This window comes from Protopterus annectens, chromosome 2.part1 (assembly GCF_019279795.1).
Source record: "Protopterus annectens isolate FY-2018-M chromosome 2.part1, PAN1.0, whole genome shotgun sequence".
In the NCBI taxonomy this organism is placed as follows: Eukaryota; Metazoa; Chordata; order Ceratodontiformes; family Protopteridae; genus Protopterus; species Protopterus annectens.
Genome location: NC_056729.1, coordinates 124,971,522 through 125,115,700, shown reverse-complemented (window position 1 = coordinate 125,115,700; position 144,179 = coordinate 124,971,522).

Genomic DNA, 144,179 nt, shown 5'->3' with positions numbered 1-144,179 from the left:
CTAGCCATTTTAGTTTCTGGAGTGAAGAACAGTGGTGGGTAGAAGTCTTATGGCTAGTAGCAAATTTAGCAATTTTGTTATAGCAAGAGGAAAGTTGTGTTTTAAGGGATGATTGGATGTTAGTTAGGAGTGGGGCTCCATAGAGAAGAGAGGGGATGAGGAAAGAGGTAGAGAGACTGATTTTAGTGGAGGGGGTAAGGTAGCGATTGTGTCGGTAGAGCATGCCTAGTTTTTGATGTTTTTTTTTATATTTAGTTGAATGTGGGAGTTGAATTTAAGATGACTATCAATTTGATCCCCGAGTAACTTAGCTTCTGACACCAATTCCAAGGATGTGTTGTTGTGGCTGGTGATTAAAAGGGAATTAATGTTGATAGAGATGTGTTTAGAGGGGGTAAATACCATTAGTTTGGTTTTAGAGGCATTAACTGCAAGGTGATTTTCTTTCAACCATAGTTCAGTGATGGAGAATGCATCTTGTGTAAGCTTTTGTAGTACTGGGATGGATGTGGCAGAACAGATGATAGTTGAATCATCTGCATATTGGATAATGTTAAAGAATGAGATAGAATTGTGGAAGTTGTTCATGAATATATTAAATAGGAGAGGACCCAGTATGGATCCTTGGGGAACTCCAGTTGGGGTATTAAGGAATGAGGAGGTGGCCTTTTTCCATTTTACTGCTTGATATCTATTGGATAAATAACTAGAGAACCAGTTCAGCAAGGAAGGAGATAAATTAAGCTGAGACAGTTTAGTAAGAAGTAGTTTGTGAGAGATAGTGTCAAAGGCCTTTGAGAGATCAAGTAGGAGGGTAGAGACAGTATGACCAGAGTCCCAGGCTTTATTTACCATTTCTAAGAAGGAGAGGAGGGCAGACATAGTGCTATGGCCGGGTCTAAAACCATGCTGAGTTGGAGTAAGCAGATGATTATCTAAGAGGTAAGGTAGGAGCTGTAGATGGATACACTTTTCTAGTAATTTAGAGATAGGAGACAAGATAGCTATGGGGCAGAAGTTTGTAATATTGTTATTATTGCCACCTTTATGTAAAGGTATAATGAAAGCCTTTTTCCAAATTTGGGGTACTGTGCTTTCTTGGATAGAGCGGTTGATAAGTATGCTAATGGGGTAGGCAATGGCTTCTGTAGCTATGCTGAGGAAGTATGAAGGAATATTATCTGGGGCATTGGATAATGGCTTCGGTTTCTGGAGGAGTTTTTTTATAGTAGATATAGGAATGGGTTTTAGTGAGAGAGGTGAGGGAGGGGGAGATAGGGTATTAGAGGGTGATGGTAAGGTAGAGGGAGTAGGAGAAAAGATGGAAGTGGAGGGAAAAGTGCTAGTAGAAGAGAGTGTGGGAGAAGTGGAGGATGGAGTGGTGTTATGAAAAAAGAGATGAATTGTGTAACCAAGTCTATGTCAGGAGCAGTTGGGTCAGGACTAGGGTTGACTGTTTTGCCAGGAGAGATGAGGGTAGAGATTCCTTTCCAGAATTTCTGAGGGTTTGTTTTATTACTATTTTGGAGTTTGGAGAAATAGTTTTGTCGATCAGAGGTAATGAGCTTTTTTTACTTTGTTTCTAAGTGTTTTGAATTCAGCATGGGTAAGGGGAGATTTATTTTTCTGGTAAAGTGCCCAGACTTTGTCTCTGTGTCTCATAGCTATTAATGTGTTTTTGGTTAGCCAGGGGGTGGTTTTTAGTTTAATTCTTTTGAACCTTAAAGGAGCATGGTAGTCTAGGAGGTTTAAGAAGGTTGAGTTGAAGTGAGTGACATCATCGTCTAGGGGAAAAGTTTTTGGAACATTCCAGTTAATTGCTTTTAGAGAGTCAGTGAAAGCTGTTGGTTTGAAATTTTTTTGGTTACGTGTAGTGATGTAATTATGTGTTCTCTGCAAAGGTGTAGGGAGTCGGTAAGCAAAGGTGGGCAGGTGATCACTTAGGGAGTCTGGAATTATACCGCTAGCAGAAAAATAGTGAGGGTGAGAGACTAAAATCCAGTCTAGAATGCTACCAATAGAGAGAGTTTTTGAGGGGGCGGGTTATGGAGTTAATTAGCTGGGAGAAGTTATAAAGGTTAATATTAAGTGGGTTTGTTGAAGACTGAATGGAAGACCAATTGATATTTGTATCTCCCAATATTATTATTTCGTTGCTAATATTTGTAGGGAGCCAGAAGAGGATATTCTCGAGTTTAGTAATATTGTCATTGGGGGGGATGTAGAGGGAGGCTATACATATGTGCTTGTGCTTATTAATTTGAAAGTTTGTTAGGAGTAATTCAGCATTATTGAAGTTGGGAATAGGCTTGTTATAAGGGGTGACTGACAGGGAGGATGAATATAATAGAGCTACCTTACCTCCTTTTTTGTGGGATCTATCTTTTCTGATGATTGAGTAGTTTGGAGGTGTTATTTCATGGTCTTTTATGTGGGACTTTAGCCATGTTTCAGAGATAGATAGAATGTCGGGTTTATTGTGTATGAGCCAGGCATGGAGGTTTGTGACTTTGTTTACTATGCTTTGGGAGTTTAGAGAGGTGAATAGTATAGACTTATCTATAGTGGAAGAGTTTGAGGGGCCAGGGTTGGGGTGTATGTCTCCTGATAATAGAGTAGTTATTACATGTAGGAATATATTGGTAAGGTATATGGACTGCTTAGAGTCTGGGTTGTGCTGTAATGCATTGATAAAGTCTTTGTTAGCAACTATGGTGGTTGAACGTTTATGAGGGGTTGTGGGTTTGTAAGAAAAGAATAGTTGGTTTTCTAGAGGATAAAGATGGGGAGGTATTATGCTGTGAGGTTTTAAAGGAGGTGAGTTAAGATGAAAGGTTATGTGGAAGGGTTGAGTGTGGTTAATATATGTGGGCTGAGTGAGGTAGTAAATATAGACTATGTTGAGGAGGAGTAGTAGTAGTGTGGAGGAGGTTAAGGGCTTTAGGAACATTATAAAGTTGGCTGTTTAAAGAGGAAAGAGAAGCAAAAGGTAGTTAATAGTTACTGTGTTGTTGGTTAGTATAGCTTTTAGGAGTAGGAGGGTTTTATGTACAGGAAGTAGGTTAGCCTCTGTTAATTGTAGAGAATGTTGTATAGACTAATGGTTGATATGGGTGGGGTTAGGTAGTGGGTGTGGGTTGAGCAATGCAGGCTAATTGGTTGGATAGAATTTACTAGGGGGATGAGTGATTGATGTTGTGGGTGGGATAAGGGAGTGGCAATTGATAGAGGTTTGGGGAGTAATTGGCTAGATTCTGTAGTGGGTATGGTTAGGTAGGTATAAGTGTGGAGGTGCTGGGGCGGGTGAGATTTGAGGGCAGGGTAGGGGAGTGGAGTGAGCCCGAAGGGCGAACGGAGAGGGAAGAGCCAAGGAAGGCAGGTTGGGAGTGAAAACCTATCAGTGGACTATTAAATGGTGAAGGTAAGTACAAGGGGTAAGGGATTTAATAGGATGGTGTTGCTTAAGATATTAAAAAAGGGGAAAGAGAAGAGAACAAGAGAATTAGAACATGTATAGTATACTAGACGGTAAAGGTGAAAGATGTGAGAAACAAGAATAGTGGGAAGAGGGAGCCACCTAGTGGACAAATGCTGAAATGCACCTGAGATTCCAGCAAGGTAGATCTCTAAGCTGAAAAACAGTGGTCTAGAAAGGAGCTAATTGGGGGGCACAGAGTTGGTTAGGGTTTGGCTGCTGAGGTTTCCTGGCAAGGGAGCATACAAAGCCTAGCAGGGCTTTGGATATCTTTAATAGTACAGAGGTTTAGCAGTGTTTGTGCATACTTTCTTAATTCCTTCAGTGACAACTTAGGTCTGTTCACGTACAAGGGATGTGGTAGTAGAACTTGTTCTAGTTTAGATTGGGTCTAGGCATCCAGGCCAGGTGTAGTCGCAAGAAGGTATTGCAGGGCTAGAAGGCTGGAGAAGAGGAGAGAATATAGGGAGAGAGAATGCACTTTAATAGGCAGTACAGAAAACACATTGTCTCACAATAGCATACACTAGTCAATGTAACAAGTAACATTAATATTCCAAGCAGTATGTACTACACAGTTTTTAAAGAAATGAGAAAAAGCAGTCTATGCAACTAAATTGCACTTTAGTAAGCAGTACAGAAACACATTGATCCACAGGTATAGCATACAAGTATAGCATATACTAATGCATATAAGAGTTATGACTCACTAATGATTCAGAGCAATGTGCTATACAATAAACGTTCAAAGTTAAAACTAACACTCGCTTCTACTAAGACAGCCATACAATATGGGCTAGGTATTATTTCAGAGAACTGTTTACTTATACAGCAGTAGATAAGCCAGTTGAGCAGGATAAAAGTGGAAAAATCTCTTCAGAACACATGCAGATGTTGGCGTCTTCAGTTAAATTTGCCCAGCACACTCAGCAAGCTAACAATTAGGTGGCTTTGGCTATGTTCCCTTTAGGCCGACTCAACCTTATCATTTAGCGTTCATTCCTTTAATGTTACTTAGGAATACTATACATTACTGTGTTCTTCCTTTTGTGTTACATATATATTATGCAGACTTAATGGGTGTGTATGTGATAAGCGCTTAAAGCTTAGCCAGGCACCACATACAGGGATTGGCGCCAAAAGTAATTTTTGACCAGCATGCTAAAAATTCATATAAAATGTCCTTTAGCTTTAAAAATATGTTATGCAGGCTTAAAGTTAGTGTTTGTGTTAAGCACTTAACGCTTAGCAGCACACATGCAGCGATTGGCGTCAATAAGTGTTTTTGACTAGCATGCCAATCATTCATAAAATACTACCTTTCGCATTAAGTATGTGTTATGCAGGCATTAGTGGTTGTATATATGATAAGCGCTTAACGCTTAGCCAGCACACATACAGGGATTGGCGCCAATAAGTGTTCTTGATCAGCACACCAATAATTCATTAAATATAGGTCTATGGATAGAAAGCGTTTCAATGCTTAAACCTAGGCGTATTTGCTGAAATCGCCAACACTCACATAAAATATAAGCACTAACTAGTAAGTGGCTTCCTAGCATTAGAGACTGACTGCTAACCAGAATAGGGCAAGTGTATCAGACATTTTCAGCATAAATACAAATGGTTTCCAGACATTTGCGATTGACCGCTAACCAGAGTAGGGCAAGTTTATCGGACACATTCAGCAAAAAGACAATACAGATGTTCCTGCTGTTTTCTCCCTTTCTCTTATTTCTTTAGTTAAATTAATGTACATGCACACACAAGTATACAGGAGTATCCAAGCAGTAACACCTTTTACATTACAGCAGAGAGAAATGCATTCTTGAAACAAACAAGATTTACCTTGCTATGGTTGCAGACGCAATACCAGGATACTCAGCAGCCAGGGGCAGAGTTAATTAAAGAATGGCGTCCTGGGACTGGAAGGCTTCATAAATTTAGGGAGGGTGTTAGGTAGACGGAGGGAGGAGCAGGGATAGGTGTAGACAGGTATGGACCGGAAGATCTATAACGCGTATGGACTGAGTATGTAATTAAGTGGGTTTTTAGTGTTAGAGCGTAGATTTTTGTATGGGTCATAAGGTGTAATGATATTTTTCAGGGAAGGGCAAAACTCTGGCTTATAAATGAGTTTATGGGCAAAGTTAAGTTGTGTGTAATGTAGGTAATGTGCAGATTCTAGCCAGTTTAGTTATCTAGTGGCCTGGCAATGGTGGGTATGATTTGGTTGGGCTGATGCAAATTTTGTAGTCTTATAATAGCAGGACTGCAGTTTGTGTTACAAAGGGTTGTGGAGATTGGTGAATATAGGAGACCCATAGAGTAAGGTTGGAAGGAGAAGACTTTTTGAAAGTTTTATTTGGATGGATTTGTCTAAGTATTGTCTGTTTCTGTAAAGTTTACCTAATATGAAGTGAGTCTTTTTCATTGCATTATTAGTATGCAAGACAAAGATAAGTCTGCTGTCAATAGTAATTCTATACAGTCTGGCCTAATTTACTAACTCTATTTGGGTTTTTTTTACGGAGAATATAGTAAAGTCTGTGGGAACAAGTTTAGATGCAAAGATGATTAGTTTAGATTTATTAGGTTAAGTAATAGCTGTGATTGGTTTAGCCAGAGTTCTATTGATGTAAAGGCTTTTTGTGTTAACTTTTGGAGGTCAGAGAAGTTATTGGAGGTACAGATTATGGTTGAATGATCTGCATATTGTATGGTAGTACAGTCAGAGGGCTCTCTATGTAGGTCATTTATAAAAATGTTGAATAGCAGGGTTCCTAAGATTGACCCCTGGGGCACTCCTATGTAATTTGGAAGAAAGCTAGAGAGGTTATTCTGACATTTTATGGATTGTTGTCTGCCTGGACAAAGCCATAAATAATTAGGTAACAAAGGCCTAAATATAGGATCCATTTTAACTATTGGTCTTACAAACCTAGAAGGGTGGTACAATAACAGATTTTGCATTAGCATGTGTTTTCTATAGTTTATGAAGTATTAGACACTACAATCCATCATTATTTTCTGGCTTTAGACTTTCGTGGTATTTGCCACACAACCACTATTTCGTGATAAAGACAGCACAAATATGGTGCAAACCTCTACATTCTTCTAAAGGTCTGTACAGTTGGGAGGTATGGTAGGCAGTGTGTAGGTTACTCCAACCTGTGTACTGTTCATATATGTGGCCCCCTGTCCATGACTTGTCCAGCTTACCGGCAGTAATGGTTATTGACATCTAGACGGTGTGTACAACTCCCACCGTAAGTGTAGCTGACATGCAAAATAGTTGGGCACTGTGATTCTTAAAACGTGGCCCTGACTACCACAGTACTGTACCTAGGCCACTAAGACACAACAGCCGGGAGTACAAGCTGAACACATCCTGACAGCATTTTCCACACATATACATGGACCATTGACCCCTGCATATTTTGTACATGCAACAAGTTATCCTGTTGATTGGGACAGCCCTGGCAATGTGTGGTCTTGCTGCTATTACCCTACAAACCTATATATTACGACATTTCTATGGGAATATGGATGTGGGGGGCACACCTGTCAGCAGTGCACATTTGCACATACTGTGCTGATAATAGCTTTATGTTTGGTTCCATTTAGAATAGTATTGTGCCCTGTCTTAGGATAGAGACATATCGCTAAAGACCACAGGTTAGATTGTAATGGCGTACAATTGAGTTTTAGACTTCTTACCCTTCAGAGCCTTACTGCAGCTGCACGACCTGTTGTGATATCACTGTGTATGTCTGTAGGGGGGTATTCCATCATTGACACCATTTGTGCCCTTTGACAAACATTCCGTTATGGTTTTCTATAGCTGACTTACTGGGTGAGTCTCAGGAGTGAGTATGGGATCCACACATTGACATCCATGCATGTAACCTATGACCCCCACTTTGATGGCTGCCCACATATACTGCAGTGGGATTTGTCACCTTGGATAATACTGCATAGTGTGGGGAAGCCAGTATTCAGCAGACAATTCCTGCTGTCCCACATAGCTGTCAGTTGTCTGCTGCTACCCCAGTAGGCCGGGTCTATATTAGAATGACAAATCCTCACTTACGCAAATCAATCAAAGTGAAAGCGCTTACCACTTTGTACTTTGCTGTGATTAAACATTTTGCTGTGTGTTATCCTGGTGCATTTTTTACTTTTTACTTTTTACCTTTCATTTGGATTTATTTCTGCACCAAGGTTTTACCCAACACGGTTTCTTTGGTTTTCTGTAAATGTGTAATAGTTACTGACCTTAGGGTTAGGGTGCAGGTTAAGGTAAGTGTATATATAGTAATACATTCATATTTATTTTGTTTGGGTAGGTAGTACATAGCGGGCAGTGGAGTTGGCCAACTAATACAATTTGATATTTTGAATTTCACACTTAAGGACGTTCGGTGTTCTTGTAGTTCACTGTGTATGTGTCGGCCTTTCTGGATTTGCATAAATGAGGTTTCGGCATTCTAATATAGACCCAGTAGGCCACCCCATTCCCTTACATGCATGCAGCAATACCATATATATGCTACCAGAACATACTAGTCCATTAATTTATTCTTTAGAAGACTGACTTATCTTGTGCCTGCAGCAGTTGCAGGGATGGTGGGTGAGGGTTGACTCTGTCAGATGCATGCAGTACACTGCCTATACAGGGTAAGCTACAGGTAATGTGATGTGTGTTGCATTCATTTTACTGTGTGTATGAGTCAGATAGAGGTATTACTCCCTGGGTCCCTACAGTGTCAGTGTGTGTGCTATGCATTGCCTCTTTGACAAAGCCTGGGCATACTGGGCATGCCTCCATCTGCTGACAGGAGCAGGCTCAGGGGGTTCCTCCTATGAGTCTCTCTGTTCCTATGGGGACCTTGGCAATGGTGGGGGGCTGTGTGGCCCTTCCCTGTGCTTTTTCTGCAAAAGCTGCTTCCACAGGATCATACTGTGTAGCATGGCACATACTAGGAACATGTGTGCACATGTGACTGGAGAGTACTGCAAGACTCCACTAGATATGTCAAGGCAGCGGAACCGTGACTTCAGAATCCCAAGCTCGTGCTCTATAATGGTCCTGGTTTGTGTGTGTGCCTCATTATGGCATTCTTGTGTGGGTGTGTGTGCATTTCCAATGGGTGTCATCATCCACAGCTCCAATGCATAGCCGGCATCCCCCACCAGATGGCCATACGGGATGACCCCACTGGCAAATGCCTGGTGCAGCTGTGATGAATGACAGATGTGGGACTCGCGATAGCTTCCAGGGCTGCTAGCAAACACATTCATGATAATGCCCTTGGCATTGCACATGACCTGGCAGTTGATGGCAGGGAAGCCGTTGCGTTTTATGTAGGCCCTAACCTGTTCATTGGGCAGTGCTTTGATGTGGATGTGCATGAAGTCTATAGCACCCAGCATCTCTGGGTACTCTGCTACATGGTGGAAGATACACATATTGCTGGTCTTCTCCTCACAAGTGTTGGGGAAGTAAATGTTCTCACCAGCATGTGGTAGCATGGCATCTAGGAAGTGATGGAGTACCCTGGATGCAGATGCCTGTGAGACCCGGTTAGGTACAGTTTGGCACTTGTCTCCTTTTTGTGGTTCAGTAAATTTCCCTCATTAGCATACCCCTCTGCCTTAGTCCGTAGTTACAGCACTACACCAGAGCCATTCCCCTTAGCAACCACTGTTCTCTGCTATTGTTTTGATTCTGCATGCCATAGACTATAATGGCAAAATGCAAATTTCACTTAAAATTGCCTTTTCATGTTTTTTTTTTTTTAATTTCATAGAACTTTGAGCAGTCATCCACGATCACGTTTGTGCACCACTGCCCTATGCTTAAATGGCAGAGATAGGCCAAAAAAAAAAACTTTGATTTTTATAATTTTGCAGCACTTTTCCATTCCAGTGGTCATATATCTGGCCATTGGCATGCCTAAGGATTATAATACATGCTTTACTTTGAGCTGTCATGCCTCTGTTTTGATTTTTGCAGAAATGTATTTGGCTAGTAGCCTTATACATTTCTGCAAGCTACACTATTCTGCCAAGGATGCCTGCTTGCTTACTGGATCACTAATTGACCTTATTTGCATGGTTTTCACCAGCAAATGAGGTCATTAGCATAATCCAGTCATGTCCGTGGCAGAATAGTGTTAGCCGGCTCATGCACGTCCCCGGGCTTGTTTACTGGATCGCTCAATGGCAATATTCTGTGCAGGAGTGGCTGCACTATTCAGACACAGGATTTTAGCATTATTGACTTTTGAGGACTGTCTTCTTAACTATAGGCTTGATTCCCATGTTGTTTATTTAATAATGTGTATAAAATCCATATGTATGTCCTTTGTAGATGTACATATGTTTTACAACATCTAATTACATAATTTCACATAGCCTCTTTTCTCATGCTTCACAGATGCCTATAGTGCCTTGGCCATGGATGACTGCTCATTTCATAGTTTTCCATTATAGTGCAGCTGTATCACCTATTGGACCATTACAGGTTGGAATACAAACACACAACTTCATTACATCATTCCTCCTAAACAATTACACAGGCATGTTTATTTAATTTACAAAGTAATGTCTGTCCCATTGCTTACACATATGTTTTTAATTCTTTATTGATAGTTATTTCTTTACTATGAAAGGCCCAAAATTGTATGCATTTTCTGTATTCATCTATTTACCACAGGATTTCAAAAAAAAAAACAACTGCAGTACTTGTTTTCTACAATGAAATCCTTTATGAATGCTAGCTTGGCCTGTAAAACAACAGACCAGCATGTCTAAATTTTTGGCATGTTGTGGATTCCAAACCACATCGGGAAACATATATCTGTACTTTTTACCTTGGCTTCCTTCACCCACAGCATTTTTGGAAAAAGCATATTGCAATACTTTAATGATTATTTTGTGCATGGTAATGACTCACTGATATACTCTTCAAATTTCTATGACTATGGCAGTAATCTGCAATGCTCTAACATCAGTTTTCTAATTACATGGTCAGTAGAGTATAAAGTGCTGACTGTTAGCTTGGCCTGTGAAGCAACTAGGCAGTGGGTCTAAATTTTAGCATGTTGTGTGTTCAAAACTTCATAGAGGAAACATATATCTATATCTGTTAACTTGGTTAACTTAACTAATAGTATTTTTATATTAATATTTATGTTGTTCATGGTAATGGCTCACTGATATCATTTCCAAATTTCTGTGAATATGACTGTAATCAGTAACGCTCTGATAACATCAGCCATTAAACAACAGTGTTTGGAGAGCAGTACCTGTTTTGTTTAAAAGTAGCACAGGCTGACTATTCCCTCGTCATGTAAGGAAACAGACCAACATGTTTACAATTTGGTGTGCTGTGTGTTCAAATCTGGAAAGGGAACACGTATATCTGAAACTGTTATCTTGCTTTAATATACTCATGGCATTTATTTCTAGAAGCATTTTACACATATTGATATTAATGTATATTTTGAGCATAGTTGCGAATAACTTGATTATTCATCAAATTCCTACTAATATATCTGTAATCTATAACATTCCATTAACATCAGCTATTTAACTGCAGGGGAAGTATATCTTGTTACATCCTGTTATATGTCTGAGCAGTTTTTTTCTTAATATTGTATGCTTTGTAAAAATGCTATGAAGGTCTGTTTTCTCATGAACTATTGAAGCCAATAGTAGAAAAACATCATCCTCAAATTTTGAGGAACTGGGAGGGGCAGACTAACTGCTGAAATGAAGAACAGAGAAGACATATGTATTTTCCTAGTGATGAGCAATGTAGCAAGGAATAATAGTCATCAGACATCAGTTTATATATCTGTAATGTACAACAACATGTATGGCTCTCAGAAGCTGTATGCTACATGACACTGTCACATTGCCTGAGGAATGTATACTCTGCATTACCATTAATATATCTGAACATTGTGATAACATGAGCGTATTTTTCCAACAGTTCAGCTACATGAGCAGCACATGTTCATACTTTGCAATCCTAAGTCAACATCATTAATAGTAGACCATTCCTCATCAAGATGATTTCATAATATAAACGCTTTTCACTGCCAGCAAAACATGCTTTTTTTCAGTTAAGTTGTGTTTGGTAAGCAGGTACTTCACGAAGGTAGAGTTTGGATGTAGATTGCGGTCGCAGGTTTTAATCTCATATCCTTCAATCTGTGTTCAAAGATGTTAACGCCTGAATGTGAAAATGTCAACAGTGTATTGTGATTGTGTAATGTTCTTCCAAAAGAAATGCCTATAAATTGTGTTCAGAAATGTATATCAGTGTTATTTCAGAAATACATTTTTCATGCATTGTATTTTGTTCATTTCAGGTGATGAGGATCACAGCTGGAACAGAGCCATATGGGTCAAGCGGATGCACAAGCTTGAAGATCAATGAAGGTAGAGAAGTATGTTGATTATTTTACGTATTTTATGAACTGTAATGCATCTTTCTCTATTTACAGGCCTGTATTTTTCACAATAACATGTTTATTGATTAGAATGCAGGAATACCAGTCATGCATCAGTAAGGTAAGTGAAATCATCACACAGTAGCTGTGCTCACAGCTGTGGATAAAATATAACAGTGTTGATATTTCATCTATCTTTGAGCCATTTCTTCAGTACACACCTTTTAAGTATACTACACTACTTGAATGACAGTTGGCATACCTGTCACACATCTTTTTAGGTGAATGTTATACATGTAAGTGTAAGTGCTTTGAGTAGTGTTTACGATGCTTGGTTTTGGTATACTTGTATGACTGATCTGTTGTGCATAGCCTGCCTATTCACAAAGTGAATGGGTGTCTGCTGCCAGTGTATGCACCGTTATAGTCTAGGTTGACTGGCACTTGAGTAGATATACCCATTTGATAGCAGCAGTTCATAATCAGCACAAACCTGCAGGTCAGCATTGGTACTCCATCTATTTCCAACCCCTTGGGTGTTTTTTAAACACCCTGTTATAGCTTAGGTTGAATGACAGTTGAGCAGGTACCCATTTGATTGCAGCAGTTTGTATTCCGCTTACTCTGCAGGTCCACATTGGCATTGCATCTGTCTGCAACCCTTTGGGTGCTTTTTTAAACACACTATTATAACCTAGGTTGACTGACAGTTTAGCAGATATATGTTTCATTCTGGCAGTTAAGTATCAGCAAGGGTATTCACAAAGTTTTTTTTTTTCAGACTACTGATTGTTAACTGTTTTTGTAGATAATGTATACAGTTGTACGCATACAATACTGTTAGTAACAGATATATTAGATTCTCATATGCCAACAGTTGCGTTGTTTGAACATATCACATTCTTTTTAGTGTTGTACTCATTATATTGATGTGTGTTCAGCTAAATATCATGTTGCCTGTCTCAGATGTTTGTCACATGGCTTGTCTATTGTCCGCAGTATTGTCAAATCACTTTCTCCTTATTTATCAATGACACATTGTGGCTGCTCATATAATTCATTGAATGCAGACAGTACAATATGTTGATTTGAGCTTTCATGCATTTTTACAAACCTAATGACTGGTGTGCATGTGCCTAAGCATATAGAATTGCTCATAAAAGAATACTGTTTGTCCTTTTTAGGAGTATAACATATAGGGCTATAGGTAGCTCTGTCCATAATGGACTTGCCTTGGTCTGTATGTAAATTGTCATCATAGTCATATTGTGTTGTGCAGTGATATTCATGGGACTGTTCTGCATGATAGTCATTTGCTTTTCTTTTGTTTTTCTGTTGTGGTTGTGTTTTGTAATTAATCTTTACAGAAAATGGTACCCATGGACATTCTCCAATCTGAAGACAATGAGCACATGCAAGGCCACTGACAGATTCCTCCAAGGATGACAGTGATGATGATGATGACGACAATGGCCGTGCAGAGGAACCTGGACCTGCCCTTGCACAAGCCATCATGCTTGAAGCCCAGAAGAGACATTGACATAACCAGGATAGAGACAATTTTCTGGAGGAGATCTGGGAGGTCATGACCAGTGTGTTCCAAACACAGATGAAGGAGATGAAGTGCACTTTCTTTGAGGATATGGCACAGGCTATGCGGAATTCATTTATGGTGAAGGCTCGTCAGATAATTCGGAATTCTTGTCTGTGTGCTCCACTTGTGTTAAGCTGCAACATGGTGATTACTGTTTGATTGATTGGACTGTATATGCACTCTAGTACATGCAGACCATGTATTTGTCTTACTTATGTGCTATTGTCATGTGAGATTTACTTTAGTTTCAATGAATGCATGACACACATTAACACATTACACTTTCCATACGCATTCAACTGTCCATGCCGTGTGGCAGTTAACCTGCAGATAGTGCTGCAAGAGGTAGCCTGTAAATATATGTGTTACTGGGGCAACTGAATCCAGCACTAACAGTGTGATATTCCTTGGTTTTCTGTTTTGAGATATCTGGTATGTGCAACATAAAGACATGTCATTCCACATATGTTTTGGATGACAGTTGGCGTGATGTTCCACTGTCATGTTGCAGTGTTATGATATGGTTTGGCAATACTGATGCCATGTGGGATCATATGCAGGTATATCCTGTGTATGTGCAGTCCTCCTTACCTGACTACATCAAACAGCAATGTAACATTAATCAGTACACAGTGTTAGAGATAACATGTTCTTTTATAGTATATTAGGCTGTGCGTGTTGTATGTAGCACTTCCACACTCATGACATAGTGACATCGGTGTACACCTGCCATAAATAGTTGTACATATTAAATGACTGTACATATGTGCACAGTCATATGCATATGGACACTTAAATGTACCTTTGACATGTGAGCATTCAGTGATTTACTGCTGATGTGCTGTAATGATGCTCACAGGAGTGTCCTGTGTTCCATAGTGAGCAGGGTGGTTGACATACACTTGTGTTTCTTTGGTTGACATTTGCATGACAGTATGTGTTTTTGTGCTTTTAATTTTAGCTGGCTTGCTTATGCATGTTGATGTGACATGATTTCACATTACTGTGTATGTATGTTTTATACATGTCCAGTTTTGTGGATATCAGCACTCTACCTGGTCATTGGACATACATTTTCTATTTGTTTATAGGTTTATAGGTTTCTAGGTTCATACTAGGCTATCTGCCCTGGGGCAATTATAAGCCTAGCCCGATTCTGTATGGCTTATGCCACCCCTTGATTTGAGTATACTGTGCCCTTTTTAAGGTTTAGTTTACTGAGCCTCTGTCTAATAGTGACACGGGAGTAATCCCTGGGACAAACCTACGATCCCCCATCCACTTATCAAGATTCTTCTTGAAGAGATTCAGTGAGGTGCTCTGCCTCACATGAACTGGGATTCTATTCCAGAGCGAAGGGAGCCTCTGGGTTATGAACCTGTCCCTCCAGCAAGTTCTATTTATTTCTGTGCTGAGGTTCAAGTCCCTCGAGTGTGTGGCTCTAAGGGACTTAGATTTACTGAGGTGGAGCATGTCCATTAATTCTGGATTTGACATAGCTTTGTATGTCAGGCATAGATCGCCTCGAAGTAGGCGGTATGCAACTGAGTACAGCTGGAGTTTTTTTAACCGAGCAGCATATGGCATCTGTTTGAGACCCTTGATCCTCTTGGTGAGATACTTTTGGGGTCTTTCTAATTGCTGCAGGTGTCGGGTAAGGTACATTCCAAAAGGGGCATTGTATTCTATGATGGGCCTGATGAGGGATGAATAAAGGGGCACGATTACCTCTCTTGATCTAGATGTGAAACCCTTCGTGATGAGGTGGGATATGTAGAAGGTCTTTCTAACCCCTTTGGCAATGTGGTTTTCAAAGGAGAGATTGCTATCAACTTGGGTCCCCAGGTCCCTAATAATTTTCTCTGTACTTAATGGGTTTCCGCCTATGTGGTAATTTGTGGGCACATTGTTTTTGCCAAAGGGTATGACTATACATTTTTTGGCATTTAGCTTTAAACCATGGTGCTGGCACCAGTTATCTGTCTCTGTGAGACCTTTTTGAAGGATGTTTGTGTCAGCTGGAGAGTTGATTATGGCGCCCAGTTTGCAGTCGTCTGCAAACTTGGTGAGCCATAGTCCTCCCACGTTTGCCTGTACCTTGGAAAAGTATATACAGAACAAGAGTGGTCCCAGGACAGAACCCTGTGGGATGCCACTTGTGACCGGTTTCGAGTCTGACATGGCTCCAGCAACTCTCACTCTGTGGGTTCTGTCTTTGAGCCAGTTTGCACCCATCTTGTGACATAGGGGTTTATATTTAAGCTGGATAGCTTATCTATGATGCCCGAGTGGGGTATTGTGTCAAATGCCTTTGCAAGGTCCAGATAGGCTGTGTGGACAACCTTCCCTTCATCTATGGCTTTGGTGACTGTTTCAAAGAAGTCAACCAGGTTCAAAGGCAGGATCTGCCCTTGACAAAGCCGAACTGGGTAGGATCTAGTGTCTGTAGGTCCCCAATGTCTTTGTTTATGAGCTCCATGATGATCCTCTCCATAGCCTTGCAGACTAAGCTAGTCAGGCTTATGGGGCGATAGTTTCCAGGGTCCGTAGAGGCTCCACCTTTGTGGAGTGGGACCACTGTTGCTGTACGCCATTCTGTGGGCACATATCCTGTAGTGAGGCTGAGATTGTATAGCTGTTTTATTTGAGGGATTAGTTCTTCTTGTAGTTCATGTAGGACGCAACCTGGGACGCCATCTGGTACCATGGAAGCAGTGCTTTTTGCTTTGGAGAGGGCAGCCTTCACCTGAGCATCTGAGATGTTTGGGAGGCAGCCATCTGCCGGGATAGATACTTGCTCTTTTGGGGGGGGGGATTTGCACTGAACCTGTCTGCCAGGATATTGGCGATGTCTGTGGGTTCAGTGTATTTTTTGTCGTTTAGAATCAACTCAGAACAAGTCTGGGAGTTGCATTCCAGGTTTCTAACATAACTGAAAAAAGCCTTATGATTGTCTTTGGTGTCCTGTGCAATTTTTCTCTCGAAGCTGGCCTTGGAGGATTTTATGAGGGATCGTAATTTTTTGCTAGTACTGATCAGAGATGCCTTCCCTATTAGGGATTTTGCTCTATCATGTACTAGCTTCCTCCTTCTGTTGTACAGTTTATTTATGGCAGGGGTCCACCAGACTGGACGCCTGCCTTTGGATGATTGGGTCTTGGTTTTGTTTGGGATAGCATGATCCATGCATTCCTGGAGATGTCCGTAGAATGCATTTATATAGGATTCTGCTGTTTGGGCTGTAGTTTTCACTGGCCCTGGGGCCTTGAAGGATTCCACTTTGGTTTTAAAAAGTGAGAAGTTCGCTTTTGAGAAGGTTTTCACTGTGGTTTTCTGGGCTGGGGGTGGGGTCGGGATGTGGACATCCAGTGAAATTAATTTATGGTCTGATCTTACCAATGAGGGATATACTTCTGGTGTGGAGCATAGAGTCCCCATGTTGGTAATGATCAGGTCTAGTATGTTGTCCCCTCTTGTGGGAGTGGTGACTAGTTGTTCCATAGCATTTGAGTTTATAATTTCCAGGAATCTTTGGGCTAAGGTGCTGGGGCTTGAGTAGTGCTCCCAGTCAATGTTTGGGTAGTTGAAGTCACCCAATATAATGGTGTTCGGAGAGATCTTCATGTTCTCCAATGTTTTCAGGAAAGCCGAATGGGATTCCTGACTTTGAGAGGGTGGTCTGTAGGATGCTATAAACTGAAAAGCAGTCTTGCCCACTGTTAGTTGCACATGGATGGTCTCCGATACTTCGTGCAATGCCACTAACCTGGAGGTGTGGATATCCTTGATAAATATGGAAACTCCCCCTCCTTTTGTGGTTTGGTCCGGGTTTTGGGGCCGAAAAGCATGATATGAGGTATAGCCTGGTAGTGCTGGGGTGCTCTCTGGAGCCTTGAACCAAATGTATGTCTGTGTGTCTTTTGCAGCACCCTGTGTGCTTTACACATGCATTTGCATTGTGTCAACTTACCTTGTCCTGCTTCACCCTGATGTGGGCCCAAGTTGTCCATCTCTCTCCTACCTTCATATTTCCTTATTATTTTTTGCAGCTATGTTTGCCATTGTTAAAACTACTGTCCATTGCCATTTAACAATTTGACACAGTGAACCCGTAACCCTTTATGGGCACTGTGCAATGCAAGACATATGCACACAAGTTGTTGGCTAATGCCTGTAATGTGTCCTTGTCCTCATTATACTTGTGTGTTACCCAGGTAGTTTTTATACATCCATGTGTACAATCTGCTATAATCATTATGCTGTACTGCATTTGAACATATCATTACATGTCATTGGTGTATGTACGTGTGTCAACATTGATTTTAAGTACATTCCATTTATGCCAATGACAGACATAAGCACACATCTACACCTCTGTGTTGCCTTTGACATGCCATATGTGTGTAATAGATGCACACTCAATTACACATTTGTTTTGGTTGTGTATACAAGCGCTTCATCACACATTTGTTTTTGTTATGTATACATACTTGTGTATGTAGCAGCATTTGTTGCCCTCTGCAGTACTTCTGTTTTGGTTCATAGGTTCATAGATTGGTACTAGACTATCAGCGCTAGGGCCTATACAGGCATAGCCATAACACTTCCCTGGCTATTTCTTCCCACACTATTTACTTCCCTGGACCCTTGTCTAGCAGAGCAACTGACGTGATACCTGGGGTGAATTTCCTTTCTCCCATCCAATCGTCAAGGTTCCTTTTGAAGAAAGCCAAAGAGGCACTCTGCTTGACATGTATGGGCAATCTATTCCAGAGTCTGGGGAGTTTCTGGGTCAGGAACCTAACCCTCCAGCATGTTTTGTTTATTGTGATGACAAGGTTTAGATCCCTAGAGCGTGTGGCTCTGAGGGATTGGGATTTCTTTAAGTGTAGCATGTCCAACAGCTCTGGGTTTGATATGGCCTTGTACTGTGCTTGGTTATTTGCTTTTCACAGACATGGTTGTAGGCTTAGCTCTGTCCTCTGGTGGTGTTACCTACCATGGTTAGACCTGCATTTGCTCTCCTGTGATGCTGCTTGGACATCTACCATTGTTCATACATATCCAGGTATGTCTGCTACATAGTTTGCGACATGTTCTAATATGATAGTGCATAAGTAAATATGTTTTTCTGCATTCCACCATGGCTGGTTTGCATCCCCACCCTGTTTGCCAACTTTCCATTGCCGGTGTTGTGCAGTGTGCTGTCTGTGTAACTTACCTGTCCTCACTGGTATTTTCAAACCTTTGTCTCTCTTGTGTTGTGCTATTTGTTTTAATGGTATAACTGCTGTGATTTTTTTATAGGTTCAATGATTAGTACTAAGTTAATTGCCTGTGTGGATCATTTTAAGCCTAGCCAATTACCAATCAAACTTTGTACTTGTGTTTGTAAGGTAAACACTTTAACCATTATGCCACCTCCCACCCCAATAACACCCCAATAATAATGGCCTTCTCCTCCTCTTTCCCTTTGTTTAACTTTCCTTCTATTCTAAAAAAAATGTGGCCTATTACATCAAAAAAAAAAAAAATTGGTCATGCTGCCCTGACTTTCCCTCGAGTTTTCCATTTCCAACATCCCTCTTATGTGTCCCTTTTCTTTACCCATACCCCTCCTCTTCTTTTCCATCTCCCACTTTCTTGGGTGTATGCATTACTTACACTCCCCACACAAGTCCCGAATACATTATTAACAACTGTTATCATAACAGTCAGTTGCTTTCCATAGTTGTTATCCTTAACCTTATTGTACAGATTTTGTTTTATTTTTATACAACTATCAGAACTCTTGAATTATGATATTTCTGTAACTTTGGTACTATACAACATGACTGGACAACCATGTCTTATTAATTATGGGTTACTTTTGCATTTTTATAGTGCACTGTTATATTTTTTACTCAAATTAATTATCCTGACTTTACTGAACTAGGAAATTAATTAATACTAAGATCAGGCAAAATGTCACCACCTTCTCTTTTCTGGAAACATTTCACATGAAAATAAATTAATAGAAAGTACTTTACTCTACACAAAATTGGAAAAATATTTAATGAGTTAACGAATGTGTAATATAAAAATTATGGATGACTGACAACATATATTTTATACTGATGGTGGATTGTAATTTAATATTTTTTTTTAAAGTCTATGTTTAGATGAATTCAAATTAACCAAACATTTTGTTTTATTTAATTCTCCAATTCTCATGTCTTGTATTAAGAAATATACATTTCCATTCTTTGGTATCTTTTAATAATTGTAAAAAAAAGTTGCTAAAATTTGGAGAAAAACTTCTATAGCACTTTCTTCAGAATTTGTAAATGTAACTGCTGTTGTACATGAATACAAAACTTATAGCATTAAAATGAGATCTGAACAAATGTCTACAAATTATAAATTTTATATCAGACTAATAAAAATGTAATAAAATGACTCTGTGATTGCATAAGTGTATGTAATATAGAATTACTTCACTCTGTAATAAGACAAATTTGTAAAATATAGATTATCAAAACAGGCAAACAACTGGGCAGGAACAGTACCTTTCACCCTGCACTATACCCATTAATCCAATCTTTTGAGAAAGCTTGGGAAAAGAATCTATGCAAATTGGTCAGCAATAGTAAAAGGTTTAGTGGGCATTTTGCAACAAAACTTGGAAAAAACTTCTAAACTGTCGTATGAATGACAGGACCATATGAATTATGAAACCATATAAAGGAGGTGGTTCATAGGTTCATAGGTGTGTACTAGGCTAATGACCCTGGAGCCTTTACAAGCCTAGCCCATAGGATTACCCTGGCATTGTGTCACCCAACCTTAGTTCCCAGTGCCTCTGTCGAGTAGAGCCACTGGAGTGATCCCCGGGGTGCATTTTCTATTTTCCACCAACTCATCAAGATTTCTCTTGAAGAGGGCCAGTGAGGTGCTCTGCTTGACATGCATGGGAAGTGTATTCCATAGCATGGGCAGTCTCTGGGTTATGAACCTGTCCCTTCAGCATGTTCTGTTCATTGTGGTAATGAGGATGAGGTCTGTGGAGCATGTGGTGCAGAGGGATTGGGATTTCTTTAGTTGTAGCATAGATGAGCATTTCTAACAGAGCTGGGTCAGACATGGCTTTGTAACGCAAGCAGAGATCACCTATAAGTAGGCGATATGAGACAGGGAATAGTTGGATTTTTCTGAGTCTGTCCATATAGGACAAGTGTTTAAGGCCTAGGATGCTCTTTGTGAGGTACTTTTGTGGTATCTCCAGTTGTTGCAGGTATCTAGTGAGGTACATGCCAAATGGGGCATTGTACACAATGACTGGCCTAATGAGGGAAGAGTATAGAGAGACAATGACCTCTTTCTTCCTGGATGCCATGCCCTTCATAATGAGATGTGCCACATAGAAGGACTTTCTGACCACAGTGGCAATGTGGTGGTCAAAAGAGAGGTTGCTTTCAACCTGTGTTCCCAGATCTCTTATAAAGCCTTCTGTGTTCAGTGGACTACCATTGATGTGGTAATTTATGGGAAGCGGCTTTTTCCCAAAGGGGATGATGACATTTTTTGGCATTGAACTTAAGGCCATGGTTCTGACACCAGTCGTTGGTCTGATTGAGGCCTTTCTTTAGGATGTCAACATCACTTGGGGAGTTAATAATAGCTCCCAACTTGCAATTGCCTGTAAACGTCAGCCGGAGTCCCTCCATGTTGACCTGGACTTCAGAGAATTAGATATTAAACAGGAAAGGACCCAGGACCGAACTCTGGGGGACTCCACTCATGACTGGTCGGCAGTCTTTCAGTCAGCTACTTTCATACTGTGGGTTCTGTGAGCCAGTTTGCAACCCACCTAGTGATATAGGGGTTGATGCCTAACTTAGTGAGTTCTATGATTCCTGAGTGGGGAATGGTATCAAAAGGTAGGCTGTATGAACCACCTTGCCTTCATCCACAGCTCTGGTGACTGACTCAAAAAAGTCGACCAAGTTGAGCAGGCATGATCTAACCTTCATAAAACCAAACTGTGTGGGATCCAGAGTTTGGAGATTCCATATATCTTTGTTTATTAAGTTCATGATGATGCATTCCATAGCTTTGCATATCAGACTCATCAGGTTAATGGGGTGACAGCTCCCGGGATCTGTAGTCACTAACCCTTTCTGGACAGGGATGACTGTGGCAGTGCGCCATTTGGTAGGGACAAACCTGAGGTGAGGCTGTGATTGAACAGGGCACTCTGTAGTTCATGTAGAACACAGCCAGGGATATTGTCAGGTCCCATAGAAGCTGTATTCTTGGCCTTGGACAGTGCTGTTTTAACCTGCACAGCAGGAATACTGGGTGCCTGGCAATCTGCTGGTATTGTGATTGGTTCTTTAGAGGGGTGAGAGGAGTAAAGTTGGCACTGACTCTGTCGGCCAGTATATTGGCAATATATGTTGGCTCGGCATAGGAGGTACCATTGTGCAGTAGTTCAGAGCAAATCTGGGTAGTGCCATGGAGATTCTTTACATAACTGTAGAAGGCCTTGTGGTTGTTTTTACTATCTGCTGCAACTCTGTTTTCATAGCTAGCTTTAGAGGATTTGATGAGGAATCTAAACTTTTTGTTGAGGCTGATAAGGGAGTTTTTCCATTCTTGGGACTTCACCTTATTTCGCATCAGATTCCTCCTTCTGTAGTAGAGTTTGTTTATGGCAGCGGATCACCAGATTGGCTTCATTTTTTTGGAGGACAGTGTCTTGGTTCTATTGGGTATGGCAATATTCATGTATTTCTGTGCATGTTTTTACAGTGCACTGGTGTATGATTTGGCAGTCATGCAGCTATTCTCCATTTGCATGGGTGTCATGAAGTTAGCCACCTTTGTTTTTAGGAGCCCAAAGTTAGCTTTTCTTGGTGGTTACTTTTGCAAGGGGGGGGGGGTTGTGGATATTCAAGGTGATTAATTTGTGGTCAGATCTAACCAGGGAGGAGTTGACTACTGGTGTAGAGCAATGGTCGCCCATGTTAGTAATAACCAGGTCAAGGATGGTGCTACCTCTAGTGGGGATAAGAACAAACTGGTCCAGGGCATTGGAATTAATGAATTCCAGGAAACATTGGGCAAGTGTATTGGTACACGAGTAGTTTTCCCAGTTAATGGAAAGATAGTTGAAGTTGAACAGTATGAGAGTGTTATGTTGAACCCTAATATTCTCCTGGGTGCTTAGGAATGTGGAGTGTGAGTCTTGGGACATGGTTGGGGACCTATAGCAGGCTATGACCTGAATCGCTATCTTACCCAATGTTAGCTGCACCTGATGGATGTCTGATGCGTTATGTTGGGCTACCAGTCTGGAGGTGTGCGCATCCTTTATGAATATGGAAACACCACCATGTTTGGAGCTTCGGTCCAAGTTCTGGGGCTAAAAGGTGTGGAATGAGTTATAGCCTAGTAGTGCAGGGGTGTTTTCTGCTGCCTTGATCCAGGTCACTGTTACAGCACAAATGTCGAAGTTCTCCATTTTAAGGAGTGCTTTGAGTGAGTGCATTTTGAGATTTAGACTTCTAGCATTGAGCAGCATAACCCTCAGTTTGCATTTGTTTGTAGCTGTTACGGTGGTAATTTGGTCTTTGGAACACCACCTAAAAAAGGCACTATAGGGGTAGCAAGAACCTTGGCTAGTATCTGGAAACCCAAGGTGACAGATGCAGGCCATCTCTGGCATAGCATTGAGGTCTGTCAATCATGTCATCCCAGACAGACAGATACTGGATCCACTTAGAATGACACCAGAAACTTAGCCAGTTGTTGAAATCAATCAGATTCTGCTTGTACTGTGGTATCATTCTGGGTGATGGTAAGATGCTTCTCAGGGCTAGGGTCATACCTGCTTGGGCTACATAATCCAAGAGCTCATCCATGTCTCTTTTCATGCAGTCCAGGGAGGTACATCTCAGGTCATTCACACCCACATGTACAATGACAGAGTCATATTGTACCTGTTGTTGAGGGACCTGAGTGTGTGCATTATGTAGTGGATCCTGGCACCTGACAGACAGCTGACTGTTACTTTCTCCTTATTCAACTTAGTGAGTGGGACATCAGTGTGCTTCACTATTGAGTCACCTGTGACTAGTGTGTTTGGCATGCTGTTTTGCCTTAGGGGCTTTGGTTGAGTGGCACACTGTTTAGGAGAGTTATGTGTCTCGTGATTAGTGTTGTGTTGTAGTGGTTAAGTGCATTTCTGCCTTGGTGGTCTCTGCTGTTTGGGTAGATTTTTATTGAGAGCCTCCATGAAGATGGGTGTGTGGTTTGTGATTTTACATGAAGGCAGTGCTGGTGTGTGTTCTGGAGGGCTATGTGTTCCATGTTGTGTGGTGCAAGTGCTGACCTTCTCCTCTTGACCTGCTATTCCGGTCTTGGCTGGAGAGTGCGTGGCTTCCAATTTGAATATATAAGTGCATCTCTCGCAAGTCTGCATGTTGGGAGGTAATAGGAGAGAGTTGTCGGTATACATGATGCAGTTGCCACATTGCCTGAGGATGCCCAAGTTCACCAGGTTAATAGGAGAATTCACATGGAACTGACCTTTAGACATTCCTGAAGGGATGGACATTAATAATTAGTACTGGAGCTGTTTCCTTGTAGAACGTTTACTGCTGGTAGCACTTTTGTGGGCTACAATAATTGCTACAAGAAGTCTGTTAAAGTGCTAGACTAATAAGCTAGTAAATGTGCAGGAGAGGAGAGAACTAGCAGATCTACGAGAAAAATTGAAGAGCAGACTTTGGCACCACTCAGAAACTTAAAAACAGGCCTGGATGCAGCAAATCTGTACCTGGACTAGACTAGTTACAGGAAAGGTGGGAAACAAGCACAAATGCTGGCTTTTAAACAAGAAAGGTATAAGAGATGGAAAAATTGCCCAAACGGCCAATAAACTACAATTTCTTGGCCAGAAACCATTCCTCTTGTGGTAGATAGGCTACCTAGTGCTTACCACTCCCAGTGATAAGCTAGAAGGCTTCCTTCCAACACAAAAAGGCTTGGAGGGCTCAGAAGCTTACAACCAATCCTGGATATGGCAAATCTGTATCTGGACTAGACTAGTTACAGGAAAGGCAGGAAACAAGCTTAGAAACAAATAAATAAACAGAACAATAAAATGCAATACTATCTTTAACACTGCAAGTTTGTACTTAACACAGCTTGTAATACAATTGATAGTAGGTATAGAGCAGCCAGCTAAGCAGCTCAAATATTGAGCAGAAATAAATTCACAGATATGTGACTAACACTTAATAGCACAGAGAAACCCTCTAGGCTAAGAGTTAAGCACTGAATATCAATGAAGTGAAAACAATAATCTCCACTAACTGCAGAGAGACAGAGAGACCACAGTATTCAATGAAACAAATAAACAGAAAAATAAAATGCAGTACTATTTTTAACACTCTAAGTTTGTACTTAACTCAACTTGTAATACAGTTGATAGTAGGTATATAGCAGCCAGCCAAACAACTCAGATAATGACCAGAAATAATGTTTTTTGTGATTGACAGGGTGTTGTTAGATAGTGGTGGTGACATTAAGAACAAGGTAGCTTTAAAGGAGATGGAATGGCAGTTTCGGTTAAATGCCATGGCCTACCCTGGACTTAATGATTACATTTCCATTAAACCACTCTTGGTGCATAGATCCCAGGTTCTATAGGAGTGGATCTATGTACACTTAATTGCACTACAATCATCAAAATAAAATATGAAAGAATTATTTAACAATAATGTTTGCAATAAGAATGTTACTCAGCACCTATAGATCTGAATAAAATTATAAATATTGAAACAAGTTCATTAAGTTGGCTATTTAACATTTTAACATCATAATTACTATCATATTTGCTTCAGTATATCAATTGTATTTTAAGTGTTATTTAACCTTTTTGCAAAGGCCCTTTAAGGTGGATGAGTGTAGCCTTAAATGTTTAAATGTTTGAATGGTTAAATGTTTTTATTGATTGATGGTTTAATTAGTTAATTGATTTATGACTTTATTGTTTACAGACTTTAGTATTTAAATGAGGGTTGTTGGAACAGCCTTTTGACTCTGATGATGCCTTGTAAGGTGAAAGCGCTAAGTCTGAAATAAATTTGTGTAGCTGCGGATTAAACTGGTGTCCTGCCTTTGGATTGGTTTGGCTTGAACAGTGCTGGAGTTTTCAACGTTCGTTGTGCAGTGGCCTTTTTATTTACTTGTTACCTGCTAGTGCCCTTACATAGGGTAATTTGTTTGTTTCTAATGACCAGAAATAAATTCACAGATATGTGACTAACACTTATAAGCACAGAAAAGCCATCTAAGCTAATAGTTAAACACTGAATATCAATGAAGTGAAAACAACAATAACCCCCACTAACTGTAGAAAGACAGAGAGACCACAATATTCAATGAAACAAGTAAATAAATAGAAAAATAAAATGCAGTACTATCTTTAACACTACAAGTTTGTACTTAACTCAACTTGTGATACAGTTGACTGAAGGTATATAGCAGCCAGTCGAACAGCTCAGATGTTGAGCAGAAATAAATGGCTTCTACACATGAATAAGATCACATGATAACTGAGATAATGCTCTTTGACAAATATAATGCACTGGATAATGTGTTTCTCTCACAAAGCAGTAATATTGTGTTTTATGAAATAAACGAGGTGGTATCAAGGGGGAAATTCCAATTATTCTCCAATTGTGTCTCCAAGATATGGAATACCATTCTTAGCCCTGTTAGGGAAATAGACAATCAGCTTAGCTTAAGGAGAAACCTTTATGCTCATCTTCTAATGCTAGATTATGTTAATGCTAGCTAGCTCTTATCCTACATACATTTTCTGTAAGCATATTCCTCTCTCCTTCTTACCATCACTCACGAATCATCTGTTCTAATTACTCATTTTCCCTCTTTAATTTTCGAGTTTACTTTTTCCACAAATGCCTCTACCCTGTCTACTTTCTTAATCAAAGCAATATTACGTTGTGGTTTCCTTAGAACCCTCAAAACTTGAAAACTGCTTTCAACATTTACTGACTGACTTGCACTGTAATATCCTAACTCAAATCCTGTTATCTGTACAATATTGAAAGCCATACTATGCCTACAACTTATCTATTTTTCATATTTTATGCTTTTCCACTGTGTAAAAAAAGTGTTTTATATTAGGTACATACCTGTCTGGTGCTTTATATTACGTACATACCTTTCTAGTGTTTTATATTAGTTACATACCTTTTTAGTATTACTGCGTTTTTTTCTACTTGGGTACCTTTTGAAAGAAATATGATTACGAGTGTACTTCCTGTTGTGGCTACTTGTACACAGGTATTGCAGTCTAATGAAGTACAGCTCTGAAAACAGTATACTATCATGTCATAAATCAAAATGCCTCCTGAAATGAACATTGTAGAGCACATCTGTAATACCCAGATCGCAACAAAAAACAATATCTCAACATCAGGTGCAATGGCATCACCAAGTAGTAAGTTGCAGGTATACACCAGGCTATAACAAAGTTGATGTCATTCTCACATTGGATGCAGGAAAATTCTCAAGTGCTTTTGCCACAAAACAACAAACAATGATAACTATTCCACAGCATTGACTACTTGTGTTTTGTGCTTATCTTGCAACAGAATCAACCATTATGCTGCGCATGTTCATAAGGAAATACAATTACTGGATGAACATCACCTACCTGTCCCAAAACTAGAACAAACTACCATAACACAAATTCTATGACACTTTGCATTCAGAAAATGGAGGAGTATTCTTGAGGCAGAGGTTTGTGACACCTGCACTGTGTCCTCTTGATGTCTCTAAAAATTCCCTGCACCCAGTATATTAATGCTGCACATATCTTATTTTCTACTGGAATGAATTTTCCACAGTTCCCTTGGGGCCTCAGGTGACAACATCAGATGTTCGCTGTTTGATCTGTAGTATCCCTGCTCTCTCTCTAGTGCTCTGTTGTTTCTATTTCATGTAGTCCAAGGTAGGTCAGACATAGTCTGAAATCCCTGTTCTGACTAGGCTGAGGTGTGGCAGCAGCAGCACCTTGTGTTAGATCCTGTTATACATATGGCTGCAGCAATCACTAAATTTGTCAAAGTTTCACTGTGGGTATACTCCAGCATGTTTTGGAACTCAGAGCTAAAACATGCACAACATGTTCATTCTCATTGTGTATGTTCCTGAATTGCTCCTTCATGATTATTTGCTTCATTAGCATGTACTTCAGCTGTTTATTTACTAATTAGCATATTCAGCCACTAGTCATTGTTTCACGGCTACCTGCCATGTGTACAGCTATTTGCTGAATCCCAAACGGCTTGCCCATGACTGCTGGTCACACAAATGAGCTCCGCACAAAGTGTAGGCATTCATGAATGCCAGCTAAATACTTAAAGGTGTTTTATATGTTTGGCTAGAAAAAGATCACAAAGAGGCTTATCATCATCTGGGAATTTTCATTATACAGTAAAGTGCAAGGGTACCAAACAAAAAAAAAAACCTAGAGGGTACTTATATCATTCACTGCTGGAGAATCAGTATTTAGGAACAGTAAATAGAGTCAGCAGTTTTTTTTCTGTCATTTTAATGTATACTACTTGGCAGTAGAATAATATATAAGCTGATGAAAATCCTATACACGCATTATTCTAATTTTTTAAATTTCAGATGCAATATAGGTCTATCTGATTGATGCTAAGTTTGATTCTGTATTCTTAATGTTCTGTTTGCAGACTCAAAAACACAAGTTAATTTATTTTCTTTGTGTAAAAATATGAAATTAACTTGTCAGTTACTTTGCTATTTGAAATGAAAAATCCCTGGCAGCTGCTAGGAAATAAGATTTGCTTTTGAGTAATTACATCCAAATCAGATTACTTTGCTATTATACATTTGCTAGCCTTTTCTTTCTTTTTTTTTCTTTTTAGAGACAAAAAGATACTAAGGAATGTAGGCAGTAAAATTAGCAGAAGAATATTTACAGACATTCCTGTGTAGAAGAGAAAACAATGTAGGCATCTAAAAGCTTGACAATGCAAATGGATAGCAAGGTGTTCTGAAAGCAGTGACAATATTTTAGCTGGAAGGTTTTTTGGAATGGATGTTGGTAGAGTGTATAAAGGTTATAAGCTTTCTGTGAACCCAACAACTACTCCAAGGTCGCTTTTATATTTTATGCTTCACCAGCAAGAGCCATTATTATCCTATTTGTTGCAAGACACTGTCAGTGGAACATTTCATTGGGAAATGTAACATCTTGTGATGTCGGACATCTGTCATTGTCCCATTTCTGAAATGATGGGCCATGAAACCATCTTTTCCTTAAAGTGGCACAAACTCTTTAATTTGATTATGTCTGCTACATAATTTTCTGTAGTCTGCCCATTGTCCTATTTTATTTCTTCAGTGACTAATTCATGCTCTGTTAAGTGAGTAGATTACTAAGCATGACATTACATAGCTGTATAAAACCATAATTGAAAAGTATTTATATCTCTCTCTGTGCCTCTCTCACTTTCTTTCTCACTTTCTCTCTTCCCTCTGAAAAGGCATATGTATACACACACACACACACATATATATATATATATATATATATAGATATATAGATATATATATATATATATATATATATATATATATATATATATATATATATATATATATATATATATATATATATATATATATATATATATATATATATATATATATATATATATATATATATATATATATATATATATATATATATATATATATATATATATATATATGTATATATATATATATATATATATATATATATATATATAAATATGAATCTAGGACTGTTGAACAAAGTTCAACAGTCCAATCCTATCACGAACACACTTTAGCAAAAGCGCTTTTCACCGAAAAAGCACTTTCACTAAAGTGTGTTCAAAAAAAGAAAAAAAAAAGTAAAATAACATTTATGGAGGGGGGGAGCCCCCTGCACCCCCACACCCCCCTACTTCAATATTCTCACTCCAAGATCGTACTACAGTGAGGAGAAGTGAAGTTTTCCCTTATCTGCACAGTAGTATGGTCTCCGCAACAGTCATTTCCCCACAACTCCCTCTAGCTGCAGACATACTTCTGCAAAAAAGCTTCTCTTGTGAAAAAGCTTTTTCATTTTATATATATATATATATATATATATATATATATATATATATATATATATAAAATCTCTCCTCCAGGTTCTCAGGTTCTGCTGTGGACATGAATCACACCATCTATTGATGGGAAATACTAGTATTGTTTAGTCTGGACACGAAGAATGCATTTTTTCCTTCTGGTTCTGCTGTGGATGTGAAGCACAGTATTAATAATTGGAAATATCAATGTAGCTTTGTGCATACAGATAACACATTACTTATATTCATGCTATGTGGTATTTCACTTGACCGTACTGCCAAAGTATGGAGCATACAGGTTGTCAGTGCATACTTTCTCTCAACTGTACAGATTTTCTCAGAAAGTCCAGATATGTACGTCATATTTTGGGTCCATTTCTTATAAAATTGTTGTTTTCTAACAAATCATTGAGGGTTGAAGTCAGAAAATAATGACAGACATTTACGTTTCGGACTTCATACCCTTCAGACAATTCATGCTAATAAAAGAATGTTGTTCCATCAATTTTCTAAGCTTGTAAGAGCAATATTTAAAAAGTGTCCCTATTTGTTGGCCTTTGCTCCCCCATTATTAATGGCTTTGCCCTGCCTTCTTGGTATAAGGAGTTGAGAGATATGCTTTGTAACAGTTATAGAAATTTTAGCTTTCAGGAATTAGTTACAGTTAAAATAATTCAGTACAATAAATATACCTTCACAACCTGCATTCCTGTGTCTAGCTACATTGTCAAAATAGGGCAGGGAAACTGCATTATTATATGCCGGAGTTTTAGCCTTTTTACATACCTCCTAACCTCTTAGTGCAAAAAATTTGGACAAAGCCTAAAATCATGGGGAGGCAAAGGCCCAAAATACGGACATATTGTAAATGCTGCTTTTATAAACATAGTCAGCCTGCATATTATTGAAGTCTGAAACTCACATGTATGCCATCTAATGTGCACTGTTATTTTTGCTTCACTGTATAGTTTTTCAGATCTCTGCTGAAGGTGTTTTTTCCCCCCTCCCCCTATTACTCTGTGTCTTAAGTTGGTATAACTGGTTTTACATCCTGTGTGTTATCTGACTATCTCAAGGATTACTTGTATAAAATTAGACCCTCTTAGTAACAGCCTGCATATCATTGCTGGAGCCTTTCTGTGTCCTGACAGAGTGCTCTTCAAACTATCTGTAGATATACAGAGCTGAGTATATTTTTCTGGCACTTCAGAGTTGTGTACTGGTCATTGTTGTTTGATTAATTTTATGTGATTGCTGGCTGACTTCAGAGTTGTGCACTGTTATTTTTGCTTCACTGTATAGTTTTTCAGATCTCTGCTGAAGGTGTTGGTTTTCCCATACCCACCCTCTCTATTCCTGTCTTGTTGTTTAAATTTGGAGGCTTTTGCAGTTGCCCGCCCCCACTGTAGATTTGATCTGGGACACCCCCAGTCTCATCTCTTTACCTCATTCTGCCTAATAGACTCCTTCTGCACTTGTTTTTAGTCATTTTTAATTTAATTGCATTTTTTAAACTGTTTGGTCTAACATTGCTGCATACTCAAGTTTGCTTGCTTGCACTGCATTTGAATTGTTTTTACTGCTGTTTTAGCTACTTTTCTGTATCTATATAAAAAAAACTTTCCTGTAACTAGTGTAGTCCAGATTCAGATTTGCTGTATCCAGGACTTTATGTAAGCTTCTGAGCCCCCCCCCCACCCAAGCTTTCTGTGTTGGAGGGAAGTCTTCTAGCTTATCAGTGGGAGTGGTAAGCACTAGGTAGCCTATCTACCACATAAGGAGTGGTTCTGGCCCAGAAACTGTAGTTATTGGCCATTTGGGCAGTTTTTCCATCTCTCTCAACTTTCTGATTTAAAAGCCCACATTTGCACTTGTTTTCCCCCTTTCCTGTAACTAGTTTAGTCCAGATACAGATTCTTAGTTTTAGCACTTGAATTTGCTTATTCGTGATCAGCACTTGTTCAGAACTTGTAAGCACTAAATAACCTACTAATTACTGCAGCACTCAACCTTCCACATTACCTAGAGGAAAACAGTTTTGGTACTTACTTTCATCACTTGCTTAGAGAAAAGCAGCTCTTGTACTCACTTTCCTCACTTATCTAGAGGAAAATAGTTTTTTATTCAGGCATTTCCAATGATCAGCTCCCAGTGCTCTCTCCTGTCTATCTGATGAATCTGGGCATCTTGGGGCAATGTAGAAATTGCCTCGCGTACACAGACAACCCTTTCCTCCTACCACCCAACACTACAACCTGTGAGAGATGCACTTATCTAGCCAAACTGGAGGTAAAGCTCTCTCCAATCAAGACTGAACTTGCCAGTCAAGAGGAGAAGGTAAACACTTGCACTACACCACACTCATCACATAGTCTCACTAAATCTACACCACCAAAATCCACACATAGAAACACAAAAACATTCACGGAGGCTCTCAATCATAATCTGCTCAAGCAACAAAGACATCCAAAGCAGAACTGCAAGCAACCTCCACCCCCCCAACACAACCCAAATGACACATAGCCCGCAGACTCAGTGTGCCACTCAACCACAGCCAATAAGGCAAAACAACGTACCCACCACACTAGTCATAGGTGACTCTATAGTCAGGCACACTAATGTCCCACTCACCAGGCTAAACAAGGAGAAGGTTACTGTCAGCTGCCTGTCAGGTGCCAGGATCTGCCACATAACCCACGCACTCAGGTCATTCCACAACAAGTACAAATATAACTCTGTCATTGTCCATGTTGGTGTGAACGACCTGAGACATACCACTGAGGACTACATGAAAAGAGACATGGAAGAGCTCTCCGATATTGTAGCCCAGGCAGGTATGACCCTAGCCCTGAGTAGCATTCTGCCATCACCCAGAATGATGCCACGGTACAAGGACAAAATGATTGACTTCAACAATTGGCTAAGCTTCTGGTACCATTCTAAAGGGAGCCAGTATTTGTCTGTCTGGGATGACATGGTTGACAGACCATGATGCTTTGCCAGAGATGGCCTGCACCTGTCACCCCTGGGATTCTGGATACTGGCAAAGGTTCTTGCCTCCCATATAGTGCCTTTTTTAGGCAAGGTTCAAATGACAAATTAACCACCGTAACAGGAACAAGCAAGCAAAAACTGAGGGTGATGCTACTCAATGTTAGAAGCCTAAATCTCAAAATGCACTCACTCGAGGCACTCCTTAAAATAGAGAACATCAATATCTGTGCAGTGACTGAGACCTGGTTCAAGGCTCCAGAGAGCACCCCTGCACTACCAAGCTATAACTCATACCATACTTTTCGGCCATGTAAGCTGGACCGGAACTCCAAAGGCAGAGGTGTGTCCATATTCATTAAGGATATCCACACCTCCAGGCTAGTTGCTCAGCATAATGCAGCCGAGGTTATCCAAGTGCAACTAACTCTGGGCAAAACTGCAATCCAAATAGTAGCTTGCAGATCACCCACCATGCCCCAGTATTTCCACTCCTCTTTTCTTGATGTACTGGAAAATATTAGGGTTCAACCAAACACCCTAAAATGGTCAATTTCAACTACCCCGCCATTAACTGGGAAAACTACTCACGTACCAACTCCTTCGCTCAACGCTTTCTGGAATTCATAAACTCCAATGCCCTGGATCAACTTATCCACACCCCCACCAGGGGCAACAATATCCTAGATCTAGTCATTACCAACATGAGTGACCAGTGTTCCACACCTGAAGTCAGCGCCTCATTGGTCCGATCCAACCATAAGCTAATTACCCTAGATATCCACATCCTGCTCCCACCCCCCATTAAGGAAACCATGGTAAAAAAATTCTCCAAAGCCAGCTTCATGCTTCTTAAGACAGAAGTGATGAACTTCATGACACCCATGCAGATGGACAATACAGTTATGACTACTGAATCCTACACAATTGCACTTTATAAGCACTTACATGAGTGCATGGATCATGCTATCCCAAACAGAACCAAGATGCTGTACACTAAAAAAAGGAAGCCAATCTGGTGGTTCCCTGCCATAAACAAACTGTACAACAGAAGGAAGAAACTGTTGAATAAGAGAGTAAAATTCCATGAGTGGAGGAGCTCTCTGGTCAGCCTCAGTAAGAAGCTGCGATCCCTGATAAAATCCTCCAAAGCTAGTTACAAAAACAAAATTGCCACTGATTCCAAAGACAATCACAAAGCATTCTATAGCTATGTCAAGAATCTCAATGGCAACACTCAGATCTGCTCCGAGTTACAGCACGATGGCACTGAATATGCAGACTCAACTGATATTGCCAACATCTTGGCAGATAGGTTCAGTGCTAGCTTTACCCCCGTCTCACCCCCTAAAGAGCCCATCTCTATACCAGAAGTATGCAAAGTTCCTGTAATCACAGCTGCACAGGCAAAAACCACACTCTCCAAAGCCAAGAACACAGCATCCATGGGACCAGACAACATCCCAGGCTGCATTCTACATGAACTACAGAATGAACTGGCACCCCACCTAAGTACCATGTTCAATCATAGCCTCAACTCAGGCTTTGTGCCTGCTGAATGGCGCACAGCAATGGTTATCCCACTCCACAAGGGGGGGGGGCACCACGGACCCCGGGCACTACTGCCCCCATTAGCCAGACGAGCCTGGTCTGCAAGGCCATGGAACATATCAACATGGAACTTATAAACAAAGACACTGGTAATCTCCAAACTCTGGACCTCACCCAGTTCGGGTTTGTAAAAGGAAGATCATGTCTCCTAAACCTGATAGACTTCTTTGAAGCAGTCACCAAAACTGTAGATAAGGGTAAGGTGGTTCACACAGCCTATCTAGATCTTGCCAAGGCTTTCAACACCATCCCACACTATGGAATTATAGATAAACTCACTAAACTAGGTATAAATCCCTATGTCACAAAATGGGTTGCCAACTGGCTCATTGACAGAACCCACACTGTGAAAGTAGCAGACTCCAAATCCAACTTCAGACCAGTGACAAGTGGAGTACCACACGTTTCAGTCCTGGGTCCTCTCCTGTTTGGTATCTACTTCTCTGAGGTACAGGCTAACACAGAAGGTCTTTGGCTAACGAAGTTTGCAGATGACTGCAAACTAGAAGCCATAATCGAAACTCCTAACAATGTGGACATCCTACAAAAGGACTACACTGAGACAGATGCCTGGTGTCAAAGCCATGGTCTCAAGCTCAGTGCCAAAAAGTGCATTGTCACCCCCTTTGGTAAAATCTCTGTACCCATGAACTACAACATAGGTGGTAGTATACATAACACCGAAAGTGTGATAAGAGACCTTGGGACACAGATGGACAGTAGTGTCTCCTTTGATAATCACATTGCCACAGTAGTCAGAAAATCCTTCTACATGGCACACCTCATCACAAAAGGTTTCTCATCCAGAAAAAAAGAGGTCATTGTTCCCCTCAACTCATCACTCATTAGACCCATTATAGATTACAACGCTCCTTTTGGTATGTACCTCACAAGACATCTACAACAACTGGAAAGGCCACAGAAATACCTCACAAAGAGGATTACCAGCCTCAAACAGATGCCCTACACAGACCGTCTCAAAAACTCCAGCTTTACTCTGTCACATATCGTCTACTCAGAGGTGATCTCTGCCTAACACAAAGCTATGTCAAACCCAGAGCTGTTGGACATGCTCCATTGAAAGAAATCCCAATCCCTCCGAGCTACACGCTCTAGGGACCTAAATTTTGTCACCACAATAAACAGAACATGCCAGAGGGATAGATTCCTGTCCCAGACACTTTCCATACTCTGGAATAAACTACCTATCTATATCAAACAAAGCTCTACATTAGTACTCTTCAAGAAAAATCTTGATGATTTGATGGGAAATAGGAAATTCACCCCGGGGATCACCTCTGTGGCTCTGCTCGACAGTGGCACAGGAAAATAATTTTCTTGGGTTGCAAAAGCCAGGGTACCTTTTTGGCTGGGCTTGTATAGGCCCCATGGCCGATAGCCTAGTACATATCTATGAACCTATGAACATCAATCCTCAGTGATTTGGCAAAAAACCTCAAATTGTATGTAGAACAGACTAAAAATGTGAAGCAAAAATCTGGACATTCTGTGAAAATCTGAACAATTGAGAGGTATGTCTTTCATCCTGTAGAACTGTGATTTCCAATGCTACTAAATTATTATTGCACTGATATACATAATGATACATAATGATAGTAAGCACGTGAAATTAAGGAGATGGTAGTGGTGGAGTCAAATTTTGAAAATTAGTAATGACAAAAACAAAAGTATAGCCACAAGATGAGGTAATTTCCCAGGATTCAGTAAACTCTGTGTAGGCTCTGTGTAGAGCCTATGCAGAGTGTATTCATGAACACAGTCATGAAGTATTGTCGGTAGCGCTTAATGTACACTCATGCGCATAGTGCCTAAGTGAGGTTTCGCAGCTCATCCCAGTTCCATTGGCCATAAAACCTCATAGAACAGCATGGATAATGAATCTGTGTAAGCACCAATGGTCTGACTCATCATGCACCATCACAAGAGTATGCAGTCCTAAAAGAAAACCCAACCCTCCTGAATAACTATCTGAAATAGACAAATCTTATCCCATCTTGTCTCTTTTTTTTTTTTTTTTTTATTCTGCCTGCATGTTTGCCTGGCATGCTGCAGTACTTGCAGATGCTTACTGGGTTTGCACAGCAAGCCTACCCATTTATCAGACATAACACAAGCATCTAAAAATAGATACAGGATGCTTTCATTTCATATCACTGCACAATGCTGTGCATTTCACAAACCTGCTAAGTGGAGCTGCACTATGCTCATACCTTGGAGTTGACAATAAGTACTTAAACTACATTAATGACTTCACTACCCTCATGGGAACATAGCTTAAGTGTTGGACTAAAATGCAGATAGTCCTGACGTCTAATCCAGGGAATGCAGACTTTTTTTATGATGGCTTGACATTGCAGGATATCCAAATAAATTGGTAATATAAGGAAACAGCAGTGGCATTGTCTTGGTTGATTCCTTTTTGCCAATATATTTGAAAAATGTTGCTGAAATATAGGTTTGTGTGATAGTAAGAGACATGCACCATTTTCAAATTTATCTAAATCTAGACAGTGCACACTCTCAGTAAGTGCAAGTAGCAGGAAACCATGGTATTTAAACGGGACGTACTGGGAATTCCATGTCATACATTGATGTTTGACATGTGCAGCAATGGCTGGTGCAGGTGAAGGTGTGCAATTTAAGGACAGCACTGGGGTGTCCAGGAGGTTTTTACTGGATTCATGGTTAGGGATCATGGCCCATGTCTGTTGCAAGAAGACTATACTGGCCAAAAGTCTGGGATAGTTTGTCAAGGGCTCTTAAAAGTGTGACTAGTATCCCCCCTACTGGTGAACAGTGTTGTCACTACTGTGACAACCTCTGTAATAGAAAGAGGGATACCATTGATCAGTGGATCAGGGATTGCCAGGCAGTGATGTGTAAATATGATTTACATGTATTACCTCTAAATACGCAAGCTAGCTATGTTAAACACTGGTATTAGTAATACTTTTTCTTTTCCCTTTTTTCACAGGGTACCTGTCCCCCCCAAAAATATTGTCACATACATTGCTCTCCATTTTGCAGATGTGTCTACTTGACATACCTAATTTGGTCCAATTGGCTTCACAATACAATTATGTTGCTGTCCAAATACAGCTGAAAATATGTATATGTGCCCAGTTGTTGCTTTTGAAGATATGGATAGCTAGGGTTCTTCCCTACACCCTAACTGCACATTCCTACCTTCTTTTCACTTTGTTTTTCCCCTGCTTGCTCCACTTTTCACCACTTTCCTAGCTTCCCCTTTTCACCTTCTCTTTGTATGGCTATTGCCAGCAGCAGCAGTGTCTTCAGCCTATATGACAGACAGATATATTCAAAAAACAGCAGCTGATAATCTGTGTGTGCCTACTTTATGTCTGTAGTCCAGTATTTTCTCAATCTACAAACCTAAAAAAGAAAATGGAGACAACATGGATGCTTTTAAATCTTGTTGACTAGCTCCATAGGACTGATTGATTAACATGCAGTTCTGCTGTGTATGTTGTAATTATCACCTCTGAATCACATAGTAGGACACATGCAATCAATTATTTAGGTACTCCATTATAAAAAAGCAAATGAGTAGCCAGGCAAACTGATGTGGATGAGAGTTAGTAAATGATTGTAATGCAGATAAACATTTTATCTGATTCACAATATTTCAAAAGGAATATTGCACTCTGTCAGGTACGCTTCCATCTTGTAACCTAAATAAGGCGCATGCTGGAATGTAGATAACAATGAATATGATGTAAATCTGTATGCACTAGTTAGAAATATATTCATTACATTGCCTTCTTTACCAGCAATATGAAAGGTACAGAGGATGAAAAGTAGGCATAAACTATAATGCTGTGTGCTAACTATGTACACATGTTCCATGAAAAGATCCTTTGATAGTAGTTTTAACATTTCCCCCTTGTTTTCTTAACAATATTGTTCCTGACCCTGTTATTTAGTGTTTTTGGGGGGTGGGGAGATGATGTTCTGCTGTGGCACAAACTACAGTGGACTGTTTTGTTGGTTGGGGGACATAGTGTAGTATCTGTTAGGGCACATTCAACAATATGTTTGTCCTGTTACTCTCTTAGTTTTGTAATCCCCATTGTTATTTACTGCCCAGTATTGAATCTTTATAGTTTAATCCACTGTTGTACATTGGTAACCTTCCTTTAATGCATTATCTATACATCAGTTTAGAGTTATGTGATCATTATATGTGTTATCATTATTTTGTCTTTTAGAAAACAATAGGCGCCCTAAACGTAGGCATCCATTCTCTGATGCCGAAAATGAGCTGATCATAGATGAGTTCAGATAACACCATGAAGTCCTGCTGTCAAAAGGATGGGCCAGAATGGCTGAATATGCAGAACTCTGGGATTACCTTGTCCAAGATATCAACAGGGAGGGCGAACAGAGTTGCACTTATGAGCTGGTGTGACACAGAGCTACCGACATGATCCATGCAGCCAGGAGGCATGTAGTTGAAGTGGTGCATGATCATGAGGTCACCGATGTTGGGCCTGTAGTAGAAGAACCCCTCAGCACCACCAAAGAATTCCTGGCAAATATTGCCAGACAGGAAAGCTCCCAGCAGTCCAACAGCCAGTATGTCCTAGATATGAATACCACTCCCACAACTGAAAAGGAGCGTCCAGGTAGGCTTTGTTAGATCATCAGTGGCATACGGTTGCATTCATTCTGTAATAGTGTATATGTGTGGCAGGTTTCTTTTTTGGTGGGTGGGTAAGTAAGATAGCTGCAGTGTGCAGGTCCTTTAACTGCCACTGAGGAATTCCTGGCACAATTCTCCACACAGGAGAGCTCCCAGTAATAATTGAGCCAATATGTTCTGGATGTGGATGCCACTCCTACATCACATGTGGTGCTGCCAGGTATGCTTTGTTACATCATCATTAAAATAATGCTGTATTCTGTCATAACTATATATAGTTGTGTCCAGCTTTATCTGTGCTGGTTGGGGATATTTCAGGTAGGTGCAGCATTATGCTTATTTTAAGGTTGTCAGCCACATTCTTGATACAATTTATTTGATCATACATATATATGAGAAACAGTATTAACCCCTGGTGTACTGTTAAATGTGTGCTGCTGTTGCCATTATGTCTTCCTTCACTTTTCCCAGGACCATCAGGAATTCACCATACAAGGGCTGTAGCAGTTGGTAAGTGGAATCATTTTCTGTCCGCACTACATTACTATATATATATATATATATATATATATATATATATATATATATATATATATATATACACACATATCTGCTATAGTGTCCTCTCAGGTCTGCTGTATGTATTGCAGTAATGTCTGCATACCTGTCCACTGCACAGATTTTGGCTGAATGTCAATGATTTTGTACTCGTCATTTAAGATCATAGTAACTGACCGGCAGATTACTGACAAGTCATTCATGATTGCAAACATTAAATAATATGACACAGAACTCAAATTCAAACTGCATACCCTTCAGATCTGTCATGGTGAAACAAAACCTGTTATTCTATCAGTTGTAGGCCATATTATGTCACACTGTCCCTATTCTTGAGCCTTTGTACAACCACTATTTATGGCTTTGTCCACACTTATTGCTGTAAGTGGTTGATAGGTTTAAATGTATGTAATACTGACAGCAGTGTACATTTCTTAACATATAATGCAGCATAGTAGTGCAGATATTAATGTTGTCCTGTATTTTTTTACCACAGGTGAACATGGAAGTAGTTCTGTGTCCCTTGTGCCACCTGATGTCAGTGACTCATCCGAGTCTGATGATGACAGTGTTCAGAGTGAGGCACAGTTGAGGGTTGCAGAGGCTGAATCTGACAAAGAAGTTAACATCCAGCACCCACACTCAGGATCCCCTGACATAGCCAGTATGCCAACGCATACCTAGCCCACTAAGGCCACAGATATTGGACAGTGGGAGGGTGAGGACATAGACTGGGGAAGTGTAGCTACCATGGTTACAGTACCTGTTGACACTATCATAGCCAAACTGTTGGTAAGATGCCACACAGTTGGATTGATAGGGATACTCATCAGGGACCTGCTGTTCCTCCAACACCTGGTGCATGTGCCTCTTCACATGTCAATTGACGTATGTTTAGGGCCATAATGGAGGGACAGGCACGTTCATAACATCACTCCAGAAGAATGCTCAGGGTTCTAGATGCAGCACAGTCTGACATCCATGACTGCCTCCACCATATTGTTGATGCACTGGATCAGTTCAATGACATGTATGAATGGGATGTGTCTGTGAGGGGGCACAGAATATCTGTCATGGAATGCTCATTTTCTGTGATGGAACATTTGCTGGGAGGGAAATGTTGACCTTGTGGGCGTAGGTCAGCAGCTACATATGCTGAGAGCCAGTGGGCTGTGCCTTATCAATCTCCTGTAGTGGCAGTATATCTGCTGCTCCATCAGTGGGTGTGCTGTCCACACCCAGACATAGCAGGCCATGGGATCATACTCCTGGGCATTCCCATGAAGGGGGCATGTCCAGTAGACATCACTGACCATCAGGTAGTAGCACACCATCTGACCTTGGGTGTAGAGGTGCCAATGCAACTTCTGTCAGAGCCAGTTTCTGTGGTCGGGGGCAAAGGCGATATACTGTCAGCTCTACCATGCATGGCTCACAGCTGTCCGACTTACAGACATATAGGGCTAGCACTGAACTTGGCTGTGTTCATGCAGACACACACACACACACACACACACACACACACACACACACACACACACACACACACACACACACACACACACCAATTTCACATTGAGGGCACCTACTGACACACATGCTACATTTACATGCTCCATCTTGGCTGCTGCCCTCACTGATTCACACACATACTCACTAACTTTTTGTGTCAGCCAACCCTCCTGCACCCCCACAAATCACCCTGTACAAGTGTTGACTGCACCACATCCCTCTTGTCTATCTTTTGGCTTCAGGGTTACTAAAGCTATGTGTCTGATGCACAGGATAACTACCTAGAATAATGTCTATTTTGTGTCTGCATTTGTGCTGTTGGCCTGAAAATTGTACCTGTCAGTTATATTGTAGTTAGCCAGTTAGACAGTTGCTAGCATAATACTTCCACTACTTTCTAGTGGATCCTTTAGTAAGGCTTGTAAAGCCAGTCAATAAAATGTGTTTCATTAATATATCTAACTTTCTCTTTCAGGATTGTTTATTGCTAATTTCTAATCCAAAGTCAACCCATCAGATTCTGAGCTCTGGATTATATGTATGCACCGCAGACAAATCTCATCAGAGAGGTAATACAGTATTATGTTTTGTGTTTTTTCATGCACATCACCATAGGTTCTGAGATTCATAGGCTGTGACAATGGTATTAGCCTGATGGTGTTTAGAAGCATAGCTGATACATCAGAATATAATATGCTAAGGTAGATATAATGCATGGACATGATTCTTACAGAAAGGACCAACCATGTCCAGGACAGAATCAGCAGTGATCCATGGCAGAAAACATGTTCACATCAAGTCACCCAGTCTGTGCTTAAACAGGTTAATGAGTGTGCTCTGCCTGATAAGGATTTGAAGCCTAATGCAGAGGACTGACAACCTTTGAGACATGTATGTGTCTCTCCTGCATGTCCTATGTATGTCATACTGTACATTGAGGTCCCTGGAACAGGTGACTGCAGTCACATATGACTTAAGGATGTGCAGCATATTCAGCCCATTATGTGCAGCATATTCATCCCATCTAGGCCAAAGACAGCTATGTAATGTATACTATATATATGATACTGAGTATAGAGACAATTGCTTTATTATACACACAGAAAACACAAGTTGAAGACCCTCTGATGTTTTATTACTCAGAGATATCTGAGGTCTATCAACTTGCTGTAGGTGTCTGGGACAATACATATCAGAGTGAGGATTATAGTCATTAATGTGGCTGATGATGGATGGGTATAGGGGATTGATAACATTAACTATTCTTGATGTAATGCCTTTGCTAATTGGATGTAAGATGTAGAATGCCTTCCTCCCCAGAGTACACACAGTTTGCAGTCGACATGTGTTCCAAGGTATATTAATACAGACATTGAGAATACTGTACTTTGGGTGATTTTTTAATAAGCAGGAACATTTATTAACACAAGGTATGGTGATGCCTGCTTGTGCAGTTATCACACCCATAGCTTTGTCAGCAGTCATTAGCGGCACACAGATGTCTTGCCACACATCCTCTGCTTGTTTTTTTTTACTTTTGAGAAGTGTATCGCAAACAAGGGGGAAAGACAGCACTGATACATCTTTACCATGCAGGTAACAGGTCTGTTGTTTGAGGTGGCTCTCCCACTTTGACTGATTGTTGTTAGTCTGTGGTCCCATTTGCAAACCACCTCATAACATAAAGTGCAATATATTCATTTTGATTCGTTTCTCATTGTGACCAAATGTTGTATTGTGTTGAATGGCTTGGCCAAGTCAAGATACCACCTATGCACAGCTTTGTGAATTTCTCTGCTCATAGTCTTGATTTCCCACAGGTTTTGCAGGCACAAGCTACCCCTGAAAACACCTAATTGGAACAGATCTACTGTTTGTAGGTAACCTATGTCCTTTTGTCTGAGATGCATGCAGATCGCTTCCATTGCCTTACAGTGAAGGTTAGATACAGTTATGGGACTATAATTCCAGTTGAATGTTGCCAATCCTCCATTGTGTGAATGGGAAATGGTTGCTGTATTCTATTCATTGTGGATAGCAGTAGTACTTAGACTGAGGTTGAATATGGTGCCTAGTGCTGTAGTTCACTGTTGAAGCACACAAAGTACACAGCCTGGAATGTTATCCGGTCCCATGGAGACTGTGCTCTTAGTCTCGGAAGAGCAGTGATAACTTGCTCTTAGTAGATACTACAGTTTGGTGGTGATGATGCACACATGTAGTAAGCTTGTTGTTGTGGGGGGGGGTGCAGTTTACAGCCACCTGTGTCTGCTAGCAGGTTTGGAATTTACAGTGGGTCAGTGTATACAATACCATCCAAAAGAAGTTCAAAATATGTCTGAGTGATATATATCAGTTTGCAGAGGTAAATGAAGACATGCTTATGGTTATCCCTGGATATGTGTCATAAACCATTAGCATAGTTGCTATATGAGTCTTTCTCAAGGTGTCTCATTAGTTTAGGTCCACTGAGGTGAATGACCTTCCAGGGCTGTTTTGTACATGTTGTATTTGTAAACAACAGCTTCTTTCAATTACTGTAAAATGTAGTAATGACAGCCATCCACCAGTATGGATTACATTTCATGGTGGATCTATCTTTGAGCATATCAGGCACGGCTGTGTGTATACATACAGTATGTGTAGGTGTGTAGTCAGGGTATACCTTACTACAACTGACAATGTCTTTTGTGGAAACTTGAGCTTGGAAGTTGATTATACCATCCCTTAGGAGGGTGTAGTGACCTTGTATGATGTTTTTGAACTTGAATCCTCCTTTAGTTAGTTCATTAGGTATTCCAAATTCCACACATATTGTTTAATAGGTGGATTAACACTGCAGGCACTACACATGTGACATTACATTGTTCACTAATATTGTTGAGGAACAGGTCTGACATATTACAGACCCTTTTGGGGTGGTGAAATATTTCTTCTATGGCATTTCAGTTTTCAAAATCCAGTTACGTTTGTACAAATGAGACTGTCCTGCTATAATTATCCAGGTGAGGCATTATATGGACTGAGAATAACAAAATCATGTAAACTAGTCTTGCAGAGGAAACAGATGGAGACTGACAGGTGAGGATGGGAGGTTTGAACCTGCTATCTGCAGAGGTGATGCTAAACGAAGGGATATATGTGATCTGAGTGTTATTTTAATGGGAGTAACCTATGGGGTGTACATTAAGAGGTCCTTTATAAAGTGGGTCAATAGTTCTGTAATTGATCGATAAGTGGTTTAATTGCTGCCTGTCCTGTAACAGAAGGTATGATAGCTATTTAGAGCTGTTAGGGATCTGTTCTGCTACATAGCAGCAGACAAATGTATTGGGAAATAAGTGTATTAGCATTTCTGTATGTACGAGGGCAAAGTGTTAAGGACTCTGCAAATGAACCAGAATATAGCATGTAATACAAAGAAACACTGTTAAACCTCACACTGAGTCCCGAAACACTAACCTTGAAATAGATACACCTACTGGACACTCCTGCCATAAGTGTGCTGGTGGGATTTATCCAAAAACAGATGTCATCCTAATCTTCTTATTCTTTTGGCTACTACCATCATGGGTCACCACATCACATCACTTGCTTCCATTTCTTCCTTTCCTCTGCATCTTGTTCTATCACACCAACCACCTGCATGTCCTCAGGTCACCACATCCATGAACCATAGTTTAGGCCTTTCTCTTTTACTCTTACCTGCCAGCTCCATCTTTAGCATCCATCTCCAAATATACCTAGCATCCCTCCAAAGCACATGTCCAAAGCAATGCAATCTCACATTTCTGCCCCTATCTCCAAGTCATATAACCTGAGCTGACACTGATTACTAATCCTGTCTATCCTCAGGACATGCAATGCAAATCCTAATATCTGGAACTCTAACTCCTGTGATGACTCCTGTATTTGTGTCAGTGCCACTGTCCCCAAACCATGTAACATAGCTTTTCTCACTACAATCTTGTAGACCTTCCCTTTCAGTGTTATTGGTACCCATCTATCACAAATCACTTCTGACACTGTTCTACACCCACTCCACCCTGCATGCACAGTCCTCTTTACCTTCCTTTCACACTCATCATTGCTGTGAACTTTTGTCCCAAGTATTTAATATCATACACCTTCACCAACTCTACTTCCTGCAGTCTCACCATTCCTCTATCCTCCCTTTCATTCACACACACATACATTCTGTCTTAGTCCTTATGCTGTTCATTACTCACCTCTGTATAGCATAACTCCACCTCCCCAGGGTCTTCTAAATGTTTTCTCTACTGTCAATACAGATCACAATATCATCCGCAAAAATCATAGTCCATTGGAACTTCAGTGTGATCTTATGTGTCAGTCTATCCATCACATTGCAAAGAGATGTCATGATGTTTGTGCATACAATAAAAGGAATGTCATTGTTGTTGGCCTTATAATGCATGAGGTGACATCCACCTGTTTGCCATGCCAGCGTGTGCCCACAGCCTGTTGTGAGGAACACATATCCAATTATCTGATATAGCTGATGACTTCAGCAGTGTCTGTTGAAGACATGAGGACAGTGTCCCACAGGTCAGTGTAAAATTCTGTGTATAATGTCCACCCACAGCTGACAGACACCAAGGTGACTACTGCAAGATTAGAACCCCTACCTATCTAAGCTTACAAACTAGAGAGCATATTACTTAACACACATGCCACAGCACAAGTCTGGCTTTAACAGGGCTGCAGGTGACCTTATAGTAGATGACATCAGCAGGCCATGTGGGGGATAAGGGGTTGGAGGACTGCTACACATGGATGATTTGGCAAGCACAAAATCAATGCAAACCATGCCAGTTTCCAAGGAATTGTTTGATACACACCAACTCTTCTTTAGGGAGACACATACCAGGTTGACTGCAGTGAGATTACAACCCCTACCTATCTAAGTTTACAGGATATAGAACACAGTACTTAATGCACATGCCCAGCACAAGTCTGACTTTAACAGGACTGCAGGTAATTTTATAGTAGATGACATCAGCAGGTCCTGTGGGGGACAAGAAGTTGCAGTGGCACTACAAATGGACGATTTTGCAAGCACAAAAACACTGAAAAAAAAACATGCCATCTGACAAGTCAGTGTTGGATACACAGCTTCAGTCTACTTCTTGGAGACAGACACAGACACACCAAGTTGATTACAGTGAGATTAGAGCTCCTACCTATCTAAATTATTAGGCTAGAGAAAACAGCACTTAACACATGCACCACAGCAGATGTCTGACTATAACAGGACTGCAGGTGATCTTATAGTAGATGACATCAGCAGGCCCTGTGGGGGACAAGAGGCTGCTACAGATGAATGATTTTGCAAGCACAAAAATGATTCCATTTAGCAAGAAAGTGTTGGATACACACTGCCTGGCTTCTTTATGAAAACAGACACACACACACACTAAAATGGCTACAATGAGATTAAAACCAGTACCTATCTAAGTGTTTAGACTACAGAACACAGTTATTAATACAAGTGCCATTACAAAAGTCTGATCTAAGCAAGACTGCATGTGAACTTATAGTAGATGACATTGTTAAGGGATGTAAGGAACATCAGTTTGGGGTGTCTGCATAGGCACATCACTCCTTAGTGTCATCTGAGGCTAGTCAACTAACAGTAGTATACTGTTTAGAAGCTATAACTGTGTAACACTAGTCCCTTACTGAGCATATTTGGATATTTAACTTTGACAGTGTAAGCTTGTGAGCACAACTATATGGCCGTGTCCATGAGGGACTACACAACATTATATATTATACCTTTGCTTTGTGTTAGATGTATGTGTTGCAGAATTAAGGAGAGCCCATAGTTATACTGATTGTTGTTGAGGTTGGTTGTGAGGAAACACATGGATGGTTATTATGTTTATATACAGATAGTTATACTATGCCTTCAGTTTGCAATGCTTCCACATGTAGTCTTAGGTCACACAAAGCATCTGGGAAATATAGAACAGTAAGAACAAAGATCTTTGTATGTGATTTAGTAGTCACCATACCTGGCAACCACTTAGAGCAAGAAATATGCACAACGCCATAAGTAATGTAGGTGGAAAGTGAAAAAATATTGTTTAAATGTTTAAATATTGCCCTTACAGACCTAGAATGTTGATGGAATAACAGGTTTTACATTAATATGAATTTTTTGAAGTGTATGACGTTCACAAATGCAAAGTATGTCATTATTTTCTGACTTCATTCTGAATGATTTAATAATACTTTTGTAGAAACTAACATTTTATGGGGAACAGACTACAAATATTATGTAGAAATATAGACATGCTTCATAAATCTGGTCAGTTGAGAGCTATGATAGTTTGGCATAGCAAAAATGCTACAATTATTGTGCTAAGTGTACACACATGAGCATTTCCCTCTTTTACCTGTTGGCACATAGGTAAACAGTGCACAAATGTGAGGCACATTGCTAACATCCAGCCTTCCTATTACATACTGTATGTGTCCTACTGAGGCCCACTCATAGGATCATAGGATCAAATGAGGTTACTAGGTTAATGGCCCTGGGGCCTAGCCAAGAGTTAATTCCTAAAAAAGAAACCTCAGTCAGCACCTGCCACCCCTGTCAATGAGGGACAAATGTGGAAGCTCTGGGCCAAATTTATGGTTTCCCATCCACTCATCAAGGTTGTGTTTGAAGAGGGTAAGTAAGGTACTCTGTTTGAGATGTATGGGAAGTCTATTCCAGGGATGGGGCAGCATCTGGGAGACAAACCTTTCTCTCCAGCAGGTTTTGTTGATGTCACATATTAGATTTAGGCCTATCAAGTGGGTAATGCGCTAGGAGTTAGACTTACGGATATGGAGCATCTCTAGTAGGGCAGAGTCTGATGCTCCCTTGTAGGCGAGACACAGCTCACCTCTGAGCAATCTGTATGATACCAAGTAGAGTGACTCCTATCACTACTTCAGACTATGATTTCACAATTGCTATGGGCAATAATTAAATGTATCTGGTGTCTGCTATTGCCAATGTGACATAACTCATCTGCTTATTTCCTGTATTTTGCATTTTTGTGTTTACCACAAAATATTTAGGCACTATTAAAACTGTTTTCAGCATGCAACGGATCATGCAAATTTGTACTAAAATTATGAAGATTGAAACATTATAGGACACAAAGTCACAGCCTGTAAAAGATACTAACTATTGCAAAAAAAATCTCCAAAACTTCAACTTACATCAGAATTTGAACTCTAAACACCAGTAAAGCTTCATGAAGCTGAATGGCTGCCTTAGTTATTTTAGACACAGAAGCTGCTTTCCAAAACTGGAATCATTCCTCACATAACCACTTTCAAACTAATGTATACTCCTATCAAACCATGCACAGTATATTGTACAAGTACTTCTATGACTTACATTTGGGCACAAACCAGTTAATAAACACAGCTCCTGACAAACAAATGATTATAACTATACATCTCTCTGTCCTACAATCCTGTTTTTGTGGTTGGGGAAAACATATTTACTGTTAGAATACAAAGTAGCCTGAAGTCAGAAACTGCAATGGACTAGAGTCACTACCTAAAGTTTCTCTCGCATGATGTAACAGTATTCAGCTGTGGATGGACTGTGTGAGTGTATCATGACTGATGCATAGAAATTACATATGGTAACATGGTAATAATATAAGTGTGTGCAGTCACATGTTATCTTAAGTTATCTGCAACAGCACCACTATATATTTGTATATAGTGTTCAACACTATAGTCTAGTTCAGGCTTTATATTGCAAATACAGCAGTTGACTCAGCATTAGTTCAGGGCTGATTCTGTCTGATGCAAGCAGTACACAGCTAATACATGTATAAATAAAGGTTGTGTGAGTTGCCTGGCATCACTTTAAGGTTCATAGGTTGGTACTAGGCTATCAGCCCTAGGGCCTATACAAGCCTAGCCATAACAATTCCCTGGCTATTTCTTCCCGCACTATTTACTTCCCTGGACCCCTGTCTAACAGGGCGACTGACGTGATCCCCAGTGTGAATTTCCTTTCTCCCATCCAATTGTCAAGGTTCCTTTTGAAGAGGGCCAAAGAGGTACTCTGCTTGACATGTATGGGCAATCTATTCCAGAGTCTGGGGAGTCTCTGGGTCAGGAACCTATCCCTCCAGCATGTTTTGTTTATTGTGATGACAAGGTTTAGATCCCTGGAGCGTTTGGCTCTGAGGGATTGGGATTTCTTTAAGTGTAGCATGTCCAACAGCTCTGGGTTTGACATGGCCTTGTATGTTAAGCAGAGATCGCCTCTGAGTAGACGATATGCAACAGAGTATAGCTGGATTTTATTAAGGCGGTCAGTGTAGGGCATCTGCCTTAGGCCTGTGATTCTTTTAGTGAGGTATTTCTGCGGCCTTTCCAGTTGTTGCAGATGTCTTGAGAGGTACATACCAAATGGGGCATTGTATTCTATAATGGGTCTAATGAGGGATGAGTACAGTTGGACAATGACCTCCTTTTTTCTGGATGAAAAGCCCTTAGTGATGAGATGTGCCACATAGAAGGATTTCCTGACTGTTGTGGCGATGTGGTTATCGAAGGTGAGACCACTGTCCACCTGTGTCCCTAAGTCTCTTATCACACTTTCGGTGTTTAATGTACTGCCACCTATATAGTAATTCATGGATACATGTTTTTTTCCCAAAGGGGATAACAATACATTTCTTGGCATTGAGCTTGAGCCCATGGCTCTGGCACCAAGCATCTGTTTCTGTAAGGCCCTTTTGTAAAGTATCCACATCATTTGGGAATTCAATAATGGCTCCCAGTTTGCAGTCATCTGCGAACTTTGTTAGCCAGAGTCCCTTAGTGTTGGCCTGTACTTCAGAGAAGTAGATGCCAAACAAGAGCAGTCCCAGGACTGAACCCTGAGGTACTCCACTTGTCACTTGTCTGGAGCTGGATTTGGAGCCGGCTACTTTTACAGTGTGGGTTCTATCAATAAGCCAGTTAGCAACCCATTGGGTGATGTAGGGATTAATGCGCAGCTTAGTAAGTTTATCTATGATTCCAGAGTGGGGGATGGTGTCAAAGGCCTTGGCAAGGTCTAGATAGGCTGTGTGGACCACCTTACCCTTGTCCATGGCTCTGGAGACTGATTTGAAGAAGTCAATCAGGTTCAGGAGACAAGATCAGTCCTTCACGAGCCCAAACTGGGTGGGGTCCAGTGTTTGAAGGTTGCCAATGTCTTTGTTTATACGTTCCATGATAATATGCTCCATGGCCTTGCAGGTAAGGCTTGTCAGACTAATGGGATGGTAGTTTCCAGGATCCAAGGTGGATCCCCCCTTGTGGAGTGGGATAACTGTAGATTTGCGCCACTCAGTGGGCAGAAAACCTGAGGTGAGGCTATGATTAAACATGACACTTAGGTGAGGTGCCAGTTCATATTGTAGTTCATGTAGTACACAGCCCGGGATGTCATCTGGTCCCATGGATGCTGTAGTCTTAGCTTTGGAGAGTGCATTTTTTACCTGTGTGGCTGTTATTACCGGAATTTGGCAATCTTCCGGTATTGAGATGGGCCATTTAGGGGGTGAGAGGGGGTGAAGTTGGCACTGAATCGATCTGCCAAGATATTGGCAATATCCTTGGGATCAGTATATTTAATGCCATTCTGTTTTAGCTCAGAGCAGATCTGAGCATTGCCATTTAGTGTCTTGACATAGTTATAGAATGCCTTGTGGTTGTCTTTGGAATCTTTGGCAATTTTATTTTCACAACTAGCTTTTGAGGATTTTATGAGGGATCTCAGTTTCTTACTGAGGCTGGTAAGGGAGTTTTTTGCATCCTGGGATTTTCCTCTTTTCTGCAACAGTTTCTTCCTTTTGTTGTAAAGTTTGTTTATGGCAGGGGACCACCAGATTGGCTTCCTTTTTTTGGATGAGAAGCATCTTGGTTCTATTTGGGATGGCACGATTCATGCGAGTGGATGTGCTCGTACAGTGCCTTAGTGTAGGATTCAGCAGTTGAGCTTTCAGTTCCAATCTGCATGGGTGTCATGAAGTTTGTCACTTCTGACTTGAGTAGCATGAAGTTGGTTTTGGAGAAGTTTTTTATGGAGGTTTCCTTACTGAGGGGAGGGGGTGGGATGTGGATGTTAAGGGTGATTAGCTTATGGTCAGACCTGACTAATGAGGGGGTGACCATAGGTATGGGGCATCGATTTTCCATGTTGGTAATGACCAGGTCTAGGATATTGGAGACCCTGGTGGGAGTATGGATGAGTTGATCCAGGGTGTTGGAATTTATGAATTCCAAGAACTGTTGGGCAAAGGCGTTGGTACATGAGTAGTTTTCCCAGTTAATGGGAAGGTAGTTAAAATCACCCGGTATTAGGTTGTTTGGTTCTATCTTAATATTTTCCAGTATGTTTAGAAAGGTGTAGTGAGAATCTTGGGGTGTGGTGGGGGATCTGTAGCAAGCTACAATTTGGATTTCAGTCTTACCTAGTGTTAGTTGCACTTGGAGAATTTCAGATGCATTGTGTTGGGCAACTAGCCTGGTGGTGTGAATTTCCTTGGTGAATATTGACACTCCTCCACCTTTAGTGTTTCGGTCCTGGTTTGCTGGCCAAAAAGTGTGGTAAGAGTTGTAGCCTGGTATTGCAAGGGTGCTCTCTGCAGCCTTGAACCAAGTCTCAGTTACTGCACAGATATCGATGTTCTCCATTTTTAGGAGTGCCTCGAGAGAGTGCATTTTGAGGTTTAGACTTCTAGCATTGAGTAGCATTACCTTCAGATTTTGCATGCTTGTACCTGTTACTGTGGTGGTTTTGTCCTTTGAACTTTGCCTAAAAAAAGGCACTATAGGGGTGGCAAGAGCCTTAGCAAGTAACCTGAATCCCAGGGGCGACAGGTGCAGACCATCTCTGGCAAAGCATCGTGGTCTGTCAATCATGTCGTCCCAGGCAGACAGACAGATACTGGATCCCCTTTGAATGACACCAGAAGCTTAGCCAATTGTTGAAGTCAATCATTTTGTCCTTATATTGTGGTATCATTCTGGGTGAAGGCAGGATGCTACTCAGGGATAGGGTCATACCTGCCTGGGCCACATGATCCGAGAGCTCTTCCATGTCTCTTTTCATGTAGTCCAGGGAGGTACATCTCAAGTCATTCACTCCAACATGGACAATGACAGAGTGATATCTGTACTTGTTGTGGAGTGACTTGAGTGCATGCATTATGTGGCGGATCCTGGTACCCGACAGGCAGCTGACTGTAATTTTCTCCTTGTTCAACCTGGTGAGAGGGACATCAGTGTGCCGGACTATAGAGTCACCTATGACTAAAGTGTTAGGTACATTGTCTTGCCTTAGGGGCTGTTGCTGGGTGGCACACTGGTGTTGTGTATGTGACACTTTGGTTGTGATTGGTGTTTGTTTGCATTTCAGCTTCAGAGGTCCTTGGTGCTTGGGCAGGTTACAGTTAAGGGCCTCTGCATATGTGGATTTAGTGTTGCTATATGTGGGTGTTGGTGGTGTGGGATTAGAAGGGCTATGTGTTGCTTGAGGTGTAGTGTGGGTGTTAACCTTCTCCTCTTGACTGTCTAACACAATCTTGGGTGGAGAGAGCTTTGCTTCAATTTTGTAAGTGCATCTCTCACAGGTTGTAGTGTTGGGTGGTAGGAGGAGAGGGTTGTCTGTGTACATGAGGCAATTGCTGCATTGCCCCAGTATGCCCAGATTCACCAGGTGGACAGGAGAAATCACCAAAAGCTGACCCTTTGGTGCTTTTTTTTTTGTAAAGTACAGGAGCTGTTTTCCCTTACCTTAGCAAGATACTTTGCAATTATAGGCACTTTATTAACAAGCAGAGTTGAGTGCTTCTTTCAGTTTAAGGCTCCACTCCAATCAAACCACTCATATCTTTAATACCCCCAACCACCTATAACTTAACACACCCCCTATTACCTGTCCTTTTCTTCCTCCTTGCTACAACACCCCACCCATAGACAATTATCCTAACCTGCTCACAGACTTCGACTACCTATTTTTCTCCCTCTTCTCAAACTTATATAATGCATACATCAACTACCCTACACCAATTACAAGCATGTTTCCTACTCTCCCTCTTACCTCTTCTAACCACTGCCTATCTCTTAACATCCTTTCAGCAGCCACTATACTCTACTTTTCTCTTCCCTCTAAACATACCTCCACACTACCATTAACTGATTATCCCAATCTTCTTAACCTTCTATCCAAACCCAGCTACCTACTAGCCAAATATCATAAACTAGCTCACATTAAGTACACTAACCGAAATGCAAAAAGAAATATTAAACTATTATTTTAAACCTCTTAACCCTAAACACATAACACTCCTCCTCTCCCTACTAGATGGGGACATTCACCCTAACCCAGGCCCTAACCAGTTCCTTAATTCTCCAAACAGCAACTCTAATAAAACTAGTACACCAACACCTAGCAAACCACCTGACTCACTCTTAATAGTTCACCTCAATATACTCAGCATTTGTAATAAAATCACTCGACTTCATGCCCTTTTAGATGTCCACCTATTTGACATCCTTTGCCTATCTGAAACTTGGCTAAAATCTACTGTTAAGGACAATGAAGTTACCCCACCCGGGTACAATATCATTAGACTAGACCGCACAACCAAAAAGGGAAGGGGGGGTAGCAATCCTTTATAAAGCAGCGCTACAAGTTAACACTGTAAAACTTAACCCACCATCAGACCATAGCGCTGAAATACTTTTCACTAAATTACAAATCAACACACATAAGGCTATAAACATTATCTGTATATATCTTTCTCCAGGAGTGTAGAGAGGCTGCCAGGGAAGAGGGTATTAAGTGAAAACTGTTGTTCTCACACGTAAAGTGATAAGAGAGTATATGCAATTGTAAGTTTGGCTCATACCTAATTCACTACACTGCTTTAATCCTGGTTGTTAATTATTGTATGCCTCACAGCCTGAACACCCAGTAGCCATCCCCCCCTACCCCAGTAGACTACGTATATTCCCTCTCATACTTCTAGTTTAATTAATTAATTAACCCTTTCATATATATTGCCTTTCTAGCCCTACTACATCGTACTATTCTACACAGATCACAAAACCTACTTACCCCTGCAGTCCCTCCTCCACAATCAGAATTCCATTGATTGTTCTCACTCAACTGTCTCAACCCGCTCTGTTCACCCTGCGGGCTCAATCTGCTCCCCTCCCTACCCCCAATTCCCACCCACCCCCAGGGGTCCTCAATATATTTTCACTAAACCACACCCCTACTTTTACCAATACCAATCAAATAGTTCTCCTTTTTGCCACTCCCCTCCATACTTATTCAATTACCTCTCCTAACTGAATGTAATACCCACCCCACCCTTATAGTTTCAAATACCCACCTGCTATTACTACAAACCCTTATCTATCTTCCCATCTTTTACCTACATCATGGCCAATATTACCTACCTAACTCAACTAAACGTTTTAGCCTTTATATTACTCCTATCTCCTCTAATAAACTATCTACACATTAACCTCTTATGAACAACCACTCCACCCAAACCTTCTACTGCCTTCTAAGCTCACTTCCACACCACTACTACCTATTTCTCTTTATAGCTTTAACACCACAATTTCTCCCTGCTACCTCCAAGCCAAATATCACAGACTAACCCATATAAAATATAGTACTCCCCTTGCAAGGAAAACACTTTATTTTTACTTCCTTAACATTAACAACCCCACATATAGAATACTCCACTTAGCCCTGCTAGATGGAGACATTCATCCTAATCCCGGCCCAAACAATATTCCTGACACTGTACAAATTACCTCCAACATTACTCTTCCACATACACCTAATAAGCCTCCAAACTCTCTTTCCATAGCACATCTTAACATTCGAAGCATTAACAATAAGACCACCCATCTTCATGCCCTATTAGAATTCTACCAATTTGATTTCCTATGTCTATCAGAAACATGGCTAAAACCATCCATTAATGACAATGAACTTATCCCACCTGCCTACAGTATCCTGAGAAGGGATCGTATTAACAAAAAGGGAGGGGGGTGTAGCGGTCCTCTTTAAAAATAATCTACAAGTCACCATATCTAACATAAATCTACCTATATTTAATAACTCAGAAATCCTAGTCACTAAACTTCAAATCAACAAATTCAAATCCATTAACATTACTTGTATTTACCTTCCCCCTGGTAATAACATTAATACCCTTGAAAACATTCTTAACTGGATATCTATCAATCTTACACAAGAAACCTTAATACTTGGGGACTTTAACATCGATTGGAAGTCTTGCAGTATCCCTCAGCCCACCACCCACATTAATCTTCATGGCTTCTCTCAAGTTATAACCTCCCCTACAAGAATTAATAAAAGCAACAATAAAGAAAGTATACTAGATTGGATTCTTACAAACTCTCCACATCTTACATACAAGGCAGAAACCCTCCCTGATGATCTAAGTGATCACTTACTCACTTATATCATCAGACACAAAATTAACTTACCTAACCCAACTACATATCGTACAATCAGGACTAAGAAATCCTTCAACCCTGAACTTTTCCAGCTAGAACTTAAACACTGTGACTGGTCACCACTAAAAACACTTCCCCTAGATAAAGCAGTTGACTACTTTAATACCACATTCTTATCCATCCTTGACCAACATGCCCCTGTACGCTCTATTAGAAGTAACACTAAACCTGCCCCATGGCTCACCAAAGAAGAAACTAGACAGACAATTCTCCTGAGAAACAAATCTTGGTCAAAATGGCACACTACCAGGAATCCAACAGACCACCAAACCTTTAGACAACTTAGGAATACTACTAAAAAAGCTATCCTGCTAGATAAAAAAACTTTTACATCCAACTACAACAAACTAACCAAAGAAATCCACAAATGTTTTGGTCCAGCATCAACAAACTCCTACACCCAGGCCAATCTATAACACCTACCCCTCTAGGCTCTAACCAAGATAACCCAACACAAACTGCTAATGCCTTTAATTCTTTCTTTACATATACCATTCAAACACTAGCTAAGCAATTATCTCCAACTTCCCCCAATCTTACCACCTCTTCAACTTTCCCTATTCCATTATTTCAGCTAAAACCAGTTCCTACATCCTTTATTTGCTCTCTTCTAGAAAAAATGAAACCTACTACCCCCTCTGCTGACCATCTACCTGCTGAGTACCTGCAAAAAGGTGCCAAAGCCATAGCCCTCCCCATTTCCATACTCATAAACAGAACTATATCCGAAGGAAATATCACATCTATCTGGAAAATCTCATACATCATCCCCTTCATAAAGGTGGTAAATCTATCGACATCTCAAACTATAGACCAATAGCCTTACTCTCTCCACTAGCAAAAATAATGGAAAAATGTGTTCATAAGCAAGTACTCACCCATCTAATTGATAATAACTTACTTGCCAACTGTCAACATGGATTTAGACCTAACCACAGCACCACCACAGCCCTCCTCTCCTTCACAGACTGTATAAATACTAACCGTAATAACAATACCCTTTCCTCCTCTGTCTTCATTGATTTATCTAAGGCTTTTGATATGGTTAATCACCAGCTCCTTATTGAAATACTTAAATCTCTTTCTCTTGATACTCTAGCATTACAATGGTTTAAATCCTACTTAGACAATAGACAACAAGCAGTACTATGGGAAGGTAACCTATCCTCTCACCTCCCTATTTCCCTTGGTGTCCCCCAGGGCTCCATTTTTAGGCCCACTGTTATTTTCCATTTTCATTAATGACCTCCACCTAGCAATCCCACATGCTACCTGCATTCAATATGCAGACAACTCCACTATTATTTGCTCAGCTAATACCCCTTCCGAGCTACAATCCCTTACACAAAATGCATTTAACACAGTGGAACAATGGTTTTTAAACCGTTGCCTTTTACTTAACCCAAAAAAAAAACAAACTCCTACTTTTTACTCCTTTGTAGGTCTGCCCCTCTTCACTTTACTCTTACATCCAACAATGGGACTCTCATATCTCCTGACGTAACCACCAAACTTCTTGGAATTACCATAGATAATAATCTAAACTTTGACACTCATATTAACATCACTATAAAACCAGTAAATAATAAACTGGGATCCCTTTACAGAATCAAACCCTTCCTCACTCCCATAACCAAAATCGCTATAGCTAGAACTCATTTAATCACTACCTTACTCTATGCCTCACCCATATACACCAATCTCACAAAAAATAACCTAAACAAACTTGCTACTGCCTATCACTCCATTGCTAGATTTGCCACAGGATCTCCTTTTCGTACACACCACTGCAACAATCTAAAACAACTCAGATGGCTTGAGTTTCAAAACCAGATACTATCTCAACAACTCACTATTATCCATAAGAGCTTGTACTACCCCACCTATACACCTATACTGACTACCCTCATCACCCCCTATAACAATCTTAAGAACCTACGCTCCTCCAATAAGCCACTTATTACTATTAACAAATCCAACAACTCAGCTGGAGATTCTCTGTTCTCTAACTCCATAGGCAAACACTGGAACAGACTTCCCTCTGAACTCCTATCTCTGACCTCCACAAGACTCTTTAAACTAAAAATAAAACAATTTCTCAGTTCTCACTGGCTTTGTCCTTGTACTAACCCTGACTAAATGTCTTCTCTGCTCGTAACAAGAGTATAATCCACCTACTTACATACTCTTGCTGCTTCCTATATACCTTTATCTCACTATATCATATGATACATTTCTATAATTTATCAACAGTAGATACTTTCTGTTGTCCTGCTTCCAATTGAAAACTACTAATTTTCTTTTTATTTCTATTGCATTGCATGTCACCTCAGCACAAACTAGGTATCCTTGTAATGTCAACTGAACCTAATCAGTATGTCTGTATTCTGTTTGACCCTTTTGAATTATTATTATAATTGCTTTGAATTTGAAACGATTTATTACAGTCATATATTGTGTATGTGAATGGCTGTAACTGTTTAGAGCTATTTTACTACTGTTATTCTGATTTGAACTTATTATTTTTTACTGTATAAAATTTTCTGTGCTGGAGCTTTTCTCCCCGGGCCTCTACTGAAAATGGATTTTATTCCAGTTAGACTAGCCCGGTCAACAAATGTAAAATAAATAAATAAATAAATAATATTAGTACACTCGAGAATATCCTTAACTGGCTTTCCATAAATTTCCCACAAGAAACCATAGTCCTTGGAGACTTTAATATAGACTGGAATAACTGTAATACTACACATCCAACCACTCATATCAACCTTCATGGTTTCTCACAAACTATTGACTCCCCCACCAGAATTAATAGACCAAACAACAAAGAAAGCACCTTGGAATGGATACTAACTAATAGCCCCCATCAAGTACACAGAGCAGGAACCCTCCCAGATGACCTAAGTGACCACTCACTAACCTATATTATTAGACATAAAACCAACTTAACTTTCCCATTTTCATACAGAACACTACGCACCAAAAAGCAATTTAACCCAGAACTTTTCCAAAATGAACTCAAACAATGCAATTGGTCACCACTAAAATATCTTCCAATCAATGAAGCAGTAAAATACTTCAATTCAAAAATCCTAGCTATCCTGGACAATCATGCCCCTTCACGCTCTGTTAGAAATAAAACTAAACCAGCCCCCTGGCTTACTACTAATACTAGACAATAAATCCTTCTTAGAGACAAATACTGGGCAAAATGGCATTCCACAAAAAAATCCTTCAGATCAGCAAATCTTTAGAGAATATAGAAATACTACTAAAAAAGCCATCCTATTAGACAAGAAGAACTTTTACCTACAGCACTCCTACCACAAGGAACCACAAAATGTTTGGGCTAGTATTAACAAACTTCTATACCCTGGTCAATCAATCACTCCCAACCCAGTTGGCTCCAACCCTGACAATCCCTCTCAAACCACTAACGACTTCAAATCTTTCTTCACAGATGCCATCCAAAAGCTTGCTAGCCATCTATCTCCTGATACCTCAAATCTGCCCACCTCTACCATAATCCCACCCCCTCCATTTCATATGCAACCAGCATCTACTTCCAGCATCTGCTCCCTTCTCCAAAGGCTAAAACCTACCACCCCCTCAGCAGACCAACTCCCAGCAGAATTCCTACAAAAAGGAGCTAAAGCCATTGTTTACCCCATTTCCATTCTGATCAATAGAACCATAAGTGAAGAAACTATCCCATCCATCTGGAAAATTTCTTATATTATCCCACTACATAAAGGGGGCCAGTCCAATGAATATTCTAACTTTCGTCCTATAGCTCTGTTATCTTCTCTTGCTAAAATTATGGAAAAATGTATCCATAAGCAACTACTAGACCACCTTCTCCATAACAACTTACTTACCAACTGTTAACATGGATTCCGTCCTTACCATAGCACCACCACTGCCCTTCTATCCTTCACAGACAGCATCAATAAAAACCGTAACAACAATATTCTTTCCTCTGCAGTATTCATTGATTTATCTAAAGCCTTTGATATGGTTAATCACCAACTCCTACTACACATACTGAAATCCCTTTCACTCAACACACTAGCCATTAATTGGTTTAAATCTTACCTTGAAAACCCACAACAGGCTGTACTCTGGAAAAATAATCTCTCTAATAACCTTCCAATCTCCCTTGGTGTCCCACAGGGCTCTATTTTAGGCCCACTCCTATTTTCTATTTATATTAATGACCTTCAATCAGCACTCTCACACTCTACCTGCATTCAATACGCAGATGACTCTACTATTATCTGTACAGCCTCCTCTCACACTGAATTTACATCTCTTACCCAAGAAGCTTTCAACACTGTAGAACAATAGTTCTCAGACCGCTGTCTCCTCCTCAACCCCAAAAAAACTAAACTGTTACTCTTACACCAACCCGTAACTCCACCCCTATTCATTTCACACTTACATCTAATGATGGCACTGTTATTTCTCCCAACAAAACCACTAAACTATTAGGAATAACAATAGACAATGACCTAAACTTTGATAGTCATATAAACAACACAATAAAATCAGTGAACAAAAAACTAGGATCCCTTTACAGAATCAAGCCCTTTCTTACACCACTAGCTAGGACCACTATAACCAGAACCCACTTAATCTCAACTCTGTTTTATGCCTCCCCTGTATATACCAATCTTTCAAAAAATAACATAAACAAACTGGCTACATCTTACAATAATATTGCGAGATTTTCTACAGGTTCTTCCTTCCAAACTCATCACTGTCGGAACCTAAAAACAACTAGACTGGCTAGAATTTGCCAACCACCTTAAATATCTCCAGCTTGCCATTGTCCATAAGACCCTGCATCAACCCACTCACACCCCAGTACTCTCCACAATCATTTAACCTTACAAAAACCTACAGAACTTACGCTCCTCTAACAAACTGCTGATCAACATTTCAAAATCATATAACTCATCAGTTGACTCCCTGTACTCTAACTCTGTAGGAAAGCTATGGAATTTATTACCCACTGAACTAACAACTCTAACCTCTCTTTCACTCTTTAAAAAGAAACTTTTGCTATTCCTTACGACACACTGGCAATGCAGCTGTACTCACCCTGACTAACGTCTCTCCTTTTAAACTAATACTTGCTCTTTAACTTATAATATTTCCCTAGAGCAGTAAAATACCATATTATTGAAAATAAACTTTATTATATGCTGCATATAGACCATCTCTTGCACACTACCTATTGATGCTTACTGCTTATTTCATCACCACTGATTATTGTATTCATATATTTATAAAAAAAAAAAAAAAATGTTTACATGTATTTTCATGCTATTATTATTGTTGAGACCTGTCATGATTTTTGCATTATTTGTATATTTGTTATAATTTGATCTGTTATGACTTTTTATATGTCTTTCTTGGAGCTTTTCTCCTCGGGCCTCTACTGAAAATGGACATGTATCCAGCTAGTCTAGCCCGGTCAACAAATGTAAAATAAATAAATAAAAATAAATGTCCCTAGTTGGTCTTTGTAAAGTACCTGTAGCTAATATTCTAAGGGTTACACATACCTTTGTTTCCACTGGGATGGGTTCCCCTCTGTTTGCCCTGGCTCTGAGTTGAAGCTGGCAGAACTCAGTGAGTTCTTGTAGTATGCCTCTGTCCACCCTGTAGTGCTCTACAATCTCTGGATCATGTAGCACCTGACAGGTTACCCTGAGCCTGAACACTCTTCTCCTTCTCAGCCCAGGCCAATTGTCAGCAGCAGCACTGACTTCACCCTTGGGCAGATACAGATGTAAAATAGCTGTAACAGCCCCTCGCATTTTCTCAATTAAAAGTGTCTATTCCAATGTTGTTGAAGTGCTGAGGTAAAATCAGAATGTAGGCAGTATGCATACTTAATACATTTCTTGATTAGGAACACCATCTGAAATTGGTTACTTTATATGACATTCACCTGTTTAGGATGTAATTACCAGGATTTACCACTCCTGCTGCAGTGCACAGTATTGCGCTCTGTGAACTGGCATGCAGCAGAGCACAGCTATGCATAATGACAGCAACATATGTAAAACATTTTATAATATCATCCCTATTGTCATGATACATACAGAACACCCTAAGTACAGATAATAGCACTTCCTTTCTATGACCTACAATGTCAGCACAGTATGATTAAAAGTTGACATACCCTGTATGTGAACCCAAGACTATCTGCACCCTAGTCCAACAGCTAGCAATTGGTGCCACAGAAGTATTTAAGCAAAAAGTTTCTAATTAGAGGGGATTACTACAGCACAGACCCACTTAATGGGTTTGCATGATGCTCAGCAAGTCTCACCACTATTGACTGAATGCATTTGGTTTCTAGTTTTGGATGTCTAGCTCATGCCTGGGGTCTGCTCACATAAATTTGGATCCCAGTAACATTGCAGTTTGTGCAATGCAGTGCACTGCACACCTCAATGAAAAAGACTCCAAAAAAATCAGAACAATGTTACATGACACACTCACCTGATGTCATCAGCATGCATGGAAAGCATAAACACCGTGTAGGAGCTTACATGGCGTGAACAGCCCTACTTGGTCCATGCTTTTTGTGATTCAAGAAATCCAGTGCTTTGGTACGTCATTTACATAATAACTGTGCTGACAGCCTAGAAACTACATGGATAGTAGCCGTGCTAGCTGGGCAACAGCATGGGAGTTAAAGACACATTGCAGGGTATTACTGCATATGTTGTGGAAATACAACATACCCATATTTTAAACTACATTGCTATTATTAATTTTCAAATACTTTGCACATACTGGTGCATTGCACAAATTTGTGCTAAAGTTAAAATTATAATATTTATAGTGATGTGGCAAACATCACTGATTCTTTTGGACATCCTCTGCTATTACATAGATCCTTTTACCTTTTCATGGGCATTCTGTACATATTCCTGGATTTCTACTTGCCCTTACTTCTGTGTAGGCTCCTGTATGTGGAAAATCTTTGTGTACAGTTCCAAAAGGAACACCAAACCTACACTGTTGTGTGTAGAGTTGTTGAATCACTCCACCATGTTGCTTTGTTTCATTAGCATAAAATTCAGATAGCTATGCCAAAATTTGCATCCCACAAAACTTTCTGTTGATGCACCTGAATATCTATGATTGCGCACTGCTACACGGGCTTTACTGAACATGGCAAAAATGGCCATGTAAACCTTATGGAACTTGCACCATTGCTTTTAATCACACAAATAAGCACAAATGGAAATTCATCAGATTTTTAACAGCGCATAATGCATTTCAATAGTTTTTTAGTGTTGTTTAAGTTTGTGTTGGACATTAAGAATGGTGAACTGGGAACTATCATGCTCTCAAAGCAAAGATCCTACAATATGGCTTTGGCTTAAGATCATTACATCACCAAAAAAAAATTCAAAATAAGGTAATACCCACATTGCCATCAGGTGCATACTAATACTGACAACATAACAGAATATGTGTCACACTAGATTTTTTTCTCATGTGAAGCTATTAATTTTTTCACTGCATGAGAACACCAGGGTTAGTAAGGGAGTGCAATACACTTTAAGAACGTTTAGATGCACAATATATGCATAAACTGCATGGGTGAAACAGTTAAGGGAGAGAAAACCAAAAACATAGCACAGAAGTTGAAAATGTTATTACAAAACCTTAATGAGGTTCTCTGGTACACATGCCAATGCATGCAGGAGAACGGATTTTTAAATATGTATAATCAAACTTATGAAGCACACAAGAAAAAAAGAGTCCATAAGAAGAATAACTAGCTCTAAGCATTAAGCTGTGATGAACAGATTCTCACGATAGATATTAGGATCTTGTAGCTGGTCAGATGCCCAACATGTCTCATGAGCAGGATCTACAGATCACTAAAGCTGAATGCATTGTGAAATAGAAGTAATGGTGTCAATGCAAAATAGTGATTGTGACAGAATGCAACTTATGAATCCTACAGCATACGCAGGCATTTCAAACCAGGTGAGAAATGTTAGAATCTTTGAGTGTAAACTGCAGCAACATAATGATGTCTATTTATATTTTGTAAAAAAATATATTGAGTGGTTATAAAGAGCCATAAAAAGCAGTGCATCAGAAATATGATAATACATGCAGGGAAATGTACCTGCTATTATCTAAACATATAGGCACTAACTGAAGAAATCAATGTAGCTTATTAAAGGCTGAGTGACAAGAGAACAAGAGAGTTTATGCTATGAGGAGTCTAGGGCGAGAGAACACATTTTACAGAAGGCAACAGCAGATGGTGAATTGGCAAGGGATACTGCAGACGGACAAACAATATTTGTAAGTACACCAGACACCTAATTTATAGGAATGCAGATGTTACCAAATTCATTTGTGCAAAAGGATTAAAGCTTAGTGTCAGAGATGGCTTAGCTTTCCAAAAAAGCTTTGGTTATAATGATAACCATTGACTTTCATAAGCCATACAAGTGACAAGTAGTACTAATGAAAGATTCAAGAACAGACCCTGGATGATTAATGTGATATTGAACTGTGATACCATTTATCAGATGCTCAGCTTTGTATATTTAGCTTGAGGAGTTAAGTGTCACAAACCATCTGCTGAGTAGCTTATTATATATGTAAGTAATTAAATGTGCAAGAGGGGACAATTAAATTATCTTGTTAGGACACCTTTGGCATGACTGAATCTGCTCTCTGTAAAGTGTACTTCTTTGTGACTCTCTGCTGATGCTTATCCCTTCTAGGTTTCCATTTCTTCTTTATTGATTTATTTATATTTACTTATTTTATGTATTTGTTAACTGGATAAATAAAAGGGCCCTTCTTACACCCTTTTCAAGCAAAATCAAAACAACAAGGACTTTGGAAGATTCAAAGAGATTTTGTTTATTGAAATATGTAGAGAGCACTGTGATAAAACTAAGTAAAACACAGCGGCATTAATTATAGTGCTATCTTCTAGGTTCACAAAGTAAGTATTTGCAGGAATAAGGACTAATTCATAGATAATAGCAGAAGTAAGAGTGTATAATATGCTCACTACTTTGATGAACAAGCATAACAGCCACATTATTTGTCACCTATTTGCTTAGGCAGCTATCATAAACGCTCTAAGGCATTAAATAAGGACATATCACCATTTAATTTCTAGGGACTGGTAGTATTCAATGGCAAAGTGACAAATGTGAGTGGCATACCAACAGGGCTGTTAGAAATTAAGCCAGGCAACTATTGTGGTTAGTTACATTCATTACATTCGCCCCAAAATTATTGAAGATAATTCTTCAATCTAGGATTGTTCAGTTCCTCAATTATAATTTTCAACAATACCTTCAATTTTTCTACAAGGCCTTAATGGTAATGGATTGGAAGACCTAAAATCTGAAGAATGTGAGGGGTAGTGACAGTCATTACACAAATTCAGCAGATATATGCGCTGGCTGCAGCACAAGAAAGGTGCAATTCAGAGAAATGAGCTAGTTATGAGCAGAAGTTAGAAAGCGATTTAGACAGTCTTAAGAGATACGGCATAATATAATGACATATAAATGAGAATTCTGCATAAGCAACAATACTTACTTATGTAAATGAGTTTGTACTCACCTTTTGGCATTCATAGTCACTTTTTGTTGCCATGCACAGTTATGTTAAAAAAGTACATCTGTGCATTTTCCAGATGCTTTTCCATCAGCAAGTATGCTCAGTTTTGCTGCAAGCCTTACTTTTTCCCACTTTGGGCTGCTTGGCTTTGCTGTGCCAATCTATTGTATGTGCTATCAGTGGTACTTATTGACCTTTGAGAGGGAGTTATAGGCAACAAATAACCAATTAGAACTATGCAGAATAGGAGATACTGGATAGATTTAGAGAGGGCATGGATATAATAAGGCTTTGGTGAGCTTGTATGCCCCAGAAATGGGAAGTGGTGGGAATGTGCAGCCTTCCTATCCCTATGGACACCAAGGTATGTATAACCCTCACAATGTTTGCCATGCGGACCTTTCAAAAACAGGCTGGGGGCACATTGGGTATCTTACAGTCTTCTGTCATCAATATACTGCAACAGCTCCTCAGTATACGACTGGCCCATGTGGATAAGCATTTATACTTCCCAATGTTATCACAGAATGCAGCCAGTAGCATGAATGCCCTCTGTGAATTGACATGTTTTCCCAAAGTATTTAGTGGAATTGATTACACCCATACGACTATTGGTGCACAATCTGGATGAAAGGGTGAGAGGTACCTCAACAGGAATATTTATCATTTCATCAGCTGTCAGGTAGTGCGGGATGCACAGGACTGGCTTAGCTAGGGTGAGGTAAAGGGGGCAACTGCTCTGCGCAAAAATTGTTAGGGGGGCAGAAGTTCCTCACTAAAATAATACAGGATGTAAGGAAAATGTCCTATGCAGACCACCTCAAGGCCCTATCCCTGTATTCTGTCTCCTACAGGCTTTTGAGGGGAGATATATGCCTGGCATACAGGGCATTGTCAGACTCCACTCTGATGGACCTCCTGCATATCCACAAAATAAACAGTACCATAATTACCCATTCTAAAGACTTAAACATTGCCTCTGATATAAATAGGATCTGCTGGAGAGATAGGTATGCATTCCAGAGACTACTCCATCTATGAAACAGGCTCACCATCCATGTGAAGCAGAGTTCTGCCCTAATCCAATTCAAGTGCAACATGGAAAATTGAATGGGGGACAGTTAATTCAGCCCTGGTTTGGCACCAATGTCTCTAATGGACACAGGCAGCCTGGAAATGGTTCATTTCCCAGGCCCCTCTATATAAATGTTTCATCTCCCAAACCCCTGCTTACACTCATCAAGGGTATCAGAACTTGTCAGAGATTTGGGATGCATGGGTAGGCTTAAAAAGGCCCTTGTGGTTGTTAGCCTAGTAAACACCTATGAACCTATAAATCATTGGCAGATGACTATTGTTCTTCAGTACATATTGCCAACTGTCAGTATTGTATTTGCAGTCCAAACTGAAGGACAGTAGCACTTCTTATATAGCATAGACTGTAGTTTTGTACAATTTAAATGTAGAACAGACCCCTTTATTAGCTGAAGCAGTATAATGCTCTGTGTGTGGAATAAACTGTAACAGCTGCTTGCTATAAATGTAGCAAGCAGTTTGCTATAGTTTAAAAGTAGAAAATGATTTTTTTTCTACTACTCATGTCCAAGGAAAGAAGCTTTTTGAGTAGGGGTGCCAGATCAAGGGAAGGTCCTGGATACAGAATTAATTAGCTACTCCTTTGCATTTTGGCCAAGAATATTGACATTGCCCCATTATTCTTCTGTATGGCACGCAGTCTCACTAAACCACCACTTCCTGCATATTAGGATTCCTTATGGTTAGCTAGTTTTAGGTGCGGATTATTGTAATACTGCTAACCATAGGTATTTCTTTATCTGTATAGTGAGATAGGTAGTAGTGACTAATCTCCATCCTCCTTATATATCCTCTCCTTGTTTTGTTTCCAATGTGATGCAGGCTACCCACTTGAACCTTGGCTAATGATATCAGACTGTAACTTACAGTGAGATGCTGAGTATTTCTTTACCACCACCCAGTTCCTTGCAAGATTAATCAATGAGCAACTGAACTGGGGTGGGTGTTTCAGTATAGGCTTGGTACTGCATTCAGAATGTTCACAGTCTGGTTACTTCTGCTCAGAAAGATAATGTGTTGGGCTGCTGTACAAGTGCCACAGCCAGTCATAGATATTGGCAGTGTAGCTTCTTCTAATGTGTGCTCTACCATTGATGAAGGTGAGTGTGGCCAGCTGACAGCAGCAGCATGGCAAACCCTCTGGCAGGCTTCTGCGGGGTACATGGCTCCATGGCCAAAGTGGTGGCATCTACTGCAAAGCTATGGGCCATGACATTCACTACATGATAGTGTAAGGCTACACATATAATACTTGGTGCATGCAGTGTTACATTTGGGCAGTTTTGAGCAGTTCATTGTCAACTTGCACTGTGCATCAAGCAGTTTTTCTACATATCATACACCAATTTTTTTTCATATGGTCATAGTGATCATCAATTGTGTAAAGTTCAGTAGTCAGTGGCACATATGCTAGTTATACTGGCAGAGTGGGGGGACTGTAAAGTTATACTGGCAGAGTGGGGGGACTGTAAAGCATCAGAACAAGTAATGAGAGAAAGTTTAGTGCTCTAGTCTAAGAAATTCAATTGACGTGTCACTGAAACTGTAGTTGCTAAAAAATGTTTCACTGTTATAGCTGCTCTCATTTTTTTTAGTTATGTTTCCTGTTTTATTTATTTTTTTATTCACATTTGAGGAACTTGAAGGTAAATGCAGCATGTGTCATTTCCAACAGATGCATTGTGATGTGCTCCAGAGCCTGCCAATCAACTCATTGGCATTTTTTTGACTGCCAATAAATCAAAAAAAAAAAATGTGACAAAACAACTTTCAAAGACAGTAGAGTGTTCCCTTTTCTCCTTTGTTTGGGATAAAAAAGTCTTTTTACCAGGCAGAACTGTTTGCACTTTAATTAAAAACCAAACTCCAAGCTCAAAGTTTAAGTCCCAAGGATAACAAAGTAACAAACAACAAAGCTTGCAAGTAAATCCAAGAAATCCTAAACAAAACAATGGACAAGTGCTTTCAACTTGATCAGCCTTCTTCAGATCCTGTTGTTTCCTGTTCCTTTGGAGCCATTTGAAGGGTAATCACCAATTGAAAAATCTTATCTCATCAGTCTCCACCTTCTGAGTGCCAGTTTTAAAAGGACAACACCACTGAGTCCATGATCTTTGTCTACTTGTAACCTGGCTATCCATCGCATTTCCATGTACTCAGTGTGATTGGGTATATCTCCACCCCTCAAATTATCTGTGACAATTTGGAATGCCATAAAGCAAAATATATGTGTTGGATTATGTATAACATGTTGGGCTAAAGCATTTTCATAGGTTCATAGGTGTGTACTAGGCTAATGGTCCTGGAGCCTTTACAAGCCTATCCCATAGAAATGCCCTGGCATTGTGCCGCCCGACATTAGTTCCCAGTGCTTCTATCAAGTACAGTAACTGGAGTGATCCCCAGGGTGAATTTTCTATTTCCCATTCACTCATCAAGATTTCTCTTGAAGAGGGCCAGTGAGGTGCTCTTCTTAACATGTATGTGAAGTCTATTCCAGAGCTTGGGCAGGCTCAAGGTTATGAACCTGTCCCTCCAGCATGTTCTGTTGAATGTGGTAATGAGGTTGAGGTCTCTGGAGTGTGTGGTTCAGAGGGATTGGGATCTCTTTAGAAGTAGCATTTCTAACAGAACTGGGTCAGACATGGCTTTGTAAGTCAAGCAGAGATCATCTCTTAGCAGACGATATGAGAGAGAATAGCTGGAGTTTTTTTGAGTCTGTCTATGTAGGACATGTGTTTAAGGCTTAGGATCCTCTTCATGAGGTACTTTTATAGCCTCTCCAGCTGTTGCAGGTGTCTAGTGAGGTACATGCCAAATGGAGCATTATACTCTATGATTGGTCTAATGGGAAGAGCAAAGACAAATGATGACCTCTTTCTTCCTGGATGCAAAACCTTTGGTAATGAGATTTGCCACAAAGAAGGACTTTCTGACCACAGTGGCAATGAGATGGTCAATGGAGAGGTTGCTGTCAGCCTGTGTCCCCAGATCTCTTATAATGCCTTCAGTGTTCAGCGGGCTCCCATCGATTTGGTAATTAGTGGGAAATGTGTTTTTCCCAAAGGAGATGACGATGCATTGTTTGGCATTAAGCTTAAGGCCATGGTTTCAACACCAGTCACTGGTCTCAGTAAGGCCTTTCTGTAGGATGTCTGCATCACTTGGGGAGTTAATAATAGCTCCCAGCTTGCAGTCGTCTGTGAACTTGGTCAGCCAGAGCCCTCCGTGTTGGCATGGACTTCTGAAAAGTAGATGCCAAACAGGAGAGGGCCCGGGACTGATCCCGGTGGACTCCACTCATGACTGGTTGGCAGTCTAACTTGGAGTCCGCTACTTCCATACTGTGTGTTCTGTCTATCATCCAATTTGCAACCCACCTAATGATATAGGAGCTGATGCCTAGTTTGGTGACTTTATCAATAATTCCTGAGTGAGGAATGGTATCAAAGGCCTTGGCCAGATCAAGGTAGGCTATATAACTGCCTCACCTTAATCCACAGCTCTGGTGACTGACTCAAGGAAGTCAACCAGGTTGAGCAGGCATGATCTACCTTTCACAAAACTAAATTGCATGGGATCTAGAGTTTGGAGATTCCCTATATCCTTGTTAATTAGGTCCATGATGATGCACTCCATAGCCTTAAATATCAGACTCAGGCTAATAGGGCAATAGTTTCCAGGGTCTGTAGTCACTCCTCCTTTATGGAGAGGGATGACTGTAGCAGTATGCCATTCATTAGCGACAAAGTCTGAGGTGAGGGTGTGAGTGAACAGGACACACAGATGTGGTGCCAGTTCACTATGTAATTCATGTAGAACACATCCCGGGGATATTGTCGGGTCCCATGGAAGCTGTATTCTTGGCCTTGGACAAGGCAGCTTTAACCTGTGCTGCAGTAATGTTGGGTGCCTGGCATTCTTCCTGTATTGAGATTTTTCCTTTAGGCTGGGAGAGAGGGGTAAAGTTGTCACTGAATCGGTCAGCCAGTATGTTGACAATATCTGTTGGCTCAGTATAAGAGTTACCATTGTGCAGTATCTCAGAGAAAATCTGAGTATTGCTGGGGAGATTCTTGATATAGCTATAGAAGGCTTTGTGGTTGTTTTTAGTGTCTGCCACAATTCTGCCTTCATAGCTGGGTTTGGAGGTTTTGATGAGAGATCTCAACTATTTGTTGAAGCTGATAAGAGAATTTTTCCAGTCTTGAGGCTTCACCTTTTTCTGCAACAGTTTCTTCCTTCTTTGTAGAGTTTATTAATGGCAGGGGACCACCAGATTGGCTTCCTTTTTTGGGGGAGAGCGTCTTGGTTCTGTTGGATATGGCTAGTTCCATGCATTTATGTACGTGTTCATACAGTGCACTGGTGTATGATTCAGCAGTCATGCACCTATTTTCCATTGGCATGGGTGCCGTGAAGTTAGCCACCTCTGTTTTTAGGAGTCCAAATTCAGCTTTGTAGAAGTTTTTCATGGTGGATATCTTTGTGAGGGGTGTGGGTGAAATGTGGGATTTTGTTTCTTCTTTAGAGGTATATCGCTTAAGTGATGAAGAATACATACTTTCAATGCTTTGTTAGTTTTTCCAGTGTAGAAACAAATATGTTGTTCAAATAATGCCAATGGTACAGTGGTAGCATTGTTACCTCACAGCAAGAGGTTCTCCCGTTCGATTCTCGGCTGGGCTTGGGAGTGCCTTCTATGTGGAGTCTGCACGTCCTCCCCGCGGTTGGGTAGCGTTCGAAAGACATGCGTGCATAAATGGGTGTGCCTTCGTTGAAGGTTGGGTGTCGAGCTGGCACCTCAGTGTTTCGTAAAAATCTACTGCCAATCATTAGTGGACCAGAGTTCCGCTGTGGCGACCCCTTACCGGGAAAAACCGAAAGACAAACAGCAAACAACATAATGCCAAATAAACTAGATTGCAAGAGGCACAGTCCACATAAAGTTCAAAATTATATACCTCTTTTGTAGTTAGATGCTGAAATGAGGCAAGTATTAATGTAACTGCTCACCTTACAGCTCCTGCAAGGATACATTCCCAGACGTCCAATACGTTCTATCTGGATTCTGGAAAGAGTATTATCACACAGAACTCTCTTTAAATTCTTATCTTTTTTTAAATCTTGGCTGGACTCCAACAATCTTTTTTAATGTCTGGATCACTCTGTAATATTTTCCAGTTATTCCTACTGACTTGACATATGTCTCTCACATCTTTACTGTAAGTTAAAGTAAATCTAATCCCCCTTTCACTTGTCAACTCTGCACGTCTGTTTTGAAATTGCTTCAGTACTACGAGCTGAATAGTATGGATGCCCTTTCGACCTTCTCAGCTCCCTGTTCTTGCCAACAATTTCTTCCACTTCTCTCTTGGTATTACCTTGTTCTGTGAAATTGTTCTTCAAGAACTCCACCTCAGTCTCACAGTGTACATCAGTGCATAGTCTTTAAACCCTAAGCATCTGTCCCATTATAATTTGTGAGTGAATATAACTGGGATGCATGCTTGATCTATGCAGCGTATGTTTTTTTCAGCATTTCTTCTGATGAACCTGTGTATTAATACCATGCGCAGGACTGAGATCTAGTCTGACATCCAGGAGATCAATACTGGTTCTTGAATGCTTCATGTCAAAACTAAGGAAAGTAGTAGTCTTCTCAAGGTATGCAGAAAAGGCATCCAATTTGTCTTCATTGTTGGCCCACAGTAGAAAAATATCGTCAACAAAATGCTTACAGAAAATTGTCTTTTTTCCATGGATTCATATCATTGAAGACTTACTCATTTTCCCAATATACATTAATTTTAAAGGGCAGTACAACATCCTTAGCGATAGGATAAGCAAATGCTAACAAAGCAAAGAAAGACAGAATACTTCCATATCTATCTATCTGTCTATCTATCTCTGTCTCTCTCTCTCTCTCTCTCTCTATATATATATATATATATGAATATACACACCAGTGTTTGTCTGTTTGTGTGTGTGTGTGTATATATATATATATATATATATATATATATATATATATATATATATATATATATATACACACACACACGCACACACACAACATATAGGGATACAGGAATAGAGAGAAAACCAGAGATGGAAATGATTATAAAATATATTATAAGAAAACATTACATTTGCACAAAAAATACTATTAGTGGAAGAGAAACATGCACTGATTCAGTTGAAGAGTAATGTAAAATATTAAACATTTGTCTAAACTGAATGAAAATATGTTATCTCCACTTTACAAATAACAATGCAAGCTTCTCAAGCTGTAAATGTTAAGCTTTAAAATAAATATATGTAGACTCTTAACATGTTGAATAAACCCCATGCCTCTACATTACTTTTAAATTCATAAAAGAATTGTAACTTATAAGCCATACACTTTTTAAAGCCTCTTTCTATGAGAAATCATTACAGACATTTTAATAGATACAGTCATTTGAAAATCATTAGTTTCTGAATGTTTGTTTAATGAAGAGCATTTCAAGCCTGTCAACACTAGATTACAAAACTGAAAATTATTTTGATTTTATTAGTAACTGCAAGTGTTATGCAATCATTTTCCAAATATAATAATGGAATGTATCAGGCAAAAAAAAAAGATAAATTCAAATAGATATGCAGATCTAGATATAAAGTTTAAGCATTTTAATCAAAGGTAAACACTTTTTCAGACCTCATGGGGTTCCATCAGACAATCATAAGATCATAGGCTAGCCCATTGTTTTGTGGCTTACACACCCCCTTTATAGGGAAAGATCATAGGAAGTTACTAGCCTATTGGCCCTGAGGCCCTTACAAGCCTAGCCAAGAATTTAGCTCATGTTCTGACAAATCAGCACCGGGTGCCCCTTTCAAGCAGGGACACAGGTGTATTTTCTGTTCCCCATCCAGTTATCCAGGTTGCACTTAAAAAGGGTTAATGAGGTACGCTGCTTGACGTGGAGAGGGAGTCTCTGGTACACAAATCTGCCCTGCCAACAAGACCTATGGTGTCACAGACCAGGTTGACATCACGCATCTGGATTACTCGAGTGGAGTTTGACTTGCAGCAGTCCCATCACCTTAGAAAAGTATATCCCAAACAACAGAGGCCCAAGACTGATCCCTGAGGTACACTGTTCTTTACAGGTCTACTGCTTGAGGTGGCTTCCCCTATTTTGACTAGGTGGGTTCTATCAGTAAGCCAGTTTGCTACCCATCTGGTAACATACGTATTGATGCCTAGTTGAGAGAGTTTATCTATTATACCTGAGTGGGGAATAGTATTGAAGGCTTTGGCCAGGTCAAGGTAGGCAGCATGCACAGTCTTCCCCTTGTCCATGGCTTTGGTGACTGTCTCAAAGAAGTTGACCAAATTTAACAGGCATTATCTCCCCTTGACAAAACCAAAATTGTGGGATCAAGTGTTTGCAGGTTGCCAATGTCCTTGTTAATGAGTTCTACAATAATCCATTCCATGGCCTTGGAGATCAGGCTAGTTAGTCTGATGGGTCTATAATTTCCTAGATCAGTGGATGCTCCACCTTTGTGCAAAGCGATGACAGTGGTAGCCCTCCACTTAGCTGGGATGAAGCTGGTACTCAGGCTGTGTTTAAATACGTGCTTAATGGTGTTGTAAGTTACTGCCTGAGTTCAAGTAGGATGCAGCCTGGGATGTTATCCGGTCCCACAGAGGCTGTATTTTTGCTTTTGAGAGGGTAGTGATGACCTGCTATCTAGAGGTAAGGGGGGCCAGGGACTGAGGATGTTCTGATTTAACCTGTTTGTCAGCAGATTGGTTATACCTACAGCATTTGTGTATGTGGTGTCTTTATCTACTATAGCCAAGTGGGGAATAGTATTCAAGGCTTTGACCAAGTCAATGTGGGTGGTGTGCTCTGTCTTTCCCTCATACATGGCTTTGGTGGCTGTCTCAAAGAAGTGTAGCAGACTTAACAGACATATCTCCTCTTGACAAGGCCAGTATTTGTGTGGTCGAGTATTTGGAGTTTGCCAATGTCCTTGTTACTGAGGTCTGTGATAATCTTTTGCATGGCCTTGCAGATCAACCTAGTTAGGCTGCTGTGTCTATAATTTCCTGGAATGGTGGACACTCCACCTTTGTGTAAAGGGATGACAGTGGCTGTCCTCCACTTGGCTTGGACAAAGCCGGTACTCAGGCTTTGGTTGACTAGAGTTCCTAATGGTGCTGCAAGTTCATGCCTGGGTTCATGTAGGATGCAGCCTGGGATGTTGTCGGGTTACATGGAGGCTGTCTTTTTTGCCTTCGAGAGGGCAGTGATGACCTCTTCCCAAGAGATAAAGGATGGGGGGCAGGTACTGGAGATGTCCTGATTTACTGATGGGGGTACAAAGGGGAGAAGTTTCCTCTGAATCTGTCAGCCAGTAGATTGGCTATATCTACAGCATTTTTGTATGTCCTTGGCTACCAGTTCTGAGCAGATCTGAGTGCTTCGTTTGAGATCGCAGATATATGTAAAAAAGGCCTTATGACTGAATTTAGTAGATGTGGCCGGTTTGGACTCGAAGTTTGCTTTGGAGGATTTCACTAGTGCTCTTATTTGCTTGTACAGGCTTAGGAGAGGTTGCTTCCAGTTAGGCACCTGCTCCTTCTTGGTCCTGGACAGCAATTTTTTCCTTTTATTGTAGAGTTTGTTTATTGCAGATGTCCACCAGACAGGTTTACTCTTCCTTAAGGAGGAGGATTTTGTCCTGTTGGGTATTCTTGATTCCATGCAGCTATATAAATGCTCATATAGTACTTTATTGTAGGTCTGGACATTTGTGCCAGTTCCTATGCAGGGGGAGGGGGGCTATGGAGCTGTTTATACATTCAGGAGATTGTAATCAGCTTTAGAGAAGTTTATTTTTTGTTTGTTTGACCCTGGCTGGGGGGGGGGGGGGTTGGGGGAGAAGGTGACTTTGAAAGTGACTGCTTTTTGGTCTGATCTTACCAGAGATGATGGCACTGTATGGATGGTGCAGTGGTTATTCATGTTGGTTAATGCCAAGTCCAAGATATTATCACCTCTTGTGGGGATGTCAACCAGCTGGTCCAAGGCATTTGCATTAATGAAATCAAGGAATCGCTCAGCATTTGTGTTTTGGCATGAGTAGTTTTTTTAACCTATGGTTGGATAGTTAAAGTTGCCCAGGATCAGGGTAAAGGGTTGAATCTTGATAGATCTGAAGAGATCCAGATAGGTGGAGTGGGCATCTTGAGTCAAAGTTGAAGGTCCATAGCTAGCTATGATTTGAATAGGGGTCTTGTCAATTGTTAACTGCTCCTGGAGTCTCTCATGTGTGTCATACTGTTTGACCAGCCTGGAGGTGTGTATGTCTTTAACATATATTGAAACTCCACCATCTTTTGCTTTGCTACCCATGGTTTGGGGTCTGAATGTATGATAAGATGAGTAACTTGATATGGTTGGGGTGCTCTCCACAGCTTTGAACTAGTTTTCTGTGACAGCACAAATGTCAGCATCTTCCAGGGTTAAGAATGCTTGCAATGAGTGCAGTTTCATGTTTAGACTCCTAGCATTTAGCAGCATGACCTTTAATTTGCGTTTTAATGAAATTTTCATGTTGGTAGTTTTGACCTCATGGCATTGCCTAAAATGGCACTATGGGGGAGGCAAGAGCCTTTGCCAGAAGCCTGAATCCCAAGGGAAACAGATGCAGACCATCTCTGACAAAGCATCGTGGTCTATCGATCATGCCTTCCCATGCTGTCAGGTACTGGATCCCCTTGGAATGACACCAGAAACTAAGCCAATTGTTAAATCAATCATTTTCTGTTTGTATTAAGGTTCATGGGTTCATAGGATGATACTAGGCTATTGGTCCAGAGGCTCTTATAAGCCTAGCCGAGAATTTCTCCCATGTTCCCACAAAGTCGGCACCTGTTTCCCTTGTCCAGCAGGGACAAAGGTGGGATCCCAGGGGAGTATTTTCTGTTTCCCATCTAGTCATCCAAGTTCCTCTTAAAGAAGGCTAGAGAGATACTCTGCTTAACATGGAGAGGGAGTCTATTCCACAGACCAGGGATTCTCTGGGACACAAATCTATCCCACCAACAATTTCTATTAATGTCACAGACTAGGTTGAGGCCATGCATATGGGTTGCCTGAGTGGATTTTGACTTATGAATATGCAGCAACTCCATTAAGGCTGGGTCTGAGATGGCCTTGTATGTCTGACACAGGTCACCTCTAAGCAGTCTGTATGAGACTGAGTAGAGGGACAAGGCTTTTAGCCTATCTGTATAAGACAGGTGTTTGTGACCCTGGATTTTATTGGTCAGGAATCTCCTTGGTCTCTTCAGCTGCTGCATATGCTTGGCAAGGTACATGCCAAAGGGGGCACTGTACTCGATAATGGGTCTGATAAGGGCAGAGTACAAGGATGCTATGACATCCTTATTCCTGAATGAAATGCCCTTACTGATGAGGTAGGCCATGTAGAAAGCCTTCCATACAATGCAGGCAACATGGTGGTCAAAAGTCAGTTTGCTATCAGCCTGGGTGCCCAAGTTCCTCACGACTGCTTGTGTGCTTAGTATATTGTTATTAATGTGATAATTAGTGGGGACACCATTTTCCCCAAAGGAGATACTGATGCATTTCTTGGCATTCAGTTTGAGGCCATGCTCCTGGCACCAGTCATTAGTTTAGGTAAGGCCGTCTTGGAGGATGTTCACATCACAAGGGAAATTTAAGACAGCACCTAGCTTCCAGTCATCTGCAAACTTGGTCAGCCACAGACCACTGGTTTTGGCTTGACCTCAGAAAAGTATATCCCAATCAGTAGAGGCCTCAAGACCAATCCTTGGGGTACATCACTCATTACAGGTCTACTACTAGAGGTGGCTTCCCCTATTTTGACTGAGTGGGTTCTATCAGTGAGCCAGTTAGCGATCCATCTGGTAACATAAGGGTAATGCCTAGCTAGGAGAGTTTATCTATTATGCCCAAGTGAGGAATAGTGTCGAAGGCTTTGGCTAGGTCAAAGTAGACGGTGTGCACCTTCTTGCCCTCATCCATGGCTTTAATGACTGTTTCGAAGAAGTTGACCAAATTTAATCGGCGTGATTTCCCTTTGACAAAACCAAATTGTGTAATGTCAAGCATTTGGATGCTGTCAATGTCCTTGTTTATAAGGTCCATGATAATACATTCCATGGCCTTGCAGATCAGGCTAGTTAGGCTGATGGGCCTATAATTGCCTGGGTCATTATTATGGGTGATGTTAGAATGCTGCTTAAGGCTGGGGACATATCTGCCTGGGACACATGTACAGTGAGCTCGATCATGTCTCTCCATATAGTCCAGGGAGGTACACCTCAAGTCATTCATACCAGCATGAACTATGACAGAGTTATAACAGTACCTGTTTTTGAGAGACTTGAGTGCATGTGTGATATGGCAGATTCTGGCACCTGACAAACAACTAACTGTGACTTTCTCCCTATCCACTTTGTCTATTTCCAGTGTTTAAAGGAGAACTTCTCCTGATTAATTTTATCAATAAATCTTTGCCCTAAAAGCTGCTTTTGGTTTAGTATATGGTTAATTAAAGCTATGCGGACCCTCTGTAGAACATACAACACTCCTTATTGATATTGATCAGGTACTGTGCTTGATAAACAATATAAAAAGACTACTGAATGGCTTAAAGTAAATTACTGTTTTAATATGGACAATGGAGCCCCCCAGGGACCTCCAAATACTGATTCTTTTTCTATAAAAATAGATAAAATGTCTAAATTGATGTTGAAATATAGAAGTTTATGTATAGAAAATGCATATCTTTTGGAGTGTATTAATAAGAATATTGTCCCAAAGGGACTCAGAGTATACAAATATCCTAACAATGTCCAAGTGGGCTCGGACTTCCATAAACAATTATTGGAAGTTTTTAACAATTGTGGATTAGATGCGTTGAAATTGATTATTAAAGCGAACAATAGAAATCAGGAATTGTTACAGATAGAAATTGATGAATTGGATAAATATATTAAGGATGATCTAATCTTTAGTATAAAGGAAGAAAAAGAAAAATATTATAAAATAAGAAATGACATAGATATAAAATGCAATGGTTTGATTGACAGGAAGGTAAATAAATTAAAGAGAGATATACAAGAATATGAAAACAACAGGAGTTATCCTAAACCACCTTTTACTAATAGGGTTGATTATGGACTGAACAAAAGGGTGAATAATAATAATTATGGTACAACAAGATATGATACATGGAATGATACTGAGTATGATCTAGAGTTCCCATCATTAGTTAGGGAAGAGAATACTACCTATAAGGAAATCAATGGGAGGGGAAATTTTCAAGTGAGGGGGGGAGAAGAGGGAGGGGGAGATATTAGATATATATACCCCTGTCCCTAGACAATCCACCCCTCAACTAGATATATTGGTAGAGGGATTTAGAAATACCTATGATGGGTTTTCGATATACAATTTTAGTAACATTTCATTGACTAAGGAACATTTTAGTCTCCTAAGTAAGGGACTTAAATACATTCCATATGTTAAGGGTGACCTAACTAGGACTATCTTGGACATAAAAATGTTTTTAAGAAAAATTAATTTAGAAATGATATTTTCTAAAAATACAATGAACAACCCAAACTATCATCATAAGGAATTAGTACGTAGATCCACATATAACCCCCCGTTACACCCCCAATTAAAAAATTTTGAACTCATGCTAGAAAAAGAAGTGAGGCATATTGATAAGAGAGTTAAATACAAATCTAATCTTAGTGAAGATGAGAAAATAGTTCTGGATGAAATGACTAGCAATCCCAGAATACGTGTTATGAAACCAGACAAAGGTGGGGGGATTGTGATTATGGACACAATACATTATGAAGGAAAAATGAATCAAATACTAAGGGATGAAAATAAATATAATTGTGTTTCCAAAAATGAAGTGTATTTGGCATACAATAAAATTGAAATAGCATTGCAAGATATGTTATACGAAGATGTTATTGATAAAAAAATGTATACCTATTTGAATGTAGAAAAACCTAAGATTCCTATTATTTTTGGAATTCCAAAAATTCATAAAAATTCTGAAGACCCCCCACTTAGGCCTATAGTATCTGCGGATGGCTCTAAAACATTGCCTTTGGCTAAATTTGTGCATACTAAGGTTAAACATATCTGGGTTAACAATAAAATTATTTTAAAGGATTCCTGGGATTTATTGAGAGAAATTTCACCAGAACTATATTCTGATAATTTATTATTTGTCACCATCGATATTATTGATCTCTTCTCCTGTATACCATATGTGGTGGGTATGAAAATGTTTGAAGAGGTAGTTTTTCAAGACAAAGATCTATCTCATAGGGAAAAGGTAGCGAGCACAGGCCTCATGGATTTGGTCCTGCAGAACAATTTTTTAGTATTCAATGGTGAATTTTTTCAACAAATTCAGGGGGTGGCCATGGGAGCTGCCTGTGCTCCTACATTTGCAAACATAATATTGTCAAAGTGGGAAGAAAGATTTATTTTATATTCAAAGTTTAGCTCCTGTTGGAAACTATATCGCAGATTTTTAGACGATATAGTCATATTTTGGACAGGAAGTAATAAAGAATTTGAAGAATTTATAGAATATATAAATAATAGTACTAATTTTTTAAAATTTACCTATAATACCTCTTATAAGACTTTACAATATTTGGATTTAGAAATTTACAAGTCTGATAATAATAAATTGGAGACTAGAATACATAGAAAACAAACTTTCTGCAATTCTTTCCTTCACTATAATAGTGCACATCCAGCACATTGTAAAAAGAATATAGTGAAGGGACAATATGTTCGAGGTAGCAGAATGACTAGTTTAGATAGTGACTTTATCGAAGAATGTAATTTTCTAGAAAATATGTTCATAGACAGGGGATATCCTAGGGAATTTGTTAAAGCTATTAGAACCGAGGTTGAAAAGGGAAGAGATAATAAATTCAAACCTATTAAAGGGGTTGTTAATACTCTTGATACAATACATAACCATAATGAGTATAAGGAGATGGAAATTAAAGGGGAATTTCAACAAGCTTTAGTTTTGGAATTTAATGTAACTAATAATAATATAAGAGGGATTTTTCAAAAAGAGTGGGAAAAATTTACCTCACTCACTGACTTGGAAAATGTACCTAAAACAATACCAAAGGTAGTATACAAGAATTCAAGAAGTATAAAGAATATATTAGAAAATAAGAATATGGATAATCCCAATTCCTGTAGGAATGGTGTAAGGAAATTAGGTACCTCCCAATGTGGAAAATGTAATCAGTGTGAATTTATTATGAATAAGGGGGATATATTTTTGGAAAGTAGGAAGAGGTGGATAAGAAGCAAAGGATATTATAATTGTGACACGAAGGGGTTAGTATATCTTGCCTTATGTGGACAATGTGAAGCTTTTTATGTGGGGAAAATGGAGAGAACACTAAAAAGAAGAATATATGAACATATCTATGATATATCTAAAGGTAAAGAAACAAATGCATTATTTAAACATTCTAAGGTATGTGTAGGTTATAGATTCTTCTTTCTAGTTTTAGAGCAGATAAAGAATGATATTAGAGGTGGCCCATGGGAGGAAAGAATTGAAAGTAAAGAATTATGGTGGCAAGTAACCCTAGAAGCGGGTAAATTTCCAGGGCTAAATGACTATCTTTCCATACTGCCACTATTAAAGATAAGGGCTACAAAAATGTAGAGAAAAATATTAGTGCAATATTTTTTAAGACAATAGAGGGAGCTGTTTCCCCACATTTTGTATTAGGAAAGAAAGAAATCATTTTTACATTGCATTTGTAAGCACTTTATGTTTTAAAAGATTGATTTTTATATTTCATATTTTATTAATGTTTAGGATGGATGTTTTTAAATTATTTAGGCAATAATTAATTATTAGTAAGGTTTTAAACAATAAATTTAAATTATTTTACTTAGTTGAATTTTGTTGAAATAACAAGAACAGAATATATTTGGAGTGATTAATATTCATGAGCCCATTTAGAAAATGATTTGTGTATTCAAAATGAAATTAAGAGAATTCATTGGTTTGCTATGTTAAACAGTTGTATAAATATAATTAAGACAATTAATCAATTCATCTGATGAAGTCTGATTTGTGTGGACGAAAACGCATAGTTTGTATTGAAGGCGTTCATGTGCTTTTTATTTACGTGTGGAATAAAGCGAAGTTTTATCCAGTTCATGCCTGCAGTCTCAGTAATCACAGCATTTCTTTTGTGGTTATTTGTGGATTTTGAGTGCTTCCACTTGTCTATTTACTCCTTATTGATAGTTTAGTCCCTTGGGAATCCATATTGTCTCATCTGTTTCTTCAGTAGTTGTGCTTGTTCTTTGGTTTGCATATTGTAAAAAAAGCCACCGTGTTTTCTTCTACTTTTATCTGAGATACCAATTATCATAATGTTGTTATTTCTGTATTTATTTTCAATGTCTTTTTGTTTATCTTTTGTTTCACAAGAAAGTCTGTGCTCATCTCTTCTTCATTAATTATTTTAACTGTGACTGTTAATTTTATTTTTATATTAGTTGAATGTGGACTCAACTAAGCAAACTGAAGAAATAAGTATTTTTAAATACCTAATCAAAGGTTCATATTTATAGTCACTTATGACTGAGACTGATGTTAAAGAAGAAAATAATTCTTGTCATCAATGCTAAATTTTTGGACATCTAATTCCCACTGTTAAGTCACTGTGCATACCTCTCAACTGTACAGTGTTTTACAGAATGTCCAGATTTTTGTCCCATATTTTTGGTCCATTTTTCATAAAATTGTGGTTTTCTGCCAAATTAGTGGCAACTCATTAAAGATTAAAGTCAGAAAATAAAGACATACATTTGAGTTTCAGACTTCATATCCTTCAGAAAAATTCATGTTAATGAAAAACCTGTTATTCTATCAACTTTCTAAGTTTGTAAGAGCAATATTTAAAAAAATGTCCCTATTTTTGGGCCTTTGCACCACTTTTACTTATGGATTTGTCCAGATTTCTTGCTCTAAGAGGTTGAGAGGTATGATCATTCGCCATCTCCTGTTTAATACCTCAGCACACTATTATCATTATTCTCAGCTAGGCCATTATTTTTGTTATTTCAGCAATTTTTCTTTGCTGAGGATTCATGATATAACCGTCTTGTTGAGCTTTAGTCAACAAGAACATCAGCTCAGTCCTGCTGTGCTTGTTTGTTAGGCTAAAGTTTATGCTGATCCTGAAAGATTCACAACTCTGCTCTTCTAAGATCATTTCTTTACTGTATCTGTCATGCTAGCCCATTGTCTGGTCTAACTACATAAATATGAGCTTCCTGCATCTAACATAGTAGCATTTAATTCCTATAGACATGAAACACATTATTTTAAAATAGCAGCATCCTCTGTGCCATTTTCCAGCAAAGAAGCTTTATATAAGAAAATAACTGTAAAAAAGCAAACAAACAAAGCAAAAAGAAATGACAGTGTTAGATATGTCATTTAAAATTAATAGACTGACATCCAGCTACTTAACTGTAATACTACTGATGAATAAGCAACAATCCTGAATTCAACATATGTGCTTTCTATAGAAACTATACCTTTCACAGGAGTTTGCCATCTGGTAACATCACTATCTAATATGCTTTCAGAACATCAGCCACTTCATGGAGGAGGCAATACTATTCTACTAACCATTAATGTTGACTATCCTTCAATATTATCTGGTTGGGCCGTAAATCATTAAATGTTCACATTTTGACAAAAATGGTCACTAACTCACAGTTTAATAAAGCACTTTATCAGTTATACAACCTCCTTTTGTCTGCCTCAGCATTGTTTTCCTCAATTCTTCGTGTTTAATTATGGAACAGACTGTCTTGTGCTATTTTTCAAGGCATAGCAAAGTACTGTGTTCAGCAAAATAGAATACCACAACATGAATATATTTCAGAATTCAATGGCCTCTTGTTTTTAGCAAAAAGAATGCTGTAAAATAAAAATATAATAGAATTCAATGCTTCCCAATAGGTATTGTGCATGTCTGACATCTGAATAGATCAGAATGGTAAAGGCCAACATGATTTTAAATATGTTTAAGTATATTTATTTTTGGATACAATACTAACCTATTAACATCGATATACATAGAACGATTATTCATGGCTAATTCCCTTAACAAAAAAGTTGAAGAACTGATGCATACCACCACCTCAGTGGAAAGGAATGACTTAGAGTTTAATGTGCCACAAACTGTTTAAAATTAATTAACAGCAGCATGATTAAATATACTGTATATCTATAGCTCTTTATCTCTCTCTCTCTATATATATATATATATATATATAGAGAGAGAGAGAGAGATAATCTATATATATATATATATATATATATATATATATATATATAGATATATAGATACACACACAAACACACACACACACACACACACACACACACACACACACACACACACACACACACACACACACACACACAGATATGCATACAGACACAAGACATGCACATGTTTAAGCACCAGTATAAGAATATATATATATATATATATATATATATATATATATATATATATATATATATATATATATATATATATATATAGTGGGCATGTAAGAATGGCCCCTTAAACCAAAATCAGCATACCTGACTGCATCCATCGCTGATGAGTACACATTAGTATTCCCTTTATGAAATATTTTGAACATATTATAGTTTGAAAAAATGTACACACGTCCCATGCTATTGATACATTTACATGGCTGTACACACATGCATGCAAATGTGTGTGTGTGTGTGTGTGTGTGTGTGTGTGTGTGTGTGTGTGTGTGTGTGTGTGTGTGTGTGTGAGTAAATACACCAGAATAAATCTAACACCCTAAGCAGGTAAAGCACTTAAAGAATTTAAACAGTTGTGACAAACATAATAGATGTAGATGTCGTCTCTTCAGTGAATATCCAGAAATGTATTATTACTATTCATTTTCACTGGTACTTTCAATATGCTTCTTTTGAGTACTGGAAATGACATCAGATCAAATGCTAACACATATACCCAATTTCGTTTAAAGAAAAAAATGCCATAACTCTCATAATCTCTTCATTTACTAGGATGTTTGGCTTACACAGTTTTATATCAGAAATCCAGTTTAACATAATCATGTATTAGCTGGTCTTTGGTTTGCACACCATCTCTGTAATCAAAGTCAGTGAGTCAGATACAGAAAATGTGCTTACACAGCTATGCAGAGGCAAAATAGAGCAGAAGAAGCACTGCAATGTGGGCCATTGCTGATTAACAATGTGGTTGAAGTGACCCTATATAATGAGGTCCAAAACATTACTGAAGCAGCTAGTGAAAACTCAACAAAGTGCATTATGTCCAGTCATGTGGCTAAATGATCCTAGGTGCATGGAGATGTAAAAGTGTACATATGGGAATCTATGCACCCCTATGACCACAGCTAAGTTCCCTGATAAGGGCTGCAGAGCAAACTTCCAGCTATTTGTTACTACATATTGGAAGGAAATGGGAATATAGGAAGACAGAACAAGCAGGGAGAGTGGTGTGGGGATATAATTTTTAGGAAGGGGCAGATGCAAATTTTTAGTCTTTCCTATAAGGGTACAGGAGGAAGTCTGCCAGGAGAAGGTATGAGCAGGAAAGAGTGTATAGTATTCCAACAGGGACACCGAAATAAATTCAAAAGTCCGACAGTGGCCAAAAGGGGAGATGTTGAAACAAGTGGGATGGAGAGCACAAAGGAGAGACTTTGACAAAGAAATGACAAATCATGATCGGGGAAGATTGGACTACAAAGAAGAGAGGGAAGTAACACATAAGAAAAGAGAATGCAGTGATGACAGAGAATATGAGGATAGATCTGACTGCCAAGCTGCACAGTTCTGCACCCAACATGAGGTCAGTAACCTCTATGACCACCTTCATGGCTGGGCCTAGCCATTGTTTGACTGCTGATCAGGGCCAGACGTCTATGTGACTGCCAGTTGCACAAGGATGTGCTTCAGATGGCAAATGCAGGTGTCTAGCCACCTGCTCACCCAGCCCATCCTCAATTCCTTTAACCCCCTGCTAGGTAACATACTAGGACCAACCAGTGGCTCACTGATCAGAAGCCTACACCCCACACACACACACACACACACACACACACACACACACACACACACACACACACACAAAGAGATATACAGAGAGCATCAAGGAACCATCTAGGTTGTTTAGCGCTGGATGCCCTCTATCACCCAGCATAGAGGCTGGTCAGGAGACAACACCCAGCAGGTGATGATGGCAAGGCAGGAGGACAATGTGAGTGTTTGTTGCTATCAAATATCGACTTCTTTGGCTGATGCTGCGTACAATATCTTCATAAATGGAATGAAACAAATGGGTAATTTATAAATAAAAAATAAAAAGGAGGACAATGATTAACTGAAGAAGAACAAAAACGGAAGCAGTTATCAGTAATGTTTAATACAGTGCTTGAAAGTACAGTCCCTGGATGATTAAAATGCTGTTAACTATTAAATATCAAACAAAGCGCAATATAGTGGTTAGGTGAAAGGGCAGTCCAGATATGTGAACAGTTTAAAAGTTGCAAAGAGTAACCGCAGGGCCATGGAAGCTGGGTTGAACAACCTCAGGAACTTGAGGTGTTCTGCCAAAAGAGCTACCATCATGTGGCAAACATGGCCTACTAGACAGTGTTCTACTGGCCAACAATGTGCCCATGCCACGGAGATAAAGCAACAGATGCCAAAATGTAATACATATGAACAATGGACAACAGGTGACATTACTGAGCCACGACAAAGGAGAGCCATTAGTAAACATCAACCAGCAACTAGTCGGATGCATGTCCATGATGAGTCAGGTATAACTGGAATCCGGAGGGGAAGAGGACACACACACACATACACACACACTGTCCAACTTTAGCTGGACAGATAGACCAGGATACCATGGCAGTATGAATGGAAGGCAGAGGAAGGGGCATTTACATTGCACTGTATCAAGGCTAGCAATCAGGTCAGAAGTAGACAAAGAACCCCATGATGATGGCAGTACATCCACTGTCATCTCAGTCACTATTTCTGTGCAACTCATGGTAGGATGTATGTTACAAAAGGTTAGCCTGCACTGAGAAGGTACGTGAAACATGAAACATATCAAAGTTGTATGTGATGGTTAAACTAATTAAGCAACAATACAAAATGGATAGTGAAGAGAGTCTGTAACAAATGTCTAGCTATAACATTAGTAGTATATATGTGAATATTTGCCTGGGTAGTCTTTCCAGGTGCCTCCATCAAATCAGCAAATCTCCTCCATCTCATGAGCCGCTGAAAAATAGAAACAAAAATGAAAGATGTCCATGACTCACATGCCTAGATAAGTATGGGTAATCACCTGCCAAAAATACATATAATAGAACATTACTTTTCCTCATCTCCTCTTCCCATTGGTTAAAAAGGACATGGTAGTACCATTTCAGATCACTGTAGAGTTGGCAGCACTTCTCATCAGAGCAGTACATGCTTGAGGCATAACTTACCTCCCTGGCAATACAGTCTCAGGCATCTGGTTTATACCAGGTACCCTCATAGGAGGCCATTTTATATGTGTGAGCAGGCAGCAATGAGATTCATTGCACAGTGCAGAGCTGGTACGTAGTGTATTAAATGTACATTGCAGTGACATTTACCCTAAACTGCCTAGCCAGCATAATTCAACACTGTGAGCTTCAAATTTGCCCCCCCCACCCCCACAAAAAAAAATCTATTGCACTGCTCATCATGCTATGGAAATTTGCTAGAACAGCAAGCAGTAGATTCATCAGCCATGACCAATTAGATGTCACGAGAAAGGTCACCCCACAGAAATTGCTGGTATACGTCAGAAGTGTGCCAGATGCAGGAATCATCAGAACTGCCAGAATGACACACAAACACATTGCATATGTTGCCTTGTTGTTGCACACCACCTGGCAGTTGACAAAGTGGAAACCCCTACAGTTTATGCACTGTGGTCTACGTGGACCAGGCAGGGCCTTGACAGTGATGTGAGTGCAATCAATGACCACTAAAACCTCAGGTAAATGAACAGAATGCTGTTAGTCTCCTCTGTGGTCCTTTGGAGTCCCATATCCTCCTCCATGTGCTAAAACATCACACCAAGATACTGGTGTAGTAGTCATGAGTTATTTAACCATGCAACATCAACTGGTGTCCCCTGCCAGGAGGTTCCTGTCACAAGAATAGTTAAAGGTACATAAACTTCAGTGTCCACAAGGATCAGTAATCCAGGCATCCCACAAGATTCAGGGTGAGGATGGCACATGTGTACCATTTGCCTTATTTTGTCTCTGTGCACAAAGTAACAGTTGACTATGTACTTTTAGTATAGTTTATGGTACATTAGGTCCAGTCAGATCCTTCTCATATGTGAAGGCCCACATCATGGACACTGACTGTAAGATATGTACTGCTTATCTATGACTGTTATTATACCTGGCATCATAGTCTAATATCTCTCTCTCTCTGTCTCTTTCTCTCTCTCCCTGCTCACCAAGAAAGCACGGTATACAAAGTCACTTGTGACCTTGACTGATAATGCAATTTTTATACATTTAAGAATCATTCAACGATATTATTTGTACTCATTTGTATTCAAAGTTGTCTTTGTTAATATAACTGTATGGTGCAGTGGTGCAGTGGTTAGTGTTGTCTCCTCACAGCAAGGGGTTCCCCGGTTTGATTATCATCTGGAGTACCTTCTGTGCAGGTTTGCATGTCCTTCCTGCATTCATGTGGGTTTCCTCTGGGCACTCCAGTTACCTCCGATGTTACAAAGACATGCCTGGAGTGTTTCTCCTTGGGCTTCTGCTGAAAACTGGCTTGTTCCAAGTCGGTCCTTCCCAGTAAACAAATGTTAAATAAAAAAAATAAGTAAATAATGCTGCTTATGTCTATGTCATTGTGTATGCATTACCAAATGATGCCAATTGCACAATTTCACCTGCTTGATCAAAAGCACTGCCTTGGATTCTGATTTGACCCAACTTTGTTTGCAGACACTCTTCATTCAATTTAGTATAGTCCACTGTGTTTTGTTGTTGAACCCCAAGGATTATGAAACCTGCAAATAAGTCAAGGTGATGATGATACATAATTTCAACCTGACTCAACATAAATGTTAGTTTTTTTAACACAAATATGAAAAATACACTTGTTCCAGATGGAATTCTTGTGCTCCAGATGGAATTCCTAGTGATTTCTTAAAAACAACAGCCAGCTCAATTTTCTTTCTACTATCCATTCTCATAAACAGGTCTATGCATAAATCACATGCCCCACCCTTATGGAAAATATCACATCATTCCACTTCACAAGAGAGGCAACTGCAGTGATATATCCAACATTAGATCTAGTGCCATTCCCTCCCCTCTTTCAAAAATCTTTAAAAAGAGCATTCATAATCAACTAATGAGTCATTTACGAGCTAACAACCTCCTCATTCCAAAACAGTTTCATACAAGGGCATACCACTACCATAGTTCTCTTAAAATTTGCCAGTGCTATTAATCTACACAGAGACAATGGCCACGTGGTTCCTGCTGTGTTTTAGATCTGTCTAAGGCCTTCAACACCATTTTCTGTATTCTTCTTCTAAAATGACTCTCTTCACTTGGTCTATTAAAATGCCTACACCAACTGATTCTCCTGCAACCTTTTCAATAGGCTTCAGTCTGTTAAATGGATTAGTTCTTCCCATCCTTCTTACCCATGAAAACAGGTGTTCTCCAAGGTTCCATACTGGGACCACTGCTTTCAACATATTTACCAGCAACCTACACTCTGCCAAATGTCAAGCATCCCTCATACAATATGCTGATGATGACACATTAATTGGCTCTGCTAGTAATATAATTACTCATCAACATCTCAACTAAGAGTCATTTTCATCAGTTGAAAGCAGGCTCAATAACTCCCATCTTCTACTCAGTCCACACACACAAAAAGCAAAGCTGCTGCTATTCCTCCCAAAAGCCCTTACACACCTCAAACAACATTTCTTAAGAAGAGTGTCTGATAAAACATATCTAGAAGTCATCCCCCATTGCCAAGCCACTAGGCATGGCAATTGATGATAACCTGAAATTTGACTTATGTGTGCAACAGGCTATCAAAAACGCTCACCAAAAATTAGGTGCATCTACAGAACAAAAAACTATTTAACTACTTCATCCAGGAAACTTCTGGCCTCTTCACTCCTTCTCACCACTTTACAATATGGTTCTCCAGTACTGCTTAACATTCAAGCTTTCATCCAAAACAAACTAAACCAGTGCTACAATAAAATAGCAAAATGTTTACACTAACTCATCAAACAGAATCCATCACTGCTTAACCCTAAAACAGCTTGATTGGCTTCAGTTACTCAAGCAACTCACTTACGCCCAACTAGTCCTAGTCTAGAAATTAATATACAAACCAGAACAAAGCAAAGCACTACTAGACCTATTTCACACATATACCCCTGCTAGGCCACTTCATTCTGTAAACAAAAGGCTCTACATTTCCACCTACTTACTTATGACTATGCCTTTCGCACTCTAAATTCATTAACACCTCCATATCTTAGCAGGTAGCATGGCCTAACATCAAAAGAAGGTCTCACTTTAACGATGCAAAACTACTAACGTATCCAGTTCTACCTCTTCCGCAACATTTACTACTTTTTAGTTTCCTCTCTAATGTCTTTCCATAACATTCCCATCTTTCCAATAATAATTAAACATCTCTCCATGTCTTTAATTTTCCATCCTGTTCGTTACTCCTCCTCATCTTGTTCTATTCCTCTATTTGGGCAGCAGAATACTCTTATTCCTCAACTCCATATAGTATTAGAAATATAGTCAATAATTTGAATAACCCTGTATAGGTTTACTTGACATAGGCTAGCAACTTCTGTAGTGTGTCTTGCTACTTGCAGTACATATTGCATTCTTCATCGCAATTTATGCCAGTAATATTTCTGTAAATGTATTTCAGTCTGTTTGTGTTTTTATCTGTTGTGGGGATGTTTTCCTCCTGTATATAATTACATAGCAGATATTATAAAATGTTTTATGAGTGTTTTTGTGGAGCCTTTCTTCTCAACTCATCACAAAATATTTGATCTGTTGTGGGGCTGAGTTTTCTCCCCTGGCCCCTGCTGAAAATGGACCATTGGCTCAGTCAAAATTTCTCAGTTATGAAACGACAAATAAAATAAATAAAATAAATAAAATAATAAAAATAAACTTTCACTCATTGAAAACAGCATATCTTTAATACTGAGATTTGTTGTCCTTTACCTTCAGCATGAGCTGTCATTCTTAATGTAAACCTCTGTTTTATGGGTTCTCCTAACGAGAATTCAAGAATTCCATCCATCTGTACTCTAGTGATAGTGTCATTATATTACCCTTAATGAGTTGGGTTGGCTTGGAAAGTTTGGAATTAACAATGCAAATTATATTAGATTTTCTGCTTCATCTAGATTACTGCTTACCACTCAAGACATTATAATTTCCCTTATATTGCACATTACTCAACTGAAATAGTCATTAACTTACCCAAACACTGGTTAGTTTAAGTGTTGAGACATGCCCCAGGATTTAATAAACTCCGTGTAGGAATAGTGTTATACCTACACGGAGTGAATAGTGTTTGCTTCTGCATAGCTGTAACAGCAGCGCGCCTTACATATTAATGAAGGAATGCTACTGAGAATGACTGTGCGAACACAAACAGTGAAGGAATGCAGGAGACGTGTTTCAGTAGTGCTCGCACATCCAACATGCCCCTGCACTCTGAAAGTGCTGTACGGCACTTTCTAAGCACTTTTAGTGTCCATGGACACTGAAAGCCAATAAAATGAAAAGTAAACAGTGTATGTGGACATTGACATGACCAGTAGAGTCAGATATAAGTGCAGGGAGTGTGTGACAGGTATTGTCACACACCCGCTGCAGTGTGAAAGTGTCGTACAGCACTTATTACATGCCCCAACCCAGTAGAGCAAAAAACCTGGACAAACACAAAATGACAGGGGGAAAAATAGGGACAGATGTCAAATATTGCCCTACAAACATGGAAAGGTGAGAGAATAATAGGTTCTGCAGTGCCCTGAATGCTCTGAAGGTGTAGAAGCCTGAAACACAAATGTATGCCAGTAGTTAGTGACATCAACCCTGATATAGCCCATGCACACATAGAAAGTGGATAGAATGACAGGTAGTGCAATGGCAAACATGAACTAGCATCACAATGAATATATGTATGTAAAGACTTCCAATGGATGCTTATTTTTTTCTGTTATAAGGGAAGTTTAAGTGTAGATGAGTGGGTTTGTATGCTATAGCCCTCTGCTCAGCATTGCTTAAACATCTTATAGGAGCTAAATACAACCGTATAGTTCAGGTCCTTAATGGCAAATAGTATAGTGGGTAGAGTCCTGGCTTTGCACACAGCAGTTCATGATTCGAATACCAAAAAAGGTCCTTTATTTTCACATGGAAAAGCATTGTTAAAATTATTTTTTTTATTTTAAATTATGTAGTAATTGATATTTGTTAACCAGGGTAGTGTAGCTGGTTCTAAATGGAAGCGTGAGTACATATAACATGGGAAATCACCCATGTATACCTGAGTGTCCCATACAGTATAGTCACACCCAAAGGTAGTGTAATGAAAGCACATAGAGGGATGTCATGTAAAGTAAATCATGTACACTTAATAATATGTCAGTAATGATTAACAAAGTTACAATTCTGATATTTTTTTTTAAATGAAAACTGAGCAATGGTTAGCAGTGGTCAGCTCTGCCTAGTCAGTTTAAGCATTGCTTAGATGTAAATACTAAGCAGCAGTCAGCTCAGCTAAGTGGATTTGTGAACTGTTAAGCAGTGCTCAGCATTTACCCCTTTAAGCACAGTTCTACTCATCTTAGCGGATTTGAGCACAGCTGAGCTTGGCATTTTTAAAATGGTCCAGTGAAGGCAAAGGGTGGGAATATGGCCTTATATAAACCACACAGGCAAGAATACAGCCATAAACCTTTGTAGTCTGATCTCTGCAGGAGCCATATCTGGCATTGAAGAGGGACCAAGCTTTTGGGCGCAGTGCTGGGGCATTCTGGAGTCCAGGGTCATGGCTGGACTCTTCATAGAAAACCATGACAGCAGACTGCTGCAGGGCCAGTACCAGGGCTCTCAGTACAAAGTGGAGACCTGGGACCATCTGGCACATGACCTCACAAAGGCCACTGGAATCTCCCGAACTAGGGAGCAGGTACAGCATCATTATGCCAACCTAAAGCGTAGGAAAGGGGAGCTCTTGGCCCAGTGGATCCAAGAAGCTCAGGCATGGAATGCTCCAGTAGTTTGTAAGTATCTCATGCATAGCAGCACCAAATTCTAGCTTGAGTGTGTGATAGACAGGTATGCATAATATTTTTGTCCCCCCTACAGCTGCAGCAGAGAGGGCTAGCAATATTGAGGCCCATGCCAACAGACTGACAAGGCTATGCCGACATGTTGGTGACTACAGATCTACCTTTCAGTATATAGTGAAATAAATAAGAGGAAGTAAATTGTTTACTGCCAGTAGGTGTAGTGTGTTCTATGTCTAACAAATAAATAAATGTTTGCCAGACTAATATTGATCTACAGGATATGCAGTAGTAAATCACTGTGTCATATAAGTGAAATAAAGAGTCATACCACAAACTGTTGTGTTTACTCTGGTATATTGTTGTAGAAATAGAATGCTCTTCACAGCAAATATGGCTTTGACAGCATAAATTTACTGAGGTTGTTCTGAGAAAAACATATTATGCAAAACAGTAGATTGTGGAGCTGTAAAACAAGATATAAATGAAATATGAAGTATGTTATGCACTAAGATCTAAACCCTGAATAGTAATGTCTAATGTATTATAGTGTGTCCCCTGCAGCATTGCCTTGTGTTAACCTTAGCTTTCCAGATTGTATTATTTCAAAGGATTAATACACAGTACACTAATTGTCATGCATGGATCTCAGGATTACAAGGTCAGACTGTCTAACCCACAATGTAATAGGCAGAAATCAGTCAAACAAGAGACAGCAGTTCCCCAGTAAGTTCAGTGTGATAAAATATAACCTTGTTGTTCATTTAAACACACCAAGACATGGTTAAAATTCAGGGAGTGGTACTGAGATATGTGCATATATACACTCAAGGAATCTTGAATATTTGTAGAAACAGTCAGATAGTGGTAACAGATATTTTCTCCACAGGTCTTACAGGTAAAGAAATGTTTGTAATAGCTGTATGAAGGGTATACTAATACCCCATGTACAACTGTCCCACTGTCAAACCCCATGCCTGCAAATTACAGCAGGATAGGTACATAACCCATGCACTCTTCCCGATACAGGTCTCTCAAATGTCATGCTGTCACAGCTAGTGGTCACTGCTGCCAATCACCTTGGACACAGACAGGAATCCAGGTGAAGTATGCCAGTAGCAGACACTCACAACATCAGTGCAGAGTACCCTTTCTTTGTCAGATATGTAACCCTGACATGTACAAGCCCCCTTAGTAATGTAGGCATAGGTGTTCCAGCCTTCCCCATACAATTACAGGTTGACAGTTTAACAGGTATGTATGTGCTACAAAAGCTATGGTCCATAGGTAAATGTAAAATGAGGGCAGACCTGTAGAGTATTGAGCAGTACTGTTGTGAAAAATAGGAGCCTATACAGTTGTTAATGGACTTTTTCTCTCCACCACCCCTCATCTGCATCACTAATTATTATTCATATACTACAGGTGTATTTTTCTCAAAACGTAATGTTGGGACTTCTGTTCTATTATTATTATTCATATATTTAATTGGTTGCATACTAACATATCTTGACCAAATACCATTGCAGGTGCCCTGTTGCCGTCAATGTAACTGTCATGCTGTTACAATGCTTACTGTTGTTCCATTTATGCATGTGTTCTATTTGCTATAAAACTGTTTCAAATCTGTTGCGTTGGGTTAATTGGAACACCCATGCATGCTGTTATGACTAATTTTGAAATGTTTTGTTCATGACTAACCAATATATCTTGGATAACCTCAACACCATAGTATGTTTGGGAAGGCAGATCCTAGTGGATCTGCCTGTTCCACCTCATCTGGCTGTGACACTGGGCTCCAGCATGTCTGAAGCCCAACCTGGAGCTTCCTCATCAACTGGTCCTGCACCACCTTCAGGTGGAACCACCTCAGGGGATGGGGCCTGTCCTCCCCTGGGCGTGGGCACAGAGAGGAGCCTGTCACCCTGCGCAAGTTCCGGGGTATGGTACACTGTGTCATCTGCTTCGAGTTGGATGGATGGCTGCACCAGATGGAGGGACACCTGGTGTGCCTGGAGGAGAAGACTACCCCTCTTGTCCAGCTCCCAGCACAGTCACCTTCGGGGCCGTGAAGGTGCAGTGGTGACTGCCCATGGGTAGGGACCTCAGTCCCACTGTATCCATTTGGGAGCTCATGGTCCTCTGATTCCCAACCACCCTCCCCATCCAAGCTGTTACCCCCCTCATATGTTATATACCACCCCTGTCTGCTGTCTTACGTGTCTTGTCTGTCTGTGAATGCAACCTATCATACCCAACCTATCTCCCCAAACATATCTACAACTCTTCCCCAGCATCCCATTCTCACCTTAATAAAAGAAAGGGTATCTGCCCACCCAAAAAATCATTGCCCCATATATAGCTCTACATTTCTCCCCCATGTCCAGTGACGTAAACCATTCAACACTCAAATTACTGTACAAATGTATGTTGCCAACACCCCTCCCTGTAGGGTGTGAGGCTGTAAATTCCAAATTTTCCACATCAGTCACAGCTGTCACTGGAGTAGAAATGTAGAGCTATGGTCCTTTCCTATACCTGTCCTGCACATCCCTAGCTGGTTTTCTTAATGTTTTACCCCTTGCTTGCCCCCATATACGCACTCAACCTCTTACTGCAGGACCTCCACAAAAAGTCTAACAAAGTGGGGGGATAAAGACCAAACAATACTGACATATTTGAAATATGGCTGTTATAAGCTTAGAAGTTTGCTAGGGTATCAATGTTTGTATTAACATATATTTTTTGATAGATTTCAGGTCTGAAACACAAATGCTTGTTATCATTTAGTGATGTCAGTGCTCACATCATCCCAGTGATTTGTCAGAAACCCACATCTGTTATGGGGAACAGACCAAAAATATGAGATACACATCTGGACAGTGTATGGAGATCTGGACAGTGGAGAGGTATGATGGTCGTCATGTAACAGAAGGGCAAAAACACTGACAGCTGCCAACCATGTCACCCAGCACCTTCTGAACTACAGTCAGACCAACACAACACCACCCCAAATCAGCTCTGGGGAATTACTTATGCATTTGCAAATATATCATGCACTATAGCAATGTAGCTGTAGGGAAAAGCAGACATTGGTGAGAATTTGTCCACCCACAGCCATTTGCACCACAGTCACAGCAACATACCAGTACCCCAACTGAACTCTGTAGAGTATAACGACTGTTTGAACAAAGATATCCTGATTTCCAGTCACACACTACACCTACATATACTGCCCCATGTCACAGTGTACTGGGAATCCTTAGGTGTTACATGACATTTCTCAGTCTGCCCCTACAAATATATACAGTTGATAGACTACCAGCAGCTGTAGCAGCATGCACAGTCAAATAGAAAAGGATCCATGATCCTCACATCTTCCCCTCTCCCTATGCAGCCCAACCAACATTTACACACTACACTGCTACACAGTCTTGGCAGTGTGGTAACAATGGCCAGACATACATAACTCTCAACTGTACAGATTTCCACATAATGTCCAGGGTGTGGGACCATATTTATGGCCACTGCCTCATAACACTTCTGGGAGTCTGCTAAATCACTGGGATGATATCAGGAGTGAAGTCACTAAATAATGATACGCCATACCTCTGAACCTCTTACTGCAAGACATCTGGACAAAGCCTGACATACTTGGGGGAAAGGGGGCCGAAAAGAGGGACATATCTTACATAATGGTGTTACAAACTGAAACAGTTGCTGGTGTTACAGGGTTTGTTGTAACATAACCTTTCTGAAGGATATGAAGTCTGAAACACAAATGGATGTCAACCTTTAGTGACTTCAGTCCTCGCATTATCCTACTGATTTCTCAAAAACATAAATTGTCTGAGGAACAGACCAAACATAAGAGGCAAACCTCTGGGCATTCTGTGGATATCTGAACAGTTGAGAGGTATGTCATAGACATATCACTGTCAGACATCAAGTCACGCGGAAAATGCATGCCCAGACAAACCCTGTTAATCTAGCAATCTTATAAGTGTATAACAGCAATACTTACTTACAATCTTTACCTAATTCTGGAACTTTGTCCTTCATTTTGTTAGGCTTTCTCCACATTTCTTGCTCTAAAAGGTATTTCCCACCTACATTCTGTGAAGCTGTAGCCTCCAAAACTCCATAATGTCTTCTTCACAGGCAAGAAAAAGAGGCAAGGCCCACATGAAGGACTTAATTATAGCACTATGTTGCTATGGAATTGGCTAATGGAAAGACAACACAGCTGTTCTGAATGCAATTAGCAAGTGGGAGACACAACTGATGTACAGGCCATCACCTGCTCATGAGCATTACCTACACAAGGCAAGCTGCTACCTATGCAAAACAGATCTGAACCTTTCTACACAATGAAAAACTGCGACTACACAACCCTGAACATTTGCATTATTCTGAGAAAACTCTTCAGCACTATAACAGGTATGTCAATCAATTAAGCATGTAATGGAATGCAGAAAGGGGATGCAATAATGTGAAATAGAAAGTTAAACAATAGGTCTCAACAAGACTTGTTGGACTCACATGTTGCTGTCCAGCACCTATGGCATTCCTGCTGGCCCTGTTTGCAATGACATAGATCACAGCTCTAGCCCCTGAGTCACCCCAGCAAAGATCAGCTCACATATGACTACTACTAAGTGCCAGTTGTCCAATACTGACTGTGACACTGCTAGGACAGCTACCTGGGATGTTGTAAATATTCATATGTCACCTGTGAATGCTACTATCATACATATGCTTGTCTTACAAATGTAAGACACCTATATAGGGTATGTGCATAGTAAACAACTGGCACAGACGTGTACGTTCAACTGCATGTTATACACTGAGCTCATACCTTTCAACTGTCCAGAGTTTTGCAGACTCACCACATGTTTGCCTCATATTTGTTGTTAATGCCTCATACAGTTGTGTTTTGTCTGGCAAATCACTGGCAACCCAGTAAGGGTTGAAGTCATAATATAATAGCATACATTTGAATGTCAGATGTCATATCCTTCAGAGTATTCATGTGAATATGAAACAGGCTTTGCTAGCAACTAAGTATGTTACAGCTAGATTTCTAAAGTGTCACTATTTTCTGACCTTTGCCCCCCACTGATGTGTGCCTTTGTCCAGATGTCTTGCTCTAACAGGTTGAGAGGTATGGCTGAGCTGCAAGAGTGTAAACACAGTGTGTCATACTAACAAATAACAGAAATGTATATTAAGTATTACTTGTCCACTTGTATGAATTAATAGCAGAAGATGGAAGCCTCAAACATACAGACATGAGTTGCAAAATGTCAAGTAAATAGACTGTACATGTTTTACAAATGTGTTATCTTAGTTCCAGTGCACCAAACAGACATAAATGTCTACACTTACAGGTTGTTGTATTGCCTTCAAACATAAATAATTTCTAGGTTGATTATAATTACTAAGTTGAAATTGGTAGAGTATTTAACTGTATTATGACTTCCAGTCCTACACACACACATCAGAGTGAAATGTACAACTGATGCACAGAAGTATGATATTTGCTGATAGCCTGTGCTGTTAGCCTGTGTAAAGAAGGCAGGTGAGAAACACTGATATAATATGACATAACTCAGCACTGATGTGGATTATTACTTCCAGACCTGTCACACACAAACAGCTTTGCATGTTGTATAGGAACTAGGAAAATGTGACATTGGATATATATATATATATGTGTGGCAATATGATATATCTGTCGGATGTTTGTGTGGTCTGCATTGCTCCGAGTATCCGTCATATCTGCATGTAATTTAGATTAGAAGCACAGTATTAAGGTTTGATGACTTTTATTTTGTATGTTATTGCAGTATTGCAATTGTTTGGTTATACGAATTTTGTTCCGATGTACTTTTCACAGTTCTTGGCTAGGGTGTGTTAACAAAGGTTACCAAAGAATTCCTTTGAAACATGTGGATAGCAGCAGTTAAGTAGGGTGTGTAGCTGAGGCATAGCATTGCTCTCTTAATTACAAATATCTGTAGTTAGCTGAAGTGTTTCTGTGTTGTGCAGTGCTCTGAGTATCAGTCATCTCTGCATTTAATGTTGATTTGAAGCTCTTTAGTTAACTCATTACAACCGAGTGACATCTCCAGGCGTTTCTGCAGTTACCTCCTACTGCGCCTCTAGGCATCAAATATTGCCTGTTCATATTTGCATTAATAATTCCAAAATCATGCTACATACAAGGTATCAGAATATTTTATCTTGAAGCATACATGATGGGAAAACACTGTACTACTCATATATGAGCTCTGTCAATTAGTATTTGGTAGAACTATGAGGTGATAACTTAATTTTTTTAAAGACTGAAGCCACACCCACTGGGAGTTAAAGGTACACACTTAAAAGAGCTCTACAGGAGGGAATGAGTTAAGCTTTGGTCGCACATATTTTGTATCGTATTGCAGTATTGCATTTGTTTTGTCACAAGTTTTCTGTTTTTTTGGGAGTTACAAGGGTTCCCCCTTGTTGTGTTCAACTATTTGTTGGCATGTGACCTGGCTTCCCCTACAGCACATCTCATTTTGAACACACCTCCCCAGTTGTATCTAATCAGTTTATCCTACTGAGTAGACAAATATCATTTTGTAGGACCCACCCCTTTTGTTTCTCAACCAAACATTATTGTGTATCACCCCTTCCTGCATAACCTATAAATAAAAAACATATTACTGTATTTCTGTCTATTCCTGCCATTTTACCTGAATTTGCTGTTGCTGCCTGTTGTTACAATGACTTAATTGCACTTATTCTGCTGCATGTATTACTGTTTGTCAGTAGCCTGATGTAATTCTGGTATGTTAAGCTGTGCGTTTAAGCACACGGGCTTCAGGCCAATTGTTTTACATGAAGTAGGTTTGTGGCCTGCACTGTTGTGGGAGGTAAGGCTACATTATGCCCTTCTGAGCTACAACTTGCTGGTTAAAGGCTCATTGTGACTGTTCATTTGAACTGTAGTTGTCCGACATTGGTATGCCTTGTTTGCTGTAGTATTCACTACATCCTGACCTTCTGAATATAGCTTTGTCTCTAAAACCTGAACAGTAATCCAAGCCATCTCTTTTGGAGAGGGTTTCCTCCACCCTAGTGGCAGGAGTGTGCAGTTAGAAGTTGTATGACTGAAGAGTGCTGGAACAGGGCTCTGTTCTGAGCTTTACTAGTGGTTAACTGGTTAATCTATTGATATTTGTTTGCTCTTGTTTGGTATTGTCATATTTTAAATATCTTCAGCATAGTCTGGTTACAGGCTTTCTTGCAGTCACATCTGTTTTGTGTAATTCTTGGGTTTCTTGCTGTGCCATCTAGTGTTGTCCAGGGCCTGCCTGCACTTACTGTGAGTAGGTGAACTGGTCATCACTGGTCTGCCATAGGATGTTGAGCTAAGAGCTCAGGGACAAGGGTTAATAGGTCAGTCCCAGTGTTCCTAATTTACCGTTGGTGTTGTGGTATTTAAACCCAACATGTGCATGGTTTTGTGCCTTTGTGCAGTTTTAACACTTTGAGAGGTATCCCAGTTGCATGTCTTTCCCTTATCTGCACTCCTGTGTGAGTGAGGCCCTCATCTACAGGTACTGTCTTGATGTCATCCAGCCATACTCACACCTATAGGTGCTATCTTCAGATAGTACCCACTCCACTATCCCTGAGCTCTTCCACAGATCCCGATAACCATGGATGGACAATTTCCTGTTCTTTCTTGTGCTTTCTCATGCTAGTCCAGTTGATATGGGCAGCCTGACACAGTGCAGCCACTGCCTTATGAACGCAGACAACTGTGTGCTACTACCACCTAGGAACACAATATGTGAGAGATGCGATCACATTAAGAGCCTGAATCCTTGCTGTCTCAGTCACATGACAGTACATGATTGACAGACCACAATGTTTTGCCAGAAATGGCCTTCATCTGTCTCCCCTGGACCATAGGCTTCTGGCAAAGGCACTTTCATTCCTCATAGTGCCTTTTGTAGGCAAAGTCATGAGCAGAACATTACCACCATGAAAGCTTATTATAAACGAAATGTAAAGGTAATGCTGCTAACTGCTAGGAGTCTTAGCAGGAAACTAATGTCATTGCAAGCATACCTTGTCTTGGAGGATGCTGACATTTGTGCAGTCACTGAAACCTGGTTTGAAGCTGTGGAGAGCACACTAACCTTGCCAGGATACTCATCCTACCATAATTTCAGACCCCCAAATGGAGGGCTGCAAAGCTAAGGGAGGTGGAGTTTTAAACTTTGTCATGCACATACACACCTCCAGGTTAGTCAAACAGTGTGATGCATGGGAGACATCCCAAGTGCAGTTAACTATTGACAAACACCTATTCAAATCATAGCTAGCTGCAGACCTCCAACCATGACTCAGGACACCCACTATACCTATCTGTACTTGCTTAAATCTGTCAAGATTCAACCTTCTACCCTGCTCCTGGGTGATTTTAACTAACTAACCATAGTGTGCATGACCTATTTTACCTGAACATGAATGCACAGAGATTCCTCAGCTTTGTCAATGCCAATGCATTGGATCAGCTGGTCAGCACCCCTATGACAGGTGGAAATATCCTGTACCTGATCCTAACCAACATGAATAGCCACTGTAGTGCTCATACAGTGTCACCCTCCTTGGTAAGATCTGACCAAATAGCCATCACTTTTGAGGTCACCATCTCCCCTGCCCCCTCCCCCTTGTAAGGGTCAAACAAAAAACACTTTCCAAAACTGACTATAAATCTCCTCAGAGCAGGTATAAGTAGTTTTACAGCCACCATCCCATCAGATGGAACTAGCGGTAGTGTCTAAGGCTACACCAAATACTATATACGCACCTACATAGCTGTATGGACTCAGCAATACATGACAGGACAAAATCATCTCCCAAAAGGTAGGGTAAACCTCTGCGGTGGACAGCAGCAATACACAAATTCCATAGTAGGTGGAAATAATTGCTGGACAGGGCCAAGAAGGAGCAGGTGCCAAATTGGAAGCAATGTTACCTTTGTATGAACAAGCAAATAAGGTCACAGATGAATTACCCTAAGGCTAACTTTGAGTGCAAATTGGACACATCCACCAAAGCCAATCACAAGGCCTTCCTCACATATCTCTGCAATCTCAGAGGCAACACCCAAATCTGCTCTGTAGTGGTGGTCAGTAACACCACATATGGCATAGATATAACCAACCTACTGCAGACAGGTTAAGTGTAAACATCACCCCCTGTCCCCCCATCAGTACATATGGACATGCACAGCACCTGCCCCCTCCACTCATCATCAGGAAGCAAGTCCGTAATGCCCTCTCAATGGCAACAAACTGAAGCCTCCAAGGGGCCTGATACCATCCCTGGTTGGATCCTACATGAACTCAGGCATGAGCTCTCAGCTCCATTACACACTGTAGTCAACCAAAGCCTGAGCACCAGTGTCATCCCATCTGCACAGAGGACAGCCACTGTCATTCCTCTACACAAAGGTGGAGGAAAATACTGACCCAGCCAATCATGTGCACATCAGCCTAACTAGCCTGAACTGCAAGGGTATGGAAGGCATTATCAAGGACCTTATAAACAGGGACATCAGGAACCTCAAAATGCTTGAGTCCACACAGTGTGGTATTGTCAAAGGGAGATCAGGCCTGTTAAACCTGGTTGACTTCTTTGAAGCAGTCAACCAACACAAGGATGAGGGTAAGATGGTGCACACTGCCTACCTTCACCTAGCCCAAACCTCTGAAAATAATCCCCAGTCAGCTATGGTACATAAGCCTACACAGCTAGGCATCAACTTGTCTGTTACCAGATGGGTAGCTAACTGGCTCAATGATAGTACCCATTCAGTCAAAGTAGTGGAAGCCACCTCTAGTAGTAGACTCTTACAGAGCAGTGTACCCCAAGGATCGGTTTGGGAGCCTCTACTGTTTTATATATACATTTCTGAGGTTCAACACAAAACCAGTGGTCTGTGGCTGAGCAGGTTTACAGATGACTGCAAGCTGGCCGCTGTCTTACATTCCCCTATGGATGTCAACATCCTTCAAGAGGCTCTTACCCAGATTAATGACTGGTGCCAGAATCATTGCCTCAAACTGAATGCCAGGAGATGCATCATTTTCCCTGTAGTGGTAGATGTCATCCACAAGAATTATGACAGTAATAACAATGTACTGAGCATGCAATCAGGTGTGAAGTGACTTGTGCGTCAAGGTTGATAGCAACCTGACATTTTCCCACCACATGGCACCTTTGTACTGCCTGTCTATTTGACCCACCTCACAAATACGGGTATGTCATCCAGGAACCAAGAGGCCACAACATCCCTATACTCCACCCTAATCAGACCCATTATCGAGTACAATGGCTCCTTTGGCATGTACCTTGCCAAGCAAATGCAGCAGTTGCAGAGACCACAGAGGTTCCTGACCAGGCAAATCCAGGGTTTGCAACACCTATCCTATACAGATAGGCTGAAAGCCCTGTCCTTGTACTCAGTCTCATACAGACTGATCATAGGCAGCCTGTGTCTGGCATATAAGGCCATTTCCAAACCAGCCTTGATGGCATTTCTGCATATCCATAAGACAAACCTTGCTCACACAACCTACATGCAAGGCCTTCACCTGGTCTGTGACATGAATAGTACTTGTTGGTGGGATAGTTTAGTGTCCTACATAATACACTGTCTGTAAAATACACTCCATCCCCAAGTCTAGCAGAGTACCTATATAGCCTTCCTGAAGAAAAAGCTGGAAGACTGCATGGGAAACAGAAAAGACACCCCTTTGATCCTGTGTGTTTCCCAGCTGGACAGGGAAAATAGGTGCTGACTTTGAAGGGACATGGGCAAAAGTCTGGGCTAGGCTTATGAGGGCATCCAGGCCAATAGCCTAATATCATCCTATGAAACTATGCACCTAGTTCATAGGATCATAGGTGTGTTCATAGGTGTGTACTAGGCTAATGGCCCTGGAGCCTTTACAAACCTAGAGTACAGGATTACCCTGACATCGTGCCACCCAACCTTAGTTCCCAGTGCCTCTGTTGAGTAGAGCCACTGGAGTGATCCCCGGGGTGAATTTTCTATTTCCCATCCACTCATATAGGTGTGTACCAGACTAATGGTCTTACTAAGTTAATACTTTACATGTCTCCTGTATGTATTGCAGACTGTCCTGGAATGTTGTCTGAAATGAATCTCTGTGAGTCTGAACTGTGTAGGCACTGCATTGATAGAGTAGTCTCGTGTTCCTTCATTATTTATTATCACATATCGTTAAACATTGTCATTGTGTCTGGTCTGTATGGCAGTAAGTCAGCTTTTACAGTACTTGCATATGCACTTTGTGACACTGTATATCTCACTCCAATAGCCTTGACCTTGGTCACACTTACCATTTTGTTAACAGGCCTATCACATAGTAGGATTTGTCACCCATTGTTGAGGGCCTTACAGTAGCTGTTAAAGAGATGGATTGTGGCAGTCAGAACTACCGTGAAGTCTGGCCTGAAGGGCCCATAGGTAGCAAAGCTGTGGCAGACTTTACCAGGAGAGTGTGTGTGTGTGTGTGTGTGTGTGTGTGTGTGTGTGTGTGTGTGTGTGTGTGTGTGTGTATGTGTATGTGTAACAGCAAACAATATACTTCAGGGTATTAATTTACATATGTTGCCATCCCCTCGCAGGTGAACATGAGGGTTGGTGTCTCTCCCTCTCACAACTTGATGTTAGTATCTTAGCAGACTCTGATGATGGTGGTCATAGTGACACACAGGTAGGGTTGTCATAGGGCTGAACCTCTGCCATTGGTTGGTGTCCCAATTTCACCCACAATGTTACTGTACACAGTTAGTATGCCCACACTTACCCAGTCCCCAGCAGCCACAGATAATGGATAGTTGGAGGGTGGTGGCATGGAACAGGCTAGTGTGGTGACTATAGCAAAGTGTGAGTGTAGACACTAGCCATAGCCAGAGAGCAGGCAAGGTCACACACAGGAATATGGACAAGGGTGCTCAACGGAGGACTGTTGCCCATCAAGCCCCTGTTTTAAGTGTCACAACAGGTGCCTCCAGATGCATGTTATGGTCCATCATGGAGGCACAGGCACATACTGACTGCAATATCAGACAGATGCTCAAGGTCATGAATGCAGCGCTTCCTGCAATGCATGATGAGCTCCATGGCATTTGTGATGCCATTACTCATTTTGAAGATGTCATGGATAGACAGTGGGATGACACACTGTCACTGCTCGACCATGCAATGTCTGTGCTTGAGCATGTGGTGGAGTAGGGCATCAGCCACAAGGATGTAAGTCAGCAACAAGATCAGCTGAGAGCCCACATGGCCATGCACATTCACACTCCTGTAGTGGCAGTACCACCAGCTCTACTGAAGGGATGGTGCTGTCTACACCACACCACACTGGAGCAGACCACAGGCATGTGGTCCTGGCCAGTCCCATCAGGGATACAGATCCTGCAAACAGCAGTCACCATCGGGGAGTAGTACTGCATCTGGCCTTGGGGCTTGGGGCTGGTGGTGCCAGTGAGACTAATGACAGAACTAGTTCCCATGTCTCTGGTGGGTGATGGTGAACTGTACATCCTGACATGTATGGTCCATGGCTGTAACACATAGCCCTGCATAGGGCATCCGCATGGCTGGATTGTGTGTATACAAAACACTCACACATCTCTATCACAGACCAGTCACCACCAGACATGCACAGCTCCTCTGCACGGTCAAGTTGAACACCACCCCTCCAGACACACACACACACACACACACACACACACACACACACACACACACACACACACACACACACATATGCCAACCATATGACCCAGCCTAGGCCTCTGGCAATCCCACACCACACAATGTGCATGTGGTGATACCTGTGCCACATCCCTGTTATCCATACCATTAATGCAGGGACATGCTAATATGGGTCTGATGCATAAGGTGACTATAGTACAGTGTAGTAATGTAATGATGTGTAAGGTGCTGTCTGCTGGCAATAGTTATGGGTACACATTGAGGTGTATGTACCTTTTTAGCAGTGATGCATTATTTCTGTTAGTACTGCTGATTGTCTGTAGTGTCAAGTACTGTATTCTGTTTGTGTTCCAGGTGTCTGTGTGTATGCAGACTGTGGGCCTGCTGACAGTAGCAACAATAAGTATGGTGGAATGGCAACACAGTGACCTTTTCATAGCTGAGGTACAGCTGCATATGTACATGTTTACCAGGTGCGTTTACATGCAACAGTGTGTGAGGGACAATTGGGGTGGACAGTGTGACCTTGCATACATACCCCTTGAATCAGCCAGCTTGCCTTCATACACTTCACCTGGGTGTTCTGTAGTACCACAGGATCATACATACAGAGGAAGTTACTTGAGTACTGGCACTAGGTCCCTCACAACTTAGCCATTACTTTAACCACAACCGATTCACCTATCAGCAACTGTTGCCCCTGCCATTTCTGTCCCATCCACTCAACCTTGATGCAGTTGGTGAGGGTATGCATGGCACTGTATGACAGGTTTGGTGTATATATTCCTGACACAGGTCAGCCTGTGTTAGTCTAACCTGACAATCACCAGCATGTATGTCTGCTATCTTATATGCAAGTCTGGAATCTCTTGCTGGTAGTGCACGTAGAGACATAGTCCTGTATATGGGGCAGTTGTTGAAGGGCTGAGCACACCCCTACCTGCCCAGTCTTACAAATGATAGCTCTAGATACATAACACAAATACCACAGAGGTAATGTAGTGTTGCAGTGTCTGCCGCTACTAGTCAAGTGGGTGACAATTGCATGGGCTGTTAGGATTGCCAGTGGTGGGTTCAGAGGTCCTTAACATGGTAGAGCCATCTGACACACACACACACACACACACACACACACACACACACACACACACACACACACACACACACACACACACACACACACACACACACACACACACACACACACACACTGCTGCATGGGGATGTGCATTGAAGCACACATGCACATAGAGTTGACACGTCTCAGATTAGATGACCTACTCATCTATTTATGTACAATACACAGTGATATGACCATTACATGCACCACAGTGGCTTTGTGTTAGAGACTGTGCAACTGTGCATGTAAGGTAAATAGCATCTGTATGGGCTGAAACTAGGTTGGTAATGGGGTGTTCACAGGGTGGAAAAGGCACATAAAATGTTATGGTCATCACATGCACACAGTAAAGACAGCCATAGGGGGCGTGCATACAGAAACACAAACACAGTTGCCAATAGACATATTAATAACCCTATGCATCCACTTGTATGTACTGTAGTGCTACATACACATGACATTCTCCACATAGCACATAGATGATATTGCTGAGATATAACACACAACCTCTTACAACAAGTAATCCTGTAAATGCCTTCATGGATGGTGGGATAAACAACCAGAAATAGCAACTGGTATCATCCACTGTTCCTATACAAACCTGGACAAGTAATAAAGTAACATACTTTGTATCAGCATGATGTTTTAGTCAGGTACAATGTCTGATGCTGGCATGTGTATCACTTTGGTAACTGTGACATATTTGGCAATGATATCACAGGAATGCTCATTGTTAGGGAACACAGACTACATATAGGTTACAAACATCTGGATGTTCCATGTACATCTGTACAAATGACTGGGATGGGCTGTATAGTGTAACATGGTACATGTGAGGCAGGTGCCATTAACAGGCTCTTTAAAGTAATGCCATGGGTAGGGGTCAACAGGCCTTAAAATGGTATAACCTCCACACACATCAACCACAGGGGATATGCTTCACACACACACACACACACACACACACACACACACGCACACACACACACACACACACACACACACACACACACACACACACACACACACACACACACACTCCAATATGTGTCACTATTGAGATTAGAACCCCTACCTATTTAATCATTTGTACTATTGTATTACACAGTTATTGCACATGCCACAGAGCTTAGAGGGCTGATAGGTGTATATATGTACTTCTTTGGTGAATGACATCAGCAGACCTTGCAAAGTAGGGCAATGGGAAGTGTACTTGGGGGTACATGCCTCAAAATAGTATAGTCCACACCCCTGGAGATATGATTCCCACCCAAACACACAGGGAGGATATGATTCTCACACACACACAGTATCACAGTTGCCAGTATTGAGTTTAGAACCCCTACCTATTTAGTTATGTGTAATACAGTATTAAGCAGTTATCACATGCGCCACTGAGTTTATAGGATTTAGTAGTGTCCCAATGTACCTCTAAAGTGAATTACTTCAAGAGCCCTTGTAAAGTATGGCAATGGGAAATGCACTGGGTGGGAATGGCATCAAAATACATTACCCTACAAACATACACACTTACAAACACTTATACACACACACTTGCTAGAACTGAAACTAGAGCCCCTGCCTATCTAGTTATTTGTATTACACTGTTACATAGATATTACATGCACCACCAAGCTTATAGGGTTGAGGGTTGTCCAAAGGTACTTCTAAGCACAATGACATCAGCAGAACTGCTAAAGTAGGGCACTGGGAATGTGTTGTAGGTGGGAAAGTCCTCAAAATACTTTATCCTATAAACATACACACTTACAAACACATTTCCTAGAACTGAAAATAGAATGCAACATGCATTGTCTTACAAACACTTTTACACACAGTTATGCACACACACACACACACACACACACACACACACACACACACACACACACACACACACACACACACACACACACACACACACACACACACACACACACATTTTCCAGAATTGAGAATAGAACCTCTGCCTATCTAGTTATTTGTACTATACAGTTATGTAGTTGTTTCACACACCATAGAGGTTATAGGGTGAGGGTTGTCCAAAGGTACTACTAAGGAGAATGACATTAACAGGACTGCTAAATTAGTGCACTGGAAAGTGTCGGTGGAAAAATCCTCAAAATACTTTAGACTGGAAACATACACACAAACACTTTTGCACACACACTCGCTGGAACTAAGAATAGAACCCCTGTCTATCTAGTTATTTGTACTATACTGTTACATAGTTATTGCACTCATCATGAAGCTTGTAGAGCTGAGGGTTGTCCAAAGGTACTTCTAAGGGTAATGACATCAGCAGGACTGTTAAAGTAAAGCACTGGGAAGTGTACTGGGTAGGAATGGCCTAAAACTGTTTCACCTACAAACAAACTCACACACACACACACACACACACACACACACACACACACACACACACACACACACACACATGTGCACACACACACACACACACACACACACACACACACACACACACACACACACACACACACACACGCACACACACACACACACGCACACACACATTCTTACATTTGCCAGGACTGAGATTAGAACCACTGTCTATTTAGTTATTTGAACTATAATGTTACACAATTACTGCATGTGCCACAGAGCTTATAGAGCTGACAAGTGTCCAAAGGTACTTCTAAGATGAATGACATCAGCAGATCTTGTGAAGTAGGGCAATGGGAAGTGCACTGAGTGGGAATGGCCTCTTAATAGTTAAACCTACAGACACACGCGCACACACACAAAGGCAGGTGATGTGATTTTACAACCCTCACCTCAGTACTAATACACAATTGAGCTCACCTTCATGCTGGCACATGCGATTGATAACGACCAGTATGCCACTTTCCGCAGCAAAGCATCACTCTATACCATCCAGGGCATCCCTGTGTATGACTCACTGTCTGTGTGTGTCTCACACTATCACTGTCTGCCTCTCTCTTCCCCATGTCTATTTGTGTGTATGCTTGACATATTGTAATATGTTGCCCATACTGATGTCTGTGTATCACATGCAACAGATACAGATATATCACATATGGGCCACCTACAGCTAGCTGATAGTAATCCTGGTCTTATGGGTGCGTGTTTGTATGTGTGTGTGTGTGTGTGTGTGTGTGTGTGTGTGTGTGTGTGTGTGTGTGTGTAGAGACAGTTAAGGTGTACATAGCTGTCTGTATGCAAAGACATATATGCACAATACAGTTATATAATCCGATGTGGGTTCTGACATGGCCTGTAATTCTCTAAGTGTAGGAGCATGCCCAGTATGACCTTCTATAGTAACAATGGGACTCCATTCCAGAGATAATTGTACTCCAGTCTGGGTTTTGTGTGCTACAGCCATACCTCTCAAAAGTAAACAGGAAGTTGCTAGAGTTACAGGGTTTGTTTTACCAGACATTTTCTGACATATCTGATGCCTGACACTGAAATGTATTGTGTCATTACCTAGTGACAGAAATCCTCAGATCATCACAGTGCCTTACCAGAGAAATACAAGATGTATGATGCACAGACCAATATTATGAGCTAAACTATAAACATTATTGCACAATCCAGCCAATAGAGAGGTGTGGCTACAGACAATTGACTGATGAAGCTGTGTAAATAGTTCAGCACCTTGGTGATATACTGGCTGGGGATCTCCTGCTTGTGTGGTATTCTTCTTACCTGAAAAGTCAAATCCTGTTGTCCATACCGCTCAACTGTACAGTTTTTTTCAGATTGTCCAGATGTTTGTCTAGAAGTTTTGTCTAGTCTACATAAACTTGTGTTTTATGGCAAGTTAGTTGCAAATAATTAAAGACTGAAGTTAGAAAATAATGACAGACATTAGTGTTTCAGACTTCATAACTTTCAGACAATTTCTGCTAATGCAAAACCCATTATTCTACCAGCTTTCTCATTTTGTAAGAGCAATATTCAAATCACATGCCTATCATTGGGCTTTTGTCCCACTTTTATTTATGACCTTGTCCAGATGTCTTGCTGTCAGAGGTTGAGAGGTATGGGTGTGGGTACAGAATGCATTCTACTGATCAGGAATGTCCATTGTATGTGTGGTATATTCCAATTAGCACTGTGATTTCCAGGTATATCAGTGGGTGCAACAGTACTGAGTAATGTGGTGAACCACTGACAGACAGTTGTGTATAGGTTGATAGGCTGATATGACTTTACTAGGCTATTGGCCCTGAAGCCCTTATAACCCATACAGATGAGAGTGTAGCCCATGCTAAGACATGTCAGCACCCAGAGCCCCTGTCCAGCAGGGACACAGGTGGAATAACAGGACTGTATTTTCTGTTTTCCATGCACTTATACAGGGAGCACGTTACTAGGGGTATTGAGATACTTGACTTGATGTGGGAGTGCATGGGACATGTATCTGTCACACCAACAAGCCATACTGATATCACAGACCAGGTTGCTGTATGCCTACAGATTGATCAAGTTGGCCTTGACTTCCAGATGTGCAACAGTCCCAACAGGGCAGGGCCTGGATTGATTTGTATACCAGACAGGGGTTACCTCTGCAGAGTCTGTATGGAACAGAGTAGAGGTAAAGTGCTGTTAGCCTATCTGTGTAGAGTAGGTGTTTGTGGTCCTGCATTCTCCCAGTGGGGAACCTCTGTGGTCCCTCCAGCTGTTGCATGTCCTTTGTGGGGTACTTGCTTAAGGGGGCATTGAGCAAAATAATTGGTCTCTTAAGGTTAGCATACATGGCTCTTATGACTCCTTTGTCCTTGGATGGGATATCCTTATATTTGAGTTGTCCCATCTCTGAAGCTTTCTGTACAATGGAGGCAACATGGTTCTCAGACATCAGGTTGCTATCAACCTGGGTGGCCAACTGCCTCACTACTGCTTGTGTATATAGGACATTGTTGTTAATGTGATACTATGTGGGGACATCAGTCTCCTTGAAGGGGATGATGATGCATCTGTAGGCATTCAGCTTGAGACCATGTTTTGGGCATCAGGCATTTGTTTTGGTGAAACCCTCTTGTAGGACATCCACATCACTTTGGGTATTGATGACTGCTCCCAGCTTGCAGTCATCTGCTGACTTGGTGAGCCACGGGCCAGTGTTTTTGGCCTGCACCTCAGGGAAGTATATTCCATATACCAGAGGCCCCCTGACTGATCCCTGTGGTATGCCACTCATTACAGGTGTATTGTTTGAGCTGGCTACCCTGTTATGATTTTTTGGGTTCTATCAATGAACCTGTTTGATACCCATCTGGTAACATATGGATTGCTGTCTAGTTGACAGAGTTCATGTGCTATGGGCAAGTGGGAAATGGTGTGTAAGGCTTCAGCCAGGTCATGGTGGCCAGAGTGCACCATCTTTCACTCATCCATGCCTTTGTTGGCTGTCTCTAGGAAGTCATCTAGAGTTCAGTGACATACCTTCCCTGAGGATGGCAGACTGTGTAGGCTAATGTATTTACATTTTGCCAATGTCCCTGTTAATGTGATCAGCACTAATCTATTACATGGCTTTGTGCATCTGGCTAATTAGGTTGATGGGACTTTCATTTGCTGGATCGGTGAACATTCCACCTTGGTGTAAAAGGATGACAGTGGCTGTCCCATAGACAGTACTCAGGCTTTGGGTGTGTAGGGTACATAATGATGCTTCTAGTTCATGGCTGGGTTCATGTAGTTTGCAGCCTGGGATGAATTCAGGTCCCCTGTAGGCTGTCCTCTTGACTTTGAGAGGGCAGTGGTGCCCTGCTCCCTAGTGATAAGGGCTGGGTGTTCAGGTACTGGGGATGTCCTGCTTTCCTGGTAGAGAGGCAGAGGTGAGACATTTCCACTGAATCTGTCAGCCAGTGGATGGACTATATCTACAGCATTTTCATATGTGGTGTCCTTGACCACCTGTTCTGCACAGATCTGGGATCTTACTTTGGGAATGCAGACATATGTGAAGAAGGCCTTATGATTGTCTGTCTTAGATGTGGGAAATTTGGACATGGAGTTGCCTTTAGTGGATTTCACTGGTGCTCTTATTTGTTTGTTCAGGCTAAGCATTGATTACTTCCAACTGTGCACCTGCTCCTTCTCAGTCCTGGACAGGAATGTTATCCTTTTGGTATATAGTTACTTTATTGCAGATGTTTGCGAACAGGTTTACTCTCCCTTTCAGACAGTGATGTTGCCTTGTCAGGTATTCCTGATTCAGGGCATCTCTATCTATATGCTGGCATGCTAGTTTTGTGTACATTCAAAAGTCAGTGCCTATTCCTCTAGTGGGTAGGTGGCTGTTAAGCTATTTATACCATCCCTCTGGTGGTTATGATCAGCTTGTTAGACATTTTCATTTTACCAAGGCTAGAGGTGTGTCAGAAGAGATGGTGATATGACATGCAACCACTTTTTACTGTTAGATCTTGCAAGGGAGGATGATACTGTATGGGTGCTGCAGTGGTTGATCATGTTGGTTAGTGCCAAGTACGACATAGGTATCATATCTTGTGGGGGTATCAAATAGTTGTCCTAAGGATGTAGCATTGATAAGATGGGGACATCTCTGTGCATTTCTCTTCTGGCATGGTTGGATTCCCAATTAATGTTTGGGTAATATACTTCAGCCAGGATCAGGATGATGGGTGGAATCTTGATAGATTTGTAGATGGCCAGATATGTGGGGTGGGTGTCCTGAATCAGATATGTTGGCCTGTAGCTATGTATAATTTGCATAGGGGTCTTGTCGACAGTTGACTGTACTTGGAGTGTCTCGTGTGTGTTAGACTGTTTGACCAGCCTGGAGGTGTTTGTCTGTCTAGTATATATTTATACTCCACCTCCTTTGGCTTTGCTGCCCACATTTTGGGGTCTGGCTGTGGGATAGGATGAGTGATCAGGTAGGGATGTGTTTTTCTCTGTGGCTGTAGACCAGGTTTCTGTGAGTGCACAAATGTCACCATCTTCCAGGGTTATGACTGCTTGCAATGAGTGCATTTTCCTGTTTAGACTCCTAGCGTTTAGTGGCATGGCCTTTAATTTGCATTTTGTTGAGTGTTTTATGTTGGTAGTGTGGACCTCATGACTTTCCCTACAAAGGCACTATGGGAGAGGCAAGGCCCTTTGCCAGAAGTCTGAAAGCCAGGTGTGACAGATATAGGACATCTCTAGCATGGCAGTGTGGTCTGTTGATCCTATGTTCCCAAGCTGCTAGTCAGTGGATCACCCTGGGATGATGCCAGTATGGAAGCCAGGTGTTACTGACAATCATTTTCTGTTTGTATTGAGCCATCACTCTAGGTGATGGCAGACTGCTGCTTAAGGCTGGGGACATACCTGCATGGGACACATATTCAGCAAGCTGAATCATGTCTGTCTTCCTATAGTCCAGAGAGGTACATCTGACATCATTCACACCGCCATGGTCCAGGCCGGAGTGATACCTGTACCTGTTATGGGATGACTTGAGTGCATGTGTGATATGGCATATTATGGCACCTGACAAACAAGTGACTGTGACTTTCTCCTTATCCTGCCTGGTGAGAGGCACATCTGTGTGTCTCCCAGTGGAGTCTTCTATGAGTAATGTGTTAGGTGTATGATAAGGCCTTAGTGTTTGCATGACCCTGGTGTATGGACTATGCATTGTCTGTGGTGTGTAGGTTTGTGGAGTTCTCATTTGTTTTTGCCTCTGAGATGTCCTTTGCTTGGGTTTTTGTTTTGTTGTGGACCTCCACTTACATGGGTGTGTGTTGTGTATTTGCAGGAGATGTTTACTGACTCCATACAATGCATGGCACCTATGTTACTGCATAATTTGTTTTAGTGTGCACAATCTCCATTTGTCTGGCCAGTGGTTACCCTTCCCCTTATGTGTGTCTCTCTGTCCTTCTGTAGTCCAATCACAGGCTTTGCCCACAGTGGCTGCTGTTATGTATTTGTAATTCTGGTGTAAGTGGGGTAAATGCTGTAACATCACACACAAGGTTATGGACTTCACACCTCTGAGTGTACCTATTTAGCATGCTGTCCATCATTGCACCACTACATTTGCAGTTGTCCTCAGACAGTTTTTGCCACTATATGTTATTATGAGGCTACATGTTGGCCCAGCTGTCAAACTGTCACAAACTGACATCTGGACAGGCCCACATATGACAGTCAGACAAAGGCCCACACATGGGGACAGGGTGTTAATACTGTTCTGCCAAACATAGGCAGTTTGGAGACCAGCTTGGTATTTGCTTGCTTTCTCTTATGGGCATGATGTCTGCTTCTCCACTGTCTGCCATTGATGTTTTGACATGACCCTTTCTTGCTTTGCAAATAGTTGGCAGTTGAATGCAATATTAGGACAAGCATAACAGATATACAAGGCATACTTGTGCTCCTTCTGTGACAACCTGTCTTTCTAGGGGTATGGATGTTTGCCAGTGACATGTTGTCAGTGCTGAGACAGTAAGGTGGTAGCCTTTTATAACCTGGCAGTACACTGACCTTTGGTACCTGCTGTCCTACTAGGCACCATACCTCCAACTTTTTAGAGCCAGGCATCTGGACAAAGCCATAAGTAATTTGGGGACAAAGGCCTACATACAAGGACCATTGTTAACTATTGGTTTTACAAACCTAGAAAGTTGATACAATAACAGATTTTGCATTAGCATGCATTTTCCTAAAGGCTATGAAGTCTAAAACTACAATCTGTCATTATTTTCTGACTTTAGTCTTTTGTGATTTGCCAGTGATTTGCCAGAAAACCACAACTTCATGATAAACAGACCATAAATATGATGCAAACCTCTGGGCATTCTGCAAAAAGTCTGTACAATTAAGAGGTATGCTAGGCACTGTGTAGGTTACTCTGAGCTGTGTACTGTCCATATGTGTGGCCCTCTGTCCCAGACCTGCCCAGCTTTCCTGCAGTAATGGATATTGACATCTAGACAGTGTGTACAACTCCTACCATAGGTGTAGTTGACATACAAAATAGTTGGCACTGCAGTTCTTGGAACATGGACCCTGTCAACCACTATATTGTACCTAGGCCACTAAGACACGACAGCCAGGAGTAAGTGCAGGCCACATCCTAACAGTATTAACAACATATATACATAGCTCATTGACCCCTGCATATTGTAGACATGCAACAAGTTATTAAGTTGATTGTGACAGCCCTGAGAATGTATGCTCTGCTGCTAATACCCTACAAACATTAATGTTACTGTATTTCTATGGGAACATGGTGTGTGAGGATGGGTACACCTGTCAACTGTACACATTTGCACAGATTGTGCTGATGTTGGCTTTACATTTTGGTTCCATTTAGCATAGTATTGTGCCTGTCTTGGAGAATACAGGCATATCACTAAAGACCACAGGTTAGATTGTAATGGCAGACATTTGGGTTCCGGACTTCTTACTCTTCAGAGCCTTAATGCAACTGCAAGACCTGCTGTGATATCACTGTGTAAGTCTGTATGGGAATATTTCATCATTGTCCTCATTTGTGAGCCTTTGCCAGCATTTCTTTATGGTTTTCTTCAGCTGACTTGCTGGGTGAGACTGAGGGGTGAGTATGGGACCCCCAAATTGACATCCATGCACGTGACATATGACCCTCCAGTTAGTTATTCACCCACATATACTGCAGTGAGAATTGTCATCTTGGGAACTACTGCATACTCTGGGGAAGCCAGTATTGGGTGGACATTTCCTGTTGTCCCACATATCTGTCGGTTGTCTGCTGCTATCCTGGTAGGCCACCCCATTCCCTTGATTGCATGCAGCGATATCATAGCTATGCTACCACAACGTACTACTCCATTCATTTATTGTTAAGAAGACTGACTTACCTTGTGCATATGGCAGTTGTGAGGGTGGTGCTTGAGGGCTGGCTCTGTCGGATGCATGCAGTACACAGCCTATACATGGTAATATACAGGTAGTGTGAGTGTGTGGCATCCATTTTACTGTGTGTGCGAGTCAGGCAGATGTCAGTCCATGAGTCCCTACAGTGTCACTGTGTGTGCTATGGGTTGCCTCTTTGCCAAGGCCTGGGCATACTAGGCATGCCTCAGTCTGCCTACAGGAGGAGGCTCAGTGTGTTGCTCCTCCAAGTCCTCCTGTGCCTGTGGGGACCTTGGCAATGGTTGGGGGTTGTGGGGCTCTTCTCTATGATGTTCCTGCCTCAGCTGTTTCCACAGGATCATATTGTGTAGCATGGCACATATTATGAACATGTGTGCACATGTGGCTGGATACTACTGCAGGGCTCCACCAGATAAGATGAGGCAGCAGAACCATGACTTGAGCATCCCAAACACACACTCTGCAATGTTCCTAGTTTGCATGTGTGCCTCATTATGACATTCTTCAGTGGGTGTGTGTGCATTTCTGATGGGTGTCATCATCCACGGCTCCAGTGCATAGCCAGCATCCCCCACCAGATGGACATACGGAATGTCCCTCCTGGAAAATGCCTGTTACAGCTGTGAGGTATGCCAGATGTGGGAGTTATGATAACTACCAGGGCTGGCAGCACACCCATTCATGATAATGCCCTGGGCATTGCACACAATCTGACAGTTGGAGTGATAGCCCTTGCAGTTGACATACACTCTACCTTCTTCACTAGGTGGTGCCTTGATGTGGATATGCATGTTGTCTAGGGCACCAAGTACCTCTGGGATGTCTGCTACAACATAGAAGAGATGCATATTGCTGGTCCTCTCCTCAGGGGTGCTGGGGAAATATATGTGCTCACCAGCTTGTGTTCACATGACATCAGAGAACTGGTGGAGTACCCTGGATGCAGATGCCTGTGAGACCCCCATGATGTCTCCAGTAAGTCTTTGAAAGTACCTGTAGCTAGTATTCTTAAGGCTACACATACCTTGGTATCCACTGGGATGGATTTTCCTCTCTTGGCTGTGGGTCTGAGGTGAGGCCGGCACAGCTCAATGAGTTGCTGAACTATGTCCCTGTCCACCTTGTAGCACTAGTATCTCCAGATCATGTAGGCCCTGGTAGGTTACCCTGGGTCTGAACACTCTTCTCCTACTCCTCAGTCTGGGATGGTTGTCAGCATTATCCTCCTCACTGCCCTCAGCCTCTAGCACATACTGATGTATCAAAGTGACAGCAGCCCCTAACATTTTGTCAGTTAAAATTCCCAACTGTGTATACCAATGGTGCAGGATTTGTGGGAAAAAACAGACTTAAAGGTGTTTGCATACTTTATACTGTTGTGCTGCAAATGCTGCCTGTGTGATTGATACATTCAACCTGCCAGCTGTATTATTGAGGAGTTTGAATGCGCCACTGTGACTGGTAGAGGCAGTTTTAGTGATTTGTATGTCATTTCCTTTATACTGCCAATTCCTTTTTTTTTTCGCTCTGTTTAAGCCCCACAGCACTCCACGCAAACTGCTTTAGCAAGTGTAAAATTGACGAGCAGAAAAATCCCTCCCCTAGACATGAACATGCTCCTCAGTTCTTCAAATAGCTAAGCACAGCTAAGCAGCCTCAGACACACACCCTTGCTTAGCTGTGCTTATCTGAGCGCAAACAGGAGCCACAGAGCTCCAATGTGCTTACGCCAAGTATGACACACACCCTTTTCATGTCAGCTGCTTCTCCTGCTTATACCACTGCATTATAGCTCCTACATAGTTAAGTGCATGCGGATACAGTCTCCCATTTTGCTAGTCATTAAATTTAGCTCATTTGCATACCCCACTGCCTTAGTCCCTTGTTACAACATACACCGGAGCTTATGTGGTTGGCTACCACTGTTACCTGTTATTATTTCGGTTCTGCATGCTACCCACTATAATGGCAAAATTCATCTTTCACATAAAATTATCTTTTTACATTTTTTTTTATTTTCTGCATGATCTTGTTTGCATGCCGCTGCACTACGCATAAATATCCAAAATCGGCCAAAAAAAAAACTTTGATTTTTATAATTTTGAAACAGTTTTACATGGCAATTGCCATATTTGTGGCCATTGGCATGCCTAATACTCATAATAAATGCTTTACTTTGAGCTGTCATGACCCAGTTTTGATTTTTGCAGAAATGTACACTGTTAGTAACCAAATACATTTCAGCAGCAGATACGGCTCTAACGCAGATGCCTGTCTACATGCTGAATCACTAATTCGCCTCATTTGGATGGTTTTCACCAGGAAATGAAGTGTTTAGCATTATTCCATGGTGCCCATGTTAGAATAGTGCTGGGAGGCTCATGCACGCCCCCAGCCTTGTTTACTGGATCGCTCGGCAGCCATATTCTGTGCTAGAGCTGCTACACTATTCAGACATGGAGAATTTCTCTGTGTAAGCTTTACTGAATCCCAGCCATGGTCTGTTTTGAAAAAAAAAACTTTAATCCTGTAAAACATCCCCTTTAGGGAAAGTATACCTGATATATGGGAAGTACTGCTGTACTCTCTACAGAGTAATAGTAGAAATGTGGAATATATCTATTCCTTTAAGTACAGCATTTATTTTTGAGTGCTGGCTATGGGTAAATGAAATAGTTTAAAGCTTCCCTAACTGGAGTGTTAAAAGGCCTTTACACTAATCTTCTCATAGTAACTTAGTTTTTACTTATTCTTTTTACTTATTTCTATTTTCTTATTTTTATTGTTATTTATTCTTTGTTAACAGTAGTCGAATACTGATCTTGGTAGACTGATTTCAGGGTCAGCTTCTTCACACCATGAATCCTATCTCTGTATATTAACTGCACTTCATTTTTCATCAAGAATGCCTTTACTCTAAAACTATAAGTAAAAAGGGTCCATGAAGGAAAGAAGAAAGAAAGAAAGAAAGAAAGAAAGAAAGAAAGAAAGAAAGAAATGCATTTTTTTATCTCCGTTTGTCTTCCCTGAATAGATTGTCAGTTTTGATGATACCAGTAGTCACACTAATAACTAAGCAGAGAAAGCATGCAGCACAAATAACAATTAGAATGAAAAAATGCCGAGTATGAAAGCAGAAGAAGAAATAGAAAAGAAAAGCATTGATTTGTTTAAATAAAGCCTGGGAATGCCATCCTCGAGTTAGCTTTATGAGTGCAAGCAGAAGCATTGCAAAGCATAACATTTGTTAATTGTCATGAAGATTATTCTTAGAGATTCATAACTGACAGAAATAAGGAATTCTTGTCCTACCTACCATGCCAAAACAAAACATGAAGTTGTCACAAGTCTAAAAACAATATGTGAAAAAATATATGTATACTGCACAGTGAATCAACACTTGTTATTCATTAAGACATGCTTTCCATCTGCAGTCAGTGCCATGAAAATAAATCTCATGCCCTTTAGTATACCGGGAGCCATCCCTTTGAATACAATAATACTCTGTTTGCTCTCTGTCTTGTTATCCCAAGGCTGGCTTAGAAACTGTGATATTGCATTGCTGAGAGGCTTTAGGTATCATAAATGACAGCATGACCTACAGAGTGCTCTCAGCCAGCTCACAGTGTGTGCTGCTTTTATGGGCAGGAGTTAGACATAATGAGCAGTGTAGGTACTCTGCAGGGACATTGAGGGCTCAGTGGCTCTGTGTCATAAACCAGATGCACTGCTCTGTTGGAAAATTGTGAAGGCTACAACAGAAAGAGACTTGTGGGAGGTATTCTGTTCAACTGAGTTTTCCCTGCTGGTCATCAGTTTTTCAGTACATTTGACTTTCACATCTCCACAATTTCTATTACATGTGCATAGCAGACAAAAGCCGGAAACTTACAAGAACTAATAAAGATTGAATACTTCTATCCATCAGCTTCTTCACATCATGACGCTGCTGACGACTGTCCAGTATGTCACTCAGACACACATGCAAATGTACACACACACACACACACACACACACACACACACACACACACACACACACACACACACACACACACTCTCATGCACACGCACACAATGTACTTATGAGAATCTGTCCATATATATTTATCAAAGATATTACAAGAGCTGTATAAAACTGATTAGCAAACTAAGCTCTGGTAAAATGTGTTATCCTTATAAGAAATAATAAACTTCACCACAGAGACTAGTTTCAAAAACAAAATACATTTCTTGAATATTAGACTTATTTACTCCGATGATTAGAGGTTATTGGACTGGGCTGTGATGACCCATTTTCAAGCCCTTAACTTGCTGCAAGTAAGCATACATATAATAAAACACCCACAAAAGTTGCATCATACTTTTTGCAAATACTTAAGACTTTAAATAATAACAACATAATGCAAGAAATCACTGAGAATAACAAAGAAAACCAAAATCTAATATCACTGTCACAGTCTACTGCAAAAATTATATACTTACAACTATGTACACTATATACAAAGATAAATTAGCAGGGTTGATATAACAAAAGGCTTCGCATATTTTAGGTACAAGATTATTAATATATAATAGCATATCTACATAACATAATGGATGTCTATCAAATCTGTTAAAATGAATCATAAAAATACTAAGTTAAACAACAAGTTGCTTATTATATTGTAGCTCATATAATTTTTTTCATTGTAAGTATAATGAATATAGTGAGGAGCAATCCTTGCTAGTTAGGTAAATTATTTTTATTTTTTCATTATATTTTCATAGTGAAAAAATCAGAGCGAGTTCCATAATTTGCTGAACCAGAATACACGCAGTAGTGCAGAAGGGTTAGTGATCTAGTCAGCATGTACATGCAGAACTAAGAGGTCATCTTTATGTACTTGTGCTTAATGAGATGTAGTGTTAGTTTCTAATAAATAGGGACACATTGTTTGCTTTTTAACTGAAGATAGGAAGGAGTCACATATTTTTCAACCTAATATCAAACAGAAATTACAAGTCTTTGGTTGTATGATGTAAATATTTTTTGAGGCCATTTTAAACAGTACAGTGTCAAAGATTGCTTCTGAGATGTCAAATGGTTAGGGTCATTGCATGTGTTTAAATAAAGTTATTTGTATATTAGTGAGACTAGCATATAATGGAACTATAGATGAATGGGTAGAATTTTATGTGGAATTAAACAATGATGCTTCAGCTTGGTTACAAATAAGAGTGGAATCTGTATAGATAGATTTGTAATGTATATTTTTTTGGATAATTGGTAAGGATTTGAAGGGAGAAAGAAAAGGATGGAAAATAATTGACTTTAAAATAACTGTTCTTTAGTGTGTGGGTGTTGAATAAAGTAATGCGTTTTTAGTTATCCTTAGAATTTACTTATGGACTTATAGAAGGACATTTTGAAAGGAAAGTGTGGGTCAATTCAGACACTAAGGTATTTCTGTAAATATGTTTTCTGGTGATTCCTCTTGTAGAGGGCTGACATCTTGATAGTGAAACTGCTTAAAACAAATGTTTTATAAATGCCTAATAGCATAAATATATTGGTGTTTAGAAATGTGTTGAAAGCTAAAACGTTTTTCCTCACTTACATTGAACGGTTAAGTTTGCTGCCAGCTTGTCATGTGTTATTTGAAAATTATGAGAAGATGATCAAGTTACTAAATTGTCAATGTATAGAAAGTGGTTCTTGGAGAAAATATTACTTTAGATGTTTTTCATCAATAATGAGAAAGACAGCTTGTCCAATTTTAAACCCTTGAGGGACTTCTGATACCAAACATTTAGAGGCAAAAGTTAATGCTTGTTAAGTTGCTATGTTTGTATGATGTAAAAAGCATTGTTCAAACCAATTTAGAAATGTGTATTGGGCTGATTTGAGGTGGAGTTTGAAGTGATAGGGTGTGGTAAGTACTCTCAAAGGTTTTTATTAGATCTTTGAGAGTGGTGCCTACCATCTTACCATTGACCATTTGTATATGGATGTTGTTTCTGAGTAGGTTAAGGTAGTAATGGTACAATGCTGATTTTGAAATCTATGCTGTTTTGACACACCAGGGTGTATTGCACCTATTCTGTTAGGTGTGTAGCAGCTGCTTCTTCTACTTCAGAGACATTTGAAAGGCTGGAGACAGGTCTGTCTTGCTTATTTGTTATTACGTTTGGCATTCTAAATAAGAGTATGACTTTTGCTGATTGGCTGAGATCAAGAACTTTGTCCATCCAGAGGATGATAATTATGTGTTGAAGTGAAATGGATATGAAGGAATTATACATATAGGATCAGGGGTGGTGAAAGAGATGGAAGGACTTAGACATTTGTCATAACATTATAGAAAAAAATGATTGAACTGGTTGAAGGTGCTGAGCAGTTAACATAAAAATGATAGGTACTGGTATAAACTCATGAGGAAAGGTATTTCTGTGCTAGCATAGTAATATATGAGGTTATTGACACTGTTAGATTGACTGCATAAAGTGCTGCCTGACTGTTAATATGTTTAATCTGTTAAGTTTTGCCAAGATGTTGTTGAGTCCCATAAATAAAATGTTATTGGTTTACCTTTTTGACAGCATGCTTTATTTAAAACATTTGTTTGAAGTGGTTTATCACTTTTGCATGCCACAACTAAACTGCATCTACTATTGTTTGTTAGGCAGTCAACATATGTCACATTCTTTAACTTCAACCATAAAGGCACATAACTTCAATTTAAATTGTGTCTTTTGGCTTTTCCCGGTAAGAGGTCGCCACAGTGGAACTCCGGACCGCTAATGATTTGCAGTTGATTTTTACTTACCGGCTTGCCAGGCCTGATGCACAACCTTCAACGAAGGTACGCCCATTCATGCATATCTCTACGCAGCAGACGCTCTAGCTGAGAATCAAACCGGACAGCGTCTTACTGTGAGGCGACAATGCTACCACCACCGCGGGTATAACTTCAATTTAAATTAAACTCTAAATATTTTTCAGAAAGTAGTAGGACTCGATTGGAAATTCTTTCTCCTGCAGGCCTCTTCACACATTCACATCATGTATTTATTTGGTGGTATTCATTTATTAACTACATGCATGAACTAGTCCAAAGGCCCTTCTTATTCATTGCCTGGACCAAAGTTAAGCAACTTGTAAAATCACAATCAGCCACAATACAGAACAAAATATAAAGACTGATACAGTGAGATAACATTGCTACAGTTTACAAGGTGGCTGGAGGGTGCATAAACAAATATCAGTTGCATTAACAACTGAAGAAAGAAGAAAGTACATATTAGGCTATACAAAATAGAATTAAATTCATTTGTTATATACAGTAGCTAGATTTAACATTGACATTTAAATAGTAATGTAAAACTCTACATCTAATTAGAAACAACCTAAATCCACTGCCAGTTTGGTGTAACTGTGTGAGACAAAATAAGTTGAGAAGAAGCTTTGCAGTTGCTAAACCAAGAGACTTTGCTGGTCAATGACTTGTAGAAAATTTGTGCTTTTATATTTTGCATTAACCACTACCTAGCTGAAATAGCTGAGACTAAATTAGTGTGATTCATTGTTTGCCTACTTTTGAGTAGGATACAGTTTCACAAAATCTGTGTAAATATGAAGAAGGGATTGTTATCAGATGGAAATGAGAAACTATCAAGTTTGCGCAACACAGAACAAGAAACTTGGGACTGAATGGAATGGGGAGCTCTGTCAGGGTAGATTGTGTGATACAGGGACAGCAGTTAGTAACCATTAGTATAATTATGAGGGGGAATGAAGCAGGATATCAGTTAGAGGTGTGGGGACTCAGCTTGTGTTGGTCATGAATATGTAGTGATAGTTTTACTTGCTGGATAAGGAGGTCATTCATCCATCTGTTTTCAAAAAAGCTTGTCCAGATGTGAGATGTTCTAGAAGTAAACTGAGAAGAGTGGACCAGAAAATATTAATTGTAGCAACAGTCTCCATCTCATACTATTCAGTTCCTTAGATCTTCTGAGAAAGGTTGAGTTATATAATCCTCACAGTATGTACTTGGTGTTCCACAGGCTCTCCTTCCAAATTATATGCCTCGTACACTTCCCAGGTGGACCTATAGGCACACTTTCTGACTTCTTTCAACCTAGCCAAGGAATAGCTGTACTCTGAGGTGATCCCAAAATACATAAGCCTACATACCTCATAAAAGAAACTGCTGTTGTGTAAGTAAACTTACCATAACAGTAGCTGTTCTAATAAATCCCTGTTACATTAGTCAAAGCTATATGGGTCCTACCCCTGAAGAACAGTATGGTTCACGAGACTAAAATGGCACCTTCCACCACTTGAACTATCAGAAGCTTGGTAGAGCTCCACAAAAGTTTAGTTGGAGTGTAAAACGCTTCACAGCATGTTTTGCCTAGGAGAAAGGAATGATCCTGAAAGAACAAACAGAACAATAAACTATATACAAAAGGGTGAAAACATCCATACGCTGGCAACACCAAAAAGGGAAAAGGAGGAGAAGAAGGACTGGCGGGAGTAAAGACTACTGCAAAATTGATCAATTAGAATGTTGTCCATTGTCTGTTATGGTGCGTTTACTTATACAATTGTACTATATTCAAAACATAGATTACTGTTGCAGTAGCCCAAGCTTTATGGGTATATCCCTATAGCTTATAAAAACAAACAAACAAAGGAAGGAGGCCCATAAACTATTACTGCAGGAGTTTTTGGAGAGTGGTACTAACAAAGCCAGTTCTGTACTTGGGAAAGGAATCCAGTTTGTAGTGCTTTATAAATGTATGCACAGAGAACCAAGTTACTGTTTCTAGAATACTTCTAGAGTCCACCACTTTCCAGAAAGCCACCAAAGAAGCCAAAGTTCTTATGGAATGAGCCCTAACCTTGTCTGAAAGTGTTTTGTTAGGGTATGTGTAACAAAAGGCAACTGAATGAAACAATCACCTGGTAATGGTTTGCTTTTACACTGGTTGCCCTTTCCAATTACCCCTGTAGGAGAGAAACAGCTGATCAGCTTTCTTGAAGACTTGAGTTTTGTCAATATAGTATCTGAGCTGTCCACAAGCATTTAGAGTATGAAGAAGCATTTCTCCCTTATTCTTGAGTTCTGAAAAGGAGACATACAGTTAAATAGTCTGGCTTAACTGAAACTCATATCTTACTATAGGCAAAAAAGAAGCATTAGTTCTCAAAGAAACTCTATCCCTGGGAAAAACATTAGGGTTAACTCACTGCATGTCCTTGTAACTCAGGCAGACTCCTAGCAGGTGGTAGAGCAAGAAGCAAAACAGTCTTCCATGTTAAGAACCTTGATTCAGTCAGATGACTTGGTTCAAATGAAGACAGAGTAAGCTTTTCAAATGCAAAATTGAATTCCTAAGGAAGAGCTACCTGTTTCTTAGATGAGGAGATATGTAATACTCCTTTCAAAAACTGTCTGACTTGAGCATACTTAGAAAGGGTAGCTCAAAGTGCAGACAAGGAGGAAATGGCTGACAAATGCACCTTGATAGAGGGGTAAAAGTGGCCAGAGTTCAGCAGACTACAGAAATAATCAATAACAGCTATGTGTGAGGAGACTATTGCTTTTGGACTGGGACCAACTAGAAAATAGTTTCCACTTGCACATAGGATTTCCTAGTTCAGGTTTTTGTCACCTGCTTTAGTAGCTGCTACATGTCATCAGAAAAAAAAAAACAGTGCCTAAAAGGTTTTAAAATTGTATAATCTACGAAACTGATGCTGCCAGCCCAGATAGCTGGAATTTTGTAAATAATTATGTGTCACTTGAAAATATTAATATGATTTATGTAGAAATGTGACACTGCCAGCCCAGCTAGCTAGAATTTTGTAAATAATCCTAAGTCATTTGTGAATAGTAATATGGTTTGTATACTTGTTCTACAAATGTAAGAAAACCATATGTTCTGTACTGAGCTTCAAGAATGTAACCACAGTGTACCCTGCTGGAAAAGAGCAGAAATGTGTATAAACAATATGCTTATGCAAATGTATGTTTTGATAGTAAGAAGCTGGAACGTACAGAGTTAACTTGCAAAACTCTTAAGAACATAAGTTGACAAGTTAAGAGTTTTATGACTGTTTACCACAGCTAGAAGACACTATCTGCAGCTAGAAATTTGTTCTTTGTCTGGAAACGGAAATAATTACAGGTTTCAAAGATAAAAGTGTGTAACTCTTTTACAACTTCCAGGTTCAGGCAAGCTTCTAAGAGATAAGTGTCACCTTCTAAGAGATACGTATTTTTCATAGACACATGTAAATTCTGTTGGTATCTGTTTAGCCTGGGAACTAGAGACATGTATCAAATAGTAATGCCATCTAGCTAACCCAGCAGTAATGTGTATTATTAATTTAAGAACTATCTCAGACAAAAAGTCTGCATTTTGTATTTGTCTCTTGATCTGTAAACATCCATTCAGCACTTCTACTTGCCTTGCTCTGTAAGTAAGTTATTTAGAACAGTTTTTTAGCGATATATAGGAATATAGTAAGATCAGTCTAGATGTTTTCTGTATTTATGTGAGACTGTCCTGCAATGTTGTTTTGAACTATTTCCATGATTCTGAACTCTGTTGTCACTGTGTTGAGTTATTGAGTATTGTCTTGTGCTTTTATAATTTATTATTAAATATATTTAAACCTTTTAATTGTGGCTGGTTTGTTTAGAGATATTTAAACTCTTAATGTATTTGGTGATACTGTACAGGCCACTCTTTAATAGCCATAGTCTTGGACGCACTTACCATTTGGATAATAGTAACATTACACAGTAGAATTAGTCACCCTTTGGGAAGGGTCTTATAGTAGCTGATAAGGTGGTTGGTGGCAGTTGGTACTACCTTATGGTCTGGGCAGAATGGGGTATAGCTAGTGAACCTGTGCCAGCCTTACCTAGGAGTGTCCATGTGTTTGTATATAAATCAGATCTCAAAGTGTGTGTGTCAGCTACTTGGGCAGGGACACAAAGCACTGGTTGGACAGAGAGGGTGCTGGAGGTTTTGGCTTGGCCACTCGGCTGAGATCTTAACCCTGTAGGTGTGCCAGTGGGGAGTCTTATTGGTAATCTGTATAAAGAGAGAGAGACCTGCACCAGACTGATTGTGATCTCTGTGTGCTCTTAAGGGAAATTGTACTTTACTGTGTGTGTACTTGTCATCTTCCCAATGTGCACATCCCTCACTGGTGCTAGTGGTGAGGATTGAGGCTCCTTGACTAATGGGCCAGTGCAGGGACATCACATATTAATTGTTTGGTAGTGGTGGGATAGCCACATCACATATTAATCGGTTGGTAGTGGTGAGTTAGCCACATCACATATTAATTGGCTTGTAGTGGTGTGGATATTGAATTCCTGCAGCTTGTATACAGTGATTACTGAAGGTGCTTTTGCTCTTAATCAGCAAAGTAGTGAACATTCAGAGTTCATATCACAATTGTTTTATTTTTTTTTTGTTAGCTTAGTAATTCAGGGAGAACAGGTAAGGACGTCAGCAGAGGACAATGGCAAGCTGAGAAGGAGTCAGTTGGCTGAGATGTGCCAGACTAATGGACTGGTACATGCCAACCTGACTAAAGCAGACATGATTGCAGCTTTAGTCAGAGCAGCATCAGAGAATAGCAACCAGGAGGATGATCAGACTGGCTGTGGGAATGCACAAGTCTCAGAGAATGGACAGCTCAACCTTTCCATAGAGGACTTAAAAATACATCTGGAAATAAAGAGAATTGAGTTAGAGGCCAAGCATTTGGAAACAGAGGCAGCAGAGAGACTGAGGCATCTATAGACTGAGGAAAATGAGAAACTGATATGCCTGGAAGCTGAGGAGAAGGAGATGCAGAGGCAACATGAAAAGGAGATGCTGACTCTTCACCAGAGTCACGGAGGTAATTGGGAAGGGAGTAACTAAACCCCAGAAACAACAAAGGTCAGTATATTTCTTCCACAATTTACAGAGGGGGATAATTTTGATAGTTTCATTCATATGTTTGAGAGGGTATGTAAACAGTATGATGTTGACTAAGGGCTCTGTGTATGGTTCCTGACCCCCTTACTTCATGGTAAAGCTGTAACTGTAATGTCCAAACTGCCTGATAATAACTGTTTGAATTATAATGTTGTAAACATTTTTTGCTATAATGTTTTAAGTTAAAACATGAAACTTATAGGAAAATGTTTCATGAGCCAAGATGCAAGGCAGATGAAAGTGTGTGTGAATATGTTGCTGAACTAAACACTTATTTTCATAGGTGGGTGAGTGGATGTCAGGTCACCACTTTTGAAGGGCTGGCAGACCTTTTGGTGAGGGAACAAGCCCTTAGTACTTTGCCTGAGAACATGAGAATCTTGTTAGCTGATAGACAATGCCTTACTGTAGATGGGTTGGAGAAGAAGGGAGACCTAAACCTAGCAAGCAGGGCATCACTGCACAGAAAAAGGACACCCAGTGCTGTTCATGGGTCTAAGGGAACCCATGGTGAGCAGCCCAGACTGCCCCAACAGAGTCTGTCAGTAGCAGGGGAAGCCACTGGTCCAGGTACACATCCAAGACTTAGGGTTAAATGTTTTAAATGCAACCAGTGGGGCCATGGAGCATATAGATGTCCACGGAGGCAAGGTGGGGAACAAAAGGTGAGAGAGCCAGTAAGTGGGAATGACAAAATGCCAGCAGTAAGTTGTCTCGAGACAAGTTTGTTTGTGTCTTTCAGCTTTTCCCGGTTAGGGGTCGCCACACCGAGACAACAAGGGTACCAAATTGCCACCAGAAGTTATATCATATCTTAGTGAATGGCAAAGAGACCATTGCTAAGAGAGACACAGCATCTGACATAACCATTTTGAAGCCTGCAATGGTTACAGAGGAGCACTACTTGCCTGGGCAGTCTACTCCAGTCAGAGCTTTAGGAGGGATCCCATTCCAAATACCTTTGGCTAGGGTTCACCTTGACTAGGAGGGTGGAAAAGGAAGCCAGCAAGTAGGTGTGTTTGAAGATATCCCTGCAGATGTTTTGATAGGGAATGATATTGATAATGCAGTACCTTGTGTTCATGTAGTCACATGCAGTCAGGCTTGGAGACAAACTTGTGAGTCTGGTAGCCTGGGGGAGACCCAGACAGACTGCACACTTGCAGCTAGAACTAGTGAGGTGGTTACTTCTGGGAGGGAGATATCTCGTAGTGGAGAGACTGAAGGGGAGACACAGCTGCTTGTGGGTACTGATATTCCCTTGGACAGAGTCAATGCAAGGATAGAGGTGAGTAGAAGTACCCAAGCTGACAGTGAGCACCGTTGTCAGAGGAAGCCAGACTTTCTGTGGAATGGGAGCTGGGAAGGGTTACAAAGAGAGAGGTGAGACAGGCTCAGCTCTCAGACCCTACATTACAAGGCCTGAGAGAGGTAGCTAGTGAGAGAACTGATTTTCAAGGGAAAGGGGAATCTGCATACTGGGACAAAGGGTTACTGTACAGAGAGTGGACCCCTGAGGGTGGGCTAGAGCATGAGAGAATGCAGCAGTTGGCAGTGCCTAGAGCCCACCATCTGGCATTTCTAGCTATACCCCATTATATTTCCTTTGCAGGTCATATGGGCATAAAATGTACAAAGTACGTATTATGCAGAACTTCTATTGGCCTTGTATTTCCAGAGATGTAACAGGGCACTGCAGGACCTGTGAGCAGTGTCAAAAGGTAGGCAAGGCAGGAGACAAGGTAAAAGCTCCTTTGTCACCTTTGCCTGTGACTGAGGAGGCATTTCAGAGGGTAGCTATGGCTATTGTAGGGCCTCTGAGTACCCCAAGTTCTATAGGGAAAAACAATATCCTAGTGGTAGCAGGTTATGCTACTGGGTACCCTGAGGCAGTGGCTCTGTCCTCCATTGAAGCAGAAATGTGGCAAATACTTTGTTAGAGATTTTTAGCAGTGTAGGTTTCTCTAAAGAAATACTGACTGACAGAGGTGCCAATTTCATGTCAGACCTGCTGACTTGTCTGTGGAAGTACTGTGGGGTGAAGCACCTAAAGACCACCTCCTACCTTACCCAGACTAATGGCCTTGTTGAGAGATTAAACTCTACACTCAAGATGATGCTACAGGCATTTGCAGACCAGTTTAAGAGGGATTGGGACAAATATTTGCCCTATCTATTTGCATACAGAGAGGTTCCCCAGCAATCCACAGGTTTTTCATCCTTCGAGTTGTTGTATGGGCATAGAGTGAGGGGACCTGATTTAATTCAAGGTGAATGGGAGGGTGAGTGTGAATCCCACAAGGAGTCTGTTGTGGAATATGTCCTAAACCTCAGGACTAGGCTCAGGGAACTCATGGGCTTGGCCCAGGAGAACCTGGCAGAAGCCCAACAGCAGATAAAGGTCTGCTATGACAGGAATGCTCGAGCTTGAGAGTATGATGTAGGGCAGCAGGTAATGGTTCTCATTCCTGTCAGATACAACAAACTGCAGGCAGCTAGGGAGGGACCTTACAAGGTGATAAGGAAGTACAGTGATGTCAACTACATGGTAGAATGGCTAGGCAGGAGGCAAGGGAACACATTTTACAATGTTAACATGATGAATACTTACCATGATAGGGAGGCTCCTGTGCTGAGTATTTGCAGTACAAAACAGGAGGAGTCTGACAGGGATCTATAGATACAGGGAGCCAGCCAGGAAAACTCCAAATTACTTTGGTGGACCCTATTGTTTTAGGCATGTGATGGGACAGTGCAGCATGGTACTGGGGTCAACAATGCCAAGCCAGCTGAAATCTCAAGACAGGGAATGGGGTAAGATATTCCAAGATAGGCTCAACCCACATTTCTCAAGGATCACTAGGAAAAACTAGCTTGAGTTCTCGTGGGGGGGGATTGTGATAAACCGAGATGCTGCCAGTCCAGTTAGCTGGAATTTTGTAAATAAGTATGTCACTTGAAAATATTAATATGATTTATATGGAAATGTGACACTGCCAGCCCAGGTAGCTAGAATTTTGTAAATAATCCTATGTCATTTATAAATAGCAATATCATTTGTATGCTTGTCCTACTAAGAAAACTTTATGTTCTCTATTGAGCTTCAAGAATGTACCCACAGTGTACCCTGCTGGAAAAGAACAGCAATGTGCATAAACTATATGCCTATGAAAATGTATGTTTTGATAGGGTCTATATTAAAAGATTGAAGAGGTGTTTCAGCGAACACCTCTTGGTCGACACAATGAGCAAACGCACTAAAACCCAAAGGCTCAAAACAGTGGTTTCTTTCCCTGGGAAAGAAACTGCTAGCACAAACACACACACACACACTTTAAAACATAAGAATGTGGTGGGGGGCTTCGCCCTTCACACCCCCCAACTAAATATACCAACTCTGAGATCACACTACAGTTAGGAAAGGGGTGAACACACAGGGATGGCCAACTGAGTTCTTTCCCAGGGAAAGAAATCACTGTTTTGAGCATTTGCACTTTAGTGTGTTCACTCATTACATGTCGACCAAGAGGTGTTCACTGAAACACCTCTTCAGTCTTTTAATATAGACCCATTTTGATAGTAAGAGGCTGGAACATACAGAGTTAACTTGCAAAACTCTAAGAAAATAAATTGACAAGTAAAGAATGTTACAACTGTGTTTACCACAGTTAGACAGAATTTCTGCAGCTAGAAATTCTTTCTATTGTCTGGAAACAGAAATAATTACAGGTTTCAAAGGTAAAATTGTGTAACTTTTCTATGACTTACAGTTTCAGGGAAGCTTCTAAGAGAGAAGTGTCAGCTTCTAAGAGATGAGTATTTTTCATAGAGACCTGTTAAATTCTGTTGGCATCTGTTTAGCCTGGGAACATGAGACAGGTGTCAAATAGTGATATCATCTTGCTAACCCAGCAGTAATGTGTATTATTAATTTAAGAACTATCTCAGAGTGAAAGTCTGTGTGTTTTTTATTTGTCTCTGGACCTGTAAACATCCATTCAACACGTGTATTTTCCTTGCTCTGTAAGTTATTTAGAACACAATTTTTCTTAAAGATAGATAGAAATATAGTAAGATCAGTCTAGATTTTTTTTCTGTATTTATGTGAGACGGTCCTGCAATGTTGTTTCAAAATGTTTCCTGTGATTCTGAACTCTGTTGTCACTGTGTTGAGTTATTGAGTATTATCTTGTGCTTTTATTATCTATTATTAAACATATTTAAACCTTTTAATTGTGGCTGGTTTGTTTAGAGATATTTAAGCTCTTATAGTACTTGCATGTATTTGGTGATACTGTACAGACCACTGTCAAATAGTCTTGAACACACTTACCATTTGGATAATAGTAACATTTCACAGGAGAATAAGCTAAAGAATTCTAGGCACATAACTATGGCCACTTGGATTAAAAACTGGTGAAAACACTTTAATGATGAAAAATGTTGATAAAATTAAAATTAAAGCAAGGGCTTTCAACAAAACAAGAGCCTTTATACAATGATAAGTGCTTTCGGCAATAGCCTTCATCAGATTGTTCCATCTTTGGGCTCTCTTTTCATGAATTAAATAAGAATAGACCAATGAGTAGCCTCTGTATGGGAAACACCTCTTAATCTGCTAATCATATTTCAACCAATTATTTTACAAAAAATAGACAAGCCTCCAGAATTCAACCAATAGTTAAACATCTGTTCTTTAGAATGGGTTTTAGCAGAACCATCTTATTTAAACCAGGGTAGTTGTCAGCTGTTAAGTTCACAGTCCAACCCACTTCATAAGTTTCTGTCTGATTCAGTATGTTCCCACCTCTGTTACCTTCAAAAATGCATTCAATAGCTTTAAAAACAAATGTATGTGTTTGGATTTAACGAAACATGGTTAGCAAGTGTGTTCTTAAGATCTCTTTGCTTAATATCCCTTAGATGATGTAGAATCCTGTCATTTAGACATTGATCAGTCTTACCTACATAAAATGCAACACAGTTTAAACAGGTTGCTAGGTAGACTAATTGTTGACTACTACAAGTAGCATTGACTTTAAAAGAATACTGTTTACCCAAAATGGGATGTAAAAAAGAATTATTTCTATCAATGGAGGGGCAAGCTTTACATTTCCCACATCTAAACGTTCCTTGTCTAATAGAAGATTGTTTCTTGCAAAAAAGTCTTTTTTACACAACAACCCAACAACCTTTTTATGTTCGTTTAGTTTTTAAGCACACATTTCAGTGTATTTCCTTCAATATTCCTTAATTTCTCATCCTCAGTGAGTTTCGTCCAAAATCTCTTGACCACATCGCATATTTGTTTACAATCTTTGCTGTAGGTTAGAATGCAATTTAAAGTGTTGCCTTTTTGTAATTCTTTTATTCTCTTTCCTTGCCCTTCTGAGGGACTCTTCTTAGAGAAATATGGGCATCCTTTCCTTTGTCTTATGTCTTCAGGATTAAGTCTGGTGGTAAGATCTCTTTTATTATAGCCTCTTACTTATAGATGTTTTATAACATTTTTCGTTCCTTTCAAAGTCAGTATCATCAGTACATAATCTAGCTATATGTACCACTTGGTTCTCCATAATGTTCTTAAAGATGAATCCTGGATGCCTACTATTTCTATATAAATAATGATTCTTCCATGTACTTTTTCTATGCATGGTAGCGATTAGCCCCTTTTCATGATGTAGCTTCAGGTTAACATCCAGGAAATCAATTTCTTCTTTAGAATGATTAACAGTGAATTTCAAAAAAACTGTGGTGGAATGTAGATACTCAGTGAATGACATAAGTTGTTCCTCATTCCTTTTCCATAAGATAAATATGTCATCAAAAAATGACCATAATAGGATATATACATAGTCCGTGGAATAACTTCACATAGAACTTTGGCCTATTCCCACTGTGCTAGCACTAAATTAGAAAAACTGTTGGCACAGTGGGTGCCCATTGCTACCCCCCATACCTGCCAGTAACATTCAGTGCCATACATAAAGACAATGATCTCTAGAATCATCTCATGCAGGAAGCATATCAGGTCAATATTAATTTCCATTGCGCATGAGAAGCCCCTAATGACTTCAATACCATAGGCATTAGGTATCACAGTAAAGAGGCTACTGATGCCCATGAATATTAAAGTTAACCCTGAGAAATCTTCTAGGCCATTCATCTTGATGTACAAGTCATTCAAAAAGCTCCTTGTGTCTTTCAAAACAGTGTTTGCTTTTGACAATAACTTTTTCAGCTCATTTTCAACATACATAGACAATGACTCTTGCTAATTTGGGGTAGGCCATTAATACTGGGAATGGTTGGATGGGATACCTCAATAATTATCCTTCCATTAGCATTTCAAATAAGGTTTTCTGGAAGTGAGTAACCATCTTTCCAGTTCATTTTTACTAATGATTTTGGGTGTTTGTGTGCCATGTAACATGTCTTTCATCCTATTTCTGTACCAAATAGAATCCATCACCATGATAGTCCTCCTTTGTCTGCCAGTTTAATAACTAAATCAGCCCTTGTTTTCAACTGAAATAATGCTTCTCTCTCCTCAGAAGTCATATTAAAAAAATGACCACTATTTTTATTTCCTTCTTTTATCTTCACAAATGAATTCTCACATAAACAGACAAAGAGCTCTAATGCTGGGTGATTCACTGGTACAAATGTACTAGGTTTCTTAAATATGTTAGAATTATTCATTCCTTCATTCCCAAAGATCATTTTCAAAGTTGCATTTGTTCCAAACACTTGATGTCTGTAACAAATTCACTCAGATCGGAGCATACAGATGGTATAAAGGTTAAACCTCTGCCCAATATCTGGGTTTGCTCATAGCTCAGATATTTCTGGGGCAACTTTACAGCTAAGGTGTGTTCTATATTACTCAGAAAGTCATTTTTTTCCCTTTTCCATTCCTGGCTCAATGATCTGGGAACCTGTATACATTTTGGTTGATAAAAAAAAAAAACGGCAGATTATGAGTAAATGGAGCATGCATTGCTCCTTCTTTAGGTCTTGTGCCTATGTAAGTATTAACCATTAAAGTTGTTTCATTAACTAAGGAGCCATGATTTAACATTCTTGTAGGTGAGGTATCACGCTCTACAACAGCTGATGTAACAATTTTGGGATTCATACTGTCTCTCTGCCTCTCTTTCTGTACTAATCATCTCCGAATTTAAACTCTCATTGGATATACTAGGTTTACGTCTAATTATCAGTTTCTTGGATCCTTTAGCTATCTTTTATTTTTTGGCCATTCAAAAATGTTCCCTTTCTTGAAATCCTGGATATCCAGAGCAAGTTTTCTTGTCTTCTGTTCTCTTAACTTGCTGTTATACAGATTTGAGATGAAATGATCTGATGAAGGCTATTGCTGAAAATGCTTACTGTTATAAAAGCTCTGGTATTGTTGAAATCCCTTGCTTTAATTTTATTACATTTTTTTTATCATTTAAGTGTTTTTCACCAGTGTTTTATCCAAGTCACTGTGGTGGTGTGTCTAGGATTCTTTTGCTGTTTCTGTTTGTACTTGGGACACCTTTGGCAGTTTTAAGTTTTAGTGCTGTCTTTTTTCCTTTTACTCTTAAACTGCACATGGCAGAGATCAATTTACTGTTTACAGATAAAGGCAGGACTGCCAGAGATTTGATGAAAAATAAAACTGTTTTGGAATTCTTAGGTGAAACAGTGAATCCCCTCTTAAAATTAAACCTGGAAATGGAGGAATGCGTTGTCATGGATTCTACTATGAACATGGAAAGTTTTAGAAAAGTGCTCAGTGAAGCTGGAGACACTGCTTACCAATTAAAAAGGCTGCAGTGGCAGCCCTCTCATCTTGAAGTAAGTATGCATCATCAGGTAATGCCGAGAAGTATGAGAGATAAATGTTTACCTAGTAATGGCAACAACTATCCAGATTTATTAGCCAAATGGCAAGCTATTAATTTGGTATCCAGCTTCAGGTATATGCAATTACTAATAGAGTACTTTAAGCCTAAAGAAACAAACACTGCTGGATTAATAAGAAAAGAAGTTGAACTTGAGCAGATGGAGCTGACAGGAGCCTGTCTACACACATTAGGGATGCTACAGTATAATTTAAATTTGTATGAGAGCATGTTAAATGTACAGAAGACAAGAAAACGTGCCCGAGATTTTCAGGATTTCAAGAAAGATAACATTTTTGAATGGCCAAAAGAAGAAAAGATAGCTAAAGGATCCAAGAAATTGATAATTCGATGTAAACCTAGAACATCCAATGAGAGTTTAACATCAGAGATGATTAGTACTGAAAGAGAGGCAGAGAGACTTCACTTAGTATGAATCCCAAAATTGTTACATCAGCTGTTGTAGAGCTTGATACCTCACCTACAAGAATGCTAAAACATGGCTCCTTAGTAAATGAACCAACTTCAGTGGTTAGTACTTCCATACTTTAGCCACGAGACCTAAAGAAGGAGCAATGCATGTTCCATTTACTCATAATCTGCCATTTTTTATCAACCAAAATGTACACAGGAATCCCAGATCATCAAGCCAGGAAAGGAAAAGGAAAAAACCTGACTTCCTGAATAAAATAGAACCAACCTTAGCTGTAAATGATATAAAAATATCTGTGCTATGCGCAAACCCAGATATTAGGCAGAGGTTTAACCTTTAAACCATCTGTATACTCCGATCTGAGTGAATTTGTTACAGACATCAAGTGCTTTGGAAGAAATGTAATTTTGAAAACGATCTTCAGGAATGAAGAAATGAATAATTCTAACATATATAGGAAAACTAGTACATTTGTACCAGTGAATTACAAAGCGGTAGAGCTCTCTGTCCCTTTATGTGAGAATGAAGTTGGGAAGATAAGAGAATGAAATAAAAATCGTTTTTTATAATATGACTTCCGAGGAGAGAAGCATTATTTCAGTTGAAAACAAGGGATGATTTAGTTATTAAACCGACGGACAAAGGATGAGCCATCATGGTGAAGGATTCTGTTTGGTACAGAAACAGGATGAAAGATATGTTGAATGACACACAAACCTATAAAATCATTAGTAAAAATGAACTGGAGAAGATGGTTACTCGCTTCCAAAAAACTTTATTTGAAATGCTAATGGAAGTCGATTATCCAAGGAACTTCATGACTTCTTTGAGGTATCCCATCCAACAATTCCCAGTATTAATGGCCTACCCAAAATTCACAAGAGTCATGAGAATCCTCCATTAAGACCTATTGTAGTGGGGAGAGGGTGGGTCACCGAACCCTTGTCTATGTATGTTGAAAATGAGCTCAAAAAGTTCTTGCCAAAAGCAAAACTATTCTGAAAGGCACACGGAGCTTTTTGAATGACTTATATATCAAGATGAATGGCCTGGAAGATTTCTCAGGGTTAATTTTAATAACCATGGACATCAGTAGCCTCTTTACTGTGATACCTAATGCCTATGGTATTGAAGCCATTAGGGGCTTCTCATCCTCAATGGAAATTAATATTGACCTGATATGCTTCCTGCTTGAGCTGATTCTAGAGAACAATGTCTTTATGTATGGCACTGAATGTTACTGGCAGGTATGGGGGGTAGCGATGGGTACCCCCCTGTGCCAAAAGTTATTCTAATTTAGTGCTAGCACAGTGGGAACAGGCCAAAGTTCTATGTGAAGTTAATCCATGGGCTATGTATATATCTTATTATAGCTGTTTTGTGAATGACATTTTTATCCTATGGAAAGGGAATGAGGAACAACTTGTGTCATTCACTGAGTATCTAAATTCCACCACTGTTTTTTTTTTAAATTCACTGTTAATAATTCTAAAGAAGAAATTGATTTCCTGGATGTCAAGCTGAACCTACATCATGAAAAGGGGCTAATCACTACCATGCATAGAAAAAGTACAAGGAAGAATCATTATTTACATAGAAATAGTATGCATCCAGGATTCATCTTTAAGAACATTATGAAGAACCAAATGGTATGTATATCTAGATTATGTACCGATGATACTGACTTTGAAAGGGAATGGAACAAGTTACGAGAACATTTACAAGTAAGTGGCTATAGTAATTAAAGAGATCTTACCACCGGACTTAACTCTAAAGACATAAGACAAAGGAAATGATGTCCATATTTCTCCAATTAGAATCCTTCAGAAGAACAAGGAAAAGGAATAGAAGAAAGACAAAAAGGGAACACTTTAAAGTGTATTCTTACCTACAGCACAGAATGTAAACAAATATGTGATGTGGTCAGGTGATTTTGGGCGATCCACACTGAAGATGAGAAATTGAGGAATATTGTAGGAAATACACTGAAGTTTGTGTTTAAAAACAAAAAGAACATAAAAAGGTTGTTGTGTAACAAAGATGGTTTTTCTAAAAAACTCTTTTCTATCAGATAGGGAACTTTTAGATGTGGGAAATGTAATGCTTGCCCCTCCATTGACAGAAATAATTCTTTTTTCACATCCCATTTTTGGTAAACAGTATTTTTTAAAGTCAATACTACTTGTAATAGTCAGCATTTAGTCCACCTAGCAACCTGTTTAAACTGTGCTGTGTTTTATGTAGGTGAGTCTGATCAACATGTAAAAGACAGGATTCTACATCATCTAAGTGATATTGAGCATAGAGATCTTGAGAACACATTTGCTAACCGTGTTTCATTAAATCCAACATATGCATTCATTTTTAAAGCTATTGAATGTATTTTTGAATGTAACAGAGCTGGGGACATACAGAATCAGACAGAAACTTATGAAGTGGGTCAGATTGTGAACTTAAGATCTTACCGCTACCCTGGTTTAAATGAGATGGTTCCACTAAAACCCATTCTAAAGAACAGAAGTTTAACTATTGCTTGAATTCTGGAGGCTTGTCTATTTTTTGGAAAAATGATTGGATGAAATATGATTGGCTGATTAAGAGGCATTTCCCATACAGATACTACTCATTGGTCTATTCTTATTTAATTAATGAAAAGAGATCTGTAAGATGGAACTATCTCATGAAGGCTATTGCCGAAAGCACTTATCATTGTAGCGGGCCTTGTTTTGTTGAAAGCCCTTGCTTTAATTTTAATTTTATCACAGTTTTTTATCATTAGAGAGTTTTTCACCAGTTTTTAATCCAAGTGACTGTGGTTGTGTGCCTAGGATTCTCTAGCTGTTTCCGTTTGTACTTGGGACCCCTTTGTCATTTTAAGTTTTAATGCTCTTTCTCTTATGCAGTAGAATTGGTCACCCTTTGGGAAGGCCCTTATAGTAGCTGATAAGAGTAGTTGGTGGCAGCTGGTACTACCTTATAGTCTGGGCAGAAGGGGGCACAGCTAGTGGACCTATACCAGCCTTCCAGGAGTGTCTGTGTGTTTGTATATAAATCAAATCTCAAAGTGTGTGTGTGTGTGTGTGTGTGTGTGTGTGTGTGTGTGTGTGTGTGTGTGTGTGTGTGTGTGTGTGTATGTGTGTGTGTACATGTGTCAGCTACTTGTACAGGGACAAGAAGCACTGGTTGGACAGGCAGTGTGCTGCAGGTTTTGGGTTGACCACTCGGCTAAGATCTTAACCTATAGCTGTGCCAGTGGGGAGTCTTATTGGGGATCTGGATAAAGGGAGAGAGAAACCAGTCCCAGACTGACTGTGATCTCTGTGTGCTCTTAAGGCAATTGTACTTTACCGTGTCTGTACTTGTCATCCTCCCAATGTGCATGTCCCTCACTGATGCTACTGGTGAGGACTGAGGCTCCTTGATTACTGGGTCAGTGCAAGGGTGTCACAGGAATTAGTTGATGAGTTTTCAGGTTAGTGTATATTAAACAACCCCTGTTTTGTTTTAGCAAATCTAGTCTGTGGGTAAGATTGTGGTAATAGCCCTTGGCCAAATTTAGAAGAAGGGAGAACCACTGTTGCCTATGCCAGAAAGAAGTTGCCACAACAATTTCTGCAGAGGCCTTATGTACCTTTAGAAGAACTTTGGATATCAGGGGAAATGGAAGAAAAGCTTATAGGAACATTCCAGTCTTCAGGAATGAAATGGCATTAGCCTTTCAGGCCTGTTTGCAAGGTGTTCTACAGCAGGATATCGTTAACAGTCTTTTCTGAAAGGAGACAAATCAATCTACCTGAGTTGTTCCCCACAGTTGGAAAAGTTCTTGGGAGACCCTAGAATGAAGTTTCTATTTGAAGGAGTCTGTCCTGGTCCTGCTGAGTTTGCTGCTATTGTATTTTGCTTTGATGGAATTTATGAAGCCTGCAGTCAGAGTGAGTGGAACTGCTATCTCCCGGGCTATCACAACAAGTCTGCAGAGATAGTATGATCTGGTAGTCCCTTGCTTGTTTATGTACATTTCATGTGGTGTTGCTTGTTTAAGTTTGCAGACGTCCTACGTACCAGAGATGATTTAATGCTTTCAAAGCATTGATCATTGCCAACATCTCTCTGATATTTATATGTCTACAGGATTTTGCAGCACCTGTGTTTTTACCCTTTGGAAAATATACCCCAAACTAGGTCTGATGCATCAGTCATGACTAACTAAAGGGGGTTGTAAGAAAGAAAGAGAGAGAGAGAAAGAGTAAGGGGGGAGGTTTGAATTGCAATATATCTGGGCTTGTGACCAGATAATCTCCTTTTCATTTACAAATGACAGAAATGGCATCGGAAAGGACAAGGGCTGAAGATGTTGAATCCAGGCTGACCTGACATATCATTACATTTTTCTCATATGGTGCCTGGATAGTGGTAGCATTAGAATCATAAATGCCATGTTTCTCAAAATCATCTGAAATTCCCTTGACAATGCATAGCAAAACTCATGAAGAGGTGCTGAAATTTTTCCACTTTGTCGGGTGGAAGGAAACGCTCTTCCTATGGCAAACTGTAACAGCCATCCTATGAATAAAAATTTTGTGGGAGGGTAAGAAAAAAGACTTCTGATAGTTGAATTGGAAACCCAGACTGATTAGAAGATTCCAAACAGCTTCTAAATAAATACTTTACACATCTCAAAAAAAAAGATGTATTTTACCAGATGTTTAGAGTATTTAGAAGCTGTTCAAAATCTTCTACTCAGTCTGCAAAGATAAGACAATTATTCAGAAATGGAAATATGTGAAAGCTTTAAATTCTGCAAAAGGCAACGAGTGGAGGAATATATTTTGTTAATACCCTTAGTGCTGTGGAAAGTCCAAAGGTTAAGACTCACAAATAGTATAAGTCAAATACAGTGAATCTTAAGAAACACCTAAAGGACTAACCAATGGGAATGTGATAATAGGCATTAGAAATTTAGCTTTACAATTAAAACTAGAGGGAAGACCAGAGCTGTAAGAGATTGAAGGAATTACATTTTGAACTCTGGGATTTTTGACAAAAAGCTTTAGAAAGAAAAGGTCCAGCAGCAGCCTCCAAAATCCTTCCCTTTCTGGTACCAGAAAAAAAATCTGAATAAAAAGATTTGCCCTATTGGCAGGAAGACACTGGATCTATTATCCACTTAGTCAGCATCTGATGCAATATGGATGGAAAGAGAGAGACTTGGTCCACCGAGCAAGGAGGAATTCATTGAAAACAATTCCTCATAACAAGCATGGTTTTAACACATTATCATGGACTGAAAAATACTATTAGGAATAGAAGCATAGCCCATGATCTTAGATTATCTTCTGAAACTAAAGATAGCGACAAGTCCATTAACAGCATTAGGAAACTATGAAATTACACCAACAGTCAAAACTTATCCTAAATGAAACCACTATCTTTGAACCAATAGATGTTATCAAAATATTAGTAAATAAACTTCACCTCAAAACATCTATCCAATCTGCACATAATCCAGAATACCTTTCATCCCACTATTGCCACCAAGGAACATGTTCTGAAAGTCCAAAACTAATTTTCCATCTGATTTAACAACATATCTGGATGTTAATTAAACAACAGCAAACATATGCTCACTGAACCTGTGTGCATTTTTTTAATTTGCTATTAGCCACAGACTTTTTTCCTGAATTATGGTGCAGACACTCCATAAGGGTGGTTCTACCAAGGGCCCCAGTAATCAGACACTCAACAGCCAAACAAGCTTGATATGCAAAGAGTATCATAACTGATCTCATAAATTATATCAAAAATGTCATTGGGCTAGACACTCAACAGTTTGGTGTCAAAGGGAGATCCTGCCTAATAAATCTAGTTATTTTCTTGAAGAGGGTCACTCAGACTCTTGATAGTGGTCATTTGGTTCACACATCATATCTTGACCTTACCAAAGCTTTTGATACTGTACAGAACATTCTGAAGAAGCTCACAGTTAGTGAGTGAAAGTGCTTAACGTTGTTTGCATTAAAATCTTTTTATCGTGAATTACAGTTGCAGATAGTGGTTTGTTCTTCCCATGTCAAGGATTATAGCTGACTTCTGGTGTGTGGATAAGCGATTTATGTGACGTTCTGTATTGCTGTGATACATTTTTTATTTGTGAACTGAACATCTTATTCTGTTGTTATATCCTTAAAATATAGAATAAACGATAATTCAGTGCTAAATGTAAATGTAGTCAGGGACCCAGGCACATGGGTTGACAGTTCCCACCCCTTTCAATCATCTTGAGCATCTGTTGTCATAACATCATTCTACATAGCAAAACAAATTGTCGGGAGTATATGATCTAGATCTAAATATGGCATGGTTATCTTATATTCAGCACTAGTTAGATAAATTATATTGTACAATGCCCCCTTCAAGATGTACCTCACTATATATCAATCAACTACAGAAGCGACAAAGTTGCTAACTCAGATGATTAAAGACGTTAGGCAAACAAGACAGGCTAAAAGCTCCATGCTTTATTGAGTACCTTATAGACTCTTGAACAATTATCTGTTTTTCATCTGCTGTGTTATTAGATGCAATATTAGCCTTAATTTCCTATATTTCTACATATTTATTTATTTATTTATTTACTGCATTTGTTTACAGGGATGGTCCGCTGGGTCTAGCTGAGCCCATTTTCAGTGGAGACCCGGGGAGAAAAGCTCCAACATAATACGACAGTACATACAAAAAAAAATAACATGCATTTTTGGAGTACAATACAGTTACAATAGAGTAAAATATTGAAATTGACACTAATACAGAGTTTATACAGTGATACTTCATTAGAAATATTGCAAGCCCGGTGGTTCTATGTTACATAGATATTTACACACTTTTATATGCCATTTACACACTTCTACCTTGTGTAGAATGAGATGATTGCAGAACAGCTTTGAGGATTAATTGTTATTTGGTTGTGGGTTTAGTAGCAAAGATTTAACAGTTAGAGTTTGAGCTCATGGAGTTGTTGTGTTAAGATAATGTAAGAGAGACTGAATAGGGAGAGAGTGAGGAG